This window comes from Equus quagga, chromosome 18 (assembly GCF_021613505.1).
Source record: "Equus quagga isolate Etosha38 chromosome 18, UCLA_HA_Equagga_1.0, whole genome shotgun sequence".
Lineage (NCBI taxonomy): Eukaryota > Metazoa > Chordata > Mammalia > Perissodactyla > Equidae > Equus > Equus quagga.
The window spans coordinates 1711743-1853658 of record NC_060284.1 but is presented as its reverse complement, the minus strand read 5'-3'; the positions used below and the strand labels follow the sequence as shown (position 1 = coordinate 1853658).

The window sequence follows — 141916 nt, the reverse complement described above, 5'->3', positions numbered from 1 at the left end:
GTGTACCAGCTTGATTAGCATATTTGCAGTATGTTTCCCTTGTCCCTTTAGGTTCCATCATTTTCTATCATTCTATCCATCATTTCTAACATATCATCTACGTTCCATCATATATCTATCAATCTGTCATTGGAGTGGCATAACTCCTGCCACTACTTATAGCTGGATTTTCGTTTTTAAAATACAACCTGAAATTTTATCTTTTAATAAGTTTATTTAATCCATTTACACTTATTATCATTCCTGATATATTTGCACTTATATCTAAAATTTCGTTTGGTGTTTCTGTTAACCACGCTTGTCCTTGGCATCTTCTAAAATTTTTCTTGACTATTTAAATTGGTCATTCGTGTCTTCCCAGGAATCTGACCAATTCGTCTACTTTGTTTAATATGTTGGCATGAGGTTATTAATAATTTTTCTTGGTAATCTCTTAAATTTTTGTAGGGTCGGTAATTTTATTCCTGCCAGTAGCGCTTTGCAATCACCCTACCAATTTAAAATATTCCCACAAATTTCCAGAATTTTCCCTGAGGATCAGCACCATTCCTGCTGACTCTCATGAGGCAGGGGATTTTTCAGATCACCATTGTGTGGTCCAAGGGGCACACTGTGTGTTTGACCTGGAGAATGGCTGGATGTTGGGGTCAGTTGGGGAGGAACCCTGCAGAGTTGCACATCTGTGATGAACGTTCGCTGTGCGGGACAGGCCAGCAATCTGGCGAGTAGATAAGACTTACAGGAGGCTGTTAAGAGCATTGGAAATGGTAGTTCTAGAAATCTAAGGTTTTGTTTTATTTTTAGTAATATAGGAAAAGACAGTATATCATGATATAATAAGATAACAATAATAATCAAAGAATAGACAGATCCACAATAGCAACAGTTTTAGAAGGAAAACCCAATCTCCTGGATTTTATAAGCATTCACTTATCAATTCAGTCTTTAAAATATCTGATAGGGCCAGCCCAGTGGCATAGTGGTTAAGTTCACATGCTCCCCTTCAGCGGCCCAGGGTTTGTGGATTCGGATCCTGGGCACAGACTTACACACGATTCATCTAGCCATGCTGTGGTGTCCCGTGTACAAAATAGAGGAAAATTGGCACAGATGTTAGCTCAGGGCCAATCTTCCTCAAGCAAAAAGAGGAAAGTTGGCACAGATGTTAGCTCAGGGCCAATCTTCCTCACACACACAAAATATCTGACAGAGGGGCCAGTCCCCATGGCCTAGTGATTAAATTTGGTGGGCTCCACTTTGGCAGCTAGGGTTCCATTCCTGGGCGCAGACATACACCACTCGCCTGTCAGCTCAATGTACTAATCGGGTTAATTTATTCATAAATTAGTAATTAGTAATTTTGTATAAAAATAACATTGCTTTCACTTATTCTTTAGTTCATATTCAGTTAAGTTTAACCGATAATATTTCCTTAAACATTTAACCCCATTTACCTATTATGGTTCATTAAATCCCCTTAAACGTTTTAAATTATAATCCCAAACTTAATATATTTGATTCTCTCAAGGGTGTCAGACATCCAACAAGGCTGATGACTGATAAGATAAACAAACCTTGTCTCGCGTGGAAACTCCAGTTACAATCTGAAGGCATCTGGGAACACCTAAAAACACGTCAACCTTCCAGGGAGTCAAACACTATTTTCCAAATTAAATAAATCTTCATGCATGTTTTAAAGTAAAATGATGTCTAGTAATAAATGTTTCAAATTAAAATAATATGATTAGTATGTCATATTTTCTTCAATGTTTCGAACACCTTAAATAGCAATTACATATAATTTTTCATGATAGTTATAAAACATCCTTAAACGTCACATGGAAGTATTAATCCTGTGAGTTTCGCTTGCTTTACCACCTCTGTGCTTTATTACGAACCTCCCTGAGTGGGAAAGTCACTTCTGGACGCGGGGAGCAGATGGACCATCGCAGCCCAGCCGAGGGCCTGGGCCTGGGCCGCTGCAGATCCGAGTCTGAACTCCGAGGTTCGGCAGCTTGGACATCACGTCCGTGCTGATGCGCCTGGAGACCCAGTCTCGCCCCCTCACCCTGCCTTAAGGGCACGGACTCTAAATCCCCAAATTCCACAGTCAGATTTTAAAATCTTTACTGTAACTTCTTTCACAAGTGGATCTCTCTTGCCAAGTGGATGCCATGCTCCTCACGGATTGCGTTTCCTCTCATGTCTCACTGACGTAATTTCTAGAACCATTCTACTGATATCCCTCCTTTGTGCTCCCCCTCGAATCGTGTGTGATTTAGCATAGCTCCTGAATTGTTTAAATTTATTCATTGAACCAAAACGTATTGTGCCCCTCCCATGTTCCAGGCACTATTCCAGGCCCTGGAAATACAACAGGAAAGAAAACAGAAAAACCCCAACACTCCTGCCCTCGTGGAGCTTCCGTTCCTTCTCACCGTCTTGAGCTACCACTTGGAGGCAAGGACGGACGCTGTCACTGGAAACCCCAGCTGGCTCAGGGCCCAGCGTGTGACGATGATACCATAATAGCTAACGTTTCCAAGAGCTTTGCTGGGCCTCTCGTGGGATCCTGGCAGCTGCCTTGTGTTGGGGGGGGTCACTTTTCAGATGAGGAAGCGGGCACACCGGCGGTCAGTACCAGGGCCTGGATCCTAGACCTGTCAGTTTTCTGGCTCGTGTTTCATGGCTGTGCCACACTGCCTCCTAGAGTAGTGTGAGATAAATCCGTGGGAAATTCCAGTGGCCCTAACCAGCTGGTTACCTTGGTGTGTGTTGACAAACCATCTGCTCATCTCCCCCGCCCACCCCACCTCATGCCTTTCTTCTGCTCCCCCTGACCAGAGTGTCTGCGGATGTTTTATTTATATATAATGCACTTAATTTAAACCAACTGTGCACCAGGTGTCCGGGGCCAGATGCTATCAGGAAACTCTTGCCCTACATTTGCAAGTGGGAAAATGGGATTAGATTAAACCCAAAGGGAAAAGCTATGTGGCGTCTTCCGTTCATCTCCTCCTACCCCTTCCGTGGCTGATCGTGTGCAGGCCAGAGCCAACAGGTGTCCCATGGGGAAGCCACAGGGCCTGGATGCTGGCACGCCAGCCATCGCTGAGAAGAGTGGGCAGATTCAGCTTTGCTTGGATTCCTAGTGCCTGAAGGACATGACCAAGGTCACTAGTTAAATTCCTAGTAAGGCCAAGTTGAGGGGCACTGGCTCCCAGAGCCTACGTCTGTGCCGCCCCACGAGAGTGACAAATGGAAAGGGTCCTGCTGGCCTGCAGGGCACTGAGGCCGACTTCTGCAGCCCCCAGGCTCGGGCTAGGGTGCTTGACAAACACTGTCTCTTTAAACCTCACGTAAGTTGACGAGGTCAGAAACTTTACAGATGGGGAAACTGAGGCTCGAAGTGGGGACCCTCCCTTCTCACAGCATGCTCGCGCTTCTGACTGAGCCCTTACGACGCTGCCCAGATAGCAAAGCGGGGCTTTGGCTGTGACAAGATTCTGAAGCTTAGAAACCTCAACGAGCAGGACTTGGAAAACCTGTGCGTGGTTTTCAGTCTGTGGGACGCAGGTTTGTCTTCACCTCCAGAGCAGGTTGTTCCTCTGTTTTGGCAAAATCTCTAGACATGAGGCTCCAGAACGTGAGCTGTCTGTGGACCTTGGGAGAAAATTGTGAAGACGCCGTTGGTAGATGCTTTGGCCTGGGAAGCGAATGCCCTGGCTGGGGATGCAGATTGCTGTGTAGACGGAGCCGGAGCCCTAACTCAGCCCCAGCTTTGCTGGCAAGAGGAGGGGAGAGAGGCTTCTCGGCCATGCCTGAACTGAGCTGACACCCTGCCGCAGTGCTGCCGGCTCTCGGTGGGGGACCAGCCCCGACTGTTGCAGGAAACGCAGAGCAGAGGAGAGAAGCCCGAGCGGCAGGATCAGGATCTGGCACGTGGGACAGAGCATTCCAGGGGGGTCAGTCCCAACGGAAAGGCTTCAGAACGTGGCAAGAAGAGTCCTTCCTCCGCTTAGAGCCCAGCACCATCCTGGCACCCCGGGCAGCAGGCAATTTGGGGACACGAGGAGACAGCCCCCTAGATGCAGCTAAGGCAGTTTCCCAAGGCGCCTTCAGCAGCAGCGAAGGAATCGCTCCCTCTTCAGACTCCTTCGCGGGCAGGGGCCTCGGCCAGGGTGAGGCAGGATAGGAAAAGAGGGTCTGCGGGTGGCGTGCAGTGGCCCTGGTGCAAGGAAGTGGGTCAGATGGGAGTGGACACGTTCAGGAGCCTCTTAAAAAGGTCCTTGTTTTTAGTCATCGTTGAATAAAAGTCACAGCAAAAAGCAGTCAGTTACCTTTTCATGTTTTTGTAATATTGCTTTAAAACAAAACTGTAATTCTTTGTTTCCCATGCAATAGTTTAGTCTCACTAACACTAAAATGATTTTGATAAGGAGATAAGAACAATTAAGATGGTGGGGGTTCAGGCCATTGTGATTTGGACTTTGAGAAATACTGTGAATGCTTCTTGGACTCGCGTTGGTGACAGCGAGCAGAGCCGTCCCCAACTGCTCGTCACCCACGCCGCCCGAGGTGGGACTAGGTTCAGACGTATGTGACAGGAATCCCCACACACCTGGGGCTTAGACAGTGGCGATTGTTGCAGTAACGGCCTGCAACGAATCACTCCTGACTATAGCTAGGCCCTTGGTGACATGCGTGGACCAATGGGACATTAGCAAATGTGACACAGACAGGGGCTTGGAAAGCACTTGCATATCGGGACCTGCCTTCTCTTTTTCATGAGCGCTGAGACGGCCACGTGAAGAAGCTTAGGCTGACCTACTGGAGGGTAAGACCCTCTGGAGCAAAGATGAGCCATCCCAGCTGAGGCCCCCTAGACCATCCAGCCCAGACCATCCAGCTCTGGCCAATCCTCCAGCCACCCAGCTGACCCATAGAATCAGGAGCTAAATAAGTGGCTGTTGTGGGAAGCCTCTGAGTCTGAAGTGGTTTGTCACACAGCAAGAGCTAACAGATGCGTATAATACAGACGCTGGTTATCTTGGTCTCATAAACGAGACTCTGAGGCCCAGGGGTGGCACAGCACTCCGCTTTGTCGTGGACTAAAGCTTCTTCTGTCCTGTTGCTCTTCCAGCCTCGGTCTGTGGCTTATTCTGCATGATCCAGGTGGTCACCCAAGCCCCAGCTGGAGCTGTCTGATTTCCAGCCAGCAGGAAGCGGGGCAGAGGGAGTGATGGAAGAAGAGTTTCCTCCTTCTCTTACAAACGCTCTGGAAGTTTCACACGCCACTTACACTTACAACTCGTCGACTAGAGCTTAGCCACGTGGCCACAGCCACTTACAGGACAGACTGGGAAATGGAGGCATTTCTGGGAGCCATTAGCCCAGCTGAAAATCAGAATTTTGTTTTTGACTTTGTTTTTAACTAAAGAAGAAGGGAAATGGCATTTTCGGGAAACGGAGCAGCTTCTGCCTGACTTGTCTCTGCTGTGGACTGCTGCAGCCCAGGCCTGCATGCGGCCTCGACTCTCCAGCGCTTGGCAGGTGCTCCCAACGCTTGAGGAACGCTGCCACGTGGATGAGGGATGGGCTATTCCTAGACCCCTGAGGGGCCCCACAAGTTCAGGGATCGCACCCACACTCGCGCAGATGGTTGGCATAACCCTACTGCCAGCGACTGGGTGCCCGACCTTATTAGCGAGGCTTCAGAACACAGCAAGAAAACCAAGTCAGAAATCCTGCTCTGTCACTTCATTCCTGGGTGACACTGGACAAAGTGGCCAACCTTAAGTTTCCTGTCTTTAAAATGAAAATAAAAATCTCTGCCTTAATGGGGACTTATTGCCTAGCAGGTACAGGGTTTTTATCTGGGGAGATGAAACGTTCTGGAAATAGACGGCGGTGAGGATTGCATACATTGTGGGTGGAATTGCTGCCACTGATTTGTACACTTAAGAACGGTTTAGAAAACTTCCTACCTCACAAGCTTGCCATCTTTGCATGCAGCCTCCTGTGAGCTTATGGAAGACGTGGCAGGGGAAGCCGGGAGAAGACCAAAGTAAGAAGCCATCACAGGAGGGGGGCTGGGATGGGCGGGCGGTGCATGGCTGTGGTTGGGGGACCGTAATCACATTTTCCAGGCCTGCTCTGTGTCTGGAACCAGAGCCCCGTGTGTTCTCTTGGCAGCAGGCGGACGGCGCAGAGAAGTGCCTGACACGCAGAGTTAGTGGTGTGGACGATCTCCGGGGGCCTTCTGTGCAGAGCTGATAGCACTTGTGTTCACAAACCCAGAAACTTTATAAATGGAGCTGGGTGAGACGGTTCACTCAGCCTGGGCAGGAGTGGTCATTCACCCTCGATGCGACCAACACTTAATGAGCACCTGTGCGCAGTCGGAGGGGGCCACTAGTAAATGTTCTGGTTCTTGCCTCAGGACGTAAGGTCAAATTCCGTTTGCCCACTGCCTCAGCTTCAGCAAATGAGAGAAGAGCAGACGCAATGTGTGTCACACTGGGTGAAGGACCCCCCTCCCATTCCCGCCTCCGTGACCGCAGACGCCGGCAAGATGCAGCCTCCATTGCCCTTGTCTGTGAGTGACTACAGTGTCTGTCACTGAGATTTTGGCTTTGTTTGTCACTGCAGCAGCATCTGGCCTAACCTGGCTGAGTTCACGTCCTGCCGCGGGCTAAGGGAGTATTTTAACACAGAGATTAAACTCTGGCGTTAAGGAGGCTGAGTTTCAGTCCGGGTTAGCTGCTTTCTCACTGCATCATCTCAGACAAGCCCATGAACTTCTCTGTGCCTATTTCCCACGTTTAGAAAATGGAGACAATGGAAACCACCCCACAGGGTTTTATGAGGATTAAACCAGGTGAACAACACAGCCGAGCACATGGTGAGTCCTCAGAAGTGTGTGGTGATGACGATCTCCCACAATTCTCACGACAGCTCTGTGTGCGGTTTGTTGCTGTGTCCAGCACTGAGGTTTTGGTTACGTTACTGCAGTGCGCCCTGACCCCAGCCCTGACCCTAGCCACGCCAGCAGCACTGACCCATCGGTTGACCTTTCAGAGGTCCCCAGGAGCTGTCCAGCTCCAGCATGCCCCTACTTCTCCTCCTGTCCTCATCTGCTCTCGACAGGGCTCGTTTGCTTGCTCAACTTGCCCAGTGACCACATCCATGTAAAAGACCCCCCGGGGCAGAGGCTCAGAGCTGCAGCCACTGTCCTGGTCCCTTAGTCAGAGACCGCCGTCCTGCTTTCCCGCCTAAAATGCAGGCCAGCAACCAGCCCCTCAGATTGGGATCCATCTGATTCCCTTCTGCACCAGACTCACCTGTTAGTCTGCCAAAGACAAACGATTTATTTGAACCATTTTCTAAAAACAGTCATTGGTGCCCAAGTGAAAATATCCCAAAGATGCAAAAGCACATAGAGAGATGACCTCCCGCCCTCCTCCTGGACTCCCACTGCCCTCCCCAGAGGCAACCACAGGGACCTGCTTCCTCAAAGGCGGTCTTAAACCAGTTCCTTGTTTCTTCCTGCGTCTGTGCCCCCACAGGGAACACCCTCCGGAGCTAACGTCCTTCCTGTCCTGGAGCAGCACCCACTGCACTCTCCCACCAGCACCGCCCCTCCTGGCCCCCTAATCCTGCACATCCTGCTGCACTTGTTCAAGCAGCCTTCTCCGGAAGAGTTCGTCGGCAATTCCAGCTGGTACTCACCTCCCTTCCTCCTGACAACAGGACTATTTCTGTCCCGTATTTGGACGTTTTGTCGCATCCGATTTATCAGGTGCTAGTTTCTAATTGCTCGGTGTGGCCACCCCCAGTGCCCCAACCAGGCTGAAGGTCGACTGCCATCCCCATGGCTTCCACGGCCACCCTGTCACTCCCACGTCCACTCTCCTGAGTTTCAGACACATTTCCAGTTGAAACTGGGCATCTTCCCAGTTGTCCTATGGGAATGTCCAAAACGGAATTCTCGCTTTTGCCCTTATCTTACTCTTCTTCTCTAATCTCCCCTCTCAACGGATGGCCTCAACGTCTATGTAGTCGTCCAGACTTGAGACTTTCGTCCCCTAAACCCCCACATGGCCTGCCTGAGCCCCCTCCAGGAGGACGTGTGCGTGGGAGGCTGGGAAAGGCCCCACAGGCCGGCGGCTGTGCATCAGAGCGTCCCTCGCATCGCCCCCTCTCCCTGCACTCCCGCTGTCTCTGCCCTTGGAGCGGCTCCCAGCACCTCTTGCCTGGTTTACAGAAACCGCCTCCAAAGTGCTCTCGCTCGCGCCAGTCTCCTGCCTCCATCCACCTTCTCCTCCCACAATGCCACCTTCCTGAAGGACGCTTGTGATCCTATCACCTTCCTGCTCAGAAACCTTTCAAGGTCCCCCCAGCCTGGGGCCCCTCCAGATCGGCCTCCTGTTCTCCTCCCCTCCCACTGCCACCGCCCCGTGCCCCTGACACCGGGCCAGATGACCACCTGCCATTCCCCATACGGAAGCCCCACTCACGCCTTTTCTCCTTTTATCCCCTGATTTCCTCCCTCCTCTCTTCCACCCACCCTGCCCGGACACCAGGGTCCAGCACGAAGGTCATCTCCTTCCTGAGACCTTGCCCTCCGCCTCCAGCCCTGACCCCCGTCCTGGGCAGCATTAGCTGCTTTTCCTCTATGCCCCGTGTCTGTGTCTTGTGCGTAGGCATCACATGGGCGGTTGTGTCCACCCAAGAGTGAGCAGGTGTCATCCGTTCATCCAGCGTCCCCAGTGCCAGGCTGCTGAGGGGACAGACGTTCAATCTACGTCTATCAGACACATGAATGAGTGAATGAATGAATGAGTGAATGAACGCGTGTCACATGGTTTTTAAATCTGTAAACAAACAGATTGCAGTGTGTACTCTTTAAGGGCCCTTGGAGCTCTGAAATTCTGTTACTTAGAGCTCCTGGGGGTCTCCACAGTCAGGCTTTTCCCTCCTTCCTTCCATTCAAGTGTTTGTTACTGAGAGCTCCCTGTGCGCCAGGGCCTGGGCAGGGCGCTGGGGAAACCGAGGACACTGAGGAATCTTTCCTGCCTTGAAGGAGCTCCCAGCCCAGTGGGGGGTGCAGGCGGGAATGCGGGATCCAGACGCCCCTTTCAGAGGGCAGCTTTCTCTAACATCCGGGTCACCAGGTCTGGTCCTGCTGTCTCTCTCTGGTTTGTCCACTACGGTCAGCATCACGCACATTTCCCCGGTCGTCCCAGTCCCTCTGTGGGCCACCTCCTTTACTGCTGATCTCTGCTTGAAACTCTAAATCGTGGTCACCTGATAGAGTGAGGCGCCCCAGCTGGCACCAGGAAGGAGCTGGAGAGGGGCAGGCTCCCCTCCCTGACCACCGCTCTCTTAGGTCTTCCTGAGACCACCCTTCCAGGCTGTTCAGGTGTCCATGACTTCCCCCTGAGGAAGGCTGGGACAATTTCAGGACTCGGACCCTTCCCACCCAGGGGGTCCCTGGTGAGCACTCCCCACTCTAACCTGCTTCCCTCTGCTCTTGGGTTTGTATCTCCTCCCCCAAGCACTGTCCATCTGAACCGACACCCACCTCTCCACGAAGAGCCGTATTCCCACCTGCAGGGGGAGGTATCAATCCTTGAACCCACTTATCCCCCCCTCCTCCCCAAGTAATGCCCTGAATCTGAGTCATCACTTCCAGGAGGGCCACGCAGCCAGCAGTCATCAAGACTCAAGAACCGTCTGGAGAGAGAGGGGGTTCCAGGTCCCGTGGTCAAGGATGAGCAAGGGTCCTCCAGGTTAGATTTCCTTTTCCGCTTTGACTGGCATGAGCATTGGTCATCCTCAGCCGTCTCATTAGCCATGGGGCTGAATTAAGCAAATACGTGCTTCCCAACAACACACAGTGTTCTCTGGAAACGTTGTGGTCCTTGTCAACCCTTATTGAACAAGGAGAGGCTTCTGGACTGCCAGAATGCCGCGCTCATCTCTGACGTCGGCGAGCCCCATTCCTGTGCAGAGTGGAGCAGGATTCAGTTCCTCTTCTGTGCCATGGGAGAGTCGACTTAATAAGGGACAGTGACACCATCTAAGGGCTGTTCCCAGTGTCGCTCCAGGAGAACACGCCTCTGTGTGGTCACTGTTGCAACTCAACATCATGTGCAGTGAAGAACACAGTCGGTGCTCAATAATTGACTGTTCCCCATCTGGTAAATGATACCACCAGTTACCCAGTTGCTTAGGATAAAAACCTTGACTCCCCTCTCTCCTCCATCCCATCTCCAATTTGTAAGCAGTTTGCTCCATCTTCGGAAGACATCCCAAACTCGACTGCTTCAGTCTATAGCCACTGTGCCCTGCGATATTTTCCTTCACTTCACTTATCACCTACATGATAGTGTAAATCCACAGGCGAGCCTCATCCTTTGTGGATTCTGTGTTTGTGAATTCACCTACTCACTAAAATTCACGAGTGATCCCCAAATTGATACCCTCGGTGCTTTCACTGTGGTTCACAGACACACGCAGAGAGGTGAGTGCTTTGAACCAGCTGAGGTCCAAGAAGGAGCCCTCTGCCATCTTGTTTCAGCTCTCAGACTACAAACAACTGTCTTTTTTACGGCCTGTTTGGTGTCACATTTTTCGCATTTTTGTGGCTTTCGTTGGTGATTTTACTGTTTCGTTTTGTTTTGTTTTGAGGAAGATTAGCCCTGAGCTAACATCTGCTGCCAATCCTCCTCTTTTTGCTGAGGAAGACTGGCCCTGAGCTAACATCCGTGCCCATCTTCTACTTTATATGTGGGACACCTACCACAGCATGGCTTGCCAAGCGGTGCCATGTCCTCACCCGGGATCCTGAGCCGGCGAACCCTGGGCCACCGAAGCGGAATGTGCGAACTTAACGGCGGCACCACTGGGGTTTGCCGGGCTGGCCCCTGATCTTACTGTTTAAAATGGCCCCCAAGCACAGGGCTGACTCGCTGCCTAGTGCTCCTCGGTGCAAGAAGGCTGGGATGTGCCTCATGGAGAAACACGCGTGTTACAGAAGCTTCCTTCGGGCCTAGAGTTGTAGTTACAGATTACGGCGCTGTTGGCCACGAGCGCAATGTTAGCGGATCAACAATATATATTAAACAAGATGTCTTTAAACAGGAGCACACATGGGACAAGGTTATACGCAGATCAGTTGACGGCAATGTGACCAGAGGCTCACAGGACCTAACCCTGTATTTCTCCAGAACGATGCTTCCGTGTTTGCTCCCTCAGTGCTCACGGTGACTTTTCACAACATAACTACTGCAAATAATGAGAATCAACCATATTTATTTGTTTGCTTGTCATCTGACTCACAGCAAGAATGAAAACTCAATGAAGGCAGACACTGCCTATGCTGGGACGACGCCTGGCGCATAGTGGATTCTTCATAAATACTTGCTGAATCAGTGACTACATTAGGGGACATTTTGCCTGGAACTTAAATGACGGGGAAAATTGCGTCTTGATTTTCATTACTCTCCAACTGAAACTAAACAGTTCCTTCAGTCATGAACACGGGCAACAAGTCACAGTAGAATGAGCAGCATCCGTGACGATCACAACAGAAATCACTGGCATTTTCAAATCACAGTACAGTTGTGTAGAAAACTTGAAATATAGTTTTACTCTCATCAATACTTGGAATTATAGTAGGTATTTTGCCAACCACCAGATATGATTACTTATATAATGTGTTAATGAAGAAACATTTCTGAGCCACACATTTTAATAATTGTCTTGAGTATAATTGATTTCCTTTGAAATCCTGTGGTTTTCATTTTCTGCATTTAAAACATTAAACATTAAAACGTTCTGAGACGGGATCCACATGCCTCCCCCACTATCGATGAGGTCCACGACACAAAAGAGTTCAAGAACTTTCGTCTAGCTTCAGGGCAAGGCCACGTTCAGGTAACATGTCCAGGGTCATGAAGCAACTTAGACAGAACTGGGACCCACACCCAAAAATGCCTGCCAGCGTCACCACAGAGGGGGTGTCCTCCTTCTGAGGGCTCTTCCACAGAGATGTCCTGTGTGCATCCCCTCGGACGTCGGTGAGAGCACAGGTGGGAAGTTTCCACTGGATCCCATCAAGGGTGTCCAGCGCTGACCACATGCAGGGCCTTCTGCTTCTCCAAGGGTGACCTGAAAACCACTACTGCCACAGACGCACAAAGTACAGAAGCCAAGAGTAAGGGTTTACAGATCGTTACAGCAATTTGAAACTAATGATAAAATAACTAAGGCTTACGTTGTGTATATATCTTTGTTTTTTAAAAATTTCACTTTATTTTGCAAAGTCATTAGTCTGCAATGAATTGAAAATTTACAAAAACAAAAACTAAGCAAAACAACCCTGCTCTTTCCTTCACATGGAGCTTGAGAATCACCATTGTGGGGCGTACAGTGGACGGGGGTGGGGAAGGAGAGATGGATGCAGCAGGGCTAACGCTCGGAAAACACGAATAAAATGCAGGACACGGAGCACATCCGACCAGCAGCTCCGGGGCAGACAGGGGGCGGGGGAGGCCTCTGAGCTGTTTGACCAACATCTACAGGTGGAGATGATGCCTTCCTGGTGTCCCAGGCGGTGGGCTCAGCGGTGGTCCTGGATGTGTCAGGAAAGGCGGTCTTCAGGCACGAGAGGGCACAAGCCGGTGTGTCGGTGGTGAGTGGGGCAGGACACAGCGGGAGCGCAGCCCGGGAGGGCTCGTGGGAGCACACCACGACGGAAACACGCTGAGGATTTGGGGCTTTTTCAGCAGCCGTGAAGAGCCATGGACCTATCTGGAGCACAGAATAAAATGATCGCATCTTAGTTTTAAATGATAATATTTATTGAGTCAAACTAAATTTACAAAGTTCTCAGGTCCTGACTCTTTCAGAGAAGAGAATTTCCCTTTTCCATCAGAACGTGCAAATACATGAGACTGATTTCCATGCCTGGATGAACACGTGCAAGGATGTGCAAGAATGAGGAATGCCCTGGAAAACCAGTTTGCCACTTCTCCCCCGCTCCTCTCCTCTCTTCCTCTCCCTCACTTAGCACTTTCTGTGATGGTGGAAATGGTCCCTGCTGAACTGGTAGCCACTAGCCACAAGTGGTTGGTCGCTGGGCCCTTGAAGTATGGCTACTGTGACTGAAGAACTGAATTTTATTTGATTTTAATGCCTGTGGCTAGTGGCTGCCATACTGGACAGAGCAGTGACTTTTACTACCACGAGCACAGAGAAGGAAGATAGAGATGCAAGAAGTCTCCAGGCAGGCCGTCCTGACATATTTTGCTAATGAGAACAGTCAAAATGGAGTGAAGATGGAAATGAGTCCTTCTGCTTTTAACCCAAACGTGTGTTTTAACCTATTTGTGTCCAGTGGGCCTCTCGGAAGGAGGCCTGGGAGCCGGGAGCATAGGGCTCACTCCTGATTCTGCTCTGAGACCTCAGACAGGTCAGCTCCAGGGGAAGGGCGAGAACTGACGTCCACTGAGCGTCAGCAAGTACCAGGCAGGGGTGTCAAGCCTTTTTACAGAACATCCCGTTTGAAGGTCGCAGCAAACCTGCGAAATGGCATTTTTATTCTGATGTTACAGGTGAGGAAAAGGAGGGTCAGCGAGGTGCGCAGTTTGCTCGTCTCCCAGGCTGTGAGGTGCAGAGAAGGCGTTTAGATATTTAGAGCCATTCTACGGCCTAAGCTCTTTCCACTGGCCCCTGGGCCTCCCTGAACTCTTCTTGTCACGAGTGAGACAAGGCTGGTGGGCCTCGTGCTGTCCGCTCTCTGGATGAAGGGGAGGCGACGCTGGACTAGTGAGGAGGAGACGGTTGGGGAGGGCGCTCGAGGGAGGGGGGTGTTTTCTGAGAATACAGGCAGGCACGGCGTTCTGAGACGGTTCCGCGCTCTCACTGATATTGAAAACGCTTTAAATTTTCCATTTAAGAAACGCCCGAGGCCAGGTCTGCTGCAATAATGTAAAAGCCAATATCAGTTTGGAAAGCTTGTCACAGCCTTTCCAATTCCAGGCAACATTAAAAATGCAAGGGTTTGCTATTTAAATACAGCCTTTGGCCGCCGGCGCAGAGGACACTCAGTTAACCGCAGAGGGCAGCCGTCTCCCACCCGGGGCTCACCAGTGAAGCAGGAAGGAGGCAGAGGACGTGCTGACAAGTCTGCATCACATCAGGACAACGGCAGGCCTTCCAGACCCAGGAAGGTCTGGGTCCTCAGAGGTTGTCCAGTCCCAGCGACCGAATCAGATACCTGTTCACTGGGGGCAGGGACTGTGTTGATTTCCTTCATCCTTACCCTCCTGGTACCCAGCCCTGTGCCTGCTGCACAGCAAGAGCTCAAGAAATATTGGTTGACTGGATGAACTAATTCATCCAGCATCTTTCTTTTACGGTATCCTATCATGTCCCAGGCACTGTGCTAGGCCTATAAATTGACACAGAAATCAGCCATTTGGGGAAATCAATCTCAAGTAAGTTACCACCCAAGAAGGAAGGTAAGACGTGCAAATAAATAATAATAACACACAATAGCATCAAGTTAACCTTATCATAAGTGTTAATTCTGGAGGTCTGCCAACTACAGGTGCTCGAAAATGGGCCTGATGAAGGATGCTTCTGCGGTTGGACGTGGGATTCCATGCGATCTGGGAGATGGAGTAACTGGGTGGTGGAGTCAGCAGTGAGGGCTTCTTGGAGGAGGTGCCAAGAACCATTCCTGGGGTGGGCTCGTGTCCTGGGCTCCTCCACTCAGGCTGTAGGCTCCGTGAGGGCCGGACTGTGTCTTATTCAGCTCTGCACTCCAATACCTCACATGGGGCCTGACACACAGTAGGAAGCAGCATATGCTGAAGAAATGAATGAATGAATGAACATTAGGAACCTATCAGGAATCCTAAGAAGAAGAAGCATTTATTAAGAGTTTAGAATTGTACCAAATATTTTATATACATCTTCTTAGTTAATTATAATAGTCAGGGTGCAGCCAGGAGACAGAAAACCACGTCGGTGACTTAAACAAAGAGAGTTTAATGTAAAGGAGGGTTAACTAGGTATAAAGCTGTTAACCAGGTCACTGAAAGGGTAAAATGAGAACCATAAGGTCTAACAGAGAGAGCTACTGCAGCCATCACCCGAGGGGTGAGGGGCCACAGGGAAAGGGGGCAGACCGCTGAGGAGGGGGCCCTGCTGGGCTGGCGCTGACGTCTCCGATGGGATGTGAGGAAGCTATCTCTGCTCGTGTTGGAAAATCTGCACGCTGGCTTCAGCTGCTGCCATGGGGAGGCCTCGCTGCTGCCAGGGTGAAAAAGCATTGCTGGAGTGACGCTCATAGCCACCAACAAACTCCTCTCCATTCTTCAAGACCCAGGTCAGATGTCACCTCCCCTGAGAAGCCTCTCTGATCGCTTCCTCCGGATTGGCAGCAGACAGGATGGAACAAGTCTCGTCTCCCCCTCCAGCTGTGGGGTTCCCTCTAGTGCCCTCACTGGCAGAACTTAGGTCAAGCAGAAATGTGATGTCAGAGACCCAGCCCCCGCATCGCAAAGTGAGTCCGGAAGAGCTGTGGAGCAGAGACGTCCCGGCTTCGCCTCTGGCACAGACGCGTTCTCATTGGTGTTGTGCAGCATGTTCTGCCATCACTCCCATTATGCAGGTGAGGAAGATGAGGGTCTGGATAAGCCAAGGGGATTCACCTACTAAGTCGGAGGGGCAGAGGCTGGTTTGAAGCCAGGACCGGCTGCTCTTAATGGTAACGCTACACCAAGTTTCCTCCACATTGTTATGTTACGAAGGCATCAGGATAGAACAGATCTGAAGTCCCAGTGTTGCTGGGTTGGCAGCTGGGGACGGCTTGGTTGGGGGGGGGGATGCAGGCATCACCAGTAAGAGTGGGGAAGAAGGCATGGGCCGGTCCTGACAAGTGTCTCCCCGTGTACCACTTTAATCTCTCCCGTTACGGTCCCATAAGAAAGTTGACATCTTTAGTCTTTGATCAAAATTAGCCACCCAGCAAACTCCTCTCCATCCTTCACAACCCAGGTCAGATGTCACCTCCCCTGAGAAGCCTTCCTGATGTCTTCAGACCCAGCCCTGCCCCGACGGTGCTTCCACAGGACTGGGTGCTGGCTTGTCTATGTGCCACACTGGATTGAGTCTCCTTGAGGGCAGGCCTGGGTCCGCACAGGCTCTGCCTGGCATGTGGTGGGTATCCAGTGTCTAGTGATAATTATAAAGGCTTGTTTCTTCCAGAAACTTCTGTGGGAGCACTGTCAACCTCAGGACCGGACTTTTTGACTCATTCTCTGCCTTCCAGGTGTTCTCGGTCCAGTAGTGAAGACATGTTGAAAAAGCAACCGCCCCTGGTTTAGCCCCTCACCTCTCGTCTCTTCCAACCCATTCTTCTCACGTCAGTCAGCTACACCCATTCCCCATCCACCTCCTTCTACTCCACCCTGCAGCTCTGAACCCTCTGCAGTTTCCTGAACTCACCAAGCCCTTTGCATGGCTCTTCGCATCGTGGTCTTTGCAGGTGAGGCGTCCTCGAGCCCGAGCCCTGTCCTCTTGCTCCCTTTGCCTGTGTCCCTCCGACTTATCTTTTTGGTCAGCTGCTGAGTCACTCCCTCTGGGAGGTTATTGGCAGAGTAACTTGATGCTGCTGGAGCAGCCTGTTCCTGATCATGCCTCTCATCCACTGAACTGCAGTGGCCTGCATTTGTGGGGTCTCCTCCTCTCGGTAGTGGTGAGCTCCCTGACACGTGGCAGGTGCTCTGAAAAATAGATTCGAATTAACTAGTTAATTAAAAACAAAACAGAAAACTAAGAGAGTTCTCTCCAAGGATTTTGAAAGTCACAGGCTGCCTGAGACGTGGTGAAATAACTCTCTCCCATTGTCTTGGGGCCTCTGAGATGGGGGAGGAGTCAGGAGACTGAGATTGGAGTCCGGGAGGTTCAGGGGCAGCCAGTTTGTCTCTGCGAGTGTCAGTTTCTTCGTCTCTCTCTCTGTAGAGTTTCTTCATCTCTTTCCTCTGTAGAGGAGGAATAAAATCTCCTCTACTCTCCTAGGTTCTCCGGCTGGGGCCCAGGAAATTAAAATGACAAAAGATAGATTAACAAGAGAAAAACCAGTTAATAATGTGTGCATACAGGCAGGAGAAACTCAGTGATGAGTGACACCGAGGGGTGGTGAGAACTCTGGCTGATACAGCATCTTAACAAGGAACATCAAATTTGTAGAGAAGTGACAAGACAGGAAAAGAGGCTTCGGCTTTTAGGGTGGGCAAACATGGGAAGGTAAACATATGGGGGAAGCCGATGGAGGGTGGCTTTAGCGAGGTTTGCTATGAAGCTCTCCTCTCTGGGCCTGCGAGAGTCTACAGTCGTCCCCTGCGATCGAGTCTAGGAAGTGTCCTCCTGGGTCCCCCTCTTCCTGGTACAGGGGAGGGAGATAGCCCGACAGATGGAAATTTATGTTCTGCATATGGGCAAATAGGGGGCAGGGCCAAGAGTCTTTTTTTGATTTCTGCTGTTTCTGAGTTTTCTTCAGCTGAAAATGATCTTTGTGCTCAAGGGACGGATTCAAGGGTGGCATATTCTGATCCCCGACGGTCTAAACTTGCCTGTGCTTCCCAAAACACAGCGTTGTGACGGTACGGCACATGCGGAAACTCTGTGCAAACTGTGAAGTGCTGTACAAACGTCAGGCATAACCATCTCCACGATCGTCGTCTCCAGGAAACAATCCGGGCTGCAGCCTTATCCACTTTCCTCATGGCAGCCCAAGCCAGGCCTGAAGTTTTCCAGCTCCTTCTCCTGGGGCCAGGCTGGGCTTCTCAGAGAAGACAGCAGAGGCCCAGCTGAGGGCTCCTACAGCTCCACATCCTCACACAAGCTTCCTTCTGGAGAGACAGGCAGTCTGGAGGGAAGGTGGGGAAGCTGATCCTAACTTCCTGCTCCCCAGCCCCACCCCCACGCCTGACTCCTTTAAGATAAGCTCCTGTCGTCTGCGTTGTTCATGAGGCCCCTGCCCACTGTGTCTCCTCTGGATTTTTTTAGTGTTCTCTGTGGAAGCCAGAGAGATGCATTGGTTAATAAAGGGACCCCGTACACCCCTCATCCCAGGCCCCCAGAACAGTGAACCAGACAGAGCTCCCTGAACATTATCCGGCCACAGGGATGGGACATTCCAAAGAGCTAAAATCCTCCTGAAATTGAACCCTAATAAGGCAAAAGACATCTATGGACTAAACATTAATGAACCTACTGTATGTCGGATATTGAACAAGTTTCACATCACTTAACCTGATATCAACTATTCCCATGTTATAGATGAGCAAATATAGAGAGGTTTTAGTTAGATGGGTGGAAGGATAGATGAATGGATTCAAGGATAAATGGATGGATGGGAGGGTGGCTGTGGAATTTGTGGCTGAGTGGATGGATGGATGGGAGGGTGGATGGGTGGGTGGCTGAGTGGATGGGTGAGTGGATGGATGGGAGGGTGGCTGAGTGGATGGGTGAATGGATGGGAGGGTGGATGGGTGGGTGGCTGAGTGGATGGGTGGGTGGATGGATGGGAGGGTGGCTGAGTGGATGGGTGGGTGGCTGAGTGGATGGGTGGATGGATGGATGGGAGGGTGGCTGAGTGGATGGGTGGGTGGATGGATGGGAGGGTGGCTGAGTGGATGGGTGGGTGGCTGAGTGGATGGGTGGATGGATGGAGAAGCTTCTTTCCAGAGTAAAGAGGAAGTCGTGGCATCTCCTCAGACAGGCAGAGCTGCCATGTCACCTGTGGTTTCGTATTGAAGCCCCTCACAGGGAAGGGGTGTACCTGTCACTGGACCAGTGGGAGACAAGCCCACACCCTGGACAGCTGCTCCTGGACCTAAGATTATGGAGAGAATTTGTCACCATTTCTACTTGCAGCCCTGGAGTCAGAAGAATCTGAGTCTTGGCTCCACCTTTTACTTAACTGTGTGACCACGGACAAGTCACTGAACACGTCTGTGCTTAGTTTCCTCGTTTGAGAAATGGAGCGCTACTCAACCTCACAGTGCCGCGAGGTTTGAATGATGTCACTCAAACATAAATATTTGTTGAATACTTGTAACAAATACTTACGTTAAATATGAGTCAGTTTTCCCCTCTCTGCTAGGGAACAAGAAAACCATTGCAGAGAGGAGCCAAGAGTGATGAGAATCTCCCTTGAAGGGGGAAAAATCCAGACGTGCTGAGTTGCTCCAGAACAGACCTGGCTGTGTTCTCCTGGGGGTGAGAACAGAATCGTTTCTGCCCAGGTGGCCAAAGAGGAAATGAGTTTCCCCCGTCACGAGGAACTTGAAGGCGACTCCAACTCCGGGTGACCTCTGAAGTGTGGCTTCATTTCAGTGGCTTCTGAGAAACTCCAGTCTAGCCTGCCTAAGGCTCTTTTCTTTCACTGAGAGGAACAGGTAGAGAGAAGTGGAGAAGGGGGAGCAGGAAGGGGCAGGGGCTGCAGACCCACAGCAGCCAGCAGGCAGGTCTTCGTTCCCTGACTCACCCTAAGGAAAGATACAGAAGGAAGATGTACTCCTTAGTTTCCTCCAGGATGGGAGTGGGTGTGTGTGCACGTGTGTGTGTGGCAGGAGCAGAAGGGGACAGCACCCAGAGCTCGCCTGGCAGTGGCCTGGGCTCGTTGAGAGCACGGGAGCCCGCCTGGGAGCTCCCAGAGATGACGCTCATCTTGGCGGGGGAGCAGTTGCGGGAGGAGAGCTGTGCAGTGTGAACCAGCCATGGGAGTGTGCTCCGTAAGGCGTCACTTCCCCAGCTGAACCCCACTCACAACGGCTCTGGAGGCCGCGTTCCTGCCTCAGGGCCAGTGGAGGTTTCAGAAGCGCAGCACAAATGCCGCCCATCGTCCTCCTGAAAGGACCAGTTCAACAAAGAGCCCCGGCTGAAGGGGGAGTGACACTCCTCAGCCGGTTTTGTCCCCCTCGGGCTGCCCAGTACAGCAGGGGACGTCATCTGAGCCGACTCAGGCCAGCCGTGACCTATGACCCAGGGCTCAGCCTAAAAAGGGAGCTGGCCGTTCAGACTGCACCTCAGGAATCCGGACCCAGAACCGCTGAGACCTGCAGGCAGTTAGCAGCAGGGCTGGAGGCCGCAGGAAGGTGCTGGAAGTTTCTTTGCAGTGGAGTTGGAGCTGCGGCCCGAGGAGGAGAGACGGAGCAGCCAGAGGACGGGGCAGTGGAAGGGAGGCGTGGGTGAGACTGAGAAGACAGTGGGAGAGGCAGAGCCGGTGCTGGACCCCTGCCCTTTGTCACTCAGGGACCTGTGGAGAAAGAGGCCTCAGAGCCGCCCTGGCCGCAGGCAGGCCCGCTCTGCCAGGGCTATTAACAGGAGAGTGTCCATTTCTGTCTTAAAATAGCCAGAGAAAGTTATTTAAAATGAGCTTCCAGGTGGGTGGTCAGATCGCCTTTTATTGTCTTCCTCTCAGGAGAGTTCAAGAACTCTCATATTGTTCTGTTTCATTTATAGCAGAACAGTCATAACAGGAAGATCCATTGCCCTGTGTAACTTCCTGAGTCAAGGGTGTGCAGGCTGCCTGCGGGGTCTCACAGTCAAGCGCCACCCCCCACCGCCCACCACCCCTTCACAGTGTCCTTGGCAGACGGTCACCTGCCAAGCACAGGGGCCTCCGGGCTCCAATGGGAGGGGCCTGCCCAGGGGAGGGGCCCTGGACGTGGGGGCAAGGACCTTGACCTAGAAAAGGCCACACTGCAAGCCTAACCGGCCTTTGCGCCTATTCTGAACACCTTATTTAAGAGGGTCCCTGCCTAGAGCAATGGCTTTGTAACAAAAAGTCCCTTCCCCAACCTCACATTCCCCCCTCCCCTCCATTTCTACCCCTCCTTGTATTTCCTGCTCACTCCGCTCCCCAACTCTGTGTAGACATTACACCCTCCAGAACGCTCTCCATCTGAACACACTCCCCCCACCCCGCCTCCTCTCTGAGGCACTCATCATCTTCCTCCTACAGCGGTCCTCACGTGCTCTTTGGCCCCAGAGAAACTTGCTGCCCTCCCAGACCCTCACCCTACACCCCTGTGGCAGAGGTGGGGGCTGGGTCGTCCCAGCTCTTCTTGTCACTTCCACACCACGGCTCGTCCACACTCATATCTTTCTTTGAGCCTCAAGCCTTCCAACCACTCTCCCCTAAACATTTAAACTGCCCAATGCTCACTGAGGGAATCACCCACGGCCTGGCTCTGGGTCTTCCTCTCGGCTCCAGCACTGTGTCCTAACCCTAAGAGATAAGAGATTTCAGTGTCAGGCTGAACCTGCTTGGACTGTTACTTCCTGGATCCTCTTAACTCTGAGGGGCGTCATCTCCACTCCACCCAACCACCACTCCCAGACCACCCTGCCTTGTGTCAGGACCAGGCCTGGCTCATCTAGATTCCAGTAACTTCCTTCAGGGTTGCCTTCTCCCATCCTTTTAGCTATCTCATGACCTCATGGCCGTGACACCTGCCCTTTGACCTCCGAGAGACCCTAGTCCTTTGTCCTTCCATTTCCTCAGCTGATGGTCCAGACCCAAAGGTGAGCATGTGAACTGCACTCACCTCAGTGCCCCCGTTTCCCTTGGGCTGCTCGGCCTTCCTCCCCCAACAAAGTCCAGTTCTTTCTCCGGGTCTCAGTGGACCCCACGCAAGCCCAGCTCCTCCTCCTGGGCCCGCACCTCCGCTGCTCTGACTCCGCTGCTGGAACCTCTCTCCTCTGCCTCAACTCTCCCACTCCGACATCTCCTCTTGGCCCAGGAGTCCGTCCAGTCCGCTCCATCTGAGGGAACCCCCCTCAGCCCCTCTAGCACCCTCCAACTTGACCTCCCCGCTACAGCCTACTCCTGCGTCACCCTCCTCCTCACTTCCTGCACCCTCCCAGCCCTCTGTGCACTGGCCTCTGTCCTGACCACTCCACGTAAAGTGCTTTCTCTAAAGTCATTGTTCTAGGCACTGTTACTGTGGAATAAATGACAAATTATCCCAAAGCTTAGTGGCATAAAACAACCATTTCATTATGCCCGTGCATTCTCATGGTCAGGAAGTCAGGCTGGTCATGCAGCACAGATGTCTGTGGCCAGAGACCAGCACTTGGCTTCTCTTGGGGTTTGGCTTCCTCACAGCATGGCGGCCCTGGGGAGCCTGGCTTCTCACACGGCCCACTCTACCGTTCCAGGGAACAAGGTAGGAGAGGCACTGCCTTCCAGGACTCAGAAGTCATTGTGACTTTTATGGCCTCAGAAGTCCCACAGCACCATCCACCATAATTCATTAAAATGGTCAAAAGCCCACCCAGAATCAAGGGGAGAGACTATAGACCCCGACTCTCAATGGGATGGTGGTGAGGTCACATTGTAGAGGACTGTGTGGGATGGGAAATGTTGTTGCAGTCATCTTTGAAGAACACTATCTGCCACAATCTTCCAATGACTGAATCCAAGGGGTGTTTTTCAATTAACATCTTGATCTCGGCATATTTGTTATCGTTGATCATTCTCTGCTTTGTGAAGCTGCCTACATGCATCCATCTGGACTACCACACTCTTCCGATTCTAGACAGCCCTCTGTCCCTTTCCCACCTTCTTGTGCACCTCTGTCCTCCTCTTAAAGAGAATGCTCCCTTAGGGTCTATCCTCAGCCCACAGCTCACCTCACTCTTTGGCCTCCCTCCCTGGCTCCCATTACCATCCACATGCCGTTTACTCCCAGCTCTATCCCGCCAGAGACGTCTCTCTAAGCATCCAATTATACCCCGCAGTCTGGTGTCTGTGTTCACAGGTACCTCAATTTCCACATGTCCGAACTTGAACTCACCATCTTCCTCTCAAACCAGCTCCATCTCTGCTATTCATTCTCTCTCTTAGGGTACCCAGTTGTCCAAACTTTGACTCTTCCTTTCCCTCCCCTCTCACATCTAATTATTTACCAAATCATGCTCATTTTGTCTCTTAAATACTTCTACAAATTTTATTTGTTATCATTTTACAAATGCAAAGATTAAGAATCAGAGAGGTTGTTGTTTCCGAGGTTAAACAGCCATGATCTATTTATTCCTTCATGTGTTAATCACACACGTGTTCGGTACAACGAAGTTTTAGGAACTGGAATGAAAAAGCTTGTAAGACACGGTCCCTGGTCCTTTCATGAGAAGGAGAGGCAGTCAGCAGTGGATTCCTAGGATCTGTGGTCAGTGCGGCAACTGGGGGAAGCAGGGAATCAATGAATCCAACTGGGGTCGGAGGGGTAGAGATGGGGCTGCGTTAGTGATCTATTACTGTGTAACAAGTCACTCCAAACTTTAGCTGCTTGAAGCAATAAACACGTATCAGCTCAGAGCTTCTGTGGGTCGGACATCTGGGACAGCTCAGTTGGCGCCTCTGGCTCCAGGTCTCACAAGGCTGCCATCAGGGGGTCATCTGGGACTGCCGTCATCTCAGTGCTTGACCGGGGAGGCGTCACCCTGAAGCCCTCACTTGTCTGCTGGCAGGCCTCAGGTCCTCGCCAGCTGTTGGCCAGACACATCAGCGTCTTGCCACGTGGGCCTCCCCCCCACGTGTGAGGGTTGCTCAGAGCAAGGCACCTGACTTCCAAGGGTTCTGAGAAAAGAGAGGGAGAGTAAGGGGACAAGAGAGGGAGCCCAAGATGGAAGCCAGAGTCTTTTTGTCGCCTAATCTCGTAAGTGACACCCATCATCTTGCCATGTTAGAAGCGAGTCACTAGCCCCCATTCAAGGGGAGAGGTTGCACAGGGCATGAACACCAGGAGGAGGGGTCACTGGGACCACCCCAGAGACTGTCTGTCACAGGGGTCGGGCGATACCCGAACCAGACCCAGAAGTGGAGAAGCTGGGTAAAGAGCTCTGTAGGACTGTCCCAGGCAGAACACGCTTTACTTGAAACCACCTGGAAGAGAGAGACAGAGGAACTGTCTTCAGGAAGGCTGGATGTAGGCTGCCATCTACGCAGAGATTAGAATGCAAGCCAGTGTTGTTGAGAGCTGCTTGAGGACTAACTCTGTCATCCAGTGGGTCACGTGTGCCTGTTAACTTCATGCCAAATTCCTTGTTTAATGTGCTATTGTCCACCCTACGATTTAACCAAGTTTTAAACAGTTAATCCACACTGAATATTTCACATACACAACAAAGCTTCATTAGATAAAATGACAAACAAATTGAACTTACAATCTCTTTCCTCTTAGAAAAACCTCAGAAATGCTCAGAACGATTTTCCAGCAGAGCACATTTATAAATCATTACAAATGTGAAAAGCACGACTAGTATTTCCAGTTATCAGTGGGTGGAGACGACCGACACTTTGGAATGCATTTATTTAATTTTTAAATAAAATTTTACATTGAACTATAACACACACAGAAAAGCACGTAAACAAATAAGGTATAATTCAGTGAATTTTCACAAAGTAACATAGTCTTGTAAATATCACCCAGACAAAAAAATAGAACATTGTCACCCCCCTAAATCTCCCTGATGCCACCTCTTAGTAACTCTCTCCTTTCCAAAGATACCCACTATCATGACTTCTGTCATCATAGAGTATTTTCCTGTGTTTGGACTTTATTAAATGGAATCATACAGTCTATACTCTTTGTGCTTGGTGCTCATCATTCATTTTGTGAAATTCATCCATGTTGTTTCATGCGACAATAGTTGGTTCATTTTCACTTCTGTATGATATTCCATTCTATGACCAAACCACGGTTTATTTACCCATTCTACACTGGACATAAATGTAAATTGTTTCTAGTTTTGGGAAATTATGAACAGTGCTGCTATACCCATTCATGATTCTGCCCCATGGCGTACATATGTACATGTTTTATTGGGTCTATGCCTAGGAGCAGACTGCTGGGTCACGAGCACACATATATTCAGCTTTCGTAGATACTGACAGTTTTCCAAGGTGGTTGTACCAATTTCCACTCCGGAGTGATGTTTACAGGTTCCATTTGCTCTAATCCCTGCTAACACTTTGAATTATCAACGTTTTTACTATAAGCTGTTCTGAAGAGTGTGCAGTCATACCTTATCGAGGTTTAATTTACATTTCTCTAATAACTAATGATGTTGAACACTTTTTCGTATAATTGACCTTTCAAATATCTTCTTTTGTGAAATGTGTGTTTGAACTTTTTGCTCATTTTTCTATTGGATTTGTTTTTCTTAGTGCTTTGCAGGCATTCTTTATATTTTGTATTAGTTTCCTGGGGCCTCCATAACAAAGTACATGGACTAGGGGCTCAGACAACAGATTATGTTGCCTCATGGTGCTGGAGGCTGGACGGCTGAGATCAAGGTGTTGGTAGAGTTGGGCCTTCTGAGGCTGTGAGAAAAAATCTGTTCCATGCTTCTCTCCTAGCTTCTGGTGTTTTGCCGGCAATCTTTGGTGTTCCTTGGCTTGTAGGTCTCTGCTTTCATCTTCACGTGGCGTTCCCCTGTGTACATGTCTCTGTATAAGAATTTCACCCTACTCCAGTATGACCTCATCTTAGCTAATTACATCTGCAGTGACTTTAAGATCACAATCTCAGGTACCGGCAGTTAGGACTTCAATATATGAATTTAGGGGGGGACACAATTCAACCCATAACATACATGTTTTGAGAACATCCTTTCCCAGCGTGTGGTTTGCTGTTCCACTCTCTTCATGGTCTTGCGGTAGATTAAAGATGACACAAACTCTCTCTCACTCTCCTCACTGGGAGCCGGTGTTGACTGCTCTCTCCCTCTGAGTCTAGGCTGGCTCTGTGACTGCTTAACCAATAAAACGTGTTGAAAGTGATGCTGCCCCGGTTCCAGGCCTGGCCTCTGAGAGACCGGGCAGCTTCTACCTCTTCCCTCTTGGAAGACGTGCTCTGGAGACCCCAGTCTGTGAGGAGCCGAGCGGCCATGTGGAGAGGCCATGTGTAGGCACTCCTGGTCAGCAGCCCAGCTGTGCTCCCAGTCCGTGGCCCGCATTCACTACCCAGCCACGTGAGAGAGCCAGCTTGGACGTTGCAGCCCAGAGCTTTAGAGGACTCAACCCTGACCAGCATCGGTGGAGCAGCGGGTGGGCCCAGCAGCCCAGTCACCCCCCGGAAGATAAGTGGGAATAAAATGGCTGTTGTTTATGTTAGTAAGTTTTGGTGAACAGAAGTTCTTAATTTTAATGTATTCCAAATTTATCAATGTTTTTCTAAGGTTAATGCTTTTGGTATCTTGTTTAGGAAATGTTTGTCCCTTCTAGGACATGAGTAGTCTCCTGCGTTATGTTCTAGAAGCTTATTGATTATCTTTCACATTTTTATCTAAATGATTTTGTGTATGACATAATGTTTGGGGGCACATTCCTTTTGAACTTAATAACAATGATGACTTCTTGAGTTTAGAATTGTGTGCAGTATAAAACACCAACAGAGTAGTAATTTAACATCACAAGTAAGTAAAAGAAAACTTGAAACCTCCATAATTATTTCATTTATCTGCTACCCTATCGCTCTCCAATAGGTCTCAAGACAATGGAGGTTTAGTTATTTATTCATTCATAAAACATTCACTGAGAGCCAGGATTTGCATTTGTATGTGCCTGATTCCGATCGAGGTGCTGAAATACACAAACAAGATAGGACTCTCTTCACGTAATTACAATCTTGTGGGAGAAACGGGCAATAACACGTCATTTGAATTGTGCTGAGTATCATGAAAGAAAAGAAGAGATGCTACGGCAGTCGAGACCAGGAACTCTCAACTTGTCCCGGGGTCAGGGTCCTCGCAGAAGTGATGTCTAAGCTGAGACTCATGGGATGAGTATTAACTATCCAGACAAAGAAGTGGCAGGGGGCAATTCCAGGCAGAGGAAGACGCTCTAGGCAGGTGAGAACCCAGTGTGTCAGGGGAACTCAGAGAAGTCTCACAGGGCCAAAGCAGAGAGGGCGAGGGGGACGCAGGTGAGAGTCGAGAGGGGGGAAAGGGCTAGACTTGTAACCTTCTCGCAGGAATCCAGGCTTATCCCAAGAGCAAGGGGATGGCTTTGAGGGGTTTGAAGCAGGGGAGCTCACAATCGGATCTGTGGTTTTTGAAGCTCACTAAGGCTGCCTTGTAATCAAGGTAGAATATGAGCCGTGTCTGACGTAGGCTTCAAAATGCCACGGTGGTCCCAGAGATGGAGAGATCCCACCATCTGGGGCATCAGGAAGGCCTTCATGGAGGCACGGTTGCCCAGCAGAATGATTCAGACACGCGAGGATGGGTGTGGGGGGGTGCGGAGGAGGCAGAGTCCAGGCGTAGGGAGCAGCCTGCACTCAGTTACAAAGCCAGATGCGTATGGGACGTGTTTGCAGAGTGGCGAACTGTCCAGTCTGGCTGCAGGATAACGGGAGATACACCTGCAAGAATAGGTTGCCGATACGAAGGCCTGGGAAGCACACATGGATGCATATGTGAACAGCCTCACGCTGTGGATTCCGCACTTGCGAATTCATGTACTTGCTCACTCTGATTTGTAACCCAAATCAATACTCGCGGCACGGTCACAGTCATTCGCCGACCTGTGCTGAGTGATGACCATTTTGAGTCACCTGGTATGCACATTCCCAGCTGGGCTGAGCAAGGCGACCCTCTGCCTTCTTGTTTCAGCTCTTATGCTGTAAACAAGTGTCCTTCTTGTGGTCTATTTAGTGGTAGTTTTTTTGTTTTTGTGCTTTTTGCAGGTGATTTCACTGTTTAAAATAGCCCCAAAGCTCAGCGCTGAAGTGCACAGTGCTGCAGGGTGTCCCCAAGCACGAGAGGGCTCGGATGCGCCTTCTGCCGAGAATTTGGGTGTTAGATGAGCTTCATTCAGGTGTGAGCCACAGCACTGTTGGCCATCAGTTCCATGTTGATGAATCAACAATATATATTGAACATGTAATGTGTGTGAGTGTATATATGTGTGTGTATGTAGTCTTTAAACAAAAACATAAAACAAGGTTATGAATTGATCAGTTGATAAAAATGAGCCCAGAGGCTTGTAGGGACCTAACCGGTGTCTCCCCATGGAGAATGGCTCAATACCAGCAATTTCAGTGTTTGCTGCCACTTTATGGGACTACTGAGAATCATGAGCATTGATCGTATCTGTGCACACATTTCCCCCTGGAGAGCCAGTTGCTAAACACTACCAACACACCACTGACGAATGCAGACCCTGCAGGAGCTGACCTCCCTGTGGAAGAGTCAGCTGACCATGCTGCTTTCAGCTGGGCAGGGCTGTCTTGGGACACATCCCCGTGCTGGGTGCACCTTCCAGGCCCTCAGTTAGAAGGGTGCTGTCTTTGGAGTCACCAAGACCCAAGCCCGAGTCCCACCTCCCCGATTTCCTAGTTGTGTGTCCTCGGGTGAGCATCCTTGACAGGAGAGTAACAGCCACTTCACACGTGGTACCAGGAGTCCCGAGGAGATCATATATGTAAGATGCTCGCCTCAGTTGGTGCCTGGCACTTACACAGTAGGTGGTCAGTACTTGTTAATCCTCCCATACCCACCCCAACCTCCATCGGAGGGTGGGGACAAAGAGGCCCTCTCTCCTCTGCCTGCTGCTCAGTCCTTCCATCACGGAGCTTCTAGCCCAGCACTGCTGTGCCCATCATTCTAAATCGGCTTTTCAGACTCACTCTGCTGGAAGGGCCCAGGCTGGGTCTTGCAGTGGAGATGCCCACCCTTGAGATTCTGGACCTGCTGCTGCAAGGAGTTCTCTCTTCCCGGGACCGCATAGGAGTCCACCCTCTAGTCTGACTCCTGTTATGACAGAAGAAGTGCACAATGCGCTGGCCGGCGTCTCTGTGTCTGTAGCTTCTGGTTTTGTGGGGGGTTGGGAGTGGGTGTATTTGCTTGGTCCGTTTTTCATCCTGTTTCTCAATATCCTAATCTGGGGTTCAGGAGCTCCGGCTGCCCCAGTGCAGAGCTTGCTTTCTCTGACTCATCTGTACCCTCCAGACACAGCTGCTCCTCTGAGTCATCAGGCTGAGCTTTCGAGGACAGCAGTCTGGCACGCCTGCTCCATCTTCCGGGGAAAGGTGCTATGTCTCCACACCCCAGTGCCAGCCCGACGTCTAACTTGGCTCTCAATGCCCAGACACAGGTTGTTAATGAGGCTGGAGGATGCAGAAGGAAAAGGCGCCAGGACCAGGAGTCGGAATGCCTGGGTTCCAGTTCCAGCTCTACCAGCTGGCTGGTGCAACCTTGAGCTAGTCACAGAACCCTCCTGAACCAGCGTTTCCTACAGGGGCATTGGGAGGTACCCCAAACTCAGGACACAAACCCCTGCTCCATGGGCTGGATCTGGTCCATAAACTCATTTCATTTGGTTTGAACAATCTTGACATATATGAAGTGTTTAGCATTTTTAAAACAAGTTATTAACAAATTGGGAGACTTCACTTAAATATCTGGATTTACAGCTTCTCTTTAAAAATGGGAAGGTTGGGCCACATTAATTCCTTGCCCTGAATGACAAAAACGGACTGGAACTGCATAGCATTAGCTCCCCCACTAGGACAGGAGCCCGAAGCTGCCCTCCAGCTCACCACAGTCCCCACCACTCCCTATTGTTTCCCAACACTGAGGCCAAGCCTCGGCCACCATTTATTATTCCTTTAGGGCTACTGATTTGCTTTTAGTAGAGCCCAAGTGGGAGCGAAATCGTTATAATAACCACGTTTCCATCAAAATGAAAATCTGAGAAGTGCCCCTTGCCCCAAGTTATCTCCACCTTCAGGGACTCAAGGTCACAAATGAAGCCTCTTTGGTTAGGTTTTACCCGAAGCGAATGCGCCCTTTGAAAGCTGTGCTGGTGGGTCGAGCTGGGGTTCGAGTCCTACAGGCTCGCACATCCTACCCCTCCCACGCCTCTGTGTCCTCATCTGGACGACGGGTAGTAGCAGCTCTTTTTTCTGGGTTTTATGGTGCACAACGTGTGTAAGGCACTTGGTAAGCTGGTCGTTTAAGGTTAGTGATTGAAATGCAAACATTCCAACTGACAAAGAGCGTTGTGGGAAGTGGGGGTGTGAAGGGAAAGACAGGATTCTTGAGTGTGGCCAAAGCAATCACCGTGAAGGAAGAAAGCAAACGGGAAAAGAAATGACTTAGGAAAGAGAAAAGTTCGGCCACATCCACGCCCACCCTCACTCGCCCACATCTGCTGATTGCGTACCGCCTGCTGCGCTCGGATTCCGTCCCAGGGACTGGGTTCCAGTCGGGCGCGGGCGGCTCATTACCGTGTGTGGTGGATAGAAATGCCCCCACCATGAAAGGAGGCTAGAAACGCCCCTCCTAACTAACTCTCCAGCACGATAAACGCATGTGGAAGCGCTCTGGAAATCTGAAAAGCGCTATACACAGGTTAGGAGTTTTCGGGTCTCTTTTCAAGCGTTTCTGTCAAACTGTATCCCAGGGCTCTTTGAGTTTATCAGGGCTAAGACCCTCCCCTCGGTTTCGCAAGGCTGCCCCTTCCTACACGGCGAGCCGCGCCGCGTCAGGACTCTTTCCCGCGAGCGAAGGCGGGGACTCGGGGTGTGGGCAGCGGCGGCGCCGCGCGAAGCTCCGGGTGTGCGCCCCAAGGCTGTGCGCCCCGAGGGTGCGCCCCCGTCCCGCCTCCGAGGCTGTGCGCCCCGGGCCCGGGCCGAGCGGCCGGCGAGAGGGCGCCCGAGGGTGTGCGCGCCCCAGACGCCGAGTGTGCGCGCCCGGGACGCGGCCCGTGCCCCCGGAGGCTGCGTGCGCCCCGAAGCCGCTGCGCGCCCGCCCCGCCACCCCCGTGGCTCGCCGAGGTAAGGCGCCTGCGACCCTCGCCGCGCGGCACCCGGCCTGCGCCACCCGCTCTTGGCCCCGGCGCGCGGCCACTCTTCTGCGCCTCCGCCGCCCGCCTCGCCCCTTCCCGGGCCGGGTCCCGGCTCCAACAAGGCAGCGGCTGCGGCCGCCCTGGCGTCCCGCCCGGGGGCCGCGAGCGCGGGGAGGGGGCTGCCGGCCTGCGCGAGCTGCCCAAAGGTGGGCGCCGCTCCCCTTCCGCCGCGGCCGGCGCCCGGGTGCTGGGAGGGGAGCCGGAGGGGAGGGGAGGCCGGTGGGGAGGGGAGGGGAGCCCGCGTGGCCCCTGCGGCTCCGGTGGTGCAGCCCCCGCCCAGCGCTGCCGACCCGGGCGCTGCGGTCCCGCATGCGGCTTGCGGGCCTGGGCGCCCTGCCGCCGGCTCCCAGGACTGCCTGGACTCGAGCTCTTCGTCTCCCTCCTTTCGCAAAAGCCGGTCCCCGGTTTACCCCGGTTTCCCCCCGGTGCCTCTCGGCCCCTGGCTGAACTTTCCGGCGCTCCCGTCGGGCCGCAACCTTGGCTGGAGGCAGTGGGGCGGCCTTGGGGCGGGTGCGCCGGCCGCCCAGGGCGCCTTTGCCGAGCCTCCGCGCCGCTGGGTGCGATTCCCTCCCTCTCATCTCTCCCTTAAGGTCAAACCTTTGACCCCAAATACTTTGTACCTGCAGAGTGGCCACTTACTCAGCGTGGCAGTTGGAAAGTCGAGCGCGGGGCCCCGACACCAGGTTTGAATGTGTGCTTGCCCTGGGCATCCACCAGGCCTGCGGGAACCTGCGGTTTTAGGTCCCAAGCGCCCTGGGGTGCAGGCCTGGAGGGCCAGGAGGTGTCGTTTTCCAGGAGACAGAGAAGAGTCCACCCTTTCATGAGGATGACCCCCTGAAGCCTGGGCAAAGTCCTACTGGCCAAGTCGGGTCAGGGGAGGGTGAGATGCAGCCAGTGACCAGGTTGCGGCCTGTGGAGAAAGCCTCTTGAATTAAACCCAATCCCCTGGGTGAATGGAGGACGATTCCTCAGAGCCTCTCAGGACGTGAGGCAGGGGAGCAGGGCGCCACACCTCGAGTGGAAGCAGAGTCCACTCCCATACTGCCTTCCCAAGTCCAGCCCTCCTGCCCTGTCCAAACTCCGCCCTGGACCATGGTGTGAATTATGGGGACTGTTAGCGGCACTGAGTTTGGGGGAATGGCTCAGGGTCCAGACCAGGCTCTCATTCAATCAACAAACACTTTCTCCGTGCCAGGCATCCTGCTAGGTCATGGGATACAGAAAGGAACAAAACTGGCACTGTCTGGCCTCACGGAGTTCGCAGACCAGTGGCCACGACCGATAAATCACTCGAATAAATGTAGGATTCCGAGCAGTGCTGGATTCTTGGAAAGGAGAGAATAAGGTGCGCTGAGAACCTGTGATAGGTACAGCAGTCGCTCCATCAGAGGGCTAGTAGTTGAAGAGGGTGGAAAGAGCCTTCTGGGCAGAAGGAACAGCATGTGAGAGGGCCCTGAGGCGGGCAGTAGAGTCCATTAGAGGAACTGAAAGACTGTTGACCAAGTGACCAGCAGGGGCCCAGCTGGGCGTGCCCTTACTTCTGCATCCCATCGCTTGGGCCAGTCAGTGCCTTCCTCTCTCAGCCGTGATGATGGGCAGTTGGAGTTGCCCTCACTGGGTCACAGTGCAGGGGGAGAGAGGGAGAGACTGGCAGGCAGGTGCGGGACTCACCCTCCGCGTGCAGTGACTGCCTGCACCTGGGTCGGATGGCCCGCGCCTGCTCAGGGTATCAAGGCAGTGGTTCTTTCCTCCAGTTGTTGCGTGTTGCCCACTGAGCTCTCAGCTGACCAAGGCCTCTGCCCAGCATTCAGGAAGCCTGTGCTGGGAGTGGTGGCTCATCCTAGACTTTAAAACTAGAAGGAACTGCTTGGCCACGGTGTAAAATTCCTTAGGGGGCTCCCATGGCATTTCCTTATCTGGCCTGGCCCACCTCTGCAAGTTCTGGTTTCCAGCACCCTGCTGTCTCCCCCAGCCTGCCCCCTTGGCGAGCACCCTCATGCTCTACTCACGGTGGCCCTCGGGCAGTTCCTGGAACACTGCTGCCCTTCGTCTGAAGTGCCCTTCGTCCTTGTTCGCCCAGTGGACGCGCACCCAGCTTCCAGCTCCAGCGTTAACGTGAGGTCCTCCCCAAGACCTTTCCTGACCAGAGTCACATGCTGCCTTCTCTGTGTTTCCAAAGTTGGGACATGCCTCTGCCACCGTGAGCATCAGCCGCTCTCGTCTTGAGCAGGGCGCTCCTGTCCTGTGGTGTCTCGAGTACCCAGCACAGAGAGGGACACGCAGAGGGTGGCCCATCAGTGCTTGTTGCGTGAAAACCGTCTAGTCTGGTATTTCTTAGCTTTTTTCCTGGGTTACACATATCTTTAAGATTCTGATGAAAATTATGGATACTCTCCTCCAAATGCATGTGACCTAAAATATCTTGCACACGATATCTCATGATTCACAGCCCTGCCTTCGACGTTGACCCCATTTCCAGAACTTTGAGCTTTAATTTTACAGGAAACAGAGGCCCAGTGAGGTACAGCGGCTGCCTAGGCACCGACAGCTGGTTGCGAGCGTGTACCCTCCACCCGATCACCCCCGAGCTCCCGACTCTCCGTCCAGGGCTCCTTCCAGCTCCCTCTGCTTCTTTTAACCATGTAGCCTCCTTTTGTCCCTAGCACCTGTGAAGGCCACTGCTCATGGCGGGAAGATGGATATCTTGGTTTTGCTTCAGTTCAGTAGCAGCCTGAGGTGTGACAGGGAGAAAAATCTATTATGGGCAGAGCTGACAGTTAGGAAGATGGATGGGCCATCTCCCTGGCCTGCAGTGTTGTGACATCTGTTTCAGCTGGAGGAGCGTCACGTGCACTTTGCACTTATCTTCTGGGCCCTGGACTGAGCCACGTGGGCCGGACTTGGAAACACTCTGGACCGGACTGTTGAGATCAGGGCCCAGCTCTTGGCCTTGTCAAAGGCGTCTTCCCCACAGAGCAGGCTGTGGGAATGAAGGAAGAGAAGGGGGTCTTGCTTGCTGACTCCGGACCTGTGCCTGCCTGCTTCCCCCTTTCTGCAACAAGACACCTACTTCCGGCTGCTGGGCCTTCCTGTCTGCAGATCAGCATCTCCTTTCATGCAGCAGTTCATTCATTCATCAAACTGCGTTGAGTCTCTGCTCTGTACCAGGCGGTGTGCTGGTTCCAGTTTATAAGGAGGGGTTCGGGGTGGGAGTGGTGATGTCTGGTTCTGCTCTGCGGGGGAGGGAAGACGTCTGTCTCCTCCTAATTCAGCCGTACCTTGGAAGGTGTGCTAATGCCGAGGACGCATTCCCTTTTCAAACTCTGATCGCGTGCAAGTTATGTCCTCTCTGAATTTTCTTAACTGTCAGTTGGGTCTGATAACCATCTTTTCTTGGTTTCTTGCCTCTCTCTGGGCAGTTATACTGATCTGGTTATCGCATTTCTGATGGCAGATCCACTGCACTCTGTATGTGGAACCGGAGCAGTGCTGCATAATGACAGTCCATGTGGGTCAAGCCCTGGCATGTTTAATCCTCGAGATGTTACAGTCGTAATCCCAGATGTGTCGATGAGGCTCAGGGAGGCTAAGTGACTTCCCTAGGGTTGTGGAACTAACAGGTGATGAAACGGGTTGAGGGAGCTCTGTCTCTGGAGCAGACGGCCAGCCTCGCGCCGTTCTGTAGTCAGGCGTCGGGGGAGAGGTGCAGGCTGGGAGGCCGTGGCATCCCGGGATTGGAGCCTGGATCTGCTGCTCACCAGCTGTGTGGTTTAGAACCGGACCCCACCCTCCCCATGCCTCAGAATGCTAACCTCCCAGACCCTGAGTTTGGACTAAGAGGCCTTTCTGGGAACAGTTTCCAGTCTACATGGATAATATTTCAAAGTAGGATTGAAGGAAGGAAGGGGGGCCGTCCTGCTAAAAATAGGCCTGTCGCAGTTTCCAGGATAAACAAACGCTGCCCCCAAATCTCAAGGATATGGTTAGCGTGATACGCAAGCAGCTATACATCGCTGGTGTCTGGAGGAGCTGGCTGAGCCGTCCTTCTCCAAGCAAGAGAGTCTGTTTTTAGAAGGAATGCCTCCCTGTCTGGCTGGGGCCTTAGGTCCTGGGCCCTGCCCTTCACAGAGCTTTCTGGGGACACAGGCATCTTGGGAGAAAACCTAAATCCCACGGCCCATCCCCCTCCCCATTTTTTTCCCCAAAAGTAAATAAAACGTAGAGGCCGGATGTATATTATTGGAATGTGGCTGTGCTGTCGCCGCATGGAAGGATCCTCTGTGTCAGCAGCCCCCTTTGCCGGGTCTTTCCAGTTTGTTGCTCTGGCATCAGGTGATGGAGGGCAGAGGCATATGGCACTGGGGAGAATTCGCTCCGTGCAAAGATGAAAGAGCAGGACGGGTGCCGGTTCCCTGCACAGCTGGTTTCTGCCCAGAAGCCCAGACACTCTCAGTGAAGTTGGTTTTGATTTTCCCAGCAGGGCACCAGGGCTGAGTGCTTCCAGGTGCTGGCCGACCTCATTGAGGGGCTTCCCACCCCTGCCCTCCGCCTGGGAAAGTGTGGCCATCCTGCGCTTGGGGAAGGGTCTAAGGGACAGGAATGTCGAGTTGGGTGGTGGCTGAATGCAACCCGGTGTGGTCAGGGTCTACACCTAGGAGGTACAGTACTGACTGTGTGGGAGGGGGCGTTTTGTCAGCGACACTTGAGTTCTTTAAGAGATCGTTTTCATGTATCATTTGTGTGATTTTAAATAAATAAATAAATAATAAAGCCCTCTGCTCCTCAGAAGAAGGAGGAGGGTCAGAGCGGGCGACGGCTTTGCCCTGTACCAGCCCCTTGAGCGCGAGCAGATGGCTCAAGTGTCCTTGACGTCAGCTTCCTCGTCTGTACCAACTTAGGCTCCTGTGCTACGGAAAGCAGACGCGCTGAAGCTGGTTTTAATGAAGAGGGGGGAGCCACAGACGCAGCGATGGTGTCTAAGCACGGGCCGGAAGCAGGCCAGGCAGACTGGAGGTGGTGCAGAGGGTTCTGAGGCTGAGGCTGTCCCGCTGGTGCAGTCGGTCACTGTCTTCACTGTGAGCGCCTGCGGCTCAGCTCAGCACTGCCTGCCCCACGCCTCATCCTGCTGTCACACAAACCTCTCCTTCGTCACTTAATTCAAGTTCCAGAGGATCCTGCTGTCTGAGCTCGAGTCCCTGGAAGCTGAGGTTTCTCTCCAGGCCGTGTCCCGACTGGTCCCTGGTCAGCCTGGGCCTGGGTGGCTGCTGAGGTGGGCGACCTCCCTGGCCGGTCAGATGGGAGGGGAGGGCAGAGGGGTCATATGTACAGAGCTTGACCTGTTAGGGCAGGAAGGGCTGTGGGTGCAGATTCCTCCAGAGGGAGGTGGAGGCCAGCTGAACTCAGGAATCCGCCCGGTGCGCGCACGTGCTGAGTAGGGACCCTTCACTTGGGGTAACAGCCCTGAGGGGGCCCGTGTGCAGACTTCAGAGGAGTCTGTGAACTTAGGGGGGAAGACAGCATCTTTGTCAAGCATTTTCTTCGGTTATGAATGGAGGCACGAACCGGTGGATTCGCAGTTCCTGTGACATCGCCACCAGTAGAGGTCACAGACACTTGCACATCGCAGTTCAGCTGCTCTGATACCTTAGCTGTGACTCGTGCCCTCGCAGCTCTGGGATTGCCACAATTGTTACAGGGCTGCAAGAGCTCATTGTTTCACGCGTTAATAGAGGACACTCATTACTATATTGCACATGCATTTTAAAAATTTTAGTAATTATTTTTCACTGCAATGTTTTCTTCATAGTCAAGCTGTGCATTTTACCTTATATATTTTAAAACGTTCTGAGAAAGGGTCCATAGGCTTTGTCAGTCTGCTGAAGGGGTCCATGGTACAAAAGGGTTAAGACCCTCCGACAGGAAGTCCCTGAGCTTTGGTTCTGATTCCCAACTTCCGTCCCCTGATCGTTCATATACCGTCCATCTCCGCCTAATTAGTGCAGGACATCCTCAAGCAGCAGTAAATTCCATTTAATAGTTTGGCAAATTTGCAAGAGCACATAATTTGTGGTTTGGGTAGAAAGTTTGATGTATTTCCAGAGGTTAATTTACAAATTACAGGCACACATGGGCGACCGGGTAGGTAATTCCTATCAGCCCACAGACCAGCAGGCTCAGTCCATGCAAACCAGTCCATTGAAACAACCGCGTGGGGGACGTGTGTGTGTTAAGGAGCTTGTGTAGGCTGGTGGGTGACTCGGCTGATCAGATGCGAGCTAGGATCCTAGGAAGGAGGAGGAGTACCTTGAAGTATGTTCTGAAACGCGGGAACGTGGAGGAGGCAGAGGGAGGCGGGAGAGGGGGGAGTCAGGGAGGATGTGGGGGGACCAGCCGGATGCTGACTGCGAGGAGGAGGCTGGAGAGAGGAGAGCCCACTGGAGCAACATCAGAGTAGCAGTTGGTTTTTGCTGCCTTTTACTGAACATGTAGCCTGTGCCAGCTCTGCCCGGCCCTTTCAATAGAGCCATCATTTAATCTCTACCAGCCATGTGATGAGGCCTGAGTGTTACTGTTCCCATTGTGTAGGCGGGTAAAGTGAGGCTCTAAGAGGTGGAATGCTCGCTCTGGGTCACAGAGTATTAAGTGGTGGAGCCAGGAGCTCAGCCCAGGTCTGCTGGTTCTGGCACCCTGGGCTCTTAAACACCATGACAGATGACCACAGAGTCCGGGAAAACTGTGGTGGCCACTCTGTCTCGGTCAGGGAGTGCTTACTGGGCATCCACAGTCTTCCCACCCTTTCCACCTCAGTGCCTCTGCTCTCTGCTCACACTGGCTCCTCGTCCTGTCTTCTTCACCCATGGGCTCCTCTTGGGGGGCTTCTGTGAGCCCCTCATACCTGCCCATGGGCAGCAGGGGTCAGTCCCTGGAGCTGCCGGCTCTGGCCTCAGTGGAGCTCACGAGCCTTACTCGTGGGGCGTCCCCTTTGGGTGTGAGCTCCCTCTCCCCTCCCTGTGCCTCCTGCTGCATCTGGCATGGAGCTCTGTCCAGCAGAATCTTGGTAAAAGCAAATGAACCAGGTCCTTCCATCCCTTTTGCCTGTTGTCCATTCTTAGCACCTGTTCTGGGTCCCATCACCTAGAGCTTGTTGCTAGGAAACCTCTCTGGTTACCTAGAGCACCCCTCTGTTACAGATGAGGACGCTGAGGACCAGTGAGGGCAGGTGCACAGGGAGTGAGTGACTGAGCTGGAGCGAAAACCCGGCTTCTTGCGCCAGCACGCCACGTGGCCCTGACACTAACGCTGAAGGTGTCTCTTCCCCACCGTTAAGCAGGCTGGTGTTTGGGGCGAGGGGACGTGTGTGGGGCACCTGAGGTCACTTCTTCTGTGGTCACTTACTTGCTCCACTCTTGTGCCTGCCTCAGGGCTGGCCTTCCCTGACCTGATCTTCTTCTCCCTCGTTCTACCCCCAAGCCCTCTGCTTTGCCAGCTGCTGAATGGAGCCCCGTGTTAGCCAGGCCGTGGGCGGCCGCCTTCGGGGATGCCCGGTGGTGCCAGAGCCTCTTGCCCTGAGGACCCTGCCCACTGGCAGAGCTGAGGCCTGAAATTCCCCGCATTGGAGTCATTCCTTTGGATTACTTTGTCCTCTCCAGAGAGCTATTGTTAAAAGGCAAATATGTTACCCCGTGGGGAAGCTGTTATCCCACCAGCACCATGGCCCCGTGGAGAGGGCAGTGGCCCGGCTTTGGTTAAGTTGTGTCACCTCTCTGTCCCTTAGTTTCTTGTCTGTAGAATGGGGATAGTAGGAGGGTATGTGGGGGTTACCCAGGGGATGAAATGGAAAGTGCACATAATGAGCAGTCAATAAAATTAGCTTGCTTTTTCTTTCTGAGGTGGTAGGATTATTTGGTTAGTTCTCCAGCTGAAGTCTTGGTTCCTAACAGTGTTTTTAAGTATTTCGTTTATTTAGGTAAAGTGGTCTCCTTTCGTTTTAAGATTTTTTCCCTTTCTAGTTATAAAATGCTTTCGAACTTCATTTTCTTGCCTTTGAAACAGGGGAAAGCTCCTCCCTTGCTGGTTTGTTGGGCGTTGACCCAGCTGAAGTGCCCGCGGATGCCAGCCCAGGGCTCCCGCTGAGAGCCCGTGGTGCTGAGTTATTCTGGGGTGAGGACTGGCAGCCCCTGGGACGGGGGGAGGTTCTGGGTGGGTCCCCAGGGAGGAGATGGGGAGCAGGGAGGGAGGAGAAAGGGAAATGAGGGGGACCCTGCCCCTCCGAGGCCTTTGCCCAGATCTGCCGCCCTCTCGGCAAGCTCTCTGAGGTTCTGAAGTCCCTGGAGGAGCGGTCTCCTAGGGGCCCCCCCACCTCCCGCCCCTGGTGTGTCTTGGAGAGTGGGGTGGAGGAGGCCAGACGTCCCCCCACGCTTTTCATCTCACGGGGTGTCGGCGGGGGTTGTAAATTGCTCCTTTGAGGGGGCACTTGGGATTTTGAGAACGTGCACCCGGCTGGATTCTCTGTGGTTTCTCCTGAGACCAGGATGGTTCTCTGGGGCCTGGGCAGGGCAGAGGGTCCAGGAGCAGGAGCAGCCTGGCCCAGCCTCCTGGCCTGTGAATGGGGTGGGTGGCTGCGTGGGGGCAGCATCATAGGAGTTTTCTGGCAACCGGCAGAGCAGAGAGCCTCACTTCCAGGGGTTCCTGGAAGAGGGTGCTCCCCTCCCCCCAGACTGCCTTGGGCAGCGAGAGCCCTTGTCAGCCCTTCTCCTGCTCTGGCCTCTGCGAGCTCCTGCCAGCCTCTGGGGAGGGCTCCCCCACCGTCATCTATCATAACTGAAGTTAAGCCTGCCTGATGCAGGTAACCACCTTCCCGAGGACCAGAGACCAGGAGCAAAGAGTGGGGGTGGATGCTGTTCCTGGGGCCCCAAGCCAAGCAGCACCCTGCCACCTGCCTGCCCAACTCGGGGACGGGCAACAGGGCGGGGAGAAGGGGGTGCAGCTGGAAGCTTCCCAACGATCTGCTTTGGGGCTGGAGCACAAAGGAGCCAGCATCAGTTCCAGCCCAGGCGTGGGGCTTGGAGCCATGTGGTTCCATACACCTCATGTCTGTTCATTGCCTGCGGGCTGTCACCGTCCTTTCTTCCTTCCTTCCCTCTTTCTTCCCTCCCTCCATCGTTCCTTCCCTTCTTCCTTCCTGCCATCCAGGAAATACTGACTGATCCCTTAACTCTGGGCCAGCGACTGTGCAGGGCAAGGAGCTTGCAGTCAACAGAGGAGATGGAGAATCAGATAGCTCATTACAAGACAGTTGGAGGGATGCTCTGAGACGTTCTTACAGGGTGCCCTGGGAGCGCGGAATTAGGAGAGGGGGCCAGCCCTCACTGGTGTCTGGAGAAGGGGAAGGTGCTGGTGGGAAAGCTGTGGCAGTTGCCAGATGGAGAAGGAAGGAGGAGGGACCCGGCACGTGCGAAGGAGGTCTGGGGCATGCAAGGCTGTGCTGTTAGCCGGAGGCTCAAGCAGGTCACTTGTCCACTGGGTTTTAGTTTTCTCTGCTGTAAAATGAGGCTAATACTACCAAAGTCACAGCTGGCACAGAAAAAATCCTCGCTTCCTTTTTTCCAATTTATGATCTACCAGGAAGATTTAAACATGTGGAAGTCATGGCAATGAGAGGCAGATGTGAGAAATGCTGGAATCAGTGGAAACACAATGGCGGGAAGTAGCTTTTGAAGAGAACCTCAGAGGGTGGGCAGTGTTAGTTGAGATTCGTATTGAGGATCAGGAGGAGCTGGTGGATGGGAAGACTCTGGTAGAGAAGACAGGAAAGGCCATCTGCGGGTTTGTATGGTGTGAGCAAAGGCACGAGGCACCCAGGCACTGGGCCGGGGTCGGGGGGCTGGGTGCAGTGTGGAGGCTGCCTCTGTGAGGGCAGGGGCGTGGAGACGAGGCTAGAAAGGTGAGCTGAGACCACTTCAGTGCCTCACTGGTGGGCATCTGGGCGGCATTTGGTTCCCATGGAGGTTTTGTTTGACCTGCACAGGTTAAAAAAGAGAAGAATTAAATCAACATTTAAAAATCAGATTTTACATAAATCCACATTCCTGGCTTCTTTTGAAAGAAATCAGGTCTGGCAACACGAGCCTTGACTTCATCCCCACGTGGCAACAGCTGGCCGGGAGGTGAGTGCTGGGCATTCAGGCGGCCACTGCCGCCTCCAGCTGCAGGCTGCATCTCCCGCTGGCCAGGTAGCTTGCCTGAACCTCCACCATTCCAGTCACTCTCGAGTTACTGCAGTGTGTTCAGAAAGCTCCTAGAAAATGCTAATGCATTAGGGGGGAGAAAGAAAATTCTAAACGTTAACACTGTCATCCCTTCATCAGATTAGGCAGGGAGTTTTACTGCTCCCCGCGGAACATTGTCCTTGTGGAGAAGCAGTGAGGAGGGGAAACTGGGAGGCTCCAGGCAGGACAGTATGGGAAGCGGACTCTAGGAAGTGAAGGGGGGTGGGAGGGGACACCTGCAAAGAGGGGATGTCAGCCTCTGGCCAGTCCTCTGCCCGCTCCCCTCAGCCTCGGCGTCTGGCATCTCTATGGGGAAGAACACTGAACACCTGTCCCCAACAAATACTTACTGCATTGTAAGACGGTTCACACCTCACGTTATTGCCCTTTAAGCTTAAAAAATGGGCCCCTTGAAGGACAAGGTGAAACGTGTGTATGTTTTTTTTTTAATTCATAAGGAAACTAATGGAAAAGAGAAATTGTTTCCATTTTTTGAATAATTTTTAGAGTGTGTGTGTTTGTATGTGTGAGCAGGTGGTCTTTACAATTTGAAACCCCACTGGGAAATTTTTTATTAAAAAAATATTTTAAAAATCATACTAGTTAGTAGCAAACATTTAAAATAATATAGAGGGGCTCGCCTGGTGGCGCAGCGGTTAAGTTTGCATGTTCTGCTTCCACAGCCTGGGGTTCACCAGTTTGGATCCCGGGTGCGGACATGGCACCGCTCATCAAGCCATGCTGTGGCAGGCGTCCCACATATCAAGTAGAGGAAGATGGGCACGGACGTTAGCTCAGGGCCAGTCTTCCTCAGCAAAAAGAGGAGGATTGGTAGCAGTTAGCTCAGGGATAATTTTCCTCAAAAAAGAAAAAAAATAAATAAAATTAAATTAATATAGAAACTTAAAAAGGAGAAAACTCCGAACTGTCAAAAATTGGCGGCGAGGGCGTTGGGGACAGCTTGGAGTGTATATGCCTCTAGGAGCTGTAACTGTATCCTTACATAGATATGTATCCACGTATATGTATCCAGATAGAAAATGTTTATTAAAGTGAGGTTGTGCACACAGGTCTGCTCCGGCTCCCTCCTACTGCTCTGTCTCGAACACATCTCAGGCCTTACGTCCCCTCCAAGCCCGCGGTGGAAGACACTGCTGGGTGGGAGGAGCTCGTCGTGAATGCTGTCCCCTCCAGCCTCGGTTCCCCACTGTAGAATGGGGTAGTCATTCCTCCCCTCCAAGCTTAGGATGAGGGTTAAACAAATGCAGATGTGCTCAGCACAGCCCATCTGCCGTCAGAGGCAGCCAGCCCTGCTCACATCCTCCATTCTTGGGATTCCTCGTTCTCCACCCTTCACCCCTTGGGAGAGGAGTGGGGGGAGCGGATCTGGGGTGAATTAGACCTTTTTTCACAGTGGAATTTGGAACCCTCGTTTCGGTGCTGAGTAACGCTGAGATCGCCAGCGGTCCACTGACGGATGCGTTTAGGTTTTGTTGAGGTTTTCTTTGGACTCTCTTGCGTTTACTCAGCTGCAGGACGATTCCTGAGGCCAGGTGTGGACAGGAGGCGTGTCTGACAGGAGGCCACGACCTGGGCCTGCCCTCCGGGGGGCCCTCTCAGTACAGGGCTTCACCCTCATCTGTGCACGCTGCCTCCCCTCCTGCTCCCCCTTCCCTCGCTCCCGCCCCTTCCGCTCAGGATGACGGCTTCCCTGTCATTTGTGTGACATGCCTGACAAAGCCTCTCACGCCGCTCTCCCCCTGGACCCCGACAAGTCAGTAGATTTAGGTCAGTGTTATTATTGACAAGTGAAGCAGAGAAGTTGTGATACGACTCACACTCACACAGCAAACATTGGACGGGTCTGGGTTTCCTGGCCTGTGGGCTGTGCTAGTTGTGCTGTATCACGGTGCCTCTTTCTAACTGTGGGCAGGAGGCTCCTGAAAGCGGGGCTACCTGAGGGCCCCTCGCCCAGGCCAGCCGGGAAAGCCTTTCTGGAATTCGTGAGGCTGTTGGGCGTCTCGTGTTGCGAAACTGGTGGGAGCAGATGCACGGCCAGGGTTGGAGGGCACCCAAGGTCATAGGAGGGGCGGACGGGAGCTGGGAGGCTGAGGATGGCCTGGCGCAGAGCTGGGATGGCAAAGGAAGCTGGCCTTTGTCCTCGCCAGTGGTTTGTGGTTTCTCCAGCATTTGGCCTCACGTTGGCGGTTTGGCCCTTTTTGTGCCCCAGGGAAGTGGCCCACCATAACATCCCTGCATCCTAATTCAGCTCGCATCCCTAGCCCTCTGTTCCTACATCCAGCAATTCAGAACTCCCCAGTTCTGTTTCCTGTTCTCTCAGAGAAGCGCTGGGAGGGCTGTGGGCGTACGCTCACGGGGGCTTGAGCAGGCATCCTGGCCTAGCCCGATCATTCAGCCCACGTTTCATGTCACAGTTGCCTCATGGACCAGCTCTTGCCTAGAAATATAATGCGAGTCACGTTTTAAATGTTCTGGTAGCACATTAAATGAAATAAAAAGACAAGGTGAAATTAATTTGGAAGACATTTTTATTTAACCCAATATACCCCAAATTTTATCATTTCAACATGTAATCATACCAAAAAAAAAAATTGAGATATTTTACTTTCTTTTTTTCATACTAAGTCTCCGAAATCCAGTGTGCTTTTTCCCTGACAGCAGGTTTCACTTCAGACTGGCCACATTTCACGTGCTCCATGGCCACCGTGGTCTTGGCCAGCGTCATCGTGGGCTTGGCTGTTTAACCAAGCAGACTTATTTTGGGGTGAGTGGCGGGGTGTTTTCACGCCCTTGTGCTCAGGGCGTCTGGGGTGGGGTGGCCGGTCAGCAGGGCTCAGTGACAGCACAGTGTGCTACTTGCCCTGCCGGGATGGATGACAAGGCGTTGACATTCCCCTCCGTTCGCGCCACGTGTCTTCCCCTGCACCCTGCAGTCTCCCCTCTTAACACCTTTTGCTTTTGTAACCCACAGTCCTAGACTAACTTTACTGTCCGTTTCTCTGATCCCGCCTTGGGACTGCGGGATGTCTTTTAAATCCATGCCCTTTGACCTCAGCCACTGCTTGGCATTCCCCGTGTTTGTCTTCGTCGTCTCTCATCCCAGTCTCCTCACTGACGGTTGCAAACCTTGTCTGCTCTCCTCGAGCTCCCAAATCGCTCCACATGGGCTCCCTCTCAGCATGCGGCCTGTTCCTGCCTCAGCAGAGGCGGAGGTCGCAGCAGAGGGGGAGGTCGCGTGGCCTCAGGTCTTAGCTTTCTCCATCTTTGCCCTCCCCTCCCTCCCTGGAGCCCCGCCTCAGAGTCCTCCCTTCCCACCTCTAGAAACACTCACTCTCCTTCAAACTGGCCATGGGCGTTGGAGCCAGAGCTCCTGGCTTCGCATCTCAGTTCTAGGGCTCACGCTCCCCGTGGCTCGCCTTTCTTCCCGGGAGCTGCTGCTCATTTCTCTGAATCCTACCGAAGTCACACACAGCAGCCCCCTCCTGCTGCTCCCATCTCGTCAGCCCTTGGCCTCTGCCCTGCTCTGTGGAAACTGGGCTCAGGCCTCGCCAGCTTTCTTGACGCACCCCCAGTGATGCCTGGGCTGCAGGCCCCCTGGTCCTTCTTCCCCAGGTGACTCCTCCTCTGCTGGCTCCAGCTCCTCCCTCCCCTCGCCTCTGCAGTGGTCGCACTGACATGGATGACTCCAGAATCCATACAGCTAAGCTTCAGGTTTCTCCCCTGTCCCAGGCCCACCTTCTCCACTGTCTGCTGGGCAGCTCTCTTTAGATGACCCTCTCTGTGGGGGAACCCCGGTCAGGCACTCCACATGCCCAAGGACAGACTGTCCGTCCTCCTCCTCCCAAACTCGGTTCTCTTCCGATTTTCCTAACTCGCTTCTTGTTGCCACCACTCTCCAGTTCCTGGGTTGGAGGCCCTGGAGTTTCCGATGCCTCCCTCCCTGGTGCTCACTGACCCCGGGTTGGATGGTCGGTGAATCTGTGGCTTGCTCAGGACTCCTGCTCTTTCTCTCTTACTTCCTCTTTAGTTCATCACCTGTCTGTTCCCACTGCAGGCACTGGGATGAGCATCTGATATCTTCTGCCCTACAACCCCATAGGGAGGGAGCTGTGTTTTGCCTGTTTCAGGTATGTGCACACTGGGGCTGGGGAGCTGCGGGAACTGGGAAGTGGCAGGGCTGGGATTCAGATGCTGACCCACATGACGCCAAAGCCCACGCTCTCCACTTCTGCACGCTCCTGCCTCCAGCAGGTCCAGCACCAGGCTGAGCTCCTGATGCTGAATGTCATGGGTGTGCGTGCACACATCCTTCTGTGCCCGTCGCTGTGTGTCAGTGTTGTTGACCTTGCTGTCATCCAGGCTCGTCACTGGTGTATTCAGAATCTGTGCCTCTGTGCTTGGTGCTGGCACCTGGGAGTCTGGACTGTGAGATGCAGGAGCCTAGAAGGAGGAATGAGAGCACATCTTCAAATAGGGCATGTGCTTCCCTTTCTCTGGGTCTCAGTCTCCCCGTCTGTAAAATGAGAGAGGGGGACCAGTTCCTTGCAAGAGTCCAGCTCTTATGCTCTGTAACGCTGTTTCCTGGCTCTGCTTGTCCGGGGCCCCCTGTGTGCTCAGCACACGATAGGGGCTGCTGGGCAGGGCAGAGAGCATGCAGGAGGCAGTGCCCAAGGTCGAGGGGCTGCCAGAATCTTTCCAGAAGACAAAGCCAACATTCAGGAAACAGTGGAAGACATTATGCAATTATGCTTGCAATCTCAGATTATGTACATTTGCAATAGTTCAATAAAGGAGCAGAAAAGCTGCTGTTCTCTTAAAAGAAAAAATACATAAAGGGGGCAGTTGGTGAGAAGCATTGTCGGGCGAGACTTCTCTTCAGACTTGCTATCCTCTTCCCTCTCCTGAAGTTGTCTGTTCGTTCTGTGGCGAGCTACTGTCTGCCGATGGGCCGGGCTCTGGGGCGGCTGCCCTCCCCGCGCACTGCAGCCAGCATTGTGTCCAGAACCCGCCTTCATCCTCCTCCTCCTCCGTGGAAGAACCTTGCAGGGCTCCCGCTCTCCACGGAATAGAGTGAGCTGCCCCCTGCCCCTGCCGTCCTCATCCTCTGCCCTGCCCTGCTCCCTGGGCCTGGTGCGCTGGTCCTTTCTCAAGCCCACCATCTGTGCTTTCGTCTCTGAGCTGGAGGGCTGCTTCCCCAGTCTGCCTGGAGAACTTTTTGTTCAGCCTTCAAAGCCCAGCTCAGATCCCTTGCCTGGGATGCTTTCTCGGTCCCCTGTCATGCCTTCGCCCACCTCTGTGCACCGTACGTCCTTGCTTCGGTCTCTGGCTCCCATTTTGGACCATGAGTCCTTAAAGGTTCTTTATCCCTCATTCATGAATCCACAGCACCTGGCCTTCTGCCTGAACAGGAATTTCTGATGAATGACTGATTTTTGAACAGACAGGGCTCCCCGGCACCCCTCAAGCTGCTGGGCTGTTTCTCTTCGTGCCCCGTGGCCTGCAAAGGTGACTGGATGACTGAGAAAGCATCACTGTCTCCAGTCTGCAGACTGGTGTGGGAGACAGGCCACAGAGCCTCGCGTTGGCCCTGGGGGACCCTCCAGGAGGAGCGGCAGCTGGATCGCGTGCGCGGGGCGGTGGCAGGGAGGCTGCGGCGAAGGGGGCATTTGTGTTGGGCTTGGCAGGCAGGGATTTTGTGCTCCAGAGCACAGGCTCCCGGTTGCACCCCTGCCGAGGGGCCCAGCCCCAAACGCCTTCCGCCCTGGGAAGAAAAGGAGGCATTGTGTGCGCTGGCTGCGCTCCAAGGGAAATATTCCTGTTGTTCTTCTATTTTGAACTGCTCCCTTTTTAAAGAGGAAAAGTCCAGAAGTGAAAATCTCTCCCCAACTCCAACACATCCTGCCCACCAATTCCACATCAGTTGCTGCCTCCAAAATGTGAACCAGTCTGTGAATCCGTCAGTTCACTGGTCAGTTACAACTGCAGCTGCCGTCGCCAGCACTGTCCAAGGCTCCAGGGAGGTGGTCCTCGGCCCTCCTAGGCTTTTCCTGGTTGCCGGGGTCCAGATCCTTGTCGAACCTGCCTGGTTGCTGCTCTCGGGCCTGAGGTCCCTCCAGGCTCAGCGTTCCCGCCTGCATCCTGCACCTGGACCACCACTTACCCCTGCACAGAGCCTCGTGCAGTCAGCCCGCCACCCTCCCCTCGACTCGGGCCTTGCGCACAGGTATGGACAGAGCAGGCCTCCGCCTGGGCGGTGGGAAGCTTGGCAGGAAGACCCGAATGCGCCTCTCGCTCTGCCTGTCACAGTCCCTGTGGCCTGGGCCGAGTTACTGAAGCTCTCTGATCTGCAGAACAGAACAGATCACACCTGCCCTCGCACACAGAGCCCCCCGAAGAGGGATGACAGCAGGTGCCTGGGTCACAGTGCCTGTCACGCCATACGGCTGCTCCCGATAAGTAGTAACAATGAGCAATTGCTGAGCGCTTACTAGTTTCGTCCGTCCTTCCCTCAGAAACAACAGCAACCACAGTTCTGTTGGAGTGTTTTCGACATGCCAGGTGCTGCCTTAAGCACAGGCCTGTGGCATCTGAACAGCCTTATAAGGTGCGTAGAGACCCTTTCACAGCCGAGGAAACCGGCTCAAAGAGGTGGAGTGACGTGGCCAAGGTCACACGGCTAGGAAGCCTGCCGGGGCCGTGGGACTCTCCTCGCCCTCCCCAGCCAGACACACACCCATCACACGCCTGGAGGCAGCATCTGCGCTTTAGCGAGCTCTTGGGGAGATGCACGCGCATCAGTTTGAACAGCCCTGAACCGTGGTTTACACGGTGCCCTTGGAAGTTGGTTAGGGCAGGACTCCTCAAACTGTCTTGTGTGTGAAGATCGCCTGGCGGGCTTGCTCACACGCAGGTTCAGCCCCAGTGTTGCTGACTTTGCTGACATTGCTGCTCTCCTCGCTCGTGTCTGTTGCCTTCGCTTCCTGGGCTCCTCCGAGTGCACAGCGCACGTTAGTGGGACCCGGGCAAACTCCAGGCTCAAGGCTTGGCCCCAGGTAGCTCATGCTCTATGTCTGCTGGAGCCTTTAGGGCAAATCTGAGCTGGACCCGGGTCCTCCCTGAATCACTGCCACGGCCTGCCTCTCCTTTGGGGGAAACTGCCCCACTGGCAGGGAGGGACGTCTCTCTCCTGAGCCACACAAGGCAGGAGCCTGGACCCCGCGTCAGCCCCGCCCCCACCCCCGCCCTGGTGAACAACGGACAAAGGAAATTAATTTGTAACCCAAAACCCTTGTATCTGGATTGAAAATGCATCTTTCTGATGGAAATTTTGACCGAGTGCTAGGTCTGCAGAGAGCATTTTCTCTGAAATTGATGTCTGTGTAAGCCGGCTGCTGCTCGCTGGTTAAATAGCAATTAAACACCTCAAGCCTCCTTGGAACTTTCAAAGATTATTTGAAAAGTAATTGTGTTGTATCGATTAAATAATTTGTAAGTTAGTTAGAAAGTCACTGCGTTTTTTAGTCTGTTCTTTTGCAAACAAATTTATCTTATCTATAGACCTATTGCATGCCCCCAAAACGTTGTTTATATTTAATAATCATCTAGTATTTAATGAGCGTGGCTGGTGGTGGAATTAACGCGAGACTCGTTCGTTTGCCAGATCCTTTTATCTGGTTCCTTCTCTATTTGGGCTCCACTGGCAACGGGCTTCACAGGCGGTTGCAGGGCTAAAACTTGGAAGGCAGTGAACACTGTGGTCAGGGCTTGTCTCTAGGGCCAGACACCCCTCACGTTGAATTCCAGCCCTGCCCCTGAGTAGCTTTGTGCCTGGAACCTGTCGTCCGTGCAAAGGATAAAACAGCACCTCCTGATACAGTCACTGTGAAATTAAGTAGGTTATCTATCATTTGTACAATATCGGACGCTGTCTGGCTAGTAATCACTATCATTATAATAACAGCATAATTATTCGTTATTAATATTATTATGCCTCAGGTTCTCATCTGTAAAACAGGTGTGAGAGAATAGAAATGTTAACACGTGAGCAGTCGAAACTTCTCTGTGGAGCCTTCAAGTAATGCCCTTCTAAGGAAATGTCTGCATGGTTTGCTTGGCTGTTGTCCCTCGTTATCATGCAGACTGTGGTCACCCGGTGATGAGAAAGCAGTGCACAAATGGGGCTAATGCTGGAACTCCTGACGGGTCGAGAGGCTGGCAGAGGATGGGCGAGCAGCTGCCTGAGGTGCGAGGCGATGAGTGAAGGGTGCGTGGGAGCTGGAACAGAGCACCCGCCTCCAGAGGGCGGCGTTGATGGAAATAGGTCCCAGAGGAGCAGAGAGTGCGGAAAGTGTGGAGACCCCGCCTTGTGCTCAGACGCCCCTCCCCTCTAGTGTCCTCTCTAGAGGCCGCCGGAAGGTTTGGAGGGCCTCCAGTCCACTTTTTCCTCCTTGATGGCTGTTTCTCTGAACACAGCACTGAGCCGAGTTTGGGCTGGGAGGCGGCCTTCCTGCCTCGCTGATGGGGAGTCGTGGCGGTAGAGCCCAGGGCCGAGGGAGGAGGGGAAGGACTCAGTGCAGAATGAGGGCTTAAGTGGCGTGTGCGCAGTTTGCCGCCGTCTCGCCACAGTAACGCCGTTGGCCCATGGGGATGCCAGCCACGTGGTTTGGTTTCAAAGACGCCATCAATTCGGTGTCCACCCTGCAGACCAGTGCCGCCAGCGTGAGGTTAATAAAGGAAAGCTGTGGATCAGGAGTCTAGGCAGCGCTGCTGTGCGGTACGGGCAAGCCACTGAGCCTCGGTTTCCCCACGAGAAAGTGAAGGTGATAATGTCCAAGGCCAGCTCTATGTTTCTCTGCTCCCAACAGTGGCAGACCAGCAGGACGGATTGGGCCCCGGCCACCTGCAGGGCCCCAGGCTGGTGCCCTCGAAGATACCCAGAAGCATGAGAGAGGGGCCTGGACTTGAAAAGCCCCATAATCTGGCTGGAAGGAAAGATGGCAGCATCGCTGTTATTCTTTTTATTAGTTACCTAATGAAAGTCTGTGCTGTGTTCCAAGTGCCCCACCGTTCTGTGACACCTCGAGCTGCTGTGGGGGATGCAGACGTGGGATGTGAATCTCAGCAACACCTTTTCTTAGTGACTTTACTCCCGTTAAAACCAAAACCAAAGCCAAACCAGAACAGCAGGTGGCTTTCCTCTGTATTGCCAGCTGGTACCCTGGCAACGAACCCCATCTCCTCCAAGGAAAAGTTGACGTGGATGGAAGTTTCTGGAGCCTTCTTCTCTCACTGTGTCTCTCTGGGTCGCCTCCGGTACCTGCTGCTGGGGCTGAGTGCTCATCCTCCCTGTTTGACCCACATCACTGTGCCCGCTCCTCTCTGGCTGTGCTGCCTAGAGGGCCAGGTGGGGCCTTGCAAAATAATAATAAACGCCTTCCAACTTGATGAAAAATCTGCAAACATCACTGGCTTCACCCAGGTGTCTCAAGATTACTTATCAGGCTCAGTTTGCTTTCACTGACTTTCCTGAATGTGCAGGCTGTGCCAAGAAAAATCTTCCTCCCAACCCAGAGGGCAGATGCCACGGCCCCCGCCAGCCCTGGGGTGTCTGCACCTGCAGCCGTGCTCTGGAGCCGGGTGACGCCTGTGACGGCGTCGCTGGATTCTCACCAGGCTCAGAGCTGCCAGGGGTGCTGGGGCGCTGCACTGCGGAGGCTGTGTCTGTGCCTGCCCTTGAGGTGACCTCACTGAAGCGACCCAGGAGGCAGGGGAGGCTGATTCCTCGGTTTACTCCACGTTGTGGTTCCCAGGCCCTTTTGACCATGGCCCAGTTCAGCCAAGACACAAAAGACCTTGTGGCCCACTGAGCCCACTGACACCCACTTTCCAGTGGGAAGGAATTTGGTGACAACACAGGATGAAAGGGGAAGAGAGAAATAATCAAAATGGTCATGCAGCAAATGCTCAGGACAAATCAACAGAAACTCCGAAAAGTAATTCTACCAGTAATGTAAATTAATAGAATTGAGGCGATTAAACATCAAGCCAACGCTGATGCTGCATTGTAGCGGTCAAGGGTCCTTGCCGCAAACAACAAGCCGATTAATTCTAGCAAGCACGCGTGGAGGAGGAATTCATTAAAGGACCGGGGGTCGCTCCACCGCCCTCCCCAGCATCGCTTGCCCGCAGCCTTCCTTTTCCAGAGCACTTTCTTCCAGACAGAGGCCTGGCCTGGGCGCCTCTCCCTGCTGAGCGTGCGTCCCATGGCTCAGCCCCAGCTGTGAAGGAGGCTCGTGCTGCAAATCCTGCTTTCCAGCCTAGGGAGGTGGGACTCCTCAGGAAGGAGATAAGCTAAGCCCAGGATGGTGTTTGCAAGTTGCTCGGTAGCCCAGGAAAGCAGACAGGTGCCTTCTGCACTGATAACAGAGCTCGTGTCTGAGGACCGTGGGCTCCGGCTCTTGGCCCGCATGCACGCACAGGAGCTTTGCAGGGTTGTCTGGTGAGGGATGGCAGCCACACTTCTTTGTAGGACAGAGAATTAAACTCTCAGTAAATGCTTTCAGTGAACTAATTTTTGTTTATGAATGCCAAGGTTTATTAACTCTCAATAACTCACTTATATTCCTAGTTCCGTCTAAAAATGAAATCCCACATATGAGGTTTTTTGGGGAGTGGTGATGAAAATGTTCTAAAATTAGATTGTGATCTTTTCAACAAATGGTCCTGGGGAAACTGAATATTCATACGCAAAAGAATGAAGCTGGACCTTTATCTTAAACCATATACCAAAATGACCTCAAAAATGGATCAAAGTCCTAAACTTAAGAGCTAAAACTATAAAATTCTTAGATGAAAACATTAAGGAAAATCTTCATGACATTGAATTTGGCAGTGATTTCATGGATATGATACAAAAGCACAAGCGACAGGAGAAAATACAGATGTACTGGACTTCGTCAAAATTCATAACCTTTGCGCATCAAAGGACACTATCAAGAAAGCAAAAAGATGTCCTACAGAATGAGAGAAAACATTTGTAAGTCACATATCTGTAAGGGGTTGATATCCAGAATATATAAAGAACTCTTACAACTCAACAACAACAAAAACAAACAACTCAGTTCCAAAATGGGCAAAGGACTTGAACAGGCATTTCTCCAAGGGAGATATACAGATGGCCAATAAGCACATGAAAAGTGTTCAACAGTCATTATTCATTAGGGAAATACAAATCAGAACCACAGTGAAATAACACTTCATACCTACTACACTTACTAGGATGGCTATAATAATTTTTTTTTAATGGGAAAAAAAAACTGTTAGTCAAGATAGGGAGAATTTGGAACCCTCATGCTTTGCTGGTGGGAATGTAAAATGGCGCAGCTGTTTTGGAAAACAGTTTAGTGGTTCCTCAGAAAGTTAAATATAGAATTATCATATGACCTAGCAATTTCACTCCTAAGTATGTATCCAAAATAAGTGAAAGTAGGAACTTGAGCAGATATTTGTACACCTATGTTCATACAGTATTATTCATAATAGCCGAAAAAGGTGGAAGCAAGCCAAGTGTTAATTGGTAGATGAATGGATAAACAATGTGCTACTTACATATAATGGGATATTATTCAACCATAGAAAGAAATGAAATTTTGATGTGTGCTACAGTTTGGATGGACCTTGAAAACATGCTAAGTGAAATGAGCCAGAAATCCTCTCCAGCTCTGGGTCTCTAGGATCCATCTGTTCATCCATTTATTTATTCGTTGATTCAACACTTTTTTGTTGGGTTCCCGTCACACCAACTGTTAGGAATAGGGTGGTAAATAACACAGACACGATCCCTGCCCTTGCCTCGCTTAAAACACTGTGGGTTTAAAAAGTAATCATAGCTAACACTTAGTGAGCCTTATTACATCGCGAGCACAAGCGCTTTACACACTTATCTCAGGCGGCCCCACAACCGTGCACTGAGCTGGGCTCTTCTTGAATCAGGACATTGCTCGAAGTCACACAGCTGGGACTTGAACCTGTCTGCCTTACCTCAAAGCCATGCTCTTAACCGTTCATCATCGTAAGTGGCAGCTGGGTTTTGGCCACTTGGAACGGGGGACTTCCCCCAACACCTGCCCTGAGCCCTCCTGTCTAAGATGGCGGAGTGATCCGGGAGCATTGAAGGCAGAGGTAAATGTGAGGTGGACTGACCTCCACGATGGAGTGGGTTTGGAAAATAAGGCCAAAGTCAGTGGACTCTGCAGAGCCATTTACAATAATCATTATAAAGCACGTGTAACTATATTTTTAAATGGTTATGTGATATAATTTTAAATACAAAATTGAATTCATAATTGAAGTTATATTATTATAACTAATATGTTTATTATTTATTGAACACAGACTATATGCCAGCCTCTGTTCTAAGTGGTTGATGTGTATTATCATCTTATTTAATCCTCCTGACAGATCCACGATGTGAAGAGGGTATTACTATTCCTATCTTACAAGTGAGGCAGCTGAGGCACAGAGAGGTTGAGTAATCTATTCAGGGTCACACAGGCAGTCAGTGGCTGAGCTGGGATTCCAACTATGGCTCCTTGAGTTGGAGCCCAGACTCTTAACCACCATAGAACTTGCTCTTCAATTAAATTAAAATATGCAAAATAGGTGGACATGAAACTACTTGCATTGAGGTGGTAGGTTTATGGTGATTTCCTACCTTTTTCCCAAAATAATTTGTCTTTTAGTTTCCAAGAATACATCGTACTAGCGGTGTTTTTTAGACCAAGAAAAGAACTCACATGTCACTGTGACCTTTTTCATGTGCTTACTTCGCCGTTTTACTTTGTTGTAGTGACCGCTCGGGCATGGACTGGGAGATGCCCGTCCTGCGTCGGGTGTGGGGCTCCCCTGTGGGCTGGGCTGCCCCCACTCTGTGGCAATCTTCCCGAGGGGCTGTGTCCCCTTCTCACCACACTCTGATCAGCACTGAGGACCTTCCTTTGAAAGGTCTCTTTCTGACTTTTAAGTGCGTCTGCGTGGCACCGCACACGTGGTTAGAGCGGCACGTTCACGGGTTTGGGTTTGGCTCTGGTCCCCGCCCCCGGCAGCCGCTCCGAGCCTCGGCTTTGTCCTCGCATCGTGGAAGCAGCGGTGCCACTTCAGAGGGCCGTTGAGGAACCTGAACTGGGGGTGTTTGTACTGTACCCGGAGTGCCTGGCACGTGTGGGCTACATTAAGACCATGGTGCTGCCGTGTTTACCCGGCATCTGTTTGATTACTGACTCATGCGGTTAAGTGTTTCAAATATTAACCGCTGGTATTTCTTCTCTTCTGGGTCGCCTGCTCACGCCCCTTCCTCATTTGTCTGTTGGCGTCTCCATCCTACAGTGTGTTTGCCAGGGACCAGGCACCTTCTGGAAAGGTCTAAGTGGAGGGAGGGACGAGGGGTGCCGTTTTTCCCGTGGCCCTGACGCCTCTTTTTCTCCGAGGAGCATTTGTCCCGGTTCGCGCAGCTGCCTCTCTCCTGCAGTTGGTCCTGTTTCCTCTCTGAGAAGCGTCCTCCGCTTCAGAGGGTCAGACTGGGGACTCCCCGCCGACAGGCCCCCAGCAGGCCTCACACGTGATCACTCGCTCCCTCTGTCCAAGTTGCACCGGGTCAGGATGGTGTGGCTGTCCCGGGCTGCTCAGGGACCTGACCAGCTCACTCCTCCTCCGCCCCGTGTCATCACACAGACGCCCAGCGGCTGACCTTCCCGAGCAAAGTGCAAAAGCCTGAGGGACCGCAACATAAAAGGCACATTCTTAAAATAGTTCTGGCTCTTTCCCTGCTCACCGAGTGCCCATCTTGCCTGGCTCGGACAGTCCACCTTTTTTCCATCCTGGGGCCGAAGGGACCTGGGCCGTAGAAGCTGGAGGTTTCTCTGCAAAACGAGGCAGCGCCCCCTCAGCCAAATGATTCTTGCCAGAAGAGCTCCTGTGGATAAACGCATTTGTGCAGGAGATTCTCTGGGGGGCTTGGGGTAACATGAAGTTGGCCACTAGTCTTCAGACGTGTGTTGAGGGAGGCCCAGGGGTGGGGCGTGCCGGCATCCCAGACATGGCAAGGGTCAGGGGTCATGGAAAGAGTCCCCCAAAAAGAAGCATGGACTCCCCTAGAAAGAGTGGTTGGGGTTTCCTATGAAGACCTCCCCTAAACGTGAGGCCCCTCCTGCCTAGACAGCCCCAGCTCCGAGGCTCACTCCTGGTGTTGGTGTGTCTCTGGCATTCCCCTGCATACCCGGGTTCAGGCGTGTGGTTTGGGGGAAAGGGGACTGGACTGGGGGGCAGAAGATGTGGGCTCCAGTTGCCTTTTCCAGCTTTGTAAGCTTGAGAACCCACCTTGCTTCCTCCTCGGGCAAACGGGGTAATGTCCCCGGTTCTGCTCACCTCCCTGCTTGACTGTGGAGTTGAGTGAGTGCACGGCGTCAGTCAGAGAGACACGGAAGACAAGAATCTCTCCTCTTCTTAGAGCTGTGGCAGTCAGCACGGGGCCTGTCCCAGCGTACCTCGTGGAGCCAGGAGCTGCGAGTGCCGCTTCTCTCCAGAAAGAGGTCTGAAAAGAGGAGGAGCTGGGTCAGGGCTGTGTGTGCTCCCCGTGGGTCTTCTGTCCTGGCCCCTGAGCCGGGCTGATGGGTGGCCCTCCCGGGGCTGGTGGTTCCTCCCCTCCTTCCGCTGTCTTTTTAATTGAGGGGAGGCCTGGAGCCTCTTGGAAAAGCAGGGGGCTCCCCTGGTCCTTAAGGTGGTATCTGGAGGGGTCTCCTGGGTGTAGAGCCATCCGTATTGTGGGTGAGTTCCGTTTCACAAACCTTGTGGAGTGTCTGGTTGGGGAGACGCACACAGAGGCAGCAGTTGGAGTTCAGGTGACTCCTGCTGCAGGAGAGGGCAGACAGGAGCCATGGAAGCGGGGAGGCTGGCCGCTGCCCCTGGAAGGGATGCCGACCGAGCTCAGAGGACAGGTGGGGACTGGCCAGTGTTCCCGAGGAGTGTTGGGTCTTGTGAGAAAGGCACAGCTCTACAAGTAAGCCTTGCAGCTCTTTCTCTTGGCTAAGGAAGAATTTATCCCCGGAGAGAATACTGATCTTCATCACACGGATAAGCCAGAGGGGAAGAGTGGGGGGCCGCAAAGCCATGGGACCTGGGAGAGTGGGGCGCTCTTGTCTCTCAGCTTCCCGGTGAAGTGTCAGCTGCCTCTGGCCTTCTCTAGCTGGCGTGGGGGGATGGCTACTTTCAGTCTATCAGGGAGGCAGTTTCCTCCTCAGCGTATTTTTTCATAGAACCTCAGAATTCACGTTATATTTCTGATTTCTTTTTAATTCTGCTGATTTGTTCTGTGTAGTTAGTTAACACAGAAAAATACTTTGAGCAGCTGAGAAAGTGAGGGTCGGCGTTCCATAGTCTTGTCCGTGGCATCATCCTCTGCCCTTTGGCAAGTCTCTTAACCTCCCTCTTGAGCAAGATGCTCTGGAACCTTCCAAGGAAAATAAGGAATGTGATCCAGTGTAGTGGGGAGAACACAGAATTCTACCCCAGGAATCTTCATTTTAATCCAGATATCCTCCTGGGGGAGCCAAGGGAAGGCACTTGGACTGTCTCTCTTCCCCAGTACGATGGGGATGCTCAGACCCATCTGGCTGCCCCAAGCTGGCTCGAGGATAAGTGGGACCCAGGATGTGCATGCTTTCTGGGCATACTGGGCCGGATGCAGGCAGCATTTCGGAGTGATGCTCGGCTCTGGCGTTGTCTCAGCGTGGGCCCGGCAGGAATCTGCCCCGACCTTTGAAAGCTCATCTCTTTGACAGGCAGTGTCTGAAGGTCAGAGCTGCTGGGACATGCCTTACTGACAGGGCTTCATTTCCCAGGAAAGCCGCGTTTGGCGAGAGCCTAACCCTGAAATCCTCGTGCTGAGCCGGCCCACAGGAGCCCAGACGCTCTCCGGCCCCTTTCTGACCGCCCCCGCCCTCCGGATCTCCTTCAGGTCCAGCAGTGGTGCTGGGCTCCGCGAGCCTGGAGCTGTGCCCGCGCCTCACACCTGCCCCTGCCCCAAAGAGCTTCGGGCAGCGGGCTGGCTGGGACTGCCCCGGCGCCTGCCCGGACACGGACCTTCCTCCGCACAGCTGCCTTCTCCCTGGCTCCCGCGCCCGCCCTCTGAAGTCACTGCTCCGCACTGCAGCGAGGGACCCTGCCCGAGCCGGGTCCTGCCAGGAGGTACCTGCTCGCCTTTCTTTCTGCCAGGATTGGGGGCGTTTCGGTGCTCGGGGCATCTGACGGGGAGAGCGGCAGGGAGCAGCAGCGGCCAGTCTGGCGGGGACTCACCGGTCTCGTTATTTCTTGCTGCTCGGCCGGCGGACTTCCAGCCCCTGAGTGCCCAGGGCAGCCCGCGGTCTGGGATTGCTGAGGGAAGCTTCGCGGGCTGTGGGGCTGCAGGAGGCGGTGGGGACAGGGGGCGAGCCTGGAAGAAAGAGAGGTACCACGGGAGGGTTTCAACTCCTAAGGAAGCTGTGTCCTTGTTAGGAAGAGTTTTACTAATGAGCCTCATCAGCTGCAGGAAGGCGGGAGGAAAAGCCTAATTAACGGTGAGCGCCTCGAGGCGGGGGGAAGCGGGTGTGTGCTGTTTCGCCGTCTTTAGATGTGTCCTTCCCCAGTGCTAGCAGCTCTGGGAACTAACTTTCCAATGGAAGGATTTGCGCTTTCTTGCTCTTTCTGCAAGATCCAGTAGCAGCTTATTGAGCATTGAATGCCTTCCTGACCTCACTCCCCTCTTCCTGGGAGCGAAAAGGAAGCCAGGATTTGCTTTTCCAGCAAGGTCACGGATCACCTGACCAGATCCCTTAACAGCTGGGAAGCCGATGCGGCCGCGCTGAACTCCGGAGCAATCGCTCCGGTCCAGCGGCAGCCTCGCCCTCGGGGAGGAGCCGGCTGCTGGCTCCAGGCTCTGGCGGGGAGGATGCCAAGGGAAGGTGATGCGGTGGCAGCGTCCCTGCTCCCAGTTTCTTCTTCTTCGTGAAGCCCCGATTCAGCTGCTGCAATGCAGGCAAAAACCACCGGCACTTGCAGAAAAATGTGGGGATGGAGTTAATGAGGTTGTGTTAATGTGTCGTTTATTGAGCGTGAGTTATCTCTTTGTGTCCCGGGTCGGCGGGAGGAGAGCCGGCTGGAGAACTCGTCTGGCGGAATCTTTTCCAGGAGTGCGTCTCACCCCGTGTCTGGGCTGCAGCCCTCCGTGTGGAGCAGCGCTGTCAGGTGCCTCCTGCTTCTTAGCACAGGGCCCTTGCGCTGGGGGTGTGGGCCCTGGGATAGGGGACAGGAGGCTGTCCTCATTTTGGCAGGATTCTACGAGGTATGGGTAATATTTTTTTCTCTTTCGGAAAGAGTGCTTTGTCTTTGCAAGAGATCATGCGGGAACTGACAGGAGGGCTGTTGGGTGCGCTACCTTGCTAAATATTTGACTTTGTAAGGTTGAATTCTCCAAGAATTCTCATGGCAATAAGGCTGTGCTCTGAGCCAAGCTTTCTTTTCAAGGAAATCCAAGGTGCTGTTTGTTTTGGCATGTAGCCCGTTCTGAGATGAAATACGGCATTTTTATTATTGCAGAATAAAGAGAGGTTTGAGGAGAACAAAAGTACAGAACTGGGTTTCGGTTTCAGGACTGAGGAAGGTTTCTTTGCATTCGGTTTTGAGGTTAGAAATGAGATTGAAAATGGCACTATAAGGGAAATAAATGTGGAGGGGGATGGGAGTGGGCATATTCAACGGAGTTGGGCTGACCCGGGGAAGCCACGCTGCTGGGCGTGGACCCTGCAGAACCGTTCAAGGAGGTCTGGTGGTTACACGTGGCCCCACTAAGTCTGCCAGTGCCGCCTCCTCAGCGGGCTTTGAATGGGGAGCCTCAGTCCCCCCTCTTCACTGCCCATTGGCTTTGACGGCCATGTGGGGTGATGGAGTCGCACAAATGGTCCTACCCCTAGTAAACCGGGTAACTGGATTGGCCACACGGCCTCTTTGTGACTTCGTTTCCTCATTTGTAGCTTGGAGATGGTCCCGTGGACTGAGTGACTGCCAAATGTTAGGAGACAGGGAGTGTGGAGGTGGGGGAGACAGAAATGAGTCCTTCAGGAGTTCTGACCTTCACAGATTCACAGGGAGAAGGGTTAGAGAGAGATAAAGCCGTGTATCCTCAAACATCTGGGATAGAATGAGCTACTGAGAGAAGATGGGACCTCATCGGGCATCCCTGAGCTGGGATAGGCCATAAACAGATGAAAAGTTGCATGACACCAGGTACTGCAAGGCTCTGAACGTGCTTAACAGAACGAATAATGAATTGCTTTATGTCAGAATTTTAAATGCTCCAGAAGGTTGCAAAATTCCATTTTAAAGGGGATTTCTGTCCAACAAAGCGATTCCTCATATTCTGTTGTATTGCAAACGAAACAGCTTGTGTTGATGTGGCAGTTACTTCTCCCTTCCGCTCATTGGACCCCAGCACACGCCCACCCGCTGGAAGAAAGCCCTCTTAGCCGCATTCCAAGGTGTCCGCCGCAAGGACCGTGGGCCAAAGTGGAGAAGCTGGGGTGGAAGGGCTGGAAGGGCCTTAGGGGGCTGGCAGCTCCCCTTCCCTCCTGAGTTGAGAGCCCTTTAGAGTGAAAGCCTGCTGGGCCCTCCCCTTCAGAGCCGGGGTGTCAGCTCCGTTTAATTTCCGTAGCCTTGGAATGATTAAATTTCAGTAAACCTCAAGTCAAAGAGGACTATTAGAGGTCTCTATAGAGTTCTTTTTAATGGAATTTGACCTACTCTGCGCTGTGTAATTGTTTGGATCTCCGTGATGTGACGTACGAAGGGCTGAATCCTAATCTAACCAAAGGCAGTGCTTGACTGAGCTCCCCGAGGTGAGGGTGAGAGCTTGTGCAGCCAGAGCTCCAGCTGCACCAGGGGGCCCCCTCTGCTTGGGGGGGTCCTTACTGCTTGGAGTCCAGCCTTGGAGAAGCCAGCCACACCTCTGGCCAGAAGGCCCTAGGAGGGCAGTTCCCTGCCTCACACCCAGAGGGCATTTCAGGTGCACTTGTGGGGAATCAGAGGAACATGGCTCAGGAGCGCTTCCCTCCCGATGAGAGCTCAGGTCCGTCACAGCAGCAGGCCGCCTCATGGGGCGGGCAGATGTTCACAGGTCACTTCGTCCCCAGCACAGGCTTGACGTCGGCTGGACTTGAGGGCACATATTCTCCAACACTTGCTCGTTATGCGTCTTGGGGAGCCCTGTTACCTCCGCCAGCCTCAGTCTCCCTATCTGAGAAATGGGACAATAACAGTCCCCTTGGGGTTATGGTGAGGATCGCTTGAGACAATCTGTGCACATCCAGTGCTCTGAGCCTGCCCGGTGCTCAGACATGCTATGGGGTGGGAGGAAGGGGCAGAGGGGAGAGGAGAGGCCGTGATGATGGGGAGGCAGGCCCGGGGCCCAGCTTAGGGCCTGTGGCCTCATGCTTTTCCTCCCCAGGCTCACCCTGGAGCTGCTGAACCTCTCTGCCCACTGCAGACCACGGACCTGGGCACCGAGAGCAGCTGCAGTGACCTCTTATTTTTCTAATCGAGATATAATTGACATACAACACTGCATTGGTTGTAGGTGTACAGCATAATGATTTGATACAGGCGTGTATTCTGAAATGCTCACCACAATAGGTCTAGTTAACATCCATCACCACACGTATATCAAATGTTTTTTTCTGGTGATGAGTACTTTTAAGATTTACTCTTAGCAACTTTCAAATATACACTACAGTATTATTAGCTATAGTCCCCATTGCTGTACATACATCCCCAGGACTTATTTATTTTATAAATGAAAGTTTGTACCTTTTGCTCCCCTTCACCCGTTTCCTCCCCCCCTGCACCCCCTGGCCTCTGGCAACCACTGTATCTGTCTGTCCTCTGTATCTGTGAGCTCGTTTTTTCGTTTTTTAGATTCCACATAGAAGTGAGATCATGCAGCATTTGTCTTCCTCTGTCTGACTTATTTCCTTTAGCATAATGCCCTCAGTCCATCCATGTTGTCACAAATGGCAGGACGTCCTTCTTTTTTGTGGCTGAGTAGTATTCCATTCTTTATCCATTCACCTGTCAGAGGACACTTGGGCTGTTTTAGAACCTTCTCTTTCTAATAAGGGCGACCTCCCTCGCCCCAGGTTAGAACTTTCCACCCCTCTTGGTGGCCAGTGTCCGCCTCCAGGACCGCCTCACTCCATCTCCTTATCCAGGTTAGAACTTTCCACCCCTCTTGGTGGCCAGTCTCCGCCTCCAGGACCGCCTCACTCCATCTCCTTATCCCTCACCCCTCCTCTACTCCAGCTCTGTGCCACCCAAACCAAGTGCTTGTCGCCTCCAAGGGGAGCGGTGGACTCAGTGTTGGCATTCCCTCTGTAGGGAGTGTCTCCGTCTGCCCTCCAGCCGTCACACGTGCTCAGGGAAGGGCCCCTCTGGTGGCCGTGTGCCCGTGGTTTGGGGGAGCCAGGGCTGGAGCAGTGCTCACGGGAGAGGGCACATGGACTCCCAGTCAGGCAAGCCTGGGACCACCTCCTCTTTGGTGGGCCTGCTTTTCCCCGCCCTCTTCTCCGGTTTGCTTGTTTGTTCCCTCCTTGTGCATCCTCGGTTGCTGGGGACCGCCCCTCACCCACCTGTCACTCCCAGTCTCCCCGAACCCTGGAGTTCATTGTCAAGCACATTGGAATTCCTACAACAACCCCACACCCACAGCTGACTTGTCACAGGCAACTCATTACTCCGATGTGCGTGGAGGTGCGACCATAGAAGACTGATTTCCTGAGGGATTTATTGTAATGGGGGCAGGAGCCACTTTGTTTACCGTTCAAAGAAAGAGTCCTGGGAATGGATTAAAACTTTGGGGAGAATTTGTGATTGAACCTCAAGGTACCCAAATTCAGAGCCAGGCCAGTGTTCTGCTTGATAGTTCCTGATGTCCTCTGGCCATCCAGGTGAACACAATCAGAAGTCACCTCTGGGTGTCAGCTCCCGGTCAGAGCCTATAATGACATCATCTCTGTCTTGAATCTGATTGGGATGTCACAGGTCGTTTATAGGTACTCTGATCCCAGCTTTCTCACAAAATGGATTGAAGTTCTTTTACCATGATGGGCTGAGTCGATTTCAGCTCTTGGTGTGGTGTAGAGCACCGTGCTGGTCGTCAGAGCCCTGGCTCTGGCTCCAGCTCCTTCACTATCGTGTTGAGGCCTTGCACAGAGCAGTCAACTTCTGAGCCTCAGTTTCCTCTGCCAACTGAGGGCTTGGACCAAATGTTCCTTTGCTGCCAACCATTGCTACCGTTCCATGAGGACACACCCAGGATCGGACTCCGGGGGTGTGTACAAGCTTTTAATCTCCCTTCCTGGAGGACTCTGAGCTCATGGGCACCCCTGGGAGAAAGGCAGGGATGGGTGTTACTTTCTCAGGTGCTCTGTTCCCTCCAGACTTATTCCAACTCTAGTGAGAGTCTCCACTCTTCTGTCCTTTCTTTCAGGGCTCTCTGGTGGATTTTACAGACTTGTCAGATGAAGAGTGCCTGAGAGACTGACGGTCAGCGTTCCCTACGATGGAGAAGACAGAGGGTAGGCAGGCTGTGGGCTATCCCTGGGTTAAAGTGGGCAAAAGGGGTTGGGAAGGGATGGGTACCATCAATCCTGGAATAGCCCAGGGGACCTGCAGGACACGGTCCACACACAGGTGGTGCTGGGAGACCCAAACCATATATTTAAGGTATGAACAAGAGAAGGCGGTAAGGAATGAGCATGAAGCCAAGTATTTATTTCGGACTTGTGTAATTTTCAGAGTGTTTTTGCATCTCGTCCATGCACCAAGGAGGGAGCAGCATGCTCTTGCTCATTACCCTCATTTTAGACATGAGGGACCTGTGGTCTAAGAAAGAGGCTCAATGTGGTGAAAGAGCCTCCACTCACACCTGTGTGATTCTCCAAGTCATTTACCCTCTCTGAGCCCCCGTCCCCTCGTGTATCAGTTAGCTTTGCTGTGTAACAAGCCACTCGAGTTTATTGACTTAAAGGTATTCATTATTTCTCAGAAGATTTTGTGGGTTGGGCTGTTATTCTGGTCTGGGCCGGCTTGGCTGATCTTTGCTGGGCTTGTTCACGTGTCTGAGGTCTTCTGGGTGACTTGGCTGGATGGTTTAGAATCGCTACCCTCCCATGTCTGGAGGTTGGCCCCATGTCTCCTGGGGCATTGGTGGTGGTTTGGCCACGTCTCTCTCGCTGTCCAGCAGGCTAGCTGGGGTTTGTTCACATGGTGGCAGAAGGGTTCCTAGCACAGCAAGAACAGACAAACCCCAGCGTGCAAGCAGTTTTCAGCTCTCTGCGTATGTTACATTTGCTGTGGACCCACTGGCCAAAGCAAGTTACAAGGCCAAGCCAGGGTCACTGTGGGAGGGGAGCACCCAGAGGTGGGGTATACTTGTGGCTATTTTTGGAAACAGTCTCCCACACCTCATCTATATGCAGGTATTAACACCTACTGCACAGGGTTGGTAAAGGACCAAATGAGATAATGCACGTAGGGTTGTTCAGTATACTGTCATCTCGCACAGTGAATATCTCCATCAATGTTCCCCCCCCCCCCAGGAAACTTGCTGAAGGTCATAGGCTAGCCCCGCATCTCCTGACTTCTAATGAAATGCTTTTTCCAGATCACCAAATGTCAGGAAACAGGAGAGCCTATAATCCCCCTTGAAGCACGTGACCCTTCGCTGGCTGGCGCAGGACTTAGGGACCAGACAGCAGCTCCAGCCCTGCCTCTTCCTTCTTTCCAAATGCAGTCATCGTATATTTCAAGAGTCTGCCTTTCTCCCCAGAGAGCTGCCTTTTCAGTACATCCATGGAAGTGGTGGCACAGAACCCCAGCTGATTCGCTTAATGCCCCCAGGGCCTGTCGTCCTTGCCTGCCTCATTTGTCCCTGCTCAGCCTCCCGCACTGCAGCTCCCCACGTGATCGCTCACAGCGCGCCCAGCACAGGCCCGCTCCCCCAGGCACACACGCACACACGTCTCACAAAATAAAGGCAGGAGAGTGAGACGCTTCCATCGCTGTCTCTGCTTGTTAAAGAGGCTCATTAAATTCCCCTTCTTTCCAGCTGTATTTTTGGCCACTTTCCCTCTAGTTTCTGCTTTTCCCATTTCCTTCAGAAACTGATATAGGCTTTTGGACTTTTTTTCTCACTTTAACTGCCTCTGATTGGTTCACTCACCTGTTGCACTTCACTTTGTCCCTCAAGATAATTACGGGGTCCCTCCCTCCTTCCCTGTGCCCTCCCATCCCCTTTCCCGCGTCTGCGTGCAGCTCTCAGCCAGTTTGGCTCTGTGTTGGTTTTATCTGATGTGAAATTCATTTCGAGCAGAGATGGTCCTCCTAATTAATTCTTGCCCTGGCCTCGTGCCCGGAATTCCGAGCTCCTGCATACCCGTCACCAGGTAGAATTAAGAGGGGCAGAGCTCACTGGGAGCGCAGGTCTCCCAGCCTATCCAGTCAAATACGCTCATTCAAGGTCCAGCTTTCCTCTTGCACTGGGAGAAAGGGACGCAGAGTGGCAGCTGGCAGGCACGCAGCACAGCCGATCACTCCGTGTGTGTGTGTGTGTGTGTGTGTGTGTGTGTCGGTGTGTGTGTGCACGATGCCCTGTAGGGCTAGTTTAGGAAAGTGTGGATTACACCCATCATCCTGGATAGCTGCTCAGGCTCCAGACGCCTTTGGTTCCCCTCGGTCTCCCTTGTGGAAGATTTTGCCTTTGAATCTGCAGTTTCTTATTTGATGCTATTATTGTGTTTGTGCTCTGGACCTGCTCCCAGAGGCCACTCGGTAAATCAGTGCATTTCTACTGAATTGAGGCAATAAGCAGATAAATAATGCAGCCTCTCCTTTAGAAGAGTTCGTTGCCTTCTGGGTCATAAATCTACTCTCTACTTAACTGTAGACAAATTCCTCCTCTCTGACTTGGCCTGTCCCTGTAATCTGGAGGCTGCTGAGCGGACCTGTAGGCCAGGAGCACAGCCGGGTGCAGCTGGGAAAACTGACAGAGGGCAGTTGCTCTTATTTGCTGAGACTCCCAGTGTGCCTCTTCGGGTGAAGGCAGATGGGTAAACAATTGTGTGGGTGAACGGGGACTTATTTGGAGTTTTTTGGGTCCTGGAGGAGTGTTTACTGCTTATCCGCCTGGAGTCCAGGTATCCGCCACAGCGGCTCTGGAACCCAACAGGGACCACCCCAGGATCAGCACCAGTGCCTCATCCTGTCCCCTGCTGCGGTCTGAGGTCGTTGCCCGCAGGCGCTGCAGCTCTTGTCAGCATTGAGGTAGAAGGCTTGATTGTCATCACCCTTGGGGGAAATGCAGCCAAAATGTGCCCCAGGTAACACCATCATTCCACCTTCTCTGTCATCTGCCCCTTTCCCTCCATCCCTTCGGCTTCTCTCACCTGGACCGCGTCGACAGCCTCCCAGCTGGTCCTCGGGCCTCTGGTGTGTCCTTGTAATGCTCTACAGGAGTGCTGCACTTGACCAGGTCCCTCCCTCGTGTGAAGCCCCCCGAGGCCCCCCTTCCCCAGAGTGAAGTCAAAGCTTGTTGCCATGCACATAAGATGCTCTGTGACCTGGCTCTTGCTGACCTGCCAATGGTGTCTTTTTCTACCCCTCACCTTCTCCGCCACACTTTCAGTTCCGGCCATGTCAATGGCATTTATGGAACCCCGAATTACTGTGGAATTGCAGAGCTCCATGCCTCCGCACATACTCTTACATCTAACTAGAATCTGTCCTGGCTCTCTATTGTTGCATAACAAACCACCCGGAAACTTAGTGGCTTGGAGCAATCATGGATTGTTAACAGAGGCTCAGCTAGGTGGTTCTCACTTGGGGTACCTCCTGTTGTTGAAGTCAGATGGTGGCTGAGGCCACAGTCATCTGAAGGCTGTTCTCCTCCTGCCTGGCACCTGGGCTGGGATGACTGGGCATCGCCCCCCCCCCCCCCATCACCTCTCCTTGGGGCCCCTGGGCTTCCTCGCAGCACAGCAGTCTCCGGGAAGGTGAACTTCTCAGGTGGCATCTGGCTTCCCACCGAGTGTGCATTCTGAGACCCAGGAGGAACTTACAAGCTTCTGTGACCTAGCCTTGGAATTCTCTCAGCATCATTTCTGCCTTTTTCTTTGGTCAAAGCAGTCACAGGCCAGCCCAGATTCAAAGGGGGGAGGAAACAGGCCCCACCTCTCCATGTGGGGTTCCATTGCCTGTCTAGAGGCGTAGGAAGTGATGGTGCCATCTTGGAGGTGGACAGCTACAATGTCTTCCACTGTCTTGTTCCCCTGGAAAATTGCTATTTGTTCATTTAACACCTAGTCGTATGCTACTTGTGAAGTCATCCCTCTGCTACCAAGGCAGAATTAACCTCTAAGTCCGAGAAAGTTATTCTGGAGAAACTGGGACAATAAGTCAGGAAGGAAGACTGTTCCTTGAGCCTGTATCTGTTACCATCCTTGTCACACTGCATGGCACTTGGTGTTTCTCCTATGTGACGAGACATTTTTTAAGGGCAGGGCTATGCCTGATTCATCTCTGTGTCCTTAGGATCCAGCTTAGCAGCCAACACATAGGTGCTCAAAAAATAGTGGTTGAGGTAAGTGGACTGAATTACTGCTATTTTGTAATTTTGCCCCCAGGGCCATTGTCCTTAGCAGTCAGTCAGTCACAAAGAATTGGTGGAGCCCTTCCTGTGTATCCAGCAAATCGGCTTCCATTATGGGCCTTCAGTTCTCTATGTTTTGGGCTTCCACAAAGATAATGACTACAGTAGGGAGCATGTGTTGAATGTTTATCATACGCTAGGCATGGTTCTAAGCACTCTATGTGTATTAATTAATCAGTCCTCGCAATGATCTCATCCTACCTGTTACTGTTCCCATCTTACAGGTGAGGAGGCACAGGGAGGTCACAGAGCTGAGACACAGACCAGGCTGCAGAGTCCATATTCCTGGCCTCTGTGCTCTCCACGAGCGTCCTCTCCTGAGCTGAAATGTGGTATTTTTTCACTTGCATGAGTTTTTTGGGAGTGAAATTTGTGATTGTTAAGCACTAAGCAGTTTTCAGGTGGCAAAGAGCATGGGCTGTGCACGATTACGTGTCCCAGTTCTCTCTGATCTTCATGCATCTAGAGGCTCAGGCATCTGAGGAGGCGTCAATGATGTAGAAGGCCTTGATATTGCTGGCTTTAGCAAGATTTACTAGTGTTTACCTATTTGAATAATGCAAGGTTCTTTTTCAATGTTGAGACAATTGTGTATCTCATCCTTTGAAACCATCTGTATTCGTAATTAGTACGTTGATTTAGCAAATTCCTGGCCACTTCAGTTCAGCAATTACATGACTGAAACCCGGGAAACCAGCATGAGACAATTTTGTTTCGCTGGTCTGCCGGCAGATTCCATGGTGATAACTGAGATGACACACTGCACACTGGAAACCGTTCCCCCTGCTTGCTTCCTTGCAGACACTGGCTGAGTACACACTGTTTAATAACATGGTTTCTCCGCACGCCCGTGAGGTGGTGTGCACCTCGGAGAAATTAGAGGCAGGAACATTTAGGAGAAGTCTCACGTGAGAGGGTTAAGTCAAAGTCACAGATATTGGGCCTCACGACCCTGTAATTCTTATTAACGTGTGCTGCTTTTTTACGTGTGTTTTGTCTCCCAGCCAAAGACCAGACCTCTCAGGGGGATGAAGAGAAAGAGCCTCCCAGGAGCCACCCATACTCCGTGGAGACCCCATACGGCTTTCACTTAGACCTGGACTTCCTCAAGTATGTGGATGACATCGAGAAGGGCAACACCATCAAGAGGATTCCCATCCACAGGAGGGCCAAGCAGGCCAAGTTTAGCACCTTGCCCCGAAACTTCAGCCTTCCTGACAGTGGGGCGCGCTCCCACGCTGCACCTCCCCACCAAAACTGGTCCCCAGTGGTGCCCAGGAAGGTGTCGCTGGGGACAGAGGAGCGAGCCCAGACACTGCCACCCGGGGACCACCCCCAGGCCTCCACCAGCGGGAGTGAGCTGAGCTTCCACAGGAAGACCCTGCTGGCTGAGACTGCCAGGCAGTGGGAGGCTGCGGCTCCCGTGGAGGCTGAGCTCGCCTCGGGGGCCGGACGGCCCCAGCTTCTGAGAGCATGCAGCATGCCAGCCACGCTGCCACAGAACAGGGCTTCCGAGGACCCCAGCCTAAACTCAGGTTCCCCCACACCCCCGACGCTCCCTCCACTGCAGGGGGAAGGCAGTGTCTGCGATGGCACCTTTGGCCCTGCGGAAGGATTTGCGGGTTTTCACAGCTCCACCCCACGAGCAGCAGCCCACCCAAAAGTCAGAGAGTTTAGAGACCTGGTGCCAGGGATCCCGGAGCAGGTCCGGGAGGGGGCGGAGCATCCAGAGGTTGAAGAAGAGGCTGTGCATCACCTCTGTCTCCCAAGTCCTCCTTTCTCTTCCCAGAATGCACTTGTAGTCCTAGAGGATGCACAAGGTGAACGCGAAACCAGGGAAGCCGAGGTGGTGGTCAGCCCTGAATCCCCAACGCCAAGCCCCCCACCTCTGCCATCACCCATTCCTGAGAATGAGCTCCCCCTGGACGAGATCGAGCTCAACATCAGCGAGATCCCGCCACCCCCACCTGTAGAGGTGGACGTGCGGAGCGTTGGCATCCGGGTCACGGAGGAGAGCCTGGGCCTTGCCACCGTGGCCCCGGGCAGCATCTCCAGCCTGAAGCAGCAGCTCTCGGACCTTAAGGGCGAGTTGTCTGGAAGAGCTGAGGAGCTGGCCCGGGTCAGAGCTGCTCTGCAGCAGCAGGAGGAGGAAGTCCAGGCCAGGGGGCACAGGATCCGGGAGCTGGAGTGCACTGTGGCTCAGCTGGCAGAGAAGCTTAGCCACAAGGACACCAAGGACACTCAGAGCCAGACTGACGCCACAGTCAGCACTGACCCTCTCTGCGCACTCCTCATCAGGGAGTCATGTGACAAGAGCACAGGGGTCAATCTTCTGGGTAGCACGGGATCCGAAAACTGGGGGGTTAGAGGAGAGGAGAATGGCCCTCTGTGGGGACAGGACAATCACCAACAGAGGGATCAGAGCCTAGCGGAATTTGTGCCACCACCCCAGCTGTCACTGCCACAGGGACCCGAGAGGGTCCTCACCCCCTCTTTGCGTAGCTGCCTCTCCACAGAGCTCAGGATCGAAGAAGCAGGCTCTGAGCAGGAGGGAGACCCTCAGCGGGGAGCCGAGGGTCTGGGCAGGGAAGCAGAAGGCACTTCATGGAGCAGTGACAGAAAGGCGCCTCCAGCAAGGGGGGAGGAGACCAGCTCAGAGCCCCCAGGGAAGGACCGCCCAGGAGGGCCACCCAGCTCACCCACAGATGCCACTCTTGGGCAGTACGTGAAGAAGATCCAGGAGCTCCTGCAGGAGCAGTGGAGCTGCCTGGAGCACGGGTACCCGGAGCTGGCCAGCGCCATCAAGCAGCCTGCCTCCAAGCTCAGCAGCATCCAGAGCCAGCTGCTGAGCTCCCTCAACCTGCTGCTGTCCGCCTACTCGGCCCAGGCTCCGCCCCAGAAGGAGCCCACGGCCCCCTCCGCCTCTCCACCAATGGGTAAATACTGGTGGCTGAGACAGGGAGCCATTTCTCCTTTTTATGATGAGTCAAAGGGAAAAAGGGTTTTAATTGCATGCATATGTTTTTTAAAAGCTTTAAACCCCTCCAGGAACCCTGTGGGATAAAGACTGATCCATGTAACAGTGGGGGCTCCATTCCGTCCCCTCGTCCTTGCTCTAAAGTTGGGACTGACTACAGGACCACCAGGTACAGCTGTTCACATAGCGCAGGGCACGAAGACACCAGCCAGGGAGGGGCAACGGGAGCTGAAATCCAGCCCACACGTCACTCGCCCAGCCTGCAGCACAGCACCCACCGAGAGGGGTGCCTGTGTCCCAGCTGCACTGCGCAAAGGCGACATATGGGATGAAGGGCCTGGCTGTGGGTGCCGCCCACCTCGGCCCCTTCCTCGTTCCCTGGGCTCTTACATTCCTGTGGTCCTCACTGGTTCTTGCACACCAGGGGTTTTCTCTAGCCTGATTTTGGAGGAACATGATACCGAGATCTGAAAACATTTCGCTGAGTATTTTGTGTGCGTGGCGGGGGGGGGAGGGGCGTGTGGGTGCAGGAGAGAGACTGAGTGATACGCACGTGTGGCGGTCGAGTGTGTGGCTGAGCGGGACTTCCGCTCGTCAGCGATCACGTACTCTTCTCTGACGAGTAAAGTGGAACCATACTTGGCTCTGCTCAACCAGCAGCATGCAAGTCGGCTTCCTGCCACAGATCACAAACCTGCTGCTGCCTCAGTACCTGGTGCTGGTTCTAGTCTTGCCCCCTGTCCCTTTGAGTCCAGCAGCAGAAGACGTGTGCCCTTGCTCGTGTGTGTGCCCTGCCTACCCCACATCACAGGTGTCGCCTGGCACGTGACCCAGGGAGGACGGCATAGGTGCCTGGAGCAGAGGCAGGAGTAGGAGTCTGTGAGCCGAGTTTGGCTCCGGCTCTGCCCTTCCCTGAGCAAGTCTGAGCCTCCGATGTCCCAGCTGTGAGATGGGGACAACAAAGGCACCCACAACACCTGGCCCTCCTACAGAGGGCTCCAATCTGTGAGCCACACAGGGAGGGTGTGTGTGATCAGGGACAGCTCGGCTGGCGTTGACCAGAAGGCTGGCCTCCTTGGGACCCTCCAGATATTTGATTGACATCATCAAGTTCCTTGTCCCCTTCTGCCTCCTCACACCCTTCAGTCTGAGTCCTCTCAAAGCGAGAGTCTGGTTTTGCTGCGTTCTGGGGCATCCCCAAGATCCTTCTAACCTGTGATGTTGTGTCTGCCTAGAGATCTCCCCGTCGACCAGCCTTAAATCCATAATGAAAAAGAAAGACTATGGCTTCCGTGCAGGAGGTAATGGGACCAAAAAGAACCTTCAGTTTGTTGGGGTTAACGGTGGGTAAGCATCGCTCGCTGGCGGAGCCCAGTCTGCCCCTCCACACTCGCTCTCCCGCGCTGTCCTCGCTCTCTCTTTTCCTAGGGGGAAGCATCTGGTTTTCATTCTTCTTCGAGGGAATCAATCTTAACGGCCCTTTAAACTCCATCTCGGGTTTGCATGTGTTTGTGCCTTGCCAGTGGTGGTGGTCTGTCGGGTCCTGTGCTTTGAATATGTCTCGGCTGTGGTGTGCCCCCGGGGCCAGGAGGCCAGTGGCTTCTGGGAGTTTGGGGGGAGCACATGGCTGTTTAGGGAAGACATTTTATCTGAACCACAACACTGAAACTGGGACAAACTCTTGATTTGTTAAACTTCAAACTTCATCCATTTAATTTTTTTCTCCTTTTACTAACTTATTGCAAACCAAACCAATGTTTTTTTAGGATGAAGAAAAACAGCCAATGTCTATTGACTCAGAGCGTGAACCACACCTTATATATTCTAGAGAGTAGATCATTGGATTTCGAATATTTCCTATATCAGTCATTCAACAAACATTTATTAAATGCCTACATGTGTTAGGTGGTGGGTATAAAAAAGCCAAATAAATCATGGTCCCTGCCTTTAGCCCACGGTTGTAATGTGGGCAGAGATAAGACAAGAAGTGGAGACAGTGCTGAGACGCTGAGGGGAATTCCAGTCGGGGAGGAAGCCCACAATGGGGTCCCAGCCAGTGGAGGGCCTGGGAGGCTGTGTAGAGAGGCCGGAACCCTGCTAATTTGGGTCGGACCAGAAGGAAGACACCAGATTCAAACAAGGGTGATGTCACAGTTGCAGGTTCTGTGAGGGAAATGTCAGAAGCGATGGAACGGGATGTCAGGAGGGTTGCTGTTCCCACGCCCCCTAACGTCAGATCTTGGGGCGGGGAGGAACCTTTGTCTTGAGCTGTCCGCAGTTCCCGTGCAGAAAAGGGAATCAGCCTGCTCTCACAGTCTGAAGCAGGCACTAGCTCTCCCTGCTTAAACAGCCCCACAGTTTTTGTACCCAAACCTGGAAGTCCATCTCCCGGCCGTAGCCTGCCTCGGCCCCTCCCGCCGGCTCCTGCCTTTCTTCCCTCTAAGGTTTGTCAGGCCCGTCGCAGGCCCTTTGCATCTACTGCCCCGTGAGAAGAGCTCCTCCCCCGGGCAGTCCTAGGTATTTGTCACTCTGGTGCAGTGGCTCAACCTTGGAAACCCCGGGCGAACCTTAAAGAATACTGATGCCCAGGTCCTCCTGGAGACTCTGATTCAGTTAGTCTGGGGTGCGGGAGACGTGTTGGGGATTTTAAACTCCCCCGAGTGATTCTCCTGTTGAAGACTGCTGCCCTGACTCAAGCAGCCCCTCCCCCATCACTCTACCCCAGGCCCTTTGCTGTGTCATTTGCTGTTCTGATCACCATCTGAGTGCTGTTTACAGGTTGATTTTCTGCCTTTCCTTGCTCGAGTAGAAGCTCAGGACAGGGACTTCGGTGCCGCATTTAGATCAGCACCTGGCACAGAGTAGGTGCTTAATAAATTTCTGTTGAATGAATGAATGAACTTCCAGGTGAGGTTTTTTGGGAGCAGTTCTAAGACAAGCACTGCTGGTTAAACGTAATATGTCTCCCACTCTCTTAATCACAAAAGCAAAAAGTTGTTCCATGCACAAGAGAGGAAGAAATAGCTGGGTTTAAACAGGACAGATCCGAGCATAGCAGAGAGTGGCTGGGTTTGCAATTCTACTGAACCCCGGGGCCACATTCAGAGAGAGAGCTGGGGGCTGCGTGGAAGCGTGGCCCCTGGTCTCTGTGGCAGGGCCCAGGGCCTCAGAACCTGAAGTCTTCCTCTTAACCCTGGCATCCCCCATTGGGGTCTCCTGTTGACCTTAAGCAGGGGGACCAACAGATCTCCCAGGGCTCTCTGGTCTGCCACCTCACCAGAGTCGCGTGTGAGTAAACGTAGGGATCACTGCTAAGGAGGAAGAGCCACACGTCGGAGGCCTGTGCCCTCACTTTTGCTGTTGCACGCAGCAGTTTAAACAGGCTGCAGCCGAGACAGGCAGAGGCTGGGTGCAGGCGTCCCGGAGCTCTGCTAGGAGGGGACGCAGGTGGTTCCTCCCTTCTCAGAGGGTGTAAGCTGTGCAACAGCAGAGGGCCCAGAGCCCGCAATTCAGACCTTGTGGCAGGTAGGGGCTGCCTACCCAGAGACTGGCATTAGGATGGCAGGAGCGAATGCTTTTGTGCAAACCTTGCCTGTCTGGATCCTCCGAACACAGAGGCCACTCAGGGCACGGGCTGTTGGTGTGTTCTTGGCAAATGGCTTAGTTGTCTTTTCTCCTCAAATGGCCTCCAGCATTCGAGCCCGAAGCCCTGACCGCCTGTTTCCCCGACACTCAGGTTCTTGGGAGTCCCCTCCGGGGCCTGTGGGTGTAGAGAATGGAGGATGAGGTTAGGAAGCTGGAAAGTGTCAGCTTTCCACCTAGTCCTCATTTGTGTTCACACGGGCGGGCATTGGGCAGGACGCACAGACGAGTGACTGTCTCTTTCCCCAGCTACGAGACCACCTCGAGCGAGGAGACCAGCGGTGAGGACAGCTCCCCGGAGGACCTGTCAGACAGTGAGGCTGAGAAGAAGTGTGAGGGCGCGGAACACAGACGGGGCAAGGATGCCCACCCCGACGGCAGGGCCGGGCAGGGTGTCTCCGAGGGCATCTGCCGCGTAGGCCAGGAGAGCGGGCCTGGGGAAGAGCTCCCCCACCCCAAGGCTGAGAGGTGAGTCAGAGGGCACCCATCTGGGCGCTCAATCCTCAAGAAAGGACAAGGGCGGTTGTTCACTCTTTTGTCCAATTATTCATTTGTCCCCTCAGCAGTATATTCTTGAGTGTCTGTTCTCTGCCAGGTACTGAGCGCCGGTTGGACTGGACAGATGTGACTCCTGCCTTCACGGGCTGTGTTGTCACAGACCGTCGTGTCTACATATAAAGCTAACGTCGTCCTGACTCTGCAAACGTGAAGCACTTTACGTGTAGTATCTCATGTGACCCCTTGAACAATCCTGCAGGGTAGAAAGTATGACAATCCTCACTTTAAAGATGTGGAAACAGAGGCCTGGAGAAGTTAGGCGACCCAGCTGGCAGAGTGGGGTCCCGACCCCGGCTTTTCTGATCTTTCCCACACACCTCCTCTCTGCCTGTCCCGTTGGCCTTGCTGACACCACCTTGCCTTTTATCGTGGGGGGAGGTCGCGTGCCCCATGAAAGCGTCCACCCTCTTGGGTTTAAATCCTCCGGCTGCGCGTGTTACTGGAGACAAGGTGCTTAAGCCGTGGTCGCCTCACTGTCCTCATCTGTAGCATGTGGCTGATGGCAGCCTGTAGGGGTGTTCTGAGGACTGGATGAGAAAAGTAAGGAAAATGCCCAGCACCGTGCCTGCCACACAGTGGGCTCTCAATGCGTGGTAGAAGTCGGAATAATAAGTCCCATTGTCATCGTCGTCACCATCCCCAGCCTGGTTGCCAAAGGGGTGATGAGCAGTGAGTGTGGCTGATGGTGCAGCAGAGGGGCAGGGCTGCTCCAGGTGGCAGCCCCGTAAAGATGAGATGAGAGCAGAGCTCCCTGTGACCAGTGCTGTCAAGTCCCGCCCTGGCCTCCACTGCCCCGTCTGCCCTTACACTAACACGGGAAGGGCGTTCGCCATCGAGTGCGCCCGGCGTCATCGATTTTCCTTGTATTGACTCTATTAGCACTGTGGTGTCCTTCATGGAGGAATAACCTGAAGAAATTTGCTGGTATGCATTGGGTTCTTTGGATTTTTCAAGTTGCTCAAGCAGAAAATGTTTGATCCAAAGTCAGAAAGACCTTTCCCGGTGTCAGGAATTGCCGTTGGGCCCGTGCCCCTCACTTCGGTGGGCCACACTTGGTGATCTGCTCCTGACCCTTGAAAACAGCAGGGTGAAAAGGGCAATGGGCTTGACTCACACTTGAGGTGAGTTTGGAAGCCTCGTGGCTAGGAGGCTGTCTCCACCCGTATTTCTGAGGAATGCCCCTTGCCCGGGAAGTTGCCCAGTTTGGGTGTTTTTGCTGCTGAGAAGTGAAAGTCGAGGTAGGGCTAACCTTCTTTTTCATCAGCTTGGCGACTGATATAGACATATATTTGTTTTTCTTCAGATATAAACCCTCTGAAGAATTCCTCAACGCGTGCCGGGCATTGAGCCAACATCTGCCAGAAACTGGGACCACCACCGACCACCTCTTGGTACCCTGACTTTCGTTCTCGTGTAGAGATTTCTGTTCTGTTTGAGCTGTTAGTTCCCACTGGGCGGCTCTGGTCCCTTGCCACCGGGTCCACATGTGGCTGTGCACGCAGGAGTCCCTTTCCGCTGGGCGCTCTCCCATTTGTGCAGGGTCCGCTGCCTCAGGTGGAGGACCGTGCTGAGAAGGCGGGAGGGAAACGACTGCATGAGGGCAGACCTGTGCCGGGGTCTTTACTGACTGGCGTTAGGCATTGCACCCTGGATGTCTGTCATAAAGCTATTTGTGGCTTAGCTCAAAATTGCCTTGAGATCTGAGAGAGCTATGGGTAGAGCGGAAAAGAGCATCTGGAAGGGGAGCCGCGGGCTCTGTTCCCTGGATCACCACCTGCGAGATGCTGGGCAAAGTGCCTCAACTTTGGCTCAGTTTCCTCATTCATAAAATGAGGGTGGTGACCAGCATGTCTCCATTACCCCAAAGCCCTGGCATTTAATTCTGTAGTCCTCACTGGTTTTCTTGAAGTCTACCTGTAGGTCAAGAGACCACAAACAAGAAAATACACCTGTTTGCTCCTTAACAACTTCCTGCCCACGGAGATTAAACACAGAACGAGTGGGTTCTACTTGTAATCAAGAGATACTGGCACAGACACATTTTCCCGAGTTAGGAGAGCAGCTGCTAAGACCCAGCACGTAACAACTTGTAAGCATTTTTAAAGCCCATTTTGTTCTTCTTTGCAGAAGAGCCTTAGGAGTAAAAATAATGGATTCAGCCCAACCCATTTTTGTTATTTCACCTTAGCTGATTTGGCAAATGACTGTTCCCAGATTGATAAAGAGCCGATATGCAACGTGGATGTTGATCAAAACTCCTGTTACTTGTTCTTAAGTGAATTGCAGAATAACTTAATTCCTAGCTCTTCATTTAAAATCCATCACTGTTTCTTAACATTAGAGTCTTTCTCTAGATTCCCTGGATCAAGGAGATATTCTGATGTCTAAAAAGTGTTTCAGCCACAGAGGATTCCACTGTTTCTGCCTAGATGAGTGATCAGAGGCGCAGATCTGACACCACACCAAGCCAGGGTCACAGCCCCGCTTAGAGACAAAGCAGGCGTACAAGGGACCTCACTCCAGAGCCAAGGGAAGTTAGGCAGCCTGCCCCTTCTTCACCTCCACTTTGTAGATGAGACAAGTAAGGTTCAAAAAGGTTATACGGCTTCCAAGGTCACACAGCTGAGCCAGGACAAAACCCTGGCCACGGTGGTTCAGTGACTCCCAACCCAGGGCCTTTTTCACGATGAGTGTGACATCATTTCTGATAATCCCGTCCCCGTAGTTCCTCCTTCTCTTTGGATAAATGATCTAAACTTGCTCCATGTTAAACACTTAGGTCGTGTCACACACAGAGGGGATGTCGTACACTCTGGAACTCTCCTCACTCGTGGTTCCGAAGGAGCTGAATACTGCAGACACTGGGGTCCCGCCATGGGTTCTTAAACCATCTTCTCTGAAGGTCATAGCAAAGCTTAAAAGCCAAAAATAATTCAAGCACAGCTGTTTGGGTTTTATTTCAAGCATAAGTTGAGCGTGCTGTTTTTCTTAGCTTTCAGCATGCATTTTTCCCATTAGTAAAATGTTGTGGCTTTCCAGCTATGCCTATTCAAAACACACAGAAATCCTGGTAGAGTCTGGGGCGAGCTCAGTACAGGCTGGCTGTGTGCGTGTGAAAGACAGGGTCTTGGTCGTCCTGTGCGTGCAGGGATGTGATCCAAGCCTGCGGTGGACACAGTCACCACCCAGTGAAGTGCTTCGTTCCTGGTAGTTGTGCTGCTCCCCCAGTGCTCCTTTCTGCCTCAGTGGGGGCCAGTTGCACAGGTTCACAGTGTGTCGCTGCCTCCCCAACCCCACCAGCTCTGAGCCCTCCAGGAGTAAGTTGCATGGGAAGTTGGAGGAACAGAGGTGAAAGCACCCAAAGCTAGCTTTTCCCAGTGGAAACTAACGCCCCAGCTGGAGCGCCCAGGCCGGGTGACCTGCTGGACTTGGAATCTTTTCGTGTTTCAGAGGCAGAGCTTGAACACCATCAGTCAAGAGTGGTTCCGCGTCTCCAGCCGGAAGTCGTCTAGCCCTGCTGTGGTGGCCGCCTACCTTCGGGGAGTCCAGCCTCACTCCCAGCGCATCCTCAAGCTGCTTGTCAACCTGGCTGATGGCAACGGGAACACAGCCCTTCACTACAGCGTGTCCCACTCCAACTTCTCCATCGTGAAGCTGCTGCTGGAGACAGGTCAGAGACGGCTGCATCTGTGCAGCCTGGGTCCCTCCGGGAAGGCAGTTCTTGTACCCACTTCTTTCCAGCAAGGAGCTTCCTCGCTGTTCTGAGTTCCTCCTGTATCCTGTGAGCTGGGCGAGACCATTTTGCCTTTATGGTATCTTTTATTCTTCACAACATTCTCGTGATGTGGTTACTAATATTCTCATGTTGCAGACGAGGAAACTGAGGCTCAGAGAGTTATAAACTTGCTCAGGTCACAAGGCTGGTACATGGTAGAGTTGGACTTTATATACAGTCTGTCCAGCTCCAGAGCTAGACCAACTGCCCCTAGGAGAGGCCACATTTTACCATCTTCATAAGTACTTTTTAACAAGGCCAACGGCTCCATTTGATCAATTTGACTTGATCAATTCATTCATCCTTCATCAGATAGTTGTGGACTACACATGCGGTCCCTACTGGCCACCATCAGGGAGGCAAGGTGAGCCAGGTGGGAGCTCTCTGCTTCTCAGGAGCTTACAGCCTGATGATCAGGTGGAACAGGGGGGCAGCTCCCAAGAGAGAGGTACAGAACGTGATTCCAGGGCTCAGAAGAAGCGAGATGAGGTCCCGTTCTGGGAACAGGGAAGGTGGACTGAAGCTGGTAGGTTCCAGCAGAGAGAAATATCCCAGGAAGGAGAACACCGGAGAGGTAAGAAAGGGGAAAACCGGAGACCAGAAGGCTTCCAGCTGGACTGGGTGTGAATTCAGATTGGGGAGGTGGGGTGGACGCAGCGTGGGCCTTGAGTGCTGGGCTGGGTAGCGAGAGCCCGTTTGACAGCACCAGGAGTCAGTCTAGGGTGATGAGCGGCGAGCGCCGTAACCAGGCGAGCTCCCTACAGAGTGAATTTGCTGGTCAGGGTAAATTAGTGGAGGAAGCAGGGGCAAGAGGGGGCGGGCCAGACAGGAGGCCATTGCAGGGTCCACAGAGAGGCAGTGAGGGCTCACAACAGGGGAGGGGAGCAGGAATAGAGAAGCAAAAGGCCACTGGGGGGTAGTGATGGACTGGCTGAGGGGCGAGGGGAGCGGGAGCTCTCTGATGTGGCAGGCTTGGATGGCTGAGAAGGCGGTGCAAAAGGAGGAGAGGACACGTGTGGGGAAAGCAGAAAGGATAATTCAGTTTGATGCAGATTTTGAGTTTCCAGTGGGGCGTCCAGGTGGAAATGTCCGGAAGACGACTGAGAATTCCAGATCCAAAATTAATGGGCAATAGAGTTTTGGGTGAGGCCAGCTAGAGCACAGCCAATGGAGTCCTTTAGGAAAGGAATGTAGATGGAGAAGGAAAGAGGCTGCAGAGAGAAGCCCTGTGGGAGGCCTGCATTTAGAGAGAGAATGATAGAGGCCAGTGGAGGAGACGCAGACGGAGCTGTGTGAGAAGCAGGAGAAATAACAGGATAGTGGCCGATAGGGGCCAATGATGAAGAAGGCGTCCTGAAGAGAGAGTGTCGTCCACTGGGTCGAATACTGCATTGTCCCTGAGGGATGATGCCTGGCCGTGGCAGATTTGGGAAGGGGTCACTGGTGACTTTGGAAACAGCTCTTTCATGGGGATGTTGGGAGGAAACCAGGTTGCAGAGGTGAGAGGAGTGAAGTGCGTGGGTCGGGAAGGCAGTGATGTATGCTGCAGCTGAAGGAGGAGGAGAGGCTGCAGAGAGTTAGCATGTGTTTGCGGATAGAGGAAACCTGAGCACGTTTGTTGTCTGAGAAGAAGAATCCGAGGTGGGGTTGGGGGACAGAGAGAGAGACAGAGACCAACAGAGAGAGAGATTAAAGATACAAAGGAGAGAGAAGCTTGATGGAGCCAGGTCTTGGAGGAGCTGGGAAAACCTGGAATCCACAGCAGAGGCGGATGAAGTCAGCCTAGGCAAGCAGCTGGATAGCTGTCCCTCTGAGAGGGAAGCAAAAGGAAAATAAGGTGGTAAAGGTCCAGAGAGATGTGGGGGAGGGGAGAAGGGAAGTGAAGTCCCCTTGCTTCAGATGGCCTCGATCTTCTCAGGAAAGTGGAAGCGGGATCCGGGTTGTGGAGTCTGGAAAGGGGTGGTTAGTAGTCCAGCCAAGAACTCTGCGTGGTTTGCTGAGCGGCCCCATGGCCCGCTGAGACTAGACCGCAGGGCTTAGAGTGGACTTTCAGCAGAGTGGGTGACATCAAGCCACCTGGGAGTGACGGTGTGGACAGGTGGGTGACGGGGCTGGCTGAAGGTGTGCAGGTCCCTGTCGGACGTCATCTTGAGTTAGGGAGGCTGTGTGAGGGATACCAGGAGGCTACTACCAGATGCTCTCCACAAATTAGGCCCTCTGCTAAGCACCTGGCATATGAGATCTCATTTAATCCTTGTGACAATCCCATTAATAGGGATGATTATCCCTGTTCTGTGGATGATGAAAGCTCAGGAAAGTCAGCAGACTTGCCGGAGATCCCATCATGACTAAGCGTGCTGCTGGGGTTGAGGTTGACACCCGTTGAGTTGTTCTTCTCATTCCTGGCGTCCAGGAAGTGGAGCCCGTGCCAGATCTGTAGGCCTTATTAGGAGGCTGGACGGGGAGTTTAAATGGGCATCAGGAAATCTGAATTCTGGATCCAACAGCTTTCTCCCAACTTGGATCTCGTCTACCCGGCTTACGTTTCTCCCATAGCTTCCCGTTGCTCTTAGAATGGAAGCAGCCTCCTCAGCGTGGAGTCCCAGATGGCTGGCTGCCACCTGCCTTTGCTGTCTCTGCCAGCAGGCACCTCCTCCCCTCCACTCCAGCCACGTGGCCTCACACTCACCAAGCACGTTCCCTTCTTGGGACCTTTGCATTTTCTTTCTGTCTGGCCCTTTTCCCTGAAACTCTTCTCATGATGGCTCCTTATCATTTGAGTGACAGCTCAGATGCACCTCAGTGGGCTTCCTGATGAGTCCATCTAAAGTGGCCGCCATGTCTCCTCCCTCTAGGGAAACACCTTGCTTCTTTCTTTCGATGATCAGTGCTCGTCACTTCTACCCAAGAGAACTCAGCTCAGTCACAGGGACTCCTCTCGTCTTGTCCCTTTCAGTGTCCCCAGCACCCGCACCAGTTCCTGGCTCGTAGTAGGTGTTGAGAGAATATACCTGTTAGATGACTCCTGGGAGCTAGGTGAAGTTCCAGTAAATTTCCAGTTCTCCAAAGTTGCATCCAGCAGCCTTGTGGCTCTTCCCCTGAGAGGGTAGGTGATGGACGCGACGACAGCCCCCAGGCCTTTCTGCTTCTCACACCATCAAGCGAAGACGAAGATATGGTTCTAACCTTGAGGCAATTTTATTGGGTTTCAGCTCTTCATGGATTCACGGGTACCGTAAGAGTGGTAGCTCCACTGAGGAAGGCACATACCTGAGTGGAACATGCCTCGTGTTCTGTTTACCGTGTTCACTGTCAGAGGCTTTCATTACAGCACATGAGTAGCAACATCTACTGCTCTCTGAGTGCCTTTCCCCACCAGTCACAGTGCCAGGTGTGACACACATGTGCACGACCATGTACGGTCCTTGCAGGGATTGTGAAGCAGATATGAACTGCATTTTCCAAGTGAGAAAACTGCGGCTCAGAGAGGTCAGGTAATGTGGTTGGAGTCACAGAGCCAGTCAGGAGCTAAGCCAGAATTCCAACCGTGATCTCTCACCCTCCCAACCTGGGCTTTTTCTACTACGGCAAACTAGGTTTCAGGGACAGTGTGAGACCTCAGGAGCACCTCGTGTGTGCACCAAGAATCCAGAGATGGGTCACGTGGAGCTGTCGTCTTAAGTAGCCACAGACGTGCAGCCTGTTAGCAGTTCTCCAGGTGGGCCAGGCCAGGCCAGAGAATGGACTACTTAAGATTCGGCTGTTATAAATTTTCGCCGATGTTGACTGAGAATCCATTCTGTACTCATCAACCCTAAAGTTGCTTGGAAGCTTTTCCCTTTAACATACCGAAATAGCTGAACAGCCAGGGAGCATAAGGTCTGAAAGGGGGTAGCAAGAACAGACTGAGAGTGCCATCCCTTCCGCTCCCTGTAGAGGGCTGAGGAGGGGACAGAGGGTCACGCTCCCGGACCTGGGCTCCCTTCCCACGCAGTCGTGAAGCATCAGGAAAGTGCATTACAAACTGCAAAAGGCTGCACAGAAGTGGCCTGTCATGGTGGAGCGCAGAGCTCAGTCCTTTGTGAGCCGTCCTTCGTTTCGCCAGGTGGCCACCACGGAGGAGAAAGCTGACTGAGTCGGAGTGTGCTCAGCGAGAGCTTTCCCCTCCCCCCAGGCTCCCTGGTGGCTGCCCAGGAGCTTCTGCTGTGAGAGCCCTGGGTCCTCAGCCCCTTTTCCGAGCCGCTGGGGAGGGGCTGGGCCTCGCTCTGCTGACCTACAAGTCATGTTCACACCTCTCAAAAGCAAGCAAAACCATCAGGGGGTTAAAACAGAAAAGTCATTAACAGGCAGTGCGGACCTTCCCGTCTTTACCAGGATGGAGCTGTGAGGCCGTGCTTGCAGTGTGATTCTGCCTTCCTGGCCCAGCTGGTCGTGACAGTGGTCAGGGGGCCTCAGAGAGGAAAGTGCTGATCAACGAGCTGAGCGGGGTTTCTCTGTATCCACTGGCATCCGGGTATCACTGTGGCACATTGCTGAAGAATCGCTGGAGTGAGCTGGAGGGAATGTCAACCAGTGTTGGTTTTTCCCTTGCACGGAACTTGGAAGTAGCCCTGACGGACATTTTTTCATAAACCAGATTTGTTGCAATGAATACCTAAGTCTTCAGGAGCAAGTAGCAAGGATAGAAAGATAAGAATACCGTTCTGGACAGTAACAGGAACAACAGTTGACACTTTCTGAGTGTTTGCTTTGTGTTAGGCGCTGTTCTAAGTGCTTTTGAGATATGAACTCATTAAAATTCTGTTATTATCCCCATTTCACAGAGGAAATGTTAAGAAAGGCCAAGCGACTTCATCTACTGAGGTGGTTTCACTGTTGCCCAAATAGGCTCTTCGGATAAGCAGTAGTACAGGGAAGATTTGCTTTTCCACACGTACCGCCCCTGAGAGCGGGATGTTTCTGCAGCAGATAATGGGCTGCTAACCTCCCTGCGCCTCCTTTGGTGGGGAGGCTGGGAATGCACATTGCCAGGGTTACAAAGCAGAAATTTCCTTGAGTTCTCTTTTAGTACTTCATCTTAAAAATATGCCAGTTTTTCCTTCTGTTGTGAGATGTATATTCTTAATGGCTTTAAAATAAAGGTTGATGGAATTTTTTTCCCCTCTGTTTTTCAAATGAGATAGTTACTCCTGGAATATTCCCCAGGTTTACCCTGTGGCGTTTTTCATGCCCCCTGGTACATTGCACAACACATCCCTAGGCCTTCGGAAGGACCTGCAAACACAGCCATCTGCTTAGGAGGTACAGCCAGACACAGAGAGAGTGAGACCTGAAGTCGCATCTCTGGGCGATGTGGCCAGGAGAGTGGTGCGTCTATGGCCTCATCTCACCTTCGCTCGGGCAGCTCATGCAGCTTCCCTGACCTTCAGTGTCCGCATCTGTAAAATGGGCACACTGTCTTGTGCTCTGCTTTAGGAGAGAAAGCCGTGGTCTTTGGCCCCCTCGGCCATCTCTGACTCTGCTGTGGACCTTTCCTGCTAGGTATCCTCAGAAAGCTTGTAAAGAAAAGTGGCCACTTTGAAAGGCTACTAAAAATGTCAAAACATTGATTCCACCCCTAGGAAGGGATTGCTGTATTCCGTGGCCTTTTAACCAACCAGCAGGCAGCATCCTGTTGAACAGGCTAAAGCAGACTGCCCCTCTGGCCCCTCGGGAGCTGTTCCAGTGCGCGTTGCTTCTCTTGCAGGTGTCTGCAATGTGGACACTCAGAATAAGGCTGGCTACACCGCCGTGATGATCACTCCCTTGGCGTCCGCAGAGACGGATGAAGACATGGCTGTCGTCTGGAAGCTCTTAAGGGAAGGAAATGTGAACATCCAAGCTACTCAGGTAGGAGATGTGAACACGATCTCCTCTTTCATAACTGTGGACACTTGCCAGTTTTATTCTGCCAGTGGGGTGAGAAATTCCATGCAGATCCATTTAGGGTTTTTAGCCCAAGAAGTCTGGGCTCTCCAAATGGCATCTGTCCAAAGCCTGACCATTTGGTTTCCTCAGAGGCTCCCGAGATCCAGAGACAGACCAGGACAGAGGTCAGTGAGCTTGTAATCCAGTCTGCAAGTGGGCAAACTCCAGCTGGACTCGACCTCTCAAACCAAGTGTTCCCACAGGTAGCGCCTTGAGAAGGCATGAGCTAGCCGGCTGCTCCAGGAAGCCGCTGCAGGTGATCCACCGTGATCATGACTTACAGCGCAGTTCAGAGACTGGGAGTCTCTGTTCCGCCTCTGGGCCCCTCTCCTTGAGAACACAGAGTAGGGTACGTCTTTACTCAGCACGGCTTTCAGTAAGACAAGGCTCCATATAGAACAACGGGAACTCCTCAAAAGGCCGCTTACCCGTCTTTGACCAATACAAGAACAGGTAGAGTGCATTCAACTCTCTGTTTCCCCCGAGAGTGTTCACAGGTGTAGCCTAACTACCTAAAACTGAGAAGGATCTTAGCTCTCACTCTACCTTAAAGCTGCAGGTTAGCCTGGTACGTCATGGATACTGGCAGAAGACACGAGACTCCTGTGCCAGAGACAAGGGACTGTGTGTTACTCAGAGTAGGAGCAGTAGCCACAACATCAACATTTACACCACTTCCCTGAGCCCCAATTCCCAATTCCCACAGGGCGATGTGGGGAGGGCCAGATCCCTGTGCACAGAGTGGGTTGTGCTGCTGGAGAGGAGCCCTGAGCTTAGGAACCTGAATCTTCTATACCGGACAGTAAGCATGCCTGCCCTCTGCCCTGGAGGAGACAGCATGTCTACCTTCCAAGGCCATTGACTGAACAAACACCCTTAAAATGATAGTCTAGAACAAAAGGGCAGATAGAAAGTCTAGAGACCCGTGGAAAATTGTCTCCCAACAATATTTTAACTCCACTCTTCCCCACCCCTCCCCCAAAGTTATTGCAGACAGTAGCCTGACCTGATGGCAAAGTCACTTTGCACCCTTCATCTAGTAGCAATCCTACTGATGGTAAGAAACAGATGTCCGCAGGTCACATTCTGGTTTTCACAGTATTTTCACCCACCTGCAACTCCTACCCCATAGGACTCAGTAAAGCTGTTTTCATTTTAAATAATGTGTTTCCCAAACACATTAATTTTATTTTCTAAATTGGCCCTCGTGCAAGAGGATGCTCTCCAGTGACCAAAATCAACCCCCTTGTTTTATAGAGGAGAAACTGATGCTCCTTCCAGGTGGCCAGAGGAGGGGCGGGAATTCACAGCTGCGGCTCCTCCCATCAGCCCCGCCTAGAGCCTTACCTCTGAGGCGAGGGGCAGGTACCAGGTCAAATGGGAGTGAGCTGGGAGGCTGGGAGTCTCCTGGCTAAGCTGCTTATCTCCCCTCATATCTCCAGGGTCAGCGCAGCGGCTGACATAGCCATGCTCTGTAAATTGCTGTTGAATTAAACTGTGTTGAACTGGACCAGGAGGGAGCGGAGGAAGGAAGGATCCCCGGTCAGGCAGCTGGGCAGACGTGAAGACGGTCTGCATATGCTGTCTGGCTTTAACTCGGAAGGAGGGGTCTGGATGGCACCCTCGGGGTCTGGTTGGTCCAGTAAACCAACCGTCACCTCAGGCTGAGTATGAACAAACCAGAAGCAAACAGCCTTCTCTGGAAAGATCTGTCTGGGTTCCAGGGCACCTGGTAAGACAGTCCCACATCCTGAGCGTTTGCCATACGTTGTCCCCAACGCTCAGAATGACAGCAGTAGCTCCTACGTACAGAGCGTTTGTTGAGCCCGCGGGTCTCATGACAACCCCGTGAAGGGCCCACCTTGTTAAGCATTCCCATTTTACCAGATCAGGAAAAGTCTTCGAGAGCTTAACTTGTCCAGATTCACAGGTCAGAAATGGCAGAGCCAGGATTTCTGTGATTGCCCAGCATCCTGGGCGGGAAAGCAGAATCCATCAGAGACTGCAGACTGGAGCGTAATCAGTGAACACATCAGCACACACGTCCTGTGCACATTTCACGTGCGAGACGCTGCGCTCAGAGCCATGGGGGGTCTGAAAGGAGAGGAAGCGTGGTCCTTGCCTCGTTCTCGCCACCTTACCAAGCCTGATGTCCAGTCAGAGAGGCAAGCCTGACCTGCCTGGAACCCAGGACAACCACAAGGGCAAAGTATAATCAGTCCTGTGAGAGGACTGTGTATCTACAGGAAAGTCTGTGAGGAATGATGGTCCACTTGCAATCAGAAAAAGTACTACTGTACATTAGTGCATTCACATCTTTATCTCATTTGATTCCCAAAGAGCCTTGTGAGGTGTACCGGACAGACCATCATTATGTTAATTTTTAAGATAAGAAAAACCAAGGTTCAGGGAAGACAGCTGCCGTGGCCAGCGTCCCACACTAGGAGACAGCAGAACCAGAGCTTGTCCTCACGCACCTTCTGGTGCTAATCCATTGCCACGTCCACTGATGGTTACAGGGACGTAAAAATTATTGTCAGTGGCTGTGGATTAGAAATGACCACAGGACCATGCGAACAGAGACCGTGTTGAGACAAGAGGGTTCCGGGTCTCATTAAACGGAAAATACCAGAGGCATTCAGAGCAGACCAAGGCTTTCCGGAGGAAGTTGGGCTGGGGCAGGAGTAGGAAGTCGTGGTACTGAAGCATTCGACCCTTCGTTTATCCCCTTGTTCGACATTTGTCAGCACGTACTTGGTGCTAGGCACTGGGGTGACAGACATAAAGAGGACTGGGTCCCTGGGAAGGAGCGAGGTTGACAGGGTGCAGTACTAAGAGCTGAGTGCTGTGCTGTGAGCACCGAGACTGGGGCGTTAAGAGGCGGGCTTTAGAGAAGGTGCAGCGCTGGACTAGTGTCTGGGAAGAGGAGGAGAAGTTTGCCAGGCGGAGGAGAATGTGTCCCATACAAGGGCAGAAGGAGAGTCAGGCCCAGGGTCATTCTCTGGAGAGGTCTTCCCAGAGCACACCCAGGCTGGAGGGGGTCCCTCCCGGTCAGCCCCCGCCTCACCACACCCCTGTGCTCTGTGTGCAGGGGGGCCAGACCGCGCTGATGCTGGGAGTCTGCCACGACCGGGGGGACATGGTCCAAGCGCTCCTGAGCTGCAGGGCAGACGTCAACCTGCAGGACCACAACGGATCATCGGCCCTCATGCTGGCCTGTCACCATGGCAACGCGGACATGGTGCGGCTGCTGCTGGCCCACCCGGCCTGCGACAGCAGCCTGACTGACAAGGTGAGACTCACAGGCAATTAACAAGTAGGTGTTTCACTTCTCTTCCTAAAAAGTGCCCTGCCAGCCAGCAGAATTCCAGGAACCATCTGGCAGCAGCCACAGAGTCAGCTTCCTAAGGCTGTTGTGGGATTTAAATGAGGTGATCTGGGTAAATGCTGGGAAACCCCAAACCCTAGCCTTTCACGGCATCCTCAGGGGATGTGCCCAGGCCTGGCCTTGGCCCTGAGCTTCCTTCAGTCACGGCAATAACAGCACGTGGCTTTGAGGTGGTGGCTTGGACGGGGACCCCCGCTGTCTGTGGGCACTCTCGAAAGGCTGGGTGAAGGAGCCAAGTGTCCACGCCCTGGCGGTGACTCACTTACAGGGTGGCCCCTCCATCAAGCCGGCTGCTCGGAGTTGTGTTGTAGACACACGCTTCTCACGTAAACTGCGTTGTGAGGCGACGGCGGTGATGATGGCGACGGCTAACGTGCAACAGGAGCTCATTGCCAGGTGCTGTTCTGAACGTTCCCCTTGACTGTGCCATTGAAATCCCACACCAGCCTTGAGAGGTGACCTCTGCGGGAACGAGGGGACAGAGCTGTGGCTCGTGGTCGGGTGGCAGACCCAAGATGGCACAGCGGGTGGACGCAGCCCATCACACTCTGAAGCCCACACACAACTCTGCACCATCGTCCCTGTTGTCACCCTGTGGGGTCCACGCCTCTGGTTCCTGCTGAATCCCCAGCACCAAGGAGAGTGTCTGCCACATGTCAGGTGCATGAATCGACATTGAATGAATGACCGCTGGAGCCTCAGAGGTGAACTGTGGGGCGTGACCCTTTGGTCATCACTGTAGGCTGTATTTCTGGAGTCCTCACGGGATCTTGCCTCCCTAATCCTCTCAATCACACCGGGAGGTGGGGACTTCGGGCCCCGTTTTACCACCAAGGAAACAGGCCTGGAGAGTTTATGAGGCTGTCACAGGTCCAGGCTGCTGATCACCGGGGCAGGGACTCAGGCCCAGGCTTGACTCCAGTGTCCTTAGTGTCAGCACTAGAACAAAACGCTTTCAACAGACTCCTCCGTACTTAACATCCACAGTTCAGGGGAACAAGGGCCTGGGGAGGGGAGAGCATCCCCTCCCTCCCACTGGCAGCCCTCGTACTAGACCACATCTGAACTGCCCGAGAATATTCCATCAGGACTCAAGCTGCTGGTCCCTCACCCACCCCCAGGAGCAGCCACCCCAGTCCAGTGTCTTGGCCAGTGAGCCCAGCTCCACCCAAAGCCATTTCTGAGATAACGAGAGAGAGCACAGACCCTCCTGGAATGCGCGTGGGAACGCGGTGGGCTGCTGGAAACAGGAGCCTCCTGTATCGGCATCACTCAGTCAGACAAAGGATCTGCGTTCTTGAGCTCCGCAGGGTCGCCTGGGGCAGAAGGAGGCGGCCCTCAATCTGGAGTGGGCCAGGGCCCCCTTAGTGGCCACGGAGGCCTGAGAGGCGGGCCCGTGGACAGGGCTCCCTGGTTAGCTGGCGGATGGGCAGTGAGTCTGGACGCCTCTGCGGGTCGGTCACAGACACAGCTCAGGGGCTGTATTGGGAGGCGAGGAAGGGCCGTGGTAGGAGGGCTCACCATGCCTCAGACAAGTGGAGCGATCGTGAGAAGCAGGGACTTACACACTCGCAAGTGTGAAAGTGCGTTCAGTGCCTTCGGGCGGGTCACCTGGCCACTCTGAGCCTCTGGTGCTCGTCGGTAAGTGGGGTCAGCAACAGGCCATCCCTGGGAACGGGAATGTTGGTGAGGCCCGTGCTTGACACCGAGAGGCACTCACTCGCCGGCAACTGTCCCTGTTATGGAGGGGCCGACAGTGGTGGCTGACGCGAAGCAGCGGCCACAGGACTGAGTGGGGCCTGGGCGTTTGTCCGCAGTGCCTGGAGGAAGCAGGGAGGATGAAGGGTCTGGGGTTAGGGAGCCAGTTAGAGGAGCCTGGCCCCCAAAGGGAGAAGCGACCCTCATCCGGGTGATTTTGCCCCCCGGGGGAGACTCGGCAATGTCTGGGGACGTTTTTTTTTGTCACAAGTGTGGGAGGGGTGCCCCCGGCCCCCAGTGGGTAGAGGTGGGATGCTGCTAAGCATCCTGCAGTGCACGGGAACACAGAGAATTACAGATGATCCCACCAGCACGTCAGGAGTGCCGCGGATGAGGAGGCCGGTGTAGGCAAGTGCCGAAGTCCAGGTGGTACCAGGCGGCCGCCTCGGTCAAGTGCTGGGTCAGGGAGAGCCGGACGAGGGTCTGGGACCAGGCCGGCTGCAGGTCCGGGCTCGCAGCCTCGGGGAGGAGGGGACTGACCGCCCAACAGGAGATGGTGGCAGAAGCTTGCCATTGTGGAAGGTGGACAAGTCAGGGCAGCCAGCAGGCTCAGGGTACCCAGGTGGTGGGGCAGCAGGCCCACAGGGTCTGGACCCCACTCATGATCCGGGCACCTGCTGCCTGCTTGGTCAGGGTTGACACAGGAGTCACACCCCAGTTGCCCAAAGGGGACCTGGGGAGAAGTTCCCATGGGAGGTGGAACCGTTGACTAGCCAAGGAGCCTGGAGCCCTGGGCTTGCGTCTGCGGGGGGAGTTGTCCTCGTCAGGGCCGCCGCATCATGTCAGTGTTCATTTTCCCACGGAGGCTTCAATGTGGCCTAGATTGTTCGATCATCCCATGGAAAACTGAGAGAATTCAGGACCTGAAGTTGGTTCCTCTCATCCTACCAGCATTTGATGGTTGATGTAAATGCAGAGCCCCCAGAACAGCTGGCAAGGCATGGCCCCTGGGTTAGAAGGTCATTCAAGAAATTGGTCACCTGGCCTCCTGGGGCTGCCAGGGTGATAGGACACGAGGTGGTGAGGACTGAGCCAGGCCCAGGCTCACCCTTGAAGGCTTTTTGGCAGCCGCCCAATTGAGAGCTTCCTGAAGGCAGAGACCACGCCTCCTCATCTTTGTGCCAACATGGTGGGTTCTTGGTGAGCTCTGCTGCTGTCGAAAGATAACCCCCCACCTCCTACACATGCACGCATGCACACACACACACACACAGGTCTGCTGGCTGCCGGGGCCCCTTGCACCTCTCGGACCTGCAGTCTTGCAGAGCAGGGCTCGCCATGCCTGGTCACACTGGCGCTGCACACCATAGGCTTGTTCCCATGGGAGGGACACAGGCTCTCAGGTGGTCTCTCTGGCCACACTTTCTGAGCTGAAGGTGGTCCCTTACTCTCCAAGTCCGCAGCTGGGGAACCCGCAGACGCAGGCTGTCATCTCCACGCGGGCTGTGCTCAAAGGTGCGCGTGCCCCTGGGCCTGGCCCCGTGCTCTCCTGTCGTAATGGTAATTGCACTGCCTGCGTGTTTATGTGGAGCCTTGGGGTTGACAGAGTCCAGGGCTGGAGGCCAGAGTGCAGGGGGACGGGCCTAAACAGACCAGGCCCCTCTCTCGTGGGCCTTTTACAAGACTCCTCCGCTGCAAGTCTGGGCTTTGTTCCAAACGTGTCCAATCTAAGAAAATACTCATGAAGACTTTTGCTGGGCTGGTTCTCCATCAGCTTGAAGGGGATAACTCTGATATCATCCAGCTTCCCCTTCCCCACAGAGCTGATCGAGGGCCGACCAGAGGCAGGCGCTGGGCCAGGTGCTGGGCCAGCAGGAAGAGGCCGCAGCCAGTGCCCGACCTCGTGGAGACAAGACAGCTGTATCAGATAACCCACGACAGCAGCTCATAGAGGGGGTGAAAGGAAGGCATGGGGGGCACGGGGCCTTTTCAGAGAAAGAAGCTTGTATGCTTTGTGAAGCCCGTGTGCCATCCTTCGGGGTCCTGCTGAAACACCCCTTCCTTCCTCTGCTCCGTTCCCCCTACACACATGTGCACTCACACACACAGTGGACAAACTCTGTTCCTCTTCTGGAGTGCTTGGCCTTTTGCCTGCATTATAGTTACTGACACGTGTGTGGAGCCCACGGCAGCTGGACTCCTCCTGGTGCACAGAGAAGAGGCTGAAGCGTTTTGAGCTGAGTGTGAACCCTTCCCACCTGCTTCTGTGGACGTTTCATGTTTTAGGAAGCAGGCCTGCTCTTATGCAGTAAGAACAACCTGGTGGGTCTTGGGTGCCCCCCACATACCAAACCCACTAATGTTTATGCAGCAAAATGCAAGAATGTTCACAGTAGGCTGAATAAGGGTCATAGACAGCATCAGGTCGGGTTTCACCTCCAAAGGAGTTTCCAAAAAATTGGTTTGTGGAGCTGTTTAGATTTCAGAATTCTGGCTGTGGGATTGACCCCACTCCTAAGAGACTGGCTGCCCTCGCAGAGCCCACCATGCACTCATCCTGTCGGCCGTCCCCTCCTCTCTCTGGAGAGAGTGGCCGGCGTTGCCGAGAGCCCCTTGGACGGTGGCTGCTTTAGGCAGTGGGACCAGCAGCTTCCTGCATGGTGGCGGCCGTGTAAAAAGCACGCTGGTGTCCTGCGCCACGAGGTCAAAATGTGCATGGTCTCATAGTGGTTAAGTTTACATGCTCCACTTCGGTGGCCCAGGGTTCACGGGTTCGGATCCCAGGTGCGGACCTGCACACCGCTCATCAAGCCATGCTGTGGTGGCATCCCACGTACAAAGTAGAGGAAGACTGGCAAGAAATGTTAGCTCAGGGCCAATCCTTCTCACACACACACAAAAAAAGTGCATGTCCTTCCATGCTGTGAGCCCACTTCTACAAGTTGGTCCTCAGGAAGAAATTAGAGATGAGAAAATGCTTTCTGTGCTAAGTTTATGATGGTGAAGACTTGGAAACAACATAAGTCTGCAATAGAAGGGAAATAATTTAGTAAATTATGGAATATTATGTGGCCACTAAGAAAAATTATATCATGGCTGTGTAAGAACAGGGGGGAGAAAGGATGACTGAGTAAGAACAGAGAAAAATCTTACAGCATACCATAAGTTAAAAATGAAAGCAGGGGCCGGCCCTGTGGTGCAGCGGTGAAGTTCACATGTTCTGCTCCAGCGGCCCAGGGTGTGCTGGTTTGGATCCTGAGCACAGACATACACACTGCTCATCAAGCCATGCTGTGGCAGGCATCCCACGTATAAAGTAGAGGAAGATGGGCACGGATGTTAGCTCAGGGCCAGTCTTCCTCAGCAAAAAGAGGAGGATTGGCAGTGGATGTTAGCTCAGGGCCAATCTTCCTCCAAAAAAAAAAGCAGATTCAAAATTGGTACACACTATCATTCCTGTTTAAAACCCAACAATGAATGTGCACAGGAGAAAAGACTGGAGGGAAACATATGAAAATGCGAACTTTCATTTAGGTCCATGTAATGGAATAATGGAAGAGTTCTTTTTTCTCTTTTTCCCAATTTTTAAAAAAATGTATTAAAAGCCAAGCAACACGTCTTTATTTCCATTGCACGGATTCCCAGGGGTGAATGCCATTTCCTGGAACGAGGCCCATTGCTCACGGGCCTCATGGCCTAGGAGCCTCCTCGACTCCGTGGGTCTGGGGACACGTGGAGTAGAGCCACGCCCCCTGCACGTCCCCTGCTCCCAACTCTCCCTTCCTCTCTAGGGCAGGGATGAAATTTGTTTCTGCTTTTCTTTCTCCTCTGCAGGCTGGCCGGACGGCTTTGTCCATCGTCCTGAAGTCACCCACCCATGTGGAAATTGCAGGTCTTCTGCGTGCCCACGCGGAGCGGGGCAGGTCCCTGGGGCCATAGGGGCTGCGGAAAAGCTGGCCAGGGGAACAAAGGGCCTCCTTTCTGGATCCTCCCTCGCCCCGGAGAGGGCATGGGTAGGGGTCGTAGCCCGAGGGCCACCCCTCAAGAGAAGAAATTATGTCAAATATGCACATACATTCCCCTCATATAATTCTGCTCATTAGGATGCTTTGTAGTTTTGCCTTAGGCCAAGCCCCCCACCATGCGGCTGCAGGCAGGCTGCAGGTGCAGGGGGCACTGGTATCTGAGCGGCCCAGACATCTCTAGCCTTGAGTTCCTTGTGCCTCTACCCTGTGTAGCGCCGTGTAACACGCAGCCGGGCAGGAGCACATTAGCAAAGCAATACTTTTGACATGGAATTTTAAAGTCCACCGTCTTTTTGTTTTTTGATCAGCTGTATATGGGCATGTCCTGCTGCATATGCATGTGTAGAGAGGAGGGGTCCTGCAGCCACCCTGGCCGTCCTCCTCTAGAGGACCCAGGGAGAATCGCCACGTGGACGGGTGAAATGCAACAAGCCCCCTTTGGGGCCCTTGTTTGGTTGGGGTTGACAGAAATCTTAAATTCAGACGAGGTAGGAAGAAGCACATTGGTGTCAGAGCCAGACATACAGTCTTGACAATGTCTGAGTCATCGAGTGGGTCCAATTCGCTCTAGGGAAATTGGAATTAACCAAGAAATCCAATCCAGTGAAGCACACACTCGTATTTAGGCAGAGTCCAGTTACGTCTGCTGTCCTGAATCTGTGAAAGAAACAAATGGATCAGAGTGAGCATCCTCCGGGCCGGTTATGGTCATCCAGAAGCCACAGCTGTACACATGACCTCGTGGTAATGCCCCTCCTTGCCCTCATAGCCCTTAGAAGTGAGCTATGAGCCCTCCTCCCCAGGCTCTGAGGTTTCCAAGACTCCAATTGCAGGACCTGCTGGCCTGGGCTGCAGCACAAGTGTGGGACCCCGGCAGGGCCCGCCCTGGGCTGACATCTCTCTCCACGGGACAGTTCTTTCTTAAACTTTCATCATCCCAGGGGGCCACATGTGCACAGCTCATGTTCAGTAACTCACACAAGGTTATCTATGAATTCGTTCTTTCCTGAGTCTCTTATGCAAAAAATGTCCCTTATCAAAAAAGGAAAGACGTCAAAGTTGGGTGCATCCGTATCACCTTACAAACTCCGAAGCTTGAGTTCTCATTCTGACTCAGCTGCCGATTTGCTTGGTGCCTCTTGGGTGAGTTACGGAGCCTTCTTGGGCCCCAGTTCTATCTTCTCTAAAAGTGGGAATCACCCTACAACCGTCTGCCTGGGGGTGTTGTGCAGGAAACCGCTGATGGAGGTTTTGGAATCCAGTGCACAAAGACGGTACGGAAATAGTGGGAACGTCCGTGTCCGTCGTGGTTCACAAGAGGCTCAAAGCCCCAGAGCAGGATGGTGTGACTCAGGGGTGGAGAGAGTGGAGCCAATAATGAGCTAAAAATGCTTTAAATGGGTTTATTTTGACCTCAAAGCACATTTTAAAAGCAAAAACCTAGCCCAGTGCTCCTCCAACTTTGATGTGCGTACAGATCACCTGGAAGGCTGGCTAGGTGGCAGCAGGTCTGGAGGGTCTGAGAGTCTGCATGTCCAGCCAGTTCCGGGGGTGCTGATGCAGCTGGGCCGCCCCACACCCAGCGTAGCAAGGCCCTGGCCTGTCCTGACTGTGTATTAAAATGCTGCCTCTCAATTTTTTATCTCAAAGTTTCTTTGCTTTTCTCTGCCCGTGGTTCTCGGGCAGTTGCGTGGGGTCCTGCTGTCGTGTGTCTGCAGACGGCAGAGGGGCGTCCGTGTCCTATGTTGCCAGCTTGGGGTCTCTTTCTGCATCTCACTTGGGGGGGGAGGCAACTTTCATCTGGGCACTTTTTTTAAAACAAATCTCTCATTTGAGTCCAGCTGTTAAAATCTGCATATTTACTAGAGAAGGCAAACTGGTTTTCCTAGAGATCAAAGCCACGGAGTCATTATCAATAAGACTTTGTCCATCTTTTCTGAGATTTTTAATGTTTCTTTTAATCTTGAGTTTGGAATGTGAACACATGATCCCTCGGGGGTAACTGTCCCATTCGGATCCAGGAACACGGTAAGATGAGCGGCCTCCCTCCCTGTCATTCTCCTCTAGAATCCAGTCAACAAACAGCCATCAAAACTGACCCACACTGGCCTTAGAAGGCACCTTTGGCCCCCCTCTGCAAAAACAGTATCTGAGTTACCATGATCCCAAACCTGGGCTTTCCAAGACCCTAAGCCAATTCTGCTGACTAACACATGTGTCAAGCGCCTGACAACACAGCCTCCAAGCAACGTGTCAGGCTCACCAGGGACAAGGATTGAGTTCAGGCCTGGGGAGAGACCCACAGATAGGTCCGCCCCTCACTGCCCTCATGGAGTGAACACGCCGCTGTGGAGGACAGGACCCATATGCTGACAGTGAGGAATGAGGCCAGGTGACAGTTCACTCCACAGGCGTTTCTGGAGTGCCCACTGTGTGCAGGCGCTGGGCTGGCATTAGAGACGTCAAGTGACATGGTTCAGACTGCCACCTCACCATCTCTTGGGGAAAATAGCATGGTGAGAAAGAGGCCCAGAATACTGCCGAGGCACCCAAAAGGGCCCCAGAGCTGGTCTCAGGAAGCCGAGGGAAGCTTCCTGGAGGAAGAGGTACCTGAACTGCAAACTGAAAGATTAGTGGATTAGGCAGAATCAGAAGAGGAGTGGGAGGTGAGCGCGTGCCAGGCAGCGGGACCAGCACTGCGAGGCTGGAACGTGGGGACCCTCCTGCAGTTCAGTGGGACTGCCGCATACCGTTTGAGACGCTGCGACCAGAGGGCGGACTTGGAGGAGAGGAGGCTGAAAAGCCGTGGGGACCGGATCGCAAGGTGCCTGCAGCCGGCGTGAGGCTTTGTTCTAAAGGCAGTGGAGGCCATTGAAGACCAGATTTATGACTGAGAAACTCATCCGTCTAACCCTCACTTAACCCAGACCTCTCAGCTACCCGCCTCCACCAAGTACCGCGTGTGGGGCTGGGGCCGCGCTGGTGGGCGGGGCGGACGCAGAGCTTGGGCTGAGCAGGGAAGGAAGATGCACAAGGCACTTTGGCTCGGTATAAGGTTTGTGGTAACTGTGGAAGACGAGGTGCCCTGGGGCTGCTCAGGGGAGCCTGGCCTGTCTGAGGGTGCGAGGATCCCAAGGGCTTCCTGGCGGATAGTCAGGCTGTCTGAAGGAAGAGCAGGCCTTAGCCAGGCAAAGAGCCGAGGAGGAAGCATGCAGAAAGCCTCAAGATGAAAGGGACCACTGACGAGGGGCGTCGGAAGAACCAGACACCAACCACTGCCTCGAGCTGAGACCCGAGAGAAAGGGTAGGGCAGGGACCAGCGCTCACACCTGCCCCTAGAAAGAGCGCTCCCGTGCGCCGGGCACGAGTGACACTCATTCCACAGACACCGGGGGACCGTCTCTTCTGGTCCTGCGCTCCGGGTTCGTGGGTCGGTGGAGGAGAGACGTAGGCTGACAGTAGGGTGTGTGGTGCAGGTCCGAATGGTGTATGGAGACTGGCTCGGCCACAGGGCATCAGGGATCCTCACAGAGCGGTGGCTTTTGAGTCAAGACGTAAGGATGCGTAGGAGTCCGCCGGGTGCTCTAGGTAGAAGGGTGGGTGTGGGGACATGGAAGTGACAGAGCGTGCCCGCTGAGCAACAGAGAGAAGCTCCGAGGGACTTCAGGTTCTGTGAGGGAAGAGCTGGGGAGGAGACCTGGGGGATGTCGGTAGACACGTCTTGTTTGTGTGTTCAGAGAAAGCATTTGGACTTCGGCGTGGAACTGGAGGGGGAACCACAGACCCCTTTGAGAATCTGAAGCCTGCTTCAGAAAAATGCACACGTGCAAAGTTTGCATGTAATTTCAGGGATTCAGAAATCTGTGGTTAAAACCTCACTGCTCTTGGCCGCGGGAGCCGTTGAAGAATGTCTAAACAGTGGAGCCACATGATCAGATTTGCACCTCAGAATGATCACAGAGGGAGGTGGAGAGAGAGGGGCTGAAGGCAAGCGACCAGCTAGGAGGTTCTCAGGGGACCCTGGGGGTGGAGCTGTAGGGCCCCGTCCACGGGGGCATCAGTGGGATGAGGAATAGAGCCCCACGAGAAGGCATCAGGAGTGGGGATGAGCCAGGAGGTGACGACAACAGGATGGTGGGGAGGGGGCAAAGATGAGTGATGGGAAAATGGTGGAGGCACTGTCCCCAGTATTTATTCTTCCTTTCCTCCTTAGAAACAGACTCCCCAACTTTCAGCTGGGCACACGGCCACCCAGACTAGTGACTCCGTCTGCAGGCCTTCTTGTGGCTTGATGTGGCCGCGTAATGTGAGCAACTCTGGCTCCTGCTTTCCAAGGAAAGGGAGACGCATGTCCCCTTCCTGTTGGCCGCAATGTGGTAGTGACGCATCTCGATCTGTGAAGATGAGGCCAGAGCCCCAGGGACTGTAGAACAGCAAGTCAGAGGGAGCTCGGGTACCCAACGCCACAGTGCCATCAAATCCACTCTGGACTGGCTCTTCCCCACTTCCTACGCGAACGAGAAATAATCCTCTAATGTGTTTAAGCTGTCATACGTTTGAGTCTCTGTTGCTGCAGGAGCTGGACAAATGCCCTCAGCATCCCAGGCCGTCTCAAGGGATGCCCGGGAGGGAAAGTATGAGAAGGCTCTCGGAAGCAGCGTCCTGTCGGTGGCCACTATAAGGGCTGTTTCCGCACGGCACCGCCCTGTTCCACGCCCACGTGGAGTCACCCAGCCACGGCCCTGCTGGAGGGGGGCCTTGTGTCACCCCAGCAGATTCCTGAACGCAGGCTCTGCACCACAAGGCAGCCTGTCCCAAAGCGAGACAGCCTACGAGCTGGCCTGGTGTGGAAATAAGGGCAGAACCGTTGAAATGTCTGAGAAACCTAGATGAAGAAACACGTGGGGTCTCAGGCAGTGGCGACGGGTTGCGGTTCGGGAGGGAGAAGCGTGAGGGTAGTGAGGTTGAGGCGGGATCCGCGTGCACAGAGGCCAAGACGGAAAAGTACAGGAAGGAGGAGTGCACGGAGGCAAAGGTGGAGAGCGAAGAGAAAAACGAGCCATTGAGCAGACACCTCTGGACTGTCCACCAGCTCCCCCTCTCCGGGGCAGCCCCTCCCCAGCCCCATCCAGCACCCATGTGACTGCACAGGACCTGCCACGTTCCCACGAGAACACTAGGTCTTGGCCGTTGAAGGATGGTCATCGGACACTGCTTGGGCCCTCTCCCAGGAATTTTGGAGCTGGGATTAGAAGGAGAGAGATTCAGTCCCTTCTGGGTATCTGGGCTCAGAAGCTGCTAGAGGCCAGATTCAGCCTGTGGACCGAGGAGCAGGAAGACAGAAGCCGACCCCTGGCTTCAGCGGAGCAGCCTTGTTCCTTCCCTGAGGCCCCAGGAGCAGCTACCCCTCAATACCATAAACACCCTATGTTGTCCCAGTCTCTCTCGGGGCTGGCCAGCATGGGGGAGGCAGCAAAGGGCATGGGGTCTGGAACCGACAGTCCCAGGCGTGGAACCTCAGCTGGACTGCTGTAATGTAGGGGACGGCGGTTCCTCCTCTGTCCTTGTGAGCAGTTCATTAGGAAGGCCCACAGCATGCTAGCCCTTAGACAGAGCTCCATACACAGAAGAGCACTTCCCCGTTCCCCTAGAGATTTGACCCTTTTCCCTAGACCTGGACCCATAAAAACAGCAGCTTGCCTTCACTGAGTACCCAGGCATGAGTTTTAAGGGCGTTGTATGAAATAATTTACTCCTCACAATAACCCCAAGAGATAGGTACTAAATTATCCCTGTTGTACATATGAAGAAACTGAAGCACAGAGAGGTTAAGGAACTCAACCAAGGCCACACAGTTGGTAAACAGCAGGTCTGGGATTTTAAGCCCGGAGATCTGGCTCTGTGACGACTCCACACTGCCTGCCGTACACCCAGAGCTCTTCTTGCTCCCTTGAGTGACCCAGGCTTGGGAGGGGTCCCCAGCAGCTGCGGGTGGACACTTCTGAGGGAACAAAGCTGCTTCAGGGACCAGCATTAAGTCAGCGGCTGACCTGCAGTGGCCCAGCACAGAGGAGACAAACAGTGTTTGGGACTGGAACAGCTGAGGGGTCGGGACCCGCTGTGCTCAGGATTCCCAGGGAAGAAAGCAGCCTTCTGTCCAGGGCGCAAGTGGTCTGAACCCACATTGCCTCCACTGCCCCTCGGGAGGAATTCCCTGTGCTTGCAAATCAGTTCCTTCACCCCTCTCCCAACCCAGAGGGAGACGGCCTGGAACAGAGGGAGCCCAGCAGTGTCCGAGGGCCCCGCTGACTTCCTGTCTGCCCATCTCTCCACATCCTGCTTCCTCACTCCCCAAAGGTCTGGAAGCAGCGCTGGGCTTTTGCTCCGAAGCAAACCACCATTCTGTTGTGGAGTGGGGTTGGGGGAGACGTTCTCCAATCCTCATGTTGCCTTGGAAGTGAGGAAATTTCCACTCTTCTCCCCAGAAGGGAAAGTTACGGGAGGAAACCGTCCCAAGAGCCCCTCCCCTGTGATCCCAGCGGTCAGGCCCAGAGCAGGAAGGGAGCAGAGCCCAGGCCCTGTCTCTGCCCTGCCTGCCCACCCAGAGAGGACCACACGGGTGTGATCTCTATCCCCGGTCAGCGCAGCAGGGCAGGCCCGGCCCTGGGGGCACAGAGATGCTGATCACCAACCCCAGTGACGAGGAGAGGGGTTTCCCCACACCCAAGCAGTTCTCTGACACCAGCTGGGCATCCTGCAGTTCAACTCAATTCTGACGGTGTCTACCCGGAGACAGCGTCAGATCCTAAAGACCGCCCCCGACTCACTTCAGACGTCAGTCACAAGTCCAGGCTGTCATCGGGGCTTCTGACGTCTTTCTTTTGTCTTTAGCTGGAGACATTATTTAAGGCGATGGCGTGGGCCATTTCAGAGAGCCACTCAGTGTTCGTGGGTCTCTCCCATGTATACAGGAGGTATACATGTTATTAAGCTTCTGTTTGTTTCTCTTCTGTTAATCTTTTTATTACAGGGGTGTCTCGGCCAAGAATCTAGAAGGGTAGAGGGAAAATTATTTTGAAACCAATAAAATAAAAAATAAAATAAAATAAAATATTATTAAAACAAATACAATGGTGTTTTACAAAAGTACTGGTCTGCAGTGGATTTGGGGGCAGAAATTGGTTCATAACCACAAACTGTTTAAGAAGAACTCTCTATATAATGTCATTGCACATAACACGTTGTATTTTATCTGTTTCTATTTCTCTCTTCCCCATTAAGCTGTGGACTGAGGGCAGGTAAGGAGACCTCAAATTGCTTCAGCTTTTAATTCCCACTGCCTGGCTTCTGACCTGAAAAATGGTAGACGCAATAAATTGAATTAACATGTAGACCCAGCCCGGATCACCCAGGGCCATGTATGCTGAATGTAAGACTGAGGCCCTTGTCCTGCTGGACGAGTCCCTCCAACCCACATCCCCTTTGTCCAGAGTCAGGACAGGCTCCAGGACCTGGGAGAGGCTGAGATGACAGGTGAGGCTGTGGAAGGCTGCCTCCCCACAGTACACCAGAACAGCCTGCTGATGAGACGCGGCCGCTTCAGTCTTTTCTCAGTAGAGTGAGTCTCAGCAGAGTGGTGGAGGGGAGTGTGTACGAGGCTTCGGAGTCTGGTGTAAGCAGGTCTTCCAATGCGGGCTGGATCAGGACTGGGCAAGGACCACAACGTAGCTCAGCATCAGTGGCCACAGCAAGGGGAGCATTTTTAAGGCGAGGAGCTCAGAGTCTTGAGGAGTAAACTGTCATTTGACGTTTTCTGTTGAAGAGTTGAACCGTTCGATGATCATTTAAATAGTTTTTTGGAAACTTCCAGGAATAAACGAGAGTTATTTCAACTTTCATCTTCTGGGCCAGAGTTTCCTGCAATAGTCAAGTTATGTCGATGGAGACAACAGAATAGGAAAGTCGTGTTAACATGGACAGTCGCTGTGTGGTGCAGATGGTTTCAGTTCTCTGGACTCAGGTGGCCCATCTGAGGGAGGAGAGAGCTGGGGAGGCTCGGGGCTGGGGGGCCTGGACACCTATTGATTGCTTAAAAATAACCCTGCGGTGGGAAACTCCCATCCCTCATAACCACATAACACAATGATGCCACTGGAGTGCACGGTCACGGCTCTCCTGACACTAACTTTTAGTCACTGGCCCCATGGGAGCCATTGGGTCTTTCTCCTCCATCTTCCCTCTCCCTCTGGCCCTGGTTAGCCTTGACTCCATCATCGGGCTAGAATAGGTGCCCACGATCTGAGTTGGCCTCCCGGTCCTCGCAGAGCCTCCACGGTTTGTGCGAGTATTTGCCTGTGGACCGGTGACCTTTTCCACGCGCCTCCCGGTCTGCGTGCCGTCTGGAAGCAGGAGGCCTGCCCACAGCTTCCAAAGTAATTTCGCTGTTGCAGACACAGGCAAAATGAGCAGGCCTGGCTGCGTGAGTGCTGACGCTGGCAGAAAGGTCGAGCAGTGCAGGTGAGCACGCGGCCTCTGGTTGGGAGAGACAGCCGCGTCTGGCCCAGGCAAGAAGGCCTAATCTAATTTCTGAGCAGGAAGATAACAGCTCCCTGTGACGAACACCAGGCCTGATTCGCCCAGAAACGGCTGGGAGCGAGAGGGGGGATGGCTAACGTGTACTGAGGGCCTGCAAGGCATGTTTACGTGCCATTCCATGGAAAGCTCAGTACGCCACAATCTTTGTAGATTGAATAATATTTTCTTTTTTTTTTTTAAGATTGGCCCTGAGCTAACATCTGTTACCAATCGTTTTTCTTCTTCTTCTCCACAAAGTCCCCCAGTACATAGTTTTATATTCTTGTTGTGGGTCCTTCTAGTTGTGGCATGTGGCGCAGCGTCTCAGCATGGCTTGATGAGCGGTGCCATGTCCACGCCCAGGATCCGAACCAGCAAAACCCTGAGCCACTGAAGCGGAGTGTGCGAACTCAACCACTTGGCCACAGGGCCAGCCTCTGAACAATATTTTCAACACCCTAGGAGAGACCTGTTTAAAGGAAACTTGGAGCAAACCTTCTCTGAAATGGAGGACATATTCCCTGTTTTTGTGTTTTTCATCTAGTTTGATGTCTCTGACAAAATCTGTTATCTAGAGAAAGCCCCGGTCACTATTTTCTGCTGAATCTGTGCTACCCAGCTAGGAAAGGTGAACTTTGACCTCCCAGTCCCAACAACAGCGACAGCAATTCTCTAATACTCTGTTTGTAATTTGAATAAAATGAGAAGATCTGAAGAGCCATTCCTTCCAGAACCCAGGTCCCCTCAATGCCTCCGCTCTGCCCTGTAACACTCCTGCGCTCGTCAGCCCTGAGCCTGAGGGAGCCCTCCAGAAAGGGGTCCTCACCAGCGCTGCTCCTCCTCACCTTTCTTTGCCCCTCCACCCATGCCAGCTCTGTCCCTCGGCCTCTGTGACTCTGCTCTCTGGTCTCCTTCTGCAGGTCTCGTCTCAGCTCCTCTCTAAATTCGTTTGAAAGGTCCCATCCTCGACTCTCCTTCTCTCCCTCCTCTCCCGTGGAACCCTCAGGACTTCTGTGATTCCTTTCGTCCACACCACCTCCACTCCCACGGCTCCGCCCTGACGCTCCCGACTGAGCACGGCACTCGCAGGAGTGCCTGCTGTCCTGCCCCGTCCACTGCGTCTGACACCCTGGTCCTGGCACCTGGCTGAGCCCCTTCTGAGCTCATGGCACCCTGCCCCAGACGAAAGCCATCGATGGCTCCCCACTGCCCACAGAAAATCTCCGAACTCCAGCCTTGGATCAAGGTCCAGTGGTCTGGCTTCTGAACAGCTGACGACTCCTCTGTCCTTCCACTGCCTCTGAGCACGAGCTCACAGTGGTTCCTCTGCCATCACGGTATTTTCCTACAGTCTCCACCCAGATCTCACCCAGGGTTCTTATCTAGTCCTCCGGGTTAAGGCACCTGAATACCGTGGAAATTAAGTAAATCGCAAAAGGCCATCTCTGCTGGGTGGGACATCCTGGAAGGTCAAGAGATGGCGCATATCCACTCCCTCAGAGGGAGATTCACTTAGAGCACCTGCCATTACAGAAAAAATACAGGGACGCACCCATCTCAAGAAGTTAGAAATAGAACAAAATAAACCCAAAGAAAGTACAGTATGGAAGCAAAAAAGTTAAAATCAGAAACTAACGATTAAGAAAACAAAAGAATTGAATTTATAAATCTAAAAGCTGGATACCAAACAATGTAGGTGTCAGGAGCCTAAAGAAGAAACAAAAGGAGAAAGCAGAAAAACACAATATCGGGATATAGACACACCTCACAGACAGCGGAAAGGCGGGAGGGAGGCGGTCACTCAGCCGCGTCCATCCCTCTGAGAACCCGGGAACCACGACCTTCTACGAAAATACGTATTACCAAGACTGGACCGGAGAGAGAAGAAAACCCAAACAAATTAACAACACAGAAGAAACTAGAAAATTCTCAAAAACTCTAGTCCCAGCTTATTTCACATGTGACTCTTTTGAATACTGAATGAACAGATATTTTTGATACTGTTTAAACTGTTTAAGAGCATAGAGAAATAAAGGAAATACCTTAATTCGTTTTACAAAATCAACAAATCACTAATCCAAGAACCTAATAAAGACGAAACTACAGACCAATTTTATTTGTGAATATAAATGAAAAAGAAAAAAGTTCTATAAACATTTATACATATATGTACAAATCACATATAAATTGTATATATCAAATCAAACCAGCAATACATTAAAAGAATAGCACACCAAAAAAAAAAAAAAAAAAAAAAAAAAAAAGAATAGCACACCAAGACCACGTGGGGTTCATTTTAAGAAGCTGGGATGGCTCCATATTAGGAAATTTAGGAATATAAATTAATTTTAAATAAGTCAAAGGAGAGAAATTATATGATTACTTTTATTAATGTTGAAAATGCATTTAATAAAATTTCTACCTCTATTTCTTATAAACCTCTTAATAAAACAAAAATGGAGGAGTCTTTCCTTATCTTAATGAAAACCTATTTCTCAAGACCAAGGCCAGGACGTGTTTAAGGCTAAAACACTAGAAACATTTCTCATAAAGTCTGGTACAGGGGGTGCCTGGCAGTACCACTATCATCGAATATTGTTCTAGAAGTTCCTGCCAAGTCAATTAGACAACGACTCCATCAAATATGTAACTAGTAGAGAGGGGGTTGTAAAACTCACTGTTCACAGATCACGTGATTGCACAGCTAAAAAACCCAGAAACTGCTTGAACTTACCAGAAAAATAAAAGAGGTGAGTAAAGAGATTGTTTACAAAATTAATGTAAAAAAATCAATATTTTACTAAAAATAACTTCTAGTTAAAAATTTAGGTCGAGATGGTAGACTGGACCCATTCTAAAACACTAACATCCATGCCTAATACATAGAAATACTAGATAGAATATTATTTAAAATATTTGAGTACAAAATATTTTAAGAATACACGTCTCAAAGGCAAGAAAAGGGGACTCCTCAGGTGTGAGATACACAGAGCAGTAGCTGAGGTTGTACAGGCCGTGGAAGGGCCAGGGACAGACACAGGCTGTAAGGGCCAGAGTTAAAATGCCCACAGCCCTGGCATTTAAAGAAGAGCTGGAACCAGACTCAGGATCAGCTGCCCATCCACAAATGGGAATCTGAATGTCCTTCCTCTCTTAGCCAAAAGATGGAGTCAGCCCTCCCATGCTGGAACCACAAAATTGGAATCCCGCTGGAATCCTGAGTCTGTGTCACATACATGTGGGACCTGAGTGTTCAAGCTGGCAAAATCCTAGCCAATCCACTAAAGAAAAAATTGTCTAGACTCAGGGAACCCAAAACAGGAGCTGAGCGGAGGCAACCAAGTGGAGATGCCCCAGCGGAGACAAGCCACGTGAGGAGAAATCTCTTGAGAAAGAACCATAACACCTGTGAGGAAGCCCGACAGACACCATTTTAGTACCATCTACATCCTTAAAGGGGAGAACTCACTCCTGAAGAAGCAGAGCCACTAGAACAATCTAAAAAAGGATTAAAATAAATACACTTGTGATGTTCGCATAAAGAATAGTGCCATTAAGCATGAACAGGAGGTGACGCTCTAGCAGTATGACTCAGGTTTCCAGCCTCAGCCTCTTGCCCTGCCAGCATCTGTCTCCAGCACAATCCCCTCGCCGAGGTCCCGTGGACCCACGTCCATGGCCCCCACCCCCTCTGCAACCATGCAATGTGATTTCCCCTTTGGGATCCTTGGGTGTCAAGGTGCCACAGTCCACTCCAACAGCATTCCCTACATAGAAATTTCTAATCGAAGGGCTTGTGAAGGGGCCTCCATCCATTGCTACTAGAAGGTCCTCGTTTCCTGAGGCCACCCTGCCACCTCCGTCCAGAGCCCGGCATCAGAAAGGATAGCAGGAAGGGGCAGCAGCCTGAATGGAGACAGAAATGTTACACCCTCTCCTCAAGCCTGCCCAGCGACTGTTCCGTGGCGACTGCTTCTGGACTTTCCTGTTGTTGTTTTACAATTCGAGTCAACAGCCATGCCTCACACTTTTTATATAAATCCACACACGACTCAGTATGCAGAATAATTTGCATGTGTGAGCTTATTTGATTTGGGTCCACGTTTGTGAGCACCAGGAACTGGGCACAAACTTAATGTTCTGGAAGAGCATACAACAGTAAACCTGCTGCCTGAAAGCTAGGAGTCTGCCTTCGGAAGTCAGGAAGAACAATGTGGTGCCAACCACCGACTTGGGAGCCACGGCTCTGTCCCCGGATCACATGGTGACCCAGCGGAGCGAGCTGAGCCCAAGCCTGTTGTGCTGAAGCGCTTTCCGATCCCTGATAACCCGCGGCCGAGCAGAGCTGCCTTCACTTCAGTCGCACCAAACTGGGTTCTTTCTGCTGGAAAACAGTCTCATGGCTTTCACAGAAGCCTGCGATGTCCAGGGCCCTCATGTGACGGGCCAGCTTGGCCTCTCCAGCGTCGCTAGCACTCATGCCTGCCAGGCTGGCGGCAGGTCTGGGCAAGGTTGCAGTGTCCTCGCCTGCAGCTGCCTCCTCTGCACACAGACACTGCTGGGACGCTCCACTTGGAGCTAGTCTCATTCTGGTTTCTTGTCCCGGCTCCATGAGATGCAATCAAGGCTGAGCAGGGAGGTGGAGGGAGAGGGGAAAAGACAGGAAGCCGGGAGGGGACCGCACAGTCTCTGGGGCAGGGACAAAGTCATTACCTGGAAAACTGAACACTTTCCCGAACCCCTCAGACAGTTAGGGGCAATTTCCTGTGGAATTTGGAGAAAGCAGACTGGGAATGCGGGTGAGAGCATGGCCTTCCCGTTTTCGGATCTACTTTTTAAAGTGCTTGGCTAGGAAACTGGTAGCTGTCACTCTCAGACCCCCTTGGCTGGCAGGCTTTTGGTGGGGCCAACTGACTCTCAGCATCTGGCCAGGTTGGGACCAGCCCTGCCCTCAGACGGCACTTAAGAAGCTCCAGCCCAGGCCCCGCTGTCTGTCGACAGGGGACCTCAATCTTCCAGGTCTCGCCAACCGGGTCCCTCACTGAGTGCCTGCCGGCCTCAGGCTGAGGCTCAAAGAGGCAAAGGGCCTGTGGTCTTAGGCACTGAGCTAGCCTTGGGCGTCAGAGACAGCTTCCTGGAGCGGGGAAGCTAACTGCTCAGTGGCGGGAATTTCCAGGTGAGCTGGGAGGAAGCACTCAGCAGGAGCGGGAAGAGCACAGGGAGCAGAGGAGAGAACACAACATCCAGGGAACTGCCGGCCCAGAGAGGCTGGATGATGCAGTGCGATGAGGGAAGGGAGAATTGCTCAGAGCCTCTCTAAGATCTTTGTTGCCTTGACTTAATTTTTAAACTCGTTTCGGCTGTCTCTTGAGCACATACAGAGCTTTAAATTCCTGGAGAGCAGAGAGTTTGACGTGCATCTTTCCTCCCAGCAGAGCTGTCTCCGAGTCTGGGGAGCCCTATTACTGGGCAGCCTGCCCCAACTGGGAACCACTGGGAGCAGGAACGGACCATGACTAATGTCCCTAAAGGCCCGTGAGCCTTCCACCCCGGGTGCACCTGGGCTCTGCTCAGAACACAGAAGCGTCTGCTGCTCAGGCCCCCGCAGAGCTGAGGGGGCTCTGGGGCTGGAGGGGGCAGGACCACCGCTTCTTGCAGCAAATCTTGCTGTGTAAATTTCTTGAAAATTTGCTAGCAGGGTTCAGAATGTTTGAAACAAAGGATCTGGGGGAGTCCACGTGTTCTCAGGGACAATTTAATTTTGTGTTTTACTTTGAAGAGGATGAGAAAAAAGCTTGATGTCAGCATCTTCTAGGCATCTGGCTCAGCATCAGAGCTGTTTCTGTCTTGGCACGATGAGGGAAGGAAGGCTCCCCGGTTGGTGAAGAGAGAAATGCCCCGTGAGAATGAGGTCTCCCAAAGACAGCATAATTCAAGAGCCTGTTCTGGAGTGCATGGGACCACAGCCACACTGTGAGCAACTATTAAATTCCGGGAAAAAAACATTGTGGATAAGGTTATATTAATGGTTTTAATTTCATGGGTTTTGCAACTTTGTTTGTAGTTCAGATGTAAGTCTGTTTCCATTTTATTTGTATAGGAGCTGTAAGCCCAAGGAGGTTAAATATGCACAAAGCTTGGCAGAAGTAACTTGACAATAAAACATTTTAGAACAAAATTTTTTCTTTAAAAGAACTCAGGCAGATCCACGAGGCCTTCGAGGAGGCTGCTATGCTGCTGTTGGGACCTCGCGGTACCCGGTTGGCTTCAGCCTGAGCACAGGCAGCCGCCTGGCCACCCAGCCCGCCCTCCTTACCATGACCTGCACCACTCCACTCGCTTGTGCGCACACACCTCCACTGCGAGCCCCACCCCTGGCGGCATCTGGTCCACCCATCCGTGTGCCCTGGAGACCACTGCTTCCATGGCCTTCCTTTGCAGCCTGTCCCCTACGTGGAGGAGGTGTTGGGCTGCCAATGGTTCTCTCCACAACATGCAACTCAAAGGTTCATATCTAAAGACATCTTGGTTGGCATGCCCTCTCTTCTATGAAATAAGAAGACCCAGAAATATTGCCTCTCTCTCTGATTTGCACGAGTTTTGTTTGGATAGTGTGTTAGAAGAGAGAGAAAGACGGCCGCCGATTTCATTATGAACTGCTGATGCAACAGGCCAGCTTTTACATGAACTGTCCTAGGACGATTCAGACTTTTTAGGAAATCCTTCAGGCACTGGGAAAAAGACTGGGGAAATCATGAAGGAAGGCACGAAGTTTCAGAGAAGTGATGCAAGACTGCCATCTCTACAGTATCCACGTGAATGTTCAAAGAATAAACAGGTCTTTTCTAAACCCTGTGGCCTAGAGGGGAGGGCTGCTCATTTAGAGGTTGGTCTGTTGAAGCGGTTCTGATGGCTCCTGATGTCATCCAGACACCCTTGAAACTTCAGCTGTGTCTGCGGGTGACAGCGCAGGCTCCCTGACTTCAAGTGTGTTATTGAGCACTCTTGCTTATTTTATTCTTTAATCATCAGGTTACCAAACAAGAATGAACATTTCACAAAGCTCTCCACTTCTGGACTGTTTTATTATCTCAAAAGTTTAAATAAGGGGCCGGCCTGGCAGCATAGTGGTTAAGTTCATGGGCTCCGCTTTGGTGGCCTGGGGTTCATGGGTTTGGATCTCAGGCTCAGACTTACACACTGCTCATCAAGCCATGCTGTGGTGGCACCCCACATACAAAATAGAAGATGACTGACACAGATGTTAGCTCAGGGCCAATCTTCCTCACCAAAAGCAAAAACAAAACCAAACAAACAAAAATGGTAAGTTTAATGTTACGTAATTGTAACCACAATTAAAATTTAAAAATTTCTAAACCCTGGAGGCAATGTACTCAAATAAAAATAACATAAGTTTGAAAAAGATGTGTAGACAACCATGTAGAATTTCAGATCATCCATGTTGCTATCTACTTCTGTACATCTGAGCAAGTTAAGTAGCATGTATGAGTTTTCACTTCCTTCTCTGTAGAATGGGGTAACAGCACAGACTTCAGTGGTGGTGAGAGAGGCATGGGTGGACGCCCCCATGTCTACCTCGCAGTGGAGGTTCAGCTGCCTTCACTCTCCCCTCCTTGGTCCTCAGTGATGCGGGTTCAGTGAGTTGAGGAGTTGAAAGAAAGATTTCTTGGACTCTCAAGGTCTGACAGTAGTGCTCTTTCATTCAGAAAATAGCATGGAGCAGCATGGGGACAGGGCCCATGGGCAGTGAAGAGCTGCAGCATGGGGACGGGACCCACGGGCAGTGAAGCGCTGCAGGCATGGGGACAGGGCCCATGGGCAGTGAAGGGCTGCGGGCATGGGGACGGGACCCATGGGCAGTGAAGAGCTGCAGGCATGGGGACGGGACCCATGGGCAGTGAAGAGCTGCAGCATGGGGACGGGACCCACGGGCAGTGAAGAGCTGCAGCATGGGGACGGGATCCATGGGCAGTGAAGAGCTGCAGGCATGGGGAGAGGACCCACGGGCAGTGAAGAGCTGCAGGTATGGGGACAGGGCCCGTGGGCAGTGAAGAGCTGCAATGGGTTGAGGGCAGGGCTAAATTTATAAGGCATGGGTATGTTAGTTATTTCTTTACAAGACAGGAAAGATCATGAAAAAAATCGTTAAAATGGTATCAGTGCAGGTGGGGTCTGGTTATTGCGTGGTTCTATAACTTTAGATAAGAATCAGATCGGATTAAGTCAGGATGTCCTATGCTTCCTGGAGGATGATGTGGATCAGTATGTAGGCAGGAGCCTTGGGCTTCTCTCCCTGGGGCAGCCTTGATCCTCATCACTCACCAGGCTTCCCGTGAGCTCAGCTGACTCCAGGGAAGAAACAACCCCAATGTCCAACAAAGGCAGGTTGGTTCCACAGATGATGCGGCATACAACAGCATGTAAAGACATGCTTTCTGATCTCACTGTAAGTAGAAGATAAAACCAATGACAAACAAACACAAAGCAACAGATTGGACTGGTGGTTACCAGAGGGGACGTGGGGAGGGAGGAAGGTGAAAGAGGTGATTAGGCTCCTGTGTGTGGGGATGGATGGTAGTTAGTCTTTGGGTGGTGAACGTGACGTAATCTACACAGAAGTCAAAATATAATAACGTATTTTTGAAATTTATATATAATGTTATAAACCAATGTTACAGCAATAAAAATAAAAGTCATGCTTTCTATTCTACAAGCCCAATAAATAAAATTTATGGATGAGAAAAGGAGTATTTTGCTTTTATCAAATTTTCAACAATGGAGCTGTTTGTATAATTTTTTTTTTTAAAGAAGGGCAATGTTGTAATGAAACCAACAACCTTCTAGGTCATAAATGTCACCGTCATTCTGAGTCTGTCATCCCTCACCCCACACTCAAACAGAGCAGTCGAGGGACCTTCAGTTCACCTGGATGGTTCCTGCCTGGGGAGACGGGGTGGAGCTGGGCTCACCCGGTGGGTGACCGGCAGTGTCAGGCCTCTCCTCAAGGTGGCACAATCAGAGATTGTTTTTATTTTTCATGTGTATAAAATTTTATAACTTTTGCTTTGTGGCAAAAAATAAAAACAAAAAATTGGAGCCCATGCCTCCTCTGCCTTCCTTACAGCAGTTTTCTGGGGGACTCAGTCCGCCTCCCTTTTTTCTAGCCTGAAATCCCCTTAATGATACCAGCTCAACACAGGGTCGACATAAGGTAAGCCATATTGTAGAAAAGAAACCATATTGTGACTTCGAGTGACCTCTGACTAGCCCAGATGCGCTCTGTAGATTTTGTGGCCCCTCCCAGCTGCTTTAAGATGATAACTTTGTTCTTTTGAGTTCCTTAGGAATGTGATGACCCCCAGGCAGAGAGCCTAAGCTGATAGCCATCATCAATGACAACAGAAAGGACGTTGCTCCAGTCTCTGTATCCAGTAAAACAAAGGACTATCAGGAATGGGGACCAGATGTCTGCCCCACCTGGAGATCAGATGGAGGCCCCACCCATAGACCAGCCCCGTATACAAGTGGCCTGTCGTCTTTGTCCTGGGAGATAGTTCTTTGGACATTAGTCAGCCATCTTCCCTCTTGCTAGCAAGCTGTAATAAAAACCCTTTCTTTCCTACCACCTTGCCTCCTGATGAATGGCATGTCTTATTGTGAGCAGAGGACCCCCCCTTAGGTGGTAACATTAACACTTATCATACTTTAAATCATTGTATTCCTTTCTTTCTTGGAAAAAGTAGAAATTATAAATTTCATAAAAACAGATTATGGAACAGAATAGAGAATTAGAAACAGATTTTAAAAAATAGAGTCAGACAAACTGGCTTACTATCTGGCAATAAATAAAACTGGATTCCCGCCCTAAACTGTACATGAAAATGGATTCTAGGTGGATTAGAGAATGAAATGTGAATGATGAAAATGTAAAGCCACACCCAGTGCTGATGAGAGTGGGAGCAACTGGAGAGAAAGTTTTTTTTAGCTGATAAAAGAGCAAATGATAGGCATCAGCACTTCACAGAGGGTGGACTCTAAAATGACCAAGAAATACACGGAGAGATGCTCAGCTTCACTAATTAGAGAAACACAAATCAAAACAATGGGATACTCACATCCATTGTATTGGTAAAAATTAGACAACGAGTGAGGATGCAGGGGAGTAGGAGCCCCAGTTGCATACACAAATGACAATGGCCAAACCATATATGACAACAGAACTCTGACCAACAGCTTCTGTGGCAATTAGCCCCAGAGGCCAAATGACCACCTTTGCAGCAACTGGCCCAGTTAGACTTGCTCAACGACTACCAGCTTCCCTATTATCGCTCCCATTTCCAACTCAGGACCAACCAGAGAAAGACAAATAAGCTTGCAAACCATCACAGGAGATGCCCTGCTTCCAGTGGCTTCCCCAGGCCGGCCACCTCCAAACGGGGCACACGCAAACCTTCTCTTTTCCACCACAAAGCTTCCCATCCCGACTGCCTTGAGTCTCTGCCAAATACTAGCAATGGTGGCTGACTCCTCTACTGTAGCAAAGCCCTGAAAGAATGGCTTGAGTTGGCTCTCACTTGGGTGGCCTTCATTTATTTTCACAATACTAGAACCACTCTGAAGAACAAAACGGCAACACTCAGCAGAACGAAGCATAAGCTCGCTTTAGGAGCCAGGAGAGGCGCTCCCATCCAGGCCCCCAGGGGACGGGCATGAGGACGGGTACAAGCAGCATCGTCTGTGGTGGTGGGAAGCTGGGGGCAGCTTGGTGCCCACACTAGACAAACTGCTAAACAAAACATGGTGGATGCAGACTGTGATTCCGTTTAGAAACAATGAATTATATGTGCGCAACAACCTACATATGTAGATCTTTGAAAAACTGTCAAGTACAGTCAGAACATAAAGTCTAAAGCATAATTCCATTTACATAAAGAACACAATCCCCCACAAAATGACACATTTTGGGAGAAACACACGTATCCAGTACCTGTTACAGTGGGTCAACGCTGGGGAAGGGGACGCATGGTGTGAAGACGGGATGAAAGTGAAGATCAGGAGGGAGCCCGCGCAGACCTGAGGAGAGCAGCACAGACCAAAGGATTATCAGCTCTGTCTACTTTCTGCACTGGAAATTCTCTTCCTTCTCCCCGAGCCTTGGAAAAAAGCAGCTTAATTACTACACCCAAGTAAGTCCCGCAAGAAAAGAGGGGGTCCTGGCCTTGTATAAATACGTCAACGTGTGCACCCGTGTCGAGGGCGCTGCGGCAGTGCGGGCTGGTCTGTGTCCGTCTGGTCACTGTAAGTACATCAGTGTCAGCGGCATCCCATTGCTCGCCCTCCTCTAATCCTCCAGCCCTTGTATCTCTGCGGGCACGGGCTATCAGTGCTGGGGGACAGCAGTGCTGGGGGCTCAACGGGGTTCGTGACCACTACATGAAGTTTCCCTGGGCTGTGGTAACAAAGTACCACAAACGAGGTGGCGTAAAACAAGAAACGTATTCTCTCACAATTCTGGAGGCTGGGCGTCTTAAGGTGTTAGCATGACCACACTCACTCCAAAGGATCTAGGGACGAACCCGTCCATGTCTCTTCAGCTCCTGGTTGTGGCCGGAATACGTGCTCCTCCTTGGCTGGCGGATGTGTCATTCCCCTCTCCGCCTTCTCCCCACCGTGCGTGTGTAGACTGTTTTCTTTTTCTTCTAAAGACACCAGTCATTGGATTAGGGCCCACAGTAATCCAGTCTTGACTTCATCTTAATCTACCTAATTGCAACTGCAGACCCTTCTTCCATAGGGCACATTCTGAGATTCCAAGTGGGGATGAGTTTAGAGGGACCGTACTCAACCCACTAAAACTCCCCACTAAAACGCTCCCCTCGGCAGCGAGGGAGGTTAGTGGCGTGTGGAGGGGCCTTGTCAACAACTCCATGTGGCAGTTCTCAAAGCATCGAAGTCTCCAGTCCCCACCTCCCCTCCGCTTCAAGCCCCTCAGGGCGGGGGGCATAGTCAACCTCCCCCCCCACCCATGGCATCTCTCTCCATCTTTTGCGTCCAGCCATTAGAGATATGATTTGTCTAGTGATTTCCTAGAAAATAGTTAATTGACTCTCAAAAAAAAAAGCACCCCTATTTGTAGCCTCTCCGTGGTAAAGACTCCCACCACGGCCCATTTCAAGGCACCAAGGTGGATTTATTGAACCTGGAGCAGGAATGAGATGTAAGCCCACCTCAGCCAGTGTGAGCCCCAGTTCCCCTCAACTCAGCAGTTTCCACCGGGAGCTCTGAGGCTTTGCCAGAGCCTTATCAAAAATCACTGCACACCCAGAGAGACTGAAGTGGGCCTCACCTCTTCCTGGGGTAGGTTCATCCCCTGGGAGCTGGGGAGACAAGAAAGGGCTCTAACAACCTCAAACTGACAATTTAAGTCTCAAGGCGTAATAGTGAGTTTAGAAAGCCAGTCTCAAAAGGTGACATACTGTTGGATTCCATTGGTGTAACATTCTTGAAATGACAGAATTAAACGAAGAACCTATGCTGGCCAGGGGTTAGGGCCAGGTACAGCCAGGAGCCAGAGTGGCACCAGGAGCTCCTTGGTGGTGATGAGCTGTGCTGAATCTTTTTTTTTTTTTTAAAGATTGGCACCTGAGCTAATGTCTCTTGCCAATCTTTTTCTTCTTCTTCTTCTTCTTTTCCCCAAAGCCCCCCAGTACATAGTTGTATTCTAGTTGTGAGTGCTTCTGGTTGTGCTCTGTGGGACGCTGCCTCAGCGGGGCCTGATCAGCAGTGCTACGTCCGCGCCCAGGAGCCAAACCAGTGAAACTCTGGGCCACGAAAGCAGAGTGCATGAACTTAACCACTTGGCCACGGGGCTGGGTTCCACCAATCTATCCAGGAGATAAAACTGCAGAGCGCTCTCCCACATACACAGGTGTGCATGATAATGCCTGGTGCTGCCTCAGGCAGGCCTGTGGCCTGGCATGGTAGGCTCAAGAACAGCCTCCAAAGACATCAAGTCCTAATACTTGGAACCTATGCAGTTACCTCACATGCAGCAAAAGCGACTTTGCAGGGGCCGGCCCCGTGGTGCAGCAGTTAAGCTCACACATTCCGCTTCTCGGCGGCCCCAGGGTTCGCCAATTCAGACCCCGGGTGCGGACATGGCACCGCTTGGCAAGCCATGCTATGGTAGGCATCCCACGTATAAAACAGAGGAAGATGAGCATGGATGTTAGCTCAGGGCCAGTCTTTCTCAGCAAAAAAGAGGAAGATTGGCAGTAGTTAGCTCAGGGCTAATTTTCCTAAAAAAAAAAAAGTGACTTTGCAGATGCAACCAAGTTAAGGATCCTGAGATGGGGAGATGCTCCTGGATCATCTGGGTGGGCTCTAAATGCAGTAATGAGCTTCTTTGTGAGAGGCAGAGCGAGATCTCACCAAAGAGAAAAAGCAGTATTACCAGAGGCAGAGATCGGAGTGACACAGCCACAAGCCAAGGCAGGCCGGCAGCCACCAGTAGCTCCAGACCTGAGGACGACGTTCTCCCCCAGGGCCTCGGGAGCGAGCACTGCTCTGCTGACACCTTCATTTCAGTCCAGCGTAAGAGTTTCGGACTTCTGGCCCCCATAACCGGGAGAAAATGAACTCGTTTTCTTTAAGCCATCAAGTACGTGGTAATTTGTTATACTGGCCACATCAACCCCAAACATCAGATTGCCAGTAATGGACCAACGCCCATCTCCTGATTTGGGTATCGTATAGTTATGTAAGATGTGATCACTGGGGGTACAAGGGTGAAAGGTATGCGGGACTATACTATTTCTTCAAATTCACAAGAGCAAAAAGTAAAAAGTACTCTTTTACAAAAGGGAAAAGAAAGTGAAAACCAAAACCAAAACCCACCCCTAACAGCAATGCAGCAGAGCAGAAAGCTAACGGAATACCTATGATTAATTTCTCCAGGTTTCTGACCCACTCACCTCCAACCCAAATGAAAATGGTCTTCTGTGGTGCTCACTCTAAAACCTGCAGCAGCGAGAAGGGGCCCCGGCCTTGCTCGGGCTTTGTAGGTCTGGAAGCGGGCTGTCCCGTCTACTGAGGATTCTTGTTAGGCATAACCATCACCTCACAGAACCTTTACAAAAAGCTTGTGAGGAAGGAATCACTGATGAAGGGACGCAAGAGTCAAGAAGTTAGAACTAGGCTGGGCTCACACAGTAGAACTGGAGCTCAAAGCCAGGTTCTGAGGCCAGGACATTTAAAGTAGTAATCAATTTGTGTAAGGTCCCCCTTTTTTTTTTTTGAGGAAGAGTAGCCCTGAGCTAACTGCTGCCAATCCTCCTCTTTTTGCTGAGGAAGACTGGCCCTCAGCTAACATCCACGCCCATCTTCCTCTACTTTATATGTGGGACGCCTACGACAGCATGGCTTGCCAAGCAGTGCCATGTCCACACCTGGGATCTGAACCAGCGAACCCCAGGCTGCCAAGTGGAACGTGCGAACTTAACCGTTGCGCCACCAGGCCAGCCCCACAGAAGGTCCTTGAAGGCCAGGGTTGGAAGGACTGAACTGAGAACAGGAGAGGCTGGTTTCAAATGTCGTGCAGAGGAGATTATGTATACTTATTTTTTATAAGTTGAATACACTAAATGAGCACTTGTAGCAAAAACCATAAAATGGTTCTATCATTCTCCCCTCCTTCATTTCTTCTTGGTTATCTATATACTGCAAGTCAGTTCATTTCATTCTTAGGTAATTAACTGAGAACACACTACATTAGGGAAGACACTAGATGTCTCCATTGGATGGGTTTATGCCACAAAACGCAAAAATTATTAACTATAATGACAAATACTTTAGAAAATGCAAGACAGAAAAACAAACAATAAGCAAATGAAGCATAGTCAAAGGAAAAAGGTTTAATATAAAGATTCTAGATTCACATCATGATAAATGATAAAATTAAATATTCTTCTCTTGATGAGAATTCAACTTTTGCTTTTTCTTCTATTTATCCAGCCATCTTTTTCCTGTGCTTTTCTATTACTTTCCCCTACACTTTTCTATTACTGTCCATGGTTACACTCATGGATTCCCTCCCTCACCCCAGTAGTTTACAAAGTTTACTCCTACACAAGCTAGGATGGTTACCATGCAATTTTTTGATACCCCTTAAATTTACCAACACCCAGGTACTATCTTAACCCTCCCTTCCCTCTTAGCCCCAAGCACACTGTTAGCTGTCCATCCTTCTGGGGAGAAATGCAGCATTTTATTTTCCAATTTTCCTTGTGGATTTTTGGTGTGGAAGGAAAATATATACGGTGCACGTGTTTATTATAGTCACCCTGGATTGCTAGATTATATCCTCCAGCAATTCTTTCAAAGAGGGTGTGCAAAAAGCAAACTTTCTGAATTCTTTGACATCAAAAAATGCCTTTGCTTTACCCTCAAAATCAAATGCCAGTATGGCTGGGTATAGGATTCTTGGGTTGAAGCCTTTTGACTGCAGAACCCTTATGATATTCCTCCATTTACTCCTAGCATCCAACGTGTCTAATGATAAGTCTGCTGTCAGTCTGATCCGTTTTCCTCTGTAGGTTACCTCTTTTTTCTCTCTGGCAGCCATCATGACTTTCTCTCTATCACCGAAATTCCAAAATCTCACCAAGACATGTCTAGGAGTGAGTCTCTGCTTATCAATCTTACTGGGTACTCGGTAAGCACAGGCAATCTCAAGACGTGACTCTTTCTTTAGCTCTGGAAAGTTTTCTTGGATCATTTCCTTAATTATATCCTCTGCTCTATTCCCCTGATTATGTTTTTCTGGAATTCCTATCAAACGGATGTTGCAGCTTCTCGATCTATCCTCCATGTATCTTAATCTTTCTTTCTTTGTTACCCACTTGGCCATTTCCATCGTATCCTTAGAGAACTCTTCTATTCGATCTTCCAGATTATTCATTCTCTCTTCAAGTACGTCTATTCTGCTTCTCAGAGCATCTACTGAGTTTATTTCCAAGACTTCTGGATGGCAATTTTTAATATTTCCAATCTCTTCTCGTATCTCTCTGAAGACAGTAATTACACTTGTTCTAAAATTTTCTTCTGTTCCTTGTATTAAGTCTGTTTCTTTAGATGTTAGCTCTTCTGTTTGCAGAGTACTGTGTCTCTCTTTCTCAGTTTTCCTTAAAAGTTTGGTAATTCCTGATGGAGTACTCAAATTTGTACACGCATGTTTTTTCTGCTTATCAGAACTTATCTCTACTGATTTGGAGGGAGAGGCCAAACATAAGCTTGGACAGAGTGTCCCAGTTCCTTGATTTCTGGGCATAGCTGTTTCCTCTTTGTTCTGGGTTTTTTGTACCATCTGATGTTTTGTCAACTTTTCCTTCTCAGAGTCCGAAGCCAAATAACTAAAGGCAGTTTCCTTAAGTGTGTGTGAGGCCCCTTTTTTCTCAATCTGGGAGGCAGTCTTTACCTTTTCTGCTTCGGACTCCTTTCCTTCCTCCCATGTTAAGAACATGTCCATTTCCCACTCTGAGCCTTCTTTCTCCTCTGGCTCAGAATCTCCTACCTCTTTAATTAAAGGAACCTTCAAGTCATCACTGGCTATTTCTTCAACTCTAAGCTTTGGATTTACCACAGTATGATGCTGAAAGTTTGAGTCCTGTTCCTCACATAATACTGAGGCCCCTTCTCCCTCCTCCCCCAGCTCTGAGGCCCCTTCTCCCTCCTCCTCTAGCTCTGAGGCCCCTTCACTCTCCTCCTCTAGCTCTAAGGCCCCTTCACTCTCCTCCTCCAGGTCTGAGGCCCCTTCACTCTCCTCCCCCAGCTCTGAGGCCCCTTCACTCTCCTCCTCCAGGTCTGAGGCCCCTTCACTCTCCTCCCCCAGCTCTGAGGCCCCTTCACTCTCCTCCCCCAGCTCTGAGGCCCCTTCACTCTCCTCCCCCAGCTCTGAGGCCCCTTCACTCTCCTCCTCCAGGTCTGAGGCCCCTTCACTCTCCTCCTCCAGGTTTGAGGCCCCTTCAGCCTCCTCCTCCAGCTCTGAGGCCCCTTCTCCCTCCTTTTCCAGCTCTAAGGCTCCTTCCTCGTGGAGGGTCTCTTTTTCCTTCCACTCTGAAGACTGTTGCTCCCGAGTCTCTAAGTTCTCCACCTCCTCTGGCTCAGCGACCTTCACCTCTTTAATAAATAGAAAGGTCAAGCCATCACTGGTTGTTCCCCCAGCTCCATACTGTGAGTCTATTAGAGTTTCATCCTGAAAGTTTAAAAAAAAAAAAAAGTTATTTCTTTAAATCATGTCTTTTAAAGGAATTAAAGCTTTCCCTCTTAAATTTACTATCACTACCATTTTGACAATTAGTATATACGTAGAAAATTGTTTAAATATTAATTGTTTTTGAAGGCCTGGGCCCCTAAACAGGCCAAGTTTCCCCTATGGTTACCCTGTCACACCTGCAATTTCTTGTGTAGTACCTGCAACAAGTTTCCATGAGGTCATAACGTCTACTGTGTTCCTTCTGTTTCCCCAACACTCTGTTCTGTGCACGACTGCCTGTCGATAATGACTTGGACTAGTGAATATCTGCTTATACCCATGACCCTATGGTAAACAGACCCACTATCTAACTTTAAGATTACAAAAAAAAAGCCCTAAAACTCACATTTACCTTTCCCCTAAATAAGACAAAAGCAAATTTAATATCTTTCAAAGGTCCCACTTGCAGTTCAAACTCTAGCCATATTATTCAAAAGGAAACACGTTTTGTTTAAGAGAACAGGCTCAATTCAAGACTGTGTTGGTCAGATCCAGCTGCCACGTTTGCTCCTGGACCCCCGTTTTCTCTCTCAAACGAGTCTGATGACAGCATTACCTCAGATTGTTGAGTGTTAAATTAGGGTGACACGGAGGCCGAGCTTCAGACAATGTCTGCAACACAAATGATGTTTCCTAATATTTCTTGAAACCCTCTGCTGGCCCCTGAGCTTGTCACTGACCGCCCCTCTGTGAGGAAGGACTTTTCTCCATTTAGGGCCGGTTGATTGCTATTTGTCTTTAACCTTCCCAGACCCTCCAGGACTGGGCCCTCATCTGTGTAAATCTCTGGAGAACAGCTAATTTCTGAGAGTAAATGCTGATTCTCAAATAAAGAATTTATTGATCCAAGTGTATCTTCTAATTCTAGATTCTCATTTTGCACAGAGGTTACACTGGAAAATGTTGGAAGGGCAGGGGAATTGGTGTTGTTTTTAGAAACTGTCAAACATACCAGCTGAAGAATGTGGACTTCAGAAGACACAAATAAAAGGAAAGATATTCCCTGCTCATGGATTGGAAGAACTGATATTGTTAAAAAGTCCATATTACCCTCAAAGCAGTCCACAGATTCAGTGCAAGCTCTATCAAAATTCCAATGGCATTTTTCACAGAAATAGAACAAATGATCCTAACATTTGTCTAGAACCACAAAAGACCCTGAATAGCCAAAGAAACCTTGAGAAAGAACAACAAAACGGGAGGTATCACGCTTCCCGCTTTCAAACTATATTGCAAAGCTATGGTAATCAAAACAGTATGGTACTGGCATAAAAAACAGACACATATATCAATGGAACAGAATGGAGCCCAGATATAAACCTGCATATAGATGATCAATTAATTTACAACAAAGGAGCCGAGAACATATAATAGGGAAAGGATAGTCTTTTAATAAATGGTGCTGGGAAAACTGGACAGTCACATGCAAAAGGATGAAACTAGACGACTATCTTACACCATACACAAAAATCAACTCAAAAAAAAAAAAAAAGAAAGAAAGAGAGACAGAGAAAGAGAATCTCTACAGTATATCAAAGGAATTACCTTTTAAGATGGGGATTATGAAAAATACTCAGAAAACAAGATAAAGTGATTCTTAATGAATCAAGTACATGGGAACATACTCCAGTATGTTATAAGAAACAAAAACCTTTTTACATGGAATGGATAAAAGCTAGCTATTAACATTAATCAACAATCTCTCAGCTTTAATAAACTAGTTGTATTTGCATTTCCCTGATTACTAACAAAGAAGATGTAGCAGGAGTGCTTTATTCATTGAAAATTGAACCTAATTATTTCTGCTTGAAATTTTGTTCCTATTCCTATTGCATGAAGGCTTTTAGTTGAATTCATTCAATTCTTTGTTTCTATTTTTCCCTTTAATGATTTAAAAGCCATTGTCCTGGTGTTTACCTTTAAATATTTAACATATAAATTAATTTTTCTATCAGTGTCTAGAATGAATACCTGATTCATACCTCACACTATCTCCCATCAAACAACTCTTAACTCTTTCTCACCTCTCCCAAGCATCCAACACCATCCATTAAAAAAAAGCTTCAAATCATTACTTTTAATGTCATACTTTCACTTTTAAGGAATTATTTCTTAAAAATTCATTTAACCTTCAAATACCTTTACTATCACTTATACTTTATACATAAGCTCTACATATTTGTATGCTTACCATTTTTTCTTGAATCCCGTATTTTCTTCCTTTTTTTATTTTTTCATCTTGTGGGAGTACGTCTTTCAGTAATTCTTTCATAAAGGATTTTTGGCTGGTAAATTTGCTGAGGCTTTGCATGTCTGAAAAGGTCCTTATTTCACCATCACATTTAAATGCTAATTTAACTTGGCACAGAAATTTAGGCTCAAAATCATTTTCCCTCAGGATGTTGAAGACATTACTCCATCGCTTACGGACGTCCAGTGTTGCTGATGAAAAGTCTGCTGCCAGTGTGAGTCCTGCTGCTTCATCTTCTCTGGCGACTTTTAGAATTTTCTCTTTAGTCTTGAAGTTCTGAGGGATTTTTTCCTCTCTCACTTCTTCGACTAGTTCGTCCTCTCGATTCTCTCTGTCCTCTCCTGTAACTTCTATACGGCTGTTGCAGTTTCTACAACGGTCATCAATAATGCATATGGCTTCTTCAAAACTTTCCATGACTTTGTGATTTTGTGATTCATTTGGGGACAATTTCTTACCTTGGTTAGTACTGTACTCTTTAGCTTTGTCTAATTTGCTACTTGGCTTGTTTATTCCTTTTCTTTCAAAGGTCAAATTTTCAACATCCTCAACTATTTTAGAGTTTTCTCTAAGCTTCTCTAAAAACCCTGTTTTTTGTGAGGCTAAATCTTTCATTCGTTCCCAGTCTCTTCTGGTACTGGATTTCTTTGGATTTTTCATGTCAGATATTGTACTTTTTACACTTGAAATTTCCTTTAGGTCGTTTTTAAGAGATTCCTTTCTCTCTTCAATCATTAAGTCCAGTTTTTCCATCAAGACTTCACAATTCTTCATAATAGCCGTTGATATGTCTTTGTATTTTAAATCCAATATCTGGGCCATCTCCTGGTCAGTTTCAATCAACTGATTTCTTTCTACACGTGTGATATTTTGCTGTTTCTTTGCACGTCTAGCAATTTTTGATTGTACACTGAACATTGTGGATATATTGTTAAGACTGGATTGCTTTCTTTCCCTGAAGAGTAATTTTTGTTCTTCAGGCCTGCTATACTTCCCAAACTCAAAAACCTTAAAAAAATATATCCCCTGAAATATAAAAAAAGAAAAACTGTTTACTGAAGAATTCTTTATCTTGAGAAACTCAAATCAAGAATGTAAGGTTGGTTACTAAGTAAACTATGCTATGTGTATGCCATAACAATTTAATATAAAAGGTCACTAAGAAGACCGTACATGTACACTAAAACAAAGCAAAAATATCAGAACTCCAAATTCACATATTATCATTAAAACCACATTCAAGTAAAGACTTAAATGTAGTTAATCAACCAAACAGTAGATGAATAAAAATGGTGGAGATCGGCTGATTTTTCATACTATTAACTTTGCTATCATGCTCTCTGTATTAAGCATATTAATTACAAGAAAAACAGTACTTTTTTTTAAAAGTGTACCATATCAAGTTTTCAAAGTCTACGGTGACATGAATGGAAACTGACACAAAGTGGAGAAACAGAAGTCCTTTTTATGATTGCAGATAGTTAACATTAAGACTTTTTCTCAAAACCAGCTGTCAAGTCAACTCAGAATATTATTTTCCAGAGCGCAAATGTTAAGTCATATCCTGAGGGGAGCAGCACTGAACTCTATGCCTCCTCCACCTCACACGGGCCCCACCTCTGCTTAAGGAGCCTCACTGAGTTGCCCGTTTTTGCTTTTCTTCATTCCACTATACTGCATAACTGCCTGACCTTGCATGGTGGGAAGTGAGAGACCACCCTCTTTCCTTCCTCACTCAGTTGACGGGATGAGGAGTGGGAAAGTGTGACACGCACTCTGGACAACAGCTGGGAAGCCTGTGCCTGAATCTTTCCCTCGGCAGAGCCTGTCAGGATGCACATTCTACCAGTTGAGTTTCCTGCTGATGTCCTAACAGTGCTACCACCGGCTGACTCATCACCATTCTCAAGACCCAAACTGCTTCAGCTTGCAGGTACAAAAAGAAAAATTACACCCCTGTTAAGGAGATTCAGTGACACAAGGGAAGGAGACTAGGGTAAATAATCGAAGCCAGCAGCCATTATGGAAGCAGATAACAGAAGAGAAACAGGAAATGGAGCTCACGAGCACTGACCGTAGCTTTGAGGAACAGAACCAGAAAAGCTCCCAGGCAGCAAATGGAAGGAGGATAAGAAACACATAATATAGGGGCCGGCCTGGTGTCACAGTGGTTACGTTTGCATGCTCCACTTTGGTGGCCTGGGGTTTGCAGGTTCAGATCCTGGGCACAGACCTATACACCGCTCACAAAGCCATGCTGTGGAGGCCTCCCACATACAAAAAATAGAGCAAGATTGACATAGATATTAGCCCAGCAACAATCTTCCTCAAGCAAAAAGAAAAAAATACATATAACCTGGTAATAGAAAACCTCCCTGGACTCCACTCATTTGATTGAAAAACATCACCAGATCTGGTGCAAGGTTAATAAAAGATGCATATACATCTCAGATATCCTGGCCAATCTTGTGAAGGCACAAACCTTACAAATTCCCAGATATTCACATTTATTGAGCAGACTATCTGCTAGTTACTGTGCCAGATGCCAACAGAAAAAAAACTCTGAGCAAAAACAGACATGGGACCTGCCCTCAAGAGGGCTAACATCTAGGGAGAAACAAACACCCAACTGCAACTGCGCCAACTTACAAGGTGAGGGTGAAGTCACAAGTGCCTACACTAGGGGTTATCTGATGTATTCAGGGGGATCCAGAAAGGCTTCCCTGGGGAAGTGGCTCAAACTGGATCTGAGAAATGAGCAGCAGTTACAGCAAAGAACGGAAAGAAGTACATTCCATGCAGAAGAAACACTGTGTGCAAGGCTGGAGCCAGCCCTGCTGAGGGTAAGACACAGAGAAAGGCAGGAAAGGGAGGGCTTTGGTAATCTTGCTTCCCGACTGGATGAATGGTGATGCTTGCTATAGGCCAAAACAGAAAAGACCAAGAAAGAACCAGGTTTTAAAGGAAGAGCACAAATTTTGTTTCACATAGTGAGTCTGAGTTGCTCTTGAGATAATTAGAGAATGGGATAAATGAGTTTAGAACCCGAGCTAGTTTCTGTTCTGCAGATAGACATCTGTGAATCATCTGCTCATAGGTGGTCAATTCCATAGTTAACAAACATTCCAGAAAGAAAAATCAAATCAGCATGAGGCTCATTAAATGAGAAGACAAGCCAGAGAGCGGGAGAAAATATTTGCAAAAGACACATCTGATAAAGGACTGTTATTCGAAATATACAAAGAACTCTTAAAACTTACTAATAAGAAAACAAACAACCTGATTAAAAAAATAGGTAAGGGGGCCGGCCTGGCGGTCCAGCAGTTAAGTTTGCACGTTCCACTTCGGTGGCCCGGGGTTCGCTGGTTTGGATCCCGGTTGCAGACAGGGCACTGCTTGGCAAGCCATGCTGTGGCAGGCGTCTCACATGTAAAGTGGAGGAAGATGGGCATGGATGTCAGCTCAGGGCCAGCCTTCCTCAGCAAAAAGAGGAGGATTGGTGGCAGATGTTAGCTCAGGGCTAATCTTCCTCAAAAAAAAAAAAATAAATAAAGTTGACCATAGGTAGAGACATTTTAAAATGGAGTTAGAGCTGCCTTTCCAGAAAAACTGCCATGTCTTGAACCTTGGACTGGGCTGAACCTTCGGACAGGGCTCAAACGGCAATTATTTTACTAGTACTGGGGCCCAGGGCAGGCCACTCCAAAATATCCCAGAATAGCATATCAATTATTTTGAATTAAAGCGACATGAGAAGCAAAAAGGGCATCTGAGCCTCCTGTCTCTGTTCCCCTGAAAGCAGGAAATGAACTCCCGTGTGACAGGTGCTCTCCCGGCATCCTCGTCACCAGAGGTGGGGACACAGGGCCAAGACGCTGCACAACAAACCTCGCTAGTTTAATTTACCACCTCAAGCCTAAACTTTGCTTAAACCCCTCACTATTTACATACCCAAGCCTAAGTTTCTTGGTCCTGTCAATTCTTCACAAATTACTGTTTCTCTATGTCAAAGATCTACAGGTACTGCCTGCTTTCTTCACTCCCTTGAGCTTCATTTCTCTATGATCTCCAACACGTTTGTATTAACCTGGGTTTTCCTCCTGTTAGTCTGGTCTTTTGTCAATTTTATGATTAGTCCACCCACAGGAACACGGGAAGGGTAGAAAGGGGATCTTCCTCTGCCCAGATGCCAGCTGTTGTTTGAGAAGTCAGCAGGCGCAAAAACATGCTGATCACCAAGACTGAGGACTTTCTGCCTTTTTTTCCCCCCAAAGATTTTATTTTTCCTTTTTCTCCCCAAAGCCCCCCAGTACATAGTTGTATATTTTTAGTTGTGGGTCCTTCCAGTTGTGGCACGTGGGACGCTGCCTCAGCATCACCTAATGAGTGGTGCCATGTCCACGCCCAGGATTTGAACGGCGAAACCCTGGGCCACCAAAGTAGAGCGCATGAACTTAACCACTTGGCCACGGGGCCAGCCCCAGGACTTTCTGAAGATAGAATCAATAGTCAGTCAATGTTTAGCTTTCTGGCTCCAACTTCAATTAAAATTCTGACAAATGAAAATGGCAAGCAATAGGATATATTGGAGAATATGAGGAAGCCATTTGGTATAAACCTAATTCGGCCTGACCTTGTCTTTCCAAAAGGGCCTGACCGTGGCTGTTGAGCATGCACTGTTTGTCTGCTTTAGATATTCCCTATGGCAAGAACAAAGGCCCTTGAGATAAAGGTGCAACTTCCCTCCCCCTCCCAATGTTGGCATTCCCCTTAAGAATTAAACATCTTTCCTTAGGCTAGAAACTGATTGCTGCGCTCACCTGTGACCACCCAGCTAAAGACAATAGGCTTGCCTCCTGCTACGCCCACCAAGATAGCAGACCCACTACAGTAAAGGGAAAAACATGTTGCGGAAAGTGCACAGAGTACAATCCCATTGTTGTGAATACACACGAAACCACAGGAAGGAGAATGGACAGGAAACGTGGACGACATGCTCCTCAACTCTATTGGTCAGGGGAATGCAAACCAAAACAGACTCCAGCGTTTGAAAAAGCGGATTACAGCCAGTGCTGGACAGATGTGTGTCCTCTCCGCCTTGAAAGGAGAACTGGGAATTGTTAGAACCTTTGGGGTAATTAAAATGTGAAAAATATGCCATTAAAAAAAAAACGTATCTTAAACTTAGTATTTCCCTTTATTCTCCTCCCCCTGAACTCAGAAAAAGCCCAAGTACCTGCACGTGGCGGAGAGACCCCCCCCCCCCCCCACCCCCCCCCCGCCCCGCCCGCTCCACTCCCCCCCCCCCCCCCCCCCCCCGCCACCCCCGGCCCCCGCCCCCAACAAACTCTGGTGGCCACAGAGAAGGCAGTGGGGAGTATTAACTAGTCTTTCTCTAGCTCAAAGCAAGTCCACGATACCACCAGCAAATTCAGAAAAGAAGCACACACCAAGGGCAGGCTGCCTGTTTGGAAAAGTTTATCCACCACATAGGAGATGCAAGTAGACAATAAACAAATGAAAAGATGGCATCACAAACCAAGGACATGCAAATCAAGACAAGCCTTTTTTTGTCCAGGAGATAAAGGGGGAATTTATCTACCCTCCACCCCGCAATGCCCTGGGGGTGTGAACTGCTCATCGCTTCCAGCCCTCAATAGCTGGTTCCCGTCTCCCACATTCCCCCTCCCATTAGAGTGAGTGTCTTCAAACAGGAACCGGAGCTCACCGCTGCTGGGATTAAGACCCCCGAGCCTTCCTCTGCTAACCCCCTCCGCAGGCAGTCAAGCCTGACCTGAGACTTGCCAAGTTTGCCCCACTCCCCACCTCGATTAGGGATTCTGAACCCAGAGTGGACCAGTTTCAGGGTGTCCAGGGTCTTGGGTGGGAAAGAGACCACGTTTATTTTCATTCATCTCTGACTGGAATTTAGCATTTGATAAAGTTATCAAAACAATAAATCTGAGACACAGAATATGTGAGCTCCTTAACCTATTAACAAGATTGAGTGGCAGGTCTACACTACCTTTTAAATCCTGCCGTGGAGTGTAAAACTCCGTTTCATGACCCCGCAATAACTGTAACGTGACCTGAAAATACCTGTGTTTTCTGGTGCTGAGAAAGTCCTGGATGCTGCTAATACGGTCAGACTAACAAAGGGCGCCTTAGGGAGCCCCACCCTGGATTAGGTGCTGCAGGACACTCCCCATCGAGCCTAAACTCAGCTCCCTCGTTCGCCCTAAAGAGCCGCACCTGGTTCGCGCACGCGCACGCTCGCCCTGCACGGCCCGAGCCCAGCGCTGCGCACCGGGCTGCACGGCCCACCCGCTGGCGGTCCCTGAAGGCGAGGGGCTGGCTCTCCGCGGGGCGGGACTCGGGCCCCGGGAGGGCGGCGTCTCCCCGCCTGCAGTTCAAGCACAGTAGAGAATCCAAACTTAGGGTTTAATGCGTAGAAAAGGACCCCATCTTATACACGGGAAAAAAGGCACTTTAGCTCTGTGTTTGTTAAATCTATGTGATCACAGAAGTGAGGATGGACAGACACGCGAGGTGATGGACTGCAGACAGGGCCGCGGGAAGGGAAGGCCCCGGGGCCATTTTCTCCGACATTTTGACAGTAAACGCGTGTTCCTCCTGTCGTCTGAGACGCAATCAGCTTTCCTAACAATGAGTGAAATGCAGCAAAAAGTCCCTACTTCCCGGTTTGTTTCCCGCTCAGATAGAGAAACTCCGAGGGAAAGGGCTGCAGACGAAGTTCAAGGCGGCACGGGAGGAAACGGGGGGCCCCGCCCCAAGGCGCCCACCGACCCGCAGCCCCCGGCCTCAGCGGACCCCCGGCCCTGCCTCCAGCCCCCCGGGCACCGCTCTGGGAAGGCCCGAGCTTCGGGGGAGGTGCGGCAGGAACACGCGGGGCCCGGCCCGAGCGGCCTGGATCCTGGAACCGCCTCCCCCGACCCCCGGGCCAGCCTCACCTGGGGGAGGGTCCTGCCGGGCTGCAGACGCCAGCGCGAGGAAGGAGGCCGCGCCGACTCCGCACCTCCCGGGGCTCCTCCCTCCTCTTGAGGACTCCACGGCGCCAATCGCCTGTCGACCGCACTCCCACCCCTCACCCCGGAGCGATCGATCGCGGGCCTCCCCTTGCGGCGGCCACCTGAGCAGGGCGTGCCGCCCACCGCCCACCCCAGGGGCCTGACTCTCAATAAGGACAGCCTCCTTACCCAGCCCGTAGCCCGGGGGCTCATCCCTGATTCCCCACTTTGCTTCAGTCCTCGCAGCTAATCCCGCCCAGACCCTTGAACCTGTCCTCTCCTCTCCCTCTCCGTGGCTCCAACCCAGTCTGAGCCCCCTCAGCTCCCGCTGGTCTCCTGGCCTCCCCTCTGGCCCCTGTGCCATCCTGCACCCCTCTAATGCCTTTCAGTGGCTTCCCATTTCAGGGATAGTAAAGTTCCACCTCCTCATCCCGTCCTGACTCCCCTCTGACATTGTCTTGGTCATAACAGAAACCCTCTCCTTTCCGCTCCTCAGAAAACACTGACATTCCCACCTCAGGGCCTTTGCACCAGCTGTTTCCTCCAGAGTTACTTTCCCTTCATGGCTGACTTCTTCTCAGGTTGCAGGTCACATGTTAACTCCTCTAAGATGCCTCCCAACCACTCTTTCCTTTCTAAAGGAGACACACACACACACACACACACACACACACACACACACACACGCCATCCCATTACTCTCATCACATCACCCTCTTTATTTGGTGTCATAATCTGAAGATTAGCATGATCTGTTGTCAGAATCTGAAGGTATCCATTTAATTCAACTCTGTTTCCTTATTGTGTCTCTCTCCCACTTCCCCACTAGAATAGAGAATATAACCCCATACGGGCAGGAATCTTTCTTTCTTGCTCATCAACGTATCTCCTGTACCTGGACTTCTGGCGAGGACAGGCTAGGCCCTCGTGCTGACTGAAGGAAGGAGTGAGTAGGAAAACTCCTCTTGCCAATCAGACTCGGGCGGAGCTCACTGTACCCCTAAATGCTTCCCGGACCTTCTCCAGTTAGGAAGGTGGGCCAGGAGCTCAGGGGCTGTGCTGAGATGGAGATGCTGGCGTTCCGGGCTGCCGGGCTCCCCCCGCGGGTGCACGAGGCTCTGATGGAGGCCGACTTGCTCAAGGTTGTACCGCTAACAAGCAGAGAGGCCTCGATCTCGGGGGTGGGGGCGTCCAGTCCGTGTATGTGGAATACGCCAAGAGTATTTAGTCTTTTAAAAAAATCCCTTCTACCTCCCCGGCATTATTAATAAAATCACTTAAATGAAAAAAATTAAAATCAAATGGCAGCAACAAGTGGCAGAGAAAAAAAGTATCAACCTTGCATATGAGTTACACTTTAGGGGAAATGCATCAGTCCTTACGAACAGGATATTCTTGTCCTCACTGACTTCTCGGAATGTCGGCGCTTCGGTCGGGTTTGGAAGACGAAGCATGCCGCGCAGGACAGTCCCTCTGAGAAGGCTGCCGCAGCTCTGCTGTAATATGGCCCCGCTCACGGCGTCTTCCACAAACCTTAATCACTTAAAGAGACTTAAACGACGTATCATTTATATTAATCGAATGCGGTGGGTGTGGAGCCTGTTAGAATCCTGACTCAACACACAAGCACCAGGAGACAGAAAGGTGAAAAGATTTGAGCCTCGGGCCCTGGGTTTAGTGGGCCAATCAAGGCCTATTTGTTGTGAGAACTGGAGTTGGCTGGTGGCCACTCGACAGCAGGTCTTCCAACGGGTGGCTCTGGGGTCCGCGGAGACCTTCCAGAGGGCGAGTGGGCATGCCCAGCTGGGTATTATTTATAGTAATGTAGTATTTTATTCCATCCTTCAGTAACTAATATTTGAGAACATTTACAATATTAATGGAACTTTAAGAGAAGTTTGATTTACATTTTCTTTTTTATCTTAATACATCTCAATAAGAGAGACAGTCAAAATAATTACGGTCAAGATTATACCACCAAAAACTTACAAATGCTTAGTATGTCGACAGTTTTGGTTGGAAAGTTCCTTGGGTTCGAGAAAGCATATTGGTTCAGTCCACTGACAGGCACCTCTCAGCGCAGCAAGGGCGTCTCCTTGGTGTTTCTTCTGTGACTATGAATGGAGCTGAGGGCAGAGGTCCCCATCTTGTGAATTCCAGAAAAGCACACAGAGCCAGGTGCCAGAGTTACAAGGAGGTAAACAGCTGATTCAGCTGCTCGATATTGTCGAGGCCAATATGTTAAGCCTAAGAAGTTTAGCAAAGACTCAGGAAGAGAAGGCCACACAGGATATGGTATTGATGAGGATTTTTGAGGATTTTAGGCTGGTTAATTTTAAAACTACAGGTGAGAAGCAGGCTCCGAGGAGTGGAATCTGCTTGCCCTTTGTTGGGAAACATTTACATTTGTAAGGGAAACCTCTATCTGTGAAGATGCCTCCTCTCTGTGCCAGGAAGAAGGGGGATGGCTTTATCTCTAGGAACTCTTAATCAATGCCAAAGGCAAGAACTTAAGTTGTTTACTGTCTGGCAACCTCATGTAACTGACACCCCAACATCCTCCTTTGTCTTTAGCTGAAAATATTTAAGTGGTGGCTTCTGCCATTTACTCAGTCCGGTTTGATTCTTAGCTAAAAGTTATAGGACCACCCAATAACCAGACCCTACCGGCACTGGTACCATTTTAACAACTCTTTTTACATATTCTTTCCTTTGTCTTGTAAAGACATAACTCACAAACCTATGCCTTAAATTTAGCCCTACCCTCCACTCATTTTGGCAGCAGCAGCTCTGACTGCCTGTGGGTCCTGTCCCCATGCTATTCCACACTATTCTCTGAATAAAAGAGCACTACTGCCAGATCTTGAGAGTCCAAGAAATCTTTCTTTCGACTCCTCGGCTCACCGACCCCGCATCAGTATGAAGACAAAGCGGAAGGTTAAGAAAAGAAGAAAGGCATGAATCACTCTTTCCGGCAATGGTGACAGTGACTTTTCCACCGTTTTCCCTGTAGCTTTGGAAAGTCTGCTCGCTGAGTTGTCTTTGCAAACACCCACCAGGGGCTGCGGGAGGGCAGAGGGAAAGGCCCTGGTCCCACAGTCCCTCACCCATGGTCAGCAGTGTGTGAATAGTTTGTTTTTGTTTTTGCTGAGGAAGGTCTGCCCTGAGCTGACATCTGTGCCAGTCTTCCTCTATTTTGTATGTGCATCACCGCCTCAGCGTGGCCACCAACGAGTGACGTAGGTCCAAGCCCGGGAACCGAGCCCAGGCCACCGGAGTGGAATGCACTGAACTCAACCACTAGGCCACGGGGCCAGCCCCTGAATAGTTTTAATGGACTCGGTGTCCAGGGTCTCAGCTTCCAGACGTATCTGTTCTAAAACCAATCTGCCTGAGAAAGTGCCTGAGGGATGAGGGTTCTACTTGCTCACCTGCCCTGCCTCTCCCTCAATCTTTCTGCTCCCACTTTACAAAATGATTGCTGGACTCACTATGTGGGCCCTTCCCCCCGGGTAGAAAAATCTGGTTGAGAGTGCCTGCTTCTGAGTAGGAATCTCTAACATGCCCAGCCTGGAGGCTTCCATGAAAAATACTGAAAAGAGAGATACTTCATCTTATCCAGACAACAAGCCTCTCCATCCACCCACCCACCCATCCATCCATCTATCCATCTATCCATCTACCACCCACCCATTCATCCCTCTATCCATCCATCCACCCATCCACCCATCCACCACCCACCCATCCATCCATCTATCCATCTACCACCCACCCATTCATCCCTCTATCCATCCCTCTATCCATCCATCCATCCATCCACCCATCCACCACCCACACATCCATCCATCTATCCACCCACCCATCCATCCATCTATCCATCCACCACCCACCCATCCATCCATCCATCTATCCATCCCTTCATCTACCTCCCACACTCCCCTCTCTTCCTCCCTCCCCCTCTCCCTCCCTGTCGCTTTTGGATTGAGAACCAGAAGTGAGAGAGATGTCCCCAGGATATATTTTAACACCATTATTTGAACTGAAATATGAAGTCCAACTTTTCCTGACAGAAAGTATGATTTGTCTGATAGGACTGGCTTTGCCACCTAGGTTATACAGAGATCACTTTCCATGAACTAAATCTGTTTTCGACAAAAAAAAAAAAAATACATTTAAGGTGTGTTCACAATGTAAAAAACACTAGAAAATATATCCTTTGAAACTACTTAAACGTATGATTTAAAAATTTTAGGTGTCAACATTCTGCAAGGAATGTGAGCAAAAGTTTTGGAAAACCACTGTCCCTCTGGCCCTTGCGTGGTCCCGAATGATCCTTGGGAACAGCCTTGCAGTGGTCTCCTTGCCCGATACCAGTTCACCTTTGCGTCTGCCCAGCTTCTCAGAACTGTCTGGCCTGTCAGAATAGAAGGTTTCGCCTGGTTCCAGTTTGACTGTCAACTTGACACCCTAAGTCGAAAGGGAGAGGCGTCCCTGGACTGGAGGCAGGAGAATGGTGAAGAGCCAGCCTGGAGCCCCGGCAGAGACGCGCTCTTACGCTGGTCCTGCCTCACCCCAGTTCTCCCCTCTGTGCTGGCTTCACAGCTCCTCCATCAAACATTTACTGGGCACGCACTGTGTGGCAGGCTCTGCTCCTTCGAAGTCCTGCCTAGATGATGCCTCCTCTAAGAAGCAGCCCTGTTTGACTCTCCAGCCTGAATTAGGGACTCTTCTGAGCTCCAGCATCCTCGGACTTCTGCTATTAAGGTGCTCATCACTTTGCACAGTCATTGCTTCCTTGGAATGCAGTAACGCCCACTCATAAGAGAGCTGGCTCCAGATTCAGGCTGTTGGGTGTAAACCAGCACTTTACCAGCTGTGTGACCTTGAATAAATAAGCTAACTTCTCTGTGCTTCCATGTTTTAAATCTATAAAGTAGGCAAAGTAGTACCTACTTCATGGTGTTGGGAGAACTTGAGATAATTAAGTGAAAGTGCCTTTCACAGTACTTAGAATTCAGTAATCCATGCACATTGCATCATCTGTTAAAGACAGGAAGGATAGGAGCAAAGATTACCTCCCACAATTTGATGCATATTCTTTCTGATTTTTTTTCTATGCACACCTGTACTTACATAAAATACGAACCTCTTACATCAGTGAACTTTCCTTAGAGGATTTTGACGAGATTTGAGTTAAATAGAAAAACACCTGGGGAAGAATTGTGCCTCATTCAGGCTTTCCAGCAATGAAGATGCACTCTCATCAGGAAGTCACTCCACCTCTCTGTGCTGCTTCCTGTAGAATAAGAAATATGTGGTCCCCACCTCAGACTGTTGATCAAATGCAGGAGAACTCACAAAAGTGCTCAGGAGAGTGCCGAGGGCACAGGGCCTCCCACAGACGTTTGCTGTTAATATTGTTAATATCAGCGTTTGTTTAAACTTTCTGCAGGTTTTTTAAATCACAGTCTTACACATTTTGGGGGTTGGTATTATTCCTGGGTGGTAATTATTTTCATTGCTATTGTGAATGATATTTTCCCCTAGTCTATTGCTCATATGTGGCTGCCTAGCGTCTCCCTAGAAAGACGGAGCTTGTAAAAGGATGAACTTGAACATGACCTGTTAATTAACAGATACAGGTGAGCAGAGGATTCGGTGAATGGCAGAGAGGGCTGTGGGCCAACTTGCAGGGGAGGGTTGGGGAGGGTGCTGGGGAGCCATAGGGGGGCTGAGCCTCGCAGGACAGGCATTTGGCACCTCGTGGGTGCCATGCGGCCACACCTGCCTGACCCTTCCCCAGGGGAGGCGTCGCGGCAGTGGGCTCTGCCTGCACTCACGCTGAGCCTGAGGCCAGGGCACGAAGTAGAAGCAAGGGAAGAGACGGCCGTGCAGTCACCAGGGAGGGAGCCCGCTGCCTCCACCTCCACCTGGGACTAGAGACCCCGCTTCCTTTCCCTGCGGCGGAGACCCCCTGTCCTCACAGCTGGCCCTGGCGGCAGCCAGACCACAAGGGGCTGGTTAGAGCTTTCCTCCCGGGCGTGGTGCTGCTTCAGCCCAGAGGAATATTCTCATCTGTTCGTCTTTCTCTGGAGAGGAGCGGCTTCTGTGGAGACAGGACGCCTCATCCCACCTGATATTAAAGATTCTAGTTTCTCCTTTCCCATCTCAGTTTCGAGGTGGGGATGCGTTCCTGGGTTTCTGTAATGAGATTGAGCAATTTCTTTAGAACAAGATTTCCTCCTAAGGGCACAGCAATCAGGTAAATGGAAAACCCGCGCCATCTTCTGGCCACGAGTGTGAGTAGCTTTCTTAAGACCCACTGTTCCTTAAGACTCAATGCGGGTTTTTCTCTTCTTTCTTTGCTAAATCTGAGGCTCTGCCAACTTCAGCGCACGGGCAGTGAAGACTCACCTGTGAGCCAGGATAAAATGCAGGTTCTGAGTCCTATCCGTGCACCTGCCCGCACCGGGATTCAGATGTAAACTGTCTCTGAGAAACAGTAACAATGACAGGATGAAGGCCAAAACGGAAAACGAATAATGGGTTTTTTTTTTTTCTGCTTTATCTCCCCAAGCACCCCCTGTACACAGTTATATATCTTAGTTGCATGTCCTTCTAGTTGTGGGATGAATAATGGGTTTTTAAAAATCGTTTTATGATTAAAAAACACTTTCTCATTAAAATATAAAAGTTTGGGGAGTACAGAAATATTAAAGATGAAAATTAAAATCACATATAATCCCAGAGAAAAGCCCCATTTTATAATCTTGTTTTTATGTGTTTTTAGTTTTGTGTCCCTAGTACAAAAATTTCTTGGAAAATATGGTTTGTAGTAGCTGCACCATTTTCCACTGGGCGGCGCTGTGCCACGTGGCATTTAAATGTACCCACGTGGGTTCCGGGAGCACCTTCAGCCTGTTTCCACCGTCATACATAGTAGTGTGGTACTGGTATGACGATCCGCTTACATTAATATTTGTGTACAACTTTCATTATTTCCTCAGGATATAATGGGAATGACTATGGTACAGAGCAATTCTTGGTAACATTGCCATGTCACTGTTTCTTGTTTTAATACATTTAATTTTTAATATGTTAGCCAGAACTTCCAAAACGTGGAATTGCATAGATGAAAGGAGTCCATCCCTCTGCAGACATAACACTCTCTCATCAGAATAATAAAGACCATCCTTGCGAACGTTTCAAGGAATTGTGCAGCTCAAGACATAGGGCCCTCTCCAGGGGTACTCTCCTCCTTCTGCTTTGTTTTCTCCTCCTTTTCCCCATGCTAAAAAAAAACACAAAGAAACTTGGATTTTGATGATTAGTTATTCATTATTAGCCTAATTTTACTGAAGAGGTTGGAATAATAGGAGAGTGTGGTGAGAAAAAGAAATGATACACATTTTTCATAACCCAACATTATGCAATACACCAAGTTCAGCCCAACGTGACTGAGTACCGGCTTGGCCAGGGAACACCTTTGACCCCGAGGGCAGGAAACAAGCAGTGATCTGACCCATGACCCAGAGAGTGACTCATGTAGGAATATAATTCCAAAAAGAAGCGATGATGCACTAAAATGACCTACCGGAGCAACAGCTACTTTGACTCTGTGCCCAGCGCTGGTGTTGTTACATTGTATCAGTTCCTGTACTCATCCCATGTTACATTATCCTGTGAAGGTGTTATTCACATTATCAACCCCGGTTTTACAGATGAGGATGCTAAGGCACAGAGTAACCTGCCCAGAGTCCCAAGATCCAGCATTGAACCCAGGTGTTCCTGCTCCAGAGTCCGTGCACATAACCACAAAACAATAATGTCTCTCTGTAACACCCAGGAGGGAAGGGTTATAACTCTGGAGGATCAAGAAGGATTTAAGAAAATTAATACTTTCAACTAATGTCAATTGAGCATCTACCATCTGGCAAGCAATGTGCAAGGGGCTGGATACTCAGTGGTGAAAAGTCAAGGTGACTGCCTTTGTTATGTCTGCAATCTATTGGGCGAGCCATACAGGATACAAATAAACACACAAATGAATACATAATTGCATGCTGTAAAAGTGTAATGAAGGCAAAGAACCCAGTACTAATATAAAAATAATAATTACAGGATGAGGAGGGGGTATGAGATTATGGTGGCATCATGAGTGGCCTGTCTGAGGAAGTGATATTCAAGTCTGGAGTTGAAGGATGAGGAGGAGTTAGCTGGGTCCTGGGGGCAGGAGCTTGGGGCGTAAGGAACTGAAAGAGAGGTCACAACGGCAAGGGAGATGTTGGTAAGAACAGATCGTTCTGGGCCACGTTAAAGAAACCGAATTTACTCCAAGGTCCGTGAAGGCTTTGAAGCAGAGGTGGAGAGGACAGTACAAAGTGCTATTAACATGCCACGACGGTCATTCGATTCCATGGAGTATGACTTGAGGGTTGAGAGATTGAAAACGGAGAGAGCAGTCAGAAGCAGTTCCAGGCACGAAATCACGGTGGTCTGGACCAGACTCCTGGCTCATCCTCTCTCCCATCTCTAAAAACAATCACACTCACCTGACAGTAGTAAGCAGTGTGACCTGTTGTCTTCAGAAGGGGACGAGTGAGCTCCCAGAACAGGCTCCTTGCACCTGCCCATTGGTCTTTCCTTCCTCTTGTAGGCTCTTATGCTGTGACTGGGGAATATGAACTCTGAGAGGTCAGGGATCTTAGCTGGCTGGGTCACCCATGTGTCCCCTTTTCTGAGGGAGCTATTATGTTTTCAGTCTTACTCCCCAGTGAACTCCCAACCAGCCCTCCCCATTCACAATTGGTAAGTCTGTCACCTCATCTACCCCTATTTTATTTGCAAACCAGTTTCAAAGGGGAGTGTAGGACTAATTTGAACACTGGTGCAGCTATCTGAAATGTTCCAGCCCCAGGTGATGGAGGGAAGCACAGGGTGTTGTGGGAGCTGCCTGCAGAGGCTGCAGAGCAGTAAGAGTTAGCCAGGCGGCCAGGTGAAGGGGTGATGGCAGTGGTATGGCTTGGGGTCCAGGGAGAACAGCAGCATTTTCAAAGTGAGAATCAAGAATGGTGAGTTCAGCAAACTACCGAGAGTCAAGTGTGACTGGAATGCAAGATGTGAGAAGAGCAGTGGAAAGAGACGTGACTGGGCGGACAGGCAGGGTCCAAGCCAGGAAGGACCCTCTAGGTCCCCTGACAGAGCCCATCATCTCCCTCCATCACAGCATTGTCTCTGTTATAATATCGTCTCTCTCTATCACAGCACCATCTCCTCTATTGCAATCAGTTTCCTTATCTGCCTCTCCTTTCCACTAACCAAGTCAAGAGCAGGGAATGCGTCTTATTCACTTCTGTATCTCCTGAACCTAACGTGGTCAGCTCTTAACAAGAGTTACATGAGTAACTGAAACAGTATTGTCGTACCTCATATATGTTTAAATCAATTTTAACGACTGCCAAATCTTCTAGCACTTTCCAAGTGCATCCTACCGTAGCACTTTTCTTTAAAATGCACAGTAAAATGATAAGTTCCAGCAACAAGGCTCCTCCAGAGTGCAGGTCCTGGAAGGGGGCCGGATAAGGGGAGGGGGCACCTAAGGACTGAAATCCATGCCCAAGCCTGACACCCTCACGTCTCTAAGTTATTGCTCAGTGTCAAGGGCCAGGCAAAAGGATCCAATTTGCTTAACGGAAAAGCCGGCCATAGTCGGGACCAACCGGCGACGGCTGTGAGGGTGCTGTCCACCCTCCAGCAGGTGACCACGTGGCCGGGCGGGCGCCCACACTCCGCGCTCTGGCCGGCGAGGGTCCTGCAGGCTTCGCCCGCCGCCCTCCCGAGGCCTCAGTCCCGCCGAGGACCCCACGTGACCTCCCGCGGGGCCCCCGTCCCCGTCCCCCTCCCCGGGGGACCCGCGCGTCTCTCTCGGGCGCCCCCGCGCCGCCGTCTGCATTCTCGTGGCCAAGGCCCCGGGTGGTCGGCGAGCCGCGGGTTGGGGCGCGGGGCGGAGCGGGATCCGCGTCCATCCTGGGCGGTGAGGACGCCTGCTGTCCTCAGCAGCGCGCGGTCACCTCCTCGCGGGGCCCTGGGAACCGGCGGTCGGGGGGGTCTGGGGGCCTGACAGCATCTCCGCCGGACAGAGGGCTCCGGCCTGGCCCCTTGTCCCACCCAGCGGCCACACGTGGCGGCTCGCGAAGCCCCCCGAGCCGTCGGAGGGCGCCGGGGTCACGGCCCCAGCCCGCCCATCGCATCCTACCTGCCGCCGAGGACGCCTCCGCCCGGAGCCCGCCGGGTGCTCACCTACCCCAGCTGCTTCCCCTTGTGTGGACACGGGGACAACTGTGAACACTACCCCCAAGTGTCGTTGTGAACACTCCTTGGGTTTCCCCCAAGATTTTATTATGCACAATTGCCATACAGTTTAAGAAATTGTACCCGGCACGGGGCTTGGCCCGATCTTTCGAGTCAGTAAACGTCTGAACGTTCAGTGTGTGCCAGGCGCTGTGCCAGGTGCTGGGGGGCGAGAAGAGACGCCGTTTCCGCCCTTCAGGCGCTCAGGACTTGGCTGGAAAAGGGACCGGCTGACGCGAACTCTCCCACCGTCTAGTTGGAGTGAAAGGGGAGCCTAGGGTGACCCCAAGCAGAGGACAGCAACGTACGCTGCGTGGGGTCTTTGGGGCCAGGGAAGGCTTCCCGGAGGAAGTGACATTTCAGAGGAGACTTTAGTCTGTAAATACTGTAATACCCATAGCGTGATGCGCACGTGAGCTGGCTTCACGCTACACCCCAGGGTGGAGAGTCAACACTGGAGGTGTCCCCTGGTCAGGAACCTATGTCCAAAATGATAATTAGCAACTGAAGGATCATATACTCCTGGGATGGCTTCAAACATCAGCACCCAAAGCAACACTAAAGGTGCATTAATTACCTTAGGGAACTTTTTAAATTAGTGAAATAAAATTGTTCAAGATCTGCGGTTGGGAGAAAGGTGGGCCAGTACCTGTACGGCAGGAGAGGGACCTGCTTGCTCAAACAGGGCCTAAGCGTCTGAAGACCAACACCTTCAGGAGCTTTGCCTGCTGAACTCCAGCGTTGCGCTCCCCCTTCCTTCTCCACCCCTCCCTCTTCAGGAGGAGTTTGTTATCTGATGGGATGAAAGTCTGCAAAAGTTCTTGCAACTGCCTGGGAGCGAAACTTTTCAAGCCGGGTGTTTGTGGGAGGACCTGAAACAATTGTTCTTAACTCCGGCTGCACATTAGAATCTCCTGGGGAGCTTAAAAAATAAATTCTTGGCTCCCGCTCTCCCTGCCCCCAGTTCCCATTTAATTGGTCTCAGGTGTAGCCTGGACACCGGCCATGTGAAATATCCCCAGGTGACTTTAACGGACAGCCAGGGTTAAGAACCGCTGGCCTAAAAAGGTGGGCAGCTCCGGGAGCTTTCTGCACAGGTGGGGCTGTGTCGTGCCTGCCGGATAATAAATGTTTATACAGGTGCTGGCTCGGTCAGCCCTGCGCTCAGCATAACATACCTCAGTAGCAAGGCAGTGGGGGAGCAGGCTGCACTCCTGTCTGCCTCTAGCCACTGGAGGCAGAGGCCGCCGGCATTCTCCAAAAGGAACATGGCAATTGCATATGACCACAGACGGAAGGACAAGGAGGAGGGTGCGCTGGTCTAGTGGTTCCCTAACGTTAGTGCGCGTCAGAATCAGCTGGAGAGCCTGGTCAAACACAGATTTCCAGGCCAGCCCAGACACTCTGGTTCAGTTGGTGGAGGGCAGAGCGGACGTTTGCATTTCTCCCCCGTGACTCTGCTGATGCCTGACTGGTTGTACCTGGGCAGCGTCGCCCTCCATGTGCGCAGAGGCCCAAGGCGAGAGAGCTGGGCTCGTCCTGGGCAGCATTTGGTGACACTAGTGTAACCCTACTGCTGGAGTTGTCGGTGGGAGCTAACTCACGAAGTGCCTGCCTCAGAGGCGTGCTGAGATCGAGCTTCACCTGAGCGCAATGAGAAGCCACCTCTACAAGGGGAGGTATGCAAGTCCCCAGGGTCCCTGACGGTGGGGTGGCAGAGGCAAGATCTCGAGCCGTCTGCTCCTGGGGGCTTTGGGAGGTAGTAGTGTTGATGGTGACTGCACCACAGCTGAGGACACAGAGAACACTTGTGTGCTTACCCTAAGGCTAGGCCATCCTCGGAGGAGTTGCCTTCAAAGTCCCAAGTGACGTCTGTGATGGTTACTGTTATGTGTCAACTTTGAGGATGTTTTTGGATGAGATTAACATTTAAATCAATAGACTTTGAGTAAGCAGATTGCCCTCCATAACGTGGGTGGGTCTCATCCAATCAGTTGAAGGCATGAACAGAACAAACAGACTGGCCTCCAGGAGCAAGAGGGAATTCTCCAGCAGACGCCTTCGGATATCATCTGCACCACTGACTCTCCTGGATTGTGAGCCTGCCAGCCCACGCTGCAGATCTGGACTTGCCAGCTTCCATAATTGCACGAGCCAATTCCTTACAATAAATATATGTATATGTACACATCCATCCTGACAAGAGGTTTTCGCATATTGAGGTATACGGGGTAAAGTAACTATTTGGGCTCAAAACTGATTTGGCTTGAACTAAAAAGCCTGACTTATGGCCTGTCAAACATACATTGTACTCTGCTTAACCATCAAAGTCAAGAACACGTTCTCTTGAGAATGCAGACTCCCCCTCCTACACCATGTTGGCAAGGCCGGGATTAGTGCCTCTCCTGACATCAGGGTCATGTTGACCTGCTGATTTGCAATTGAACACCTGTTTGAAATTCTGATGAAAATCTAACCTGGGTGTGTTTAACGTATGTTCTTTGTTCTAAAAAGATCTAAGACTGTACTGAAACCCATGCTTTTCTGGAATGCTTTCTAAGGCCTTCCTGGGTTATAATCCTCACTCTGGCTCAAGTAAACTTGCCTCATTTCTCTTATCTATAGGATGGACATTGATTATTTTGCGTCGACAATCCTATTGGTTCTGTTTCTCTGGAGAATCCTGGCTATTCCAATGTCAGACAGGAAGTTTCTACTCCCAACCTTTAAAAACGAGTGAACCCCATCCCTCAGGGTATGGAGGCCATGGGACCCTGTTTTCAGACAGCCATCCTGAAGTTCCCAGGAAAATGAAACAAGGCTCTGGAGATGAGTGGAGTTGAAGGGCTGGTACCTTTTATGCCGTCGCCATTTCTCCTGCTCTCCCAGGAGAGGGGAGCTGGGTACATGCCTAGTCAGGACGTCAGGCAGGAGGGGCCACTGTCACAGCACCTGTCATCAGCTATGGCTCCCTTGAGAAGAATGCTTAACTCACGAGGGGATCCTGGGTGTCCTCACCTGGGCATTCTTCCCAGAATGTAGTTGCTAAACTACATTGAATGGAGTTGAATGGAGTTGATAAACCAGGTCTTCTTTGTCAACATCCAAAAAAATGTGTCCATTTTTCTTTGTTTTCTAACCTTTATTTTTATCTTGTAAGTGCCTTGTGTTGTAGAGCTAAGTTAGGGAGAATTGAAATGTGGGGGATGAGAATTGGCCAGCCAAAAATGTGTCTCTTTGGCATAAGGATTATTTTGGACTGGTTACTTTTAAAAACTGTAGACATGAGAGAAACTCTAAAAGGTAGAATTTAATCCTTTGCAAGAGACATTTACA

General features: G+C 51.5%; 2 protein-coding genes across 2 annotated transcripts; one reads left to right on the top strand and one right to left on the bottom strand.

The window, feature by feature from the left end:
• The first annotated feature begins 30645 nt into the window (after nucleotides 1–30645).
• KANK4 (KN motif and ankyrin repeat domains 4) lies at nucleotides 30646–94653 on the top strand. Its single transcript, XM_046645620.1, has 10 exons — nucleotides 30646–30872; nucleotides 62798–62885; nucleotides 68020–69951; nucleotides 71228–71339; nucleotides 73884–74102; nucleotides 75496–75583; nucleotides 77643–77862; nucleotides 83714–83856; nucleotides 87026–87226; nucleotides 92855–94653. The coding sequence occupies exons 2-10, from the start codon at nucleotides 62870–62872 to the stop codon at nucleotides 92957–92959; spliced, it is 3036 nt and encodes a 1011-aa protein (XP_046501576.1). The 5' UTR covers nucleotides 30646–30872; nucleotides 62798–62869; the 3' UTR covers nucleotides 92960–94653.
• A 22336-nt stretch (nucleotides 94654–116989) lies between these two features.
• On the bottom strand, nucleotides 116990–128443 carry L1TD1 (LINE1 type transposase domain containing 1). The gene is made up of 4 exons (XM_046645826.1): nucleotides 128174–128443; nucleotides 121143–122228; nucleotides 118606–118891; nucleotides 116990–118359 (listed from the first exon to the last, which is right to left on the bottom strand). The coding sequence occupies exons 1-4, from the start codon at nucleotides 128441–128443 to the stop codon at nucleotides 116990–116992; spliced, it is 3012 nt and encodes a 1003-aa protein (XP_046501782.1).
• Between the last annotated feature and the right edge of the window lie 13473 nt (nucleotides 128444–141916).

Bases quoted from the DNA above. Each gene is read 5' to 3' on its own strand.
- KANK4 (XM_046645620.1), top strand. The intron at 69,952-71,227 runs GTAAATACTGGT...GTGTCTGCCTAG, and splicing joins CTCCGCCTCTCCACCAATGG to AGATCTCCCCGTCGACCAGC. The intron at 83,857-87,025 runs GTAGGAGATGTG...CTCTGTGTGCAG, and splicing joins TGAACATCCAAGCTACTCAG to GGGGGCCAGACCGCGCTGAT.
- L1TD1 (XM_046645826.1), bottom strand. From the start codon at position 128,443: ATGAGCCCCCGGGCTACGGGCTGGGTAAGGAGGCTGTCCTTATTGAGA. The intron at 118,892-121,142 runs GTAAGCATACAA...TTAAACTTTCAG, and splicing joins ACGGGATTCAAGAAAAAATG to GATGAAACTCTAATAGACTC. The intron at 118,360-118,605 runs GTGAAGGGGCCT...AGGAGGGAGAAG, and splicing joins CTCAGACCTGGAGGAGGAGA to GGGCCTCAGAGCTGGGGGAG.